General features: G+C 42.8%; 2 protein-coding genes across 7 annotated transcripts; both read right to left on the minus strand.

Annotated features, from left to right (window-relative positions):
* Nucleotides 1-12,921: 12,921 nt before the first annotated feature.
* On the minus strand, nt 12,922-29,435 carry LOC311116393 (ETS translocation variant 1-like; the record flags this gene model as incomplete). 4 transcript variants are annotated; one of them, XM_084191482.1, is made up of 12 exons in its annotated part: nt 12,922-13,149; nt 13,321-13,422; nt 14,737-14,906; nt 15,047-15,115; nt 15,218-15,286; nt 17,226-17,473; nt 17,747-17,938; nt 18,984-19,113; nt 23,842-23,895; nt 28,482-28,529; nt 28,858-28,948; nt 29,391-29,435. In XM_084191482.1, the coding sequence occupies 12 exons, from the start codon at nt 29,433-29,435 to the stop codon at nt 12,922-12,924; spliced, it is 1,446 nt and encodes a 481-aa protein (XP_084047608.1). The 4 variants fall into 4 exon arrangements, with proteins under 4 accessions (XP_084047608.1, XP_084047609.1, XP_084047610.1 ...); XM_084191483.1 differs by lacking the exons at nt 28,482-28,529; nt 28,858-28,948; nt 29,391-29,435 and adding an exon at nt 27,745-27,805; XM_084191484.1 differs by lacking the exons at nt 23,842-23,895; nt 28,482-28,529; nt 28,858-28,948; nt 29,391-29,435 and adding an exon at nt 27,745-27,805.
* A 7,392-nt stretch (nt 29,436-36,827) lies between these two features.
* On the minus strand, nt 36,828-96,763 carry LOC311116392 (diacylglycerol kinase beta-like). 3 transcript variants are annotated; one of them, XM_084191479.1, is made up of 24 exons: nt 96,378-96,763; nt 91,024-91,147; nt 87,126-87,202; nt 86,476-86,623; nt 85,648-85,797; nt 83,837-83,886; nt 81,193-81,267; nt 79,263-79,382; nt 77,058-77,175; nt 76,750-76,838; nt 76,306-76,422; nt 75,733-75,831; nt 75,410-75,514; nt 74,368-74,441; nt 73,601-73,675; nt 71,906-71,991; nt 70,957-71,046; nt 70,539-70,699; nt 65,628-65,692; nt 54,102-54,192; nt 51,439-51,634; nt 41,914-42,034; nt 40,859-40,919; nt 36,828-39,188 (listed from the first exon to the last, which is right to left on the minus strand). In XM_084191479.1, exons 2-24 carry the CDS (start codon nt 91,091-91,093, stop codon nt 39,081-39,083), a joined length of 2,346 nt encoding a protein of 781 aa, XP_084047605.1. In that variant the 5' UTR covers nt 91,094-91,147; nt 96,378-96,763; the 3' UTR covers nt 36,828-39,080. The 3 variants fall into 3 exon arrangements, with proteins under 3 accessions (XP_084047605.1, XP_084047606.1, XP_084047607.1); XM_084191480.1 differs by lacking the exons at nt 87,126-87,202; nt 91,024-91,147; nt 96,378-96,763 and adding an exon at nt 86,722-86,808; XM_084191481.1 differs by lacking the exons at nt 36,828-39,188; nt 40,859-40,919; nt 41,914-42,034; nt 51,439-51,634; nt 54,102-54,192 and adding an exon at nt 60,434-61,786.
* Nucleotides 96,764-128,918: the final 32,155 nt, after the last annotated feature.

The raw sequence follows: 128,918 nt of genomic DNA on the forward strand, positions 1-128,918 counted from the left end.
TTCGGAATAAATGTGCATCTCTGAATTATAAAACAACCATAAAAAGACTCAAAGGACCCGTGTATGGCGCTTTTGGCTGGACTTTCAGAATCTCTAAAATCACTGCTTTGAGGTGTAAATCTGTAAGATAACTGGTTTTCTCCCCAAGGCTTTCTATTTGTGAGGGAGACAGACACTGCAAACAGCTTCCAGCTAAGAATCGCTGTAGGAGACAGGGAGAACAAGAGAGCAAGAAACAGAAAGGAAAAAAGGAGAGAGAAAAGAAAGGGAGAGGACGTGGGAGGAAGAAAAAAATAAAAGAGAGGGAGAGAGATAGAAAGAGAGAGAAAGAGCGCAAAAGCGTCTGATATAGTAAACATCATCATTGCCATCCGGTAGTGTCGTAGTCTGTCTAGCTCTGCGCTATACAGTACATGTTACTGGAACACTGGAGGGGCAGTGGAGCAGCAGCAAGATACATCTAAATCAATCAAGTGTCCGGTCGGTGGGGAGGAGGGTGGGCGGGTGGTAACAGGGTGTACCCAGCCTCAGGGCGTGGGAGGAGCGTTTGAGGGGAACCAAGGGAGGGGGTGAATGGTGCACAGTGTCAATGGCCCTATTGAGGAATAGCATGAAGAGACAGTGCTAATGAGAAGAGCACAGTGTAAAAGTCACATTAGTGTTGTATTGTGCAGTAGATAAGAGGGAGAGAGACTGTTTAATAGACTTATGTGTTTAGCAGCTTTAATTGGCTCATGGCCTAACTTTATGGTAATGATAGCCATCTTGTCCATATTACAGTCTTATAAGAAGTTGCTGTTTGACTTAGTAAGAGTGGGCTCGTGATCCCTGTCATTATACTGTAAAGACAGATATGTTATAATAGGTAATTGATGAACCTATGATGAACCTACATACATACTTCTAAAGGTCCAAAATCTGTCAAAACAGTGGAAATATATTTTTCCATTCCTCTGAAACGCCATAAATAGAAAGGTGAAATATAGACTACATGGCAAAAATAAAAACGTTTCCTACCATGAGCTTTACCACACACAACACACAAACATAGAGCTCATTAAAGCAACAAAGTCTCACGAACTGAGAAACACAGTTATCCCTGAATCCCCCCTCCTCTCCACCAGATCCTCACCTACAAAACAACATCTCCAAAACGAGGTGAACGGTCGCTCAAAATAGGCCCTGTACAAAATAACCATAAGCCATTACACCTCCAACACCAATTGATCAATTGTAATTACCTACCTGTGTATTAGCCTAGCACTGCTAATGCTGCTTCTTAGGCACCTGGGGCTGGTGCTATAGACAGACCTGGAGCCTGAGAGCCAGTCAGTAGAACTCCATAGGAAGGAAGGGAGAAGGAGCTTTTAATTGCTTTGTGCACTGTGTGTAATTGAAGGTTGAAGTGTGTTTGCCATGAGGAGTGTGACTTCACTTGGCCCTGTCTAATTAATCCTGTCACACGAGCCTTCTGCCTTCAATTTTCACTTTGCCGCTCAGCATTGCGAGGTGAGAATACAACTGGAAAAATAGGTTGGTAACTGTATACCGCTCACTGGGCCAGATGCAGCTCAAAAACAGCAATATGGAAGGGAGAGAGAGAGAGAGACTCTGTTCCTGTTTTTGTCAATGTGGGGGGAACACATATTGGGAGATGTTTGATTCAATCATCAAGCTTTAGCAAAGCAACTGTCCCAGTACACACATTTGATCCCAGTTTTTTTTTGCTATAGGACCAATACTGTAGGTTCAGGTGTATCAATACTGCTTCATTAGCATAGAGATTAATTACATTTTTAATGAGTGAAATCTCATATAGGATGAGGATGACTCATTCAGACCTTCTGGCTTGAAGATGTATATATCTTTCTTATATGATGAAGTCTTATCTAAAGATAAGAAGTATGCAGATGCAGAATCTTAATTTAACCTATATTGTCACAGCAAAATCCTGCAGCAACAGGATTTGAAAGTTTTGTCCATAATGTTGCTTGATCGGTGGTTAGGCTATTAACTGGCCAAAAGCAGGCTACATGAAAAGTGCAATGCTGTTAATATAACCGTGTGAAAGTGCGGGTTTTCAGTGAATTTATGTAAATCACGAAGCTCATCTGCATTTCCTACGGTGCAGGAAAAGTCTTGGCAACAAAAGAGTGATCAAATTAAAATCCTACATCTGTAGATAAATACTTGACTTACTTCTCAGTACACTAGAAAATAAACACCTACTCATAAAGTAATCACACATCTTATAACCATAACCTCTCCATCCTACAGACACTGAAGGGCAGAGCCAGAGACAAAACAAACAACCTCCTGCCTCCCCACAGACGTAATGCTGACATCTTTGGCCCACATTCTGCACAAAGACTTCTGATCATTATCACTTTTTACTATTTTTTCCCCATTTCCACTGTTTTCCCTGCCTGGACTTGCAGGAGGAGTGAAGATGAGTCGTTGCCCATAGTGAGTCTCCCTGGCACAGATATACATGGGATGGCCATGCAACAGTATGTACAGCCTGTCTTCCTTCTGTTAGCAGTGCATCTGAAGATAGCAAACTGCACTGTTGCTCGCACTCCCCGATCCTGTTGTTGTCATTGGCCAGCAGCCACCACTATAGCGAGCCAACTGAGTTAACAGACACTTCCGCTCGGCACATAAGGAACCATCTGTTTAAAGGCAAAAAATAAATAAATAAAGGGCCTCTCTATACCACCCGTTTCCTCCCTCCTCCCATCATTCTATGGCCATGCTACAGTAAACAGTGTTTTACAACAGGGCTACTCCTCATACTTCACTGAATAGCAAATGAAATAGTGTTAAGAGTGAATAATGTGCCTATTGTCTCTATCTTAAAGGAATGACTTAACAACTATTTCTCGACACCTAGATGGGCTTGATTCAGGACTCTCATCGCTGTCTAATAGGCTTTATTTAACCTCAAATGTTGATTTATATTATCCTTTTCTGGCCGCAACATTATTAATTGGTTGATTTCACACAATAAGTGTTGTTGTCCCTTATGAATGATTTCATTGTCATGTTACTTACTATGGCAGAAATAACAGACTTCTGCCAGAGTCTTTGAGCAGTAGAGTACTGTGGTCAATGTCAAGTAGGGTTTTGAAGCCTGATGATCCTAATGTCTCGTTGTGTTTAAACCATGGTTCCACAGTAGCCTTGGCTCTGTAAATCACCTCAGACATGCCAGCTTGTAGCTAAATAAATATTGGCTGAGGGGCATTTGAAAAAACATATTGTCCTGGCTCGACATCCCTCTGCCCTCTGTTGCCAAAACAACACGATGGGGGTCTACAGCAGAATTTCTCCTCACATGAGTGGGTTTGTAATGGTCAACTCAAACTCACTGCCATGGCTGTCTCTCAGGCTTTGTTCAGGTTTTGTGTATATATCATATACTGTTTATATCATATATAGGCACATATTACACTGTCATATACAGTTCCTTCGGAAAGTATTCAGACCCCTTGACTTTTTCCACATTATGTTACGTTGCAGCCTTATTCTGAAATTGATTAAATAAAATAAAAATCTACACTCAATACCCCATAATGACAAAGCAAAAACAGGTTTGTAGAAATGTTTGCAAATGTGTTAAATATTAAAAAACAGAAATACCTTCTTTACGTAAGTATTCAGCCCCTTTGCTATGATACGCTAAATTGAGCTCAGGTGCATCCTGTTTCCATTGATCATCCTTGAGATGTTTCTACAATTTGATTGGAGTCCACCTGTGTTAAATTCAATTGTTTGGACATGATTTGGAAAAGCACACACCTGTCTATATAAGGTCCCACAGTTGACAGTGCATGTCAGAGCAAAAACCAAGCCATGAGGTCGAAGGAATTGTCTGTAGAACTCCGAGACCGGATTGTGTCGAGGCACAGATCTGGGGAAGGGTACCAAAAAATGTCTGCAGCATTGAAGGTCCCAAAGAACACAGTGGCCTCCATCATTCTTAAATGGAAGATGTTTGGAACCACCAAGACTCTTCCTAGAGCTGGCCGCCCAGCCAAACTGAGCAATCGGGGGAGAAGGGCCTTGGTCAGGGAGGGGACCAAGAACCTGATGGTCACTCTGACAGAGCTCTACATTTCCTCTGTGGAGATGGGAGAACCTTCCAGAAGGACAACCATCTCAGCAACACTCCACCAATCAGGCCTTTATGGTAGAGTTGCCAGACGGAAGCTCCTCAGTAAAAGGCACATTACAGCCTGCTTGGAGTTTGCCAAAAGGCACCTAAAGACTCTCAGACCATGAGAAAGAAGATTATCTGGTCTGATGAAACCAATATTGTACTCTTTGGCCTGAATGCCAAGCGTCACATCTGGAGGAAACCTGGCACCATCCATATGGTGAAGCATGGTCGTGGCAGCATCATGTTTTTTTTTTTTCAGTGGCAGGGACTGGGAGACTAGTCAGGATCGAGTCAAAGATGAACGGAACAAAGTACAGAGAGATCCTTGATGAAAACTTGCTCCAGAGCGCTCAGGACCTCAGACTGGGGCGAAGGTTCACCTTCCAACAGTACAACGACCCTAAGCACACAGCCAAGAAAATGCAGGAGTGGCTTCGGGACAAGTCTCTGAATGTCCCTGAGTGGCCCAGCCAGAGCCCGGACTTGAACCCGATCGTATATCTCTGGAGAGACCTGAAAATAGCTTTGCAGCAATGCTCCCCATCCAACCTGACAGAACTTGAGAGTATCTGCAGAGAAGAATGGGAGAAACTCCCCAAATACAGGTGTGCCAAGCTTGTAGCGTCATACCCAAGAAGACTCGATGCTGTGATCGCTGCCAAAGGTGCTTCAACAAAGTACTGAGTAAAGGGTCTGAACATTTATGTAAATGTGATATTTTCGGTTTTTATTTTTTTATAAAATTGTAAACATTTCTAAAAAAAATGTTTTTGCTTTGTCATTATCGGGTATTGTGTGTAGATTGATAAGGAAAAAAAACATTTAATCAATTTTAGAATAAGGCTGTAACGTAACAAAATGTGGAAAAGGGGTCTGAATACTTTCTGAAGGCACTGTATGACGTTACGTCATGTAAGCTTGTGGAGGAGCCTGGGTGTGCCATTTACAATATCACACAGTGCCTTTGTTGTTCCCGATATGGTTAACGAGAAGAGGGGGGTTCTTGTTCTTCTGTCTTCTGTTTACACCTTGAAAGAAACACATTCAGAAATATATTTGTCTCCCTTGTTTATGACATGTATTTTGTGTTCTAAATCTGACAGGCGCCACACTGAGGTTTATTTTTCATCTTTAGATATCATTGGCCAGGGTCTGTGTAGGCCTCCGCAGACAATTGTTTGCTTGTGCAATTTCATATGTACACTCTTTTGAGCATTTTGTTAAGCTTAAAATCATAGTGTTTCTATTTTTGGTTTAGCTTACTTTATTGACTCTGTTAGGTTCCAATATATGCACATTCTTAGAATCTTGCAAGGTCCTGGATTGAGCTAACAAACCAAAGCTAACTTTTCTCTGCCTACCTTATTTAACATTAGGGAAACTTTACCATTGAGCTACAAAATAATAAAATAACTTTAAGAGAAGTATGATTAGAATATTACCACCTGTAGTCAATCTCACAGGTGAATGTCCCATAAATTCTCATCATAAAGAAATTAAGGTGTATTGTAATAGGTGCATTATTTAGTACATTTGACATGGCTGCCATATATTAACACAGCGACTGCGTCTGTAAAAACTCCACAGAGAAAGAAACGGATAATTTTCTCAGAACCTATTTCTATTTCTCCTCTTAAGCCTATTTTAAGAGCATTAGGTCGTTATAAATGTGAGGTGGTCTAAATTTAGCCATGCAACATCTATCATCATCCGACTACATTAGTGTACTTTCCAGGCTCTGCACTGACTAAACTCTCTCTATGAATTAAACGAGTGGATTCCATGACTCTTATATTTAAAAAAAGTTACTTCTCCCAGATAAATTTTTCTTAGAGTTGTCTTTATTATTATTTACACTACCATATCGTATCTATACAATACATATCTATATTGCAGAAAATATTTGTTAAACGGCTGAAATGGTAGAAAAATGAATTATGTATGTATACACTGAAAAGCAGCCGTCTGAGAATTATGTAGCTAGGACTCCATTTTGTGCCTATTAAGAGCCCCTCTGAGGTACAGTCGCTGTATATAGCAGAGCTAATGGTCCAGGGGAGGGGAAACTGTGCGTGCGGAGGTTGGGCCCAATGCTGCTAAGGTTTCCGGGCCCGGCGACAGATGGTTAGCCACCACACTGACACTGGGTGGCTGTGTGTACTAGGGTCTGTGGTGTTGGCGTGGCAGAGATCAAACGACATTGTGGAAGGTGAAGAGACGGGTCGAGCGCCAGGCCAACAGTGTGACACCCGGAGAAGGAGATGCGAGACGAGGCGCTATCGTGGCAACCCTGCCTCGACTGTTGGTTTTGACAGCCTCCCGTTTGTGTGTACAAAACGTCTCCGGAGTCGAGCGTTGGCTGGCAGTGAATGTGGCATGCCACATGGTGTGTTGGGGCTGTCGTGTGAGAGTGTTAACCCTCACTACTCGTAGTCCAGGCAGGAGATGAAAAAAGTAGCCACACTAGCAATAAGTACAACAACAAATTATCACCATCATCATCACTAAATGCAAAAACAATTTGCAGATGCAGGCAGCAATCATGGCTTCAAGCTCTGTGAACAATAGATGCCATGCTGCTATACAATCACAGATCATCATCATGACACAAACACAGTGTCAGTAAAGGGGTTGTTTAAATATATCACCCATTTTGACAAAGGATATTGTGTAAACGTAACAAAGATAGGCCTACATATTGAATGGCAAAATACATTTGTTTTCATTTAATGGTAGTAGACAAAATTAGATGAATGTGATACATCCCCATTGAAAACAAGCAGGGTATCCATTCTACAATAGATCCACCCTCTGGATAAAGGATAGGGCCGCTAAGCGATTACTACCCCGTCTTACATTCCCAATGATCAGATTATCTTCTGCCCACAGTCTAGTCAGAAACCAATTCGACCCGACGCTCCCACCTAAAAGCATCTCAATATCCAATTTCACAACTTTCTAAACATGGATCATGCCCCTGTTTATTACTACCATGATCTTTGTGTCAGTCTCAGTCAGTCAGCCCCCAGTCTGCTCTTTGTGTTTCATCTGCTCCAGAACAGGAAGATGGCAACCAGATCAACAGGGGGAACAGTGTAATGAGCGTGGATGGAACCACCGGCGATGCCTGGATCTGAGAGGGCTCCTCGTAAATTACAGACGACGCTGTTCGTCTCAGGAGTCAGCAGCTTCTCTGAGACCTTTGATCCATTTGCTGTGAATGAGTGGCTACTGGAGAAAACAATTACAACAGCCTGTACAGTACACAATCTGGATGTGCTTGGTGCAATTGATGAAACTGTTGTAGATGTAGGCCCACCTACATTGGACATTAAAGGGCCAATGTGAATTTATGAAAATGAGTTTTTTCAACCAGTTCAGAGAACAGAACAGAAAACTGGCAAAGAATGACATTTTTCAAGGAACAAAAATGGAACCTGGAACGAAAGTGATCCACACTGTTCCAGAACATAACTGTTATTTTAAAAGCATGGAAACCGGTTAATAATGTTATTTTAAGTTCAAGGCATTTCTTTCTATTCCAACAACAAAACGCAACAAAGCGCCTGCCTGCAAGCTAAAAATCTTTGCCTGTGAGTGTTTAGGCTACCTGCCCCTCCCCCTCCAAAGCATAGTCTACTATAGCTACTGACGTTACAAGCATGATTCAGAAATTAGGGAGATAGATTTTTATAAGCTAGAGAAGATTGGATTAACTTGTTCAATGCTAGTTAAGGATCCTATTGGCCTAGTTACCACTTTTCACGTTGGATTAAAAAATTACAAAAAGGTAAGATGTGTTTTTAATTCTGGTGCCGCTCTGAACACACAAGCTTGTTAGCTAGCTAGCTCAACCTTGTTAGCTAGCTAGCTCAAAGGACATTCAAATTTCCTCTATAGAAGTGGCTTCTCCTAGGTATAATTCTGTAGACCTAGTGCATATAATGCATGTCATAACAAGATGCCCAGCACTTCAAGCCTCCTCCTCAACCCTCTCTCACTCTCTCCCCACCTGCAAAATTTCAGTTGGATCTTGCGCCACAGGCTACACCTTTTTTTTTGGTTCAATCCGGTTCAGAACTTTAATTTGTTGGTCGGAACAGTGGAACGAAAAAAATAAATAATGTGTTTCTGTTCAGAACGAAACAATTTGAAAATATTTCGGTTCCAACCCCTGGTTATTTTTTTTATCAGCGGACAGGGCCTATAACTGTACCATCAGCTGTAATGGGCCTGCTATTACAGAGGCTTTATTATCTCCCTGCTTTTCCTTGTAAAACCACTGTTGTTCCTCTGATTTACCCCTGAATGATTTATGCTCACTGGTCTGGCCACTGATAGACCCTGGCAGGAAAGATAGAAACACACTTAGGGGCTTTCTCGTGGGTAAACACATCATATTAAAAGCCAACTTGTTTCGAAAGCCCAAACACATTTGCTACCTGGGGGTGGCCCAATGTCATTTCACTTGTCAAATACCACAGTGTCAGAGCCAATCAGGCAACACGGCTGGCAATACAAGCCATTTAACCTGAGCAAACACGGCGTGTCATAAAGCCCAAAGAGAACTTAGAGCCTCTGCAAACACCGGCGAGGTATAGCGAGGACCATCGGGCACGAATCAAGGCAGCCACGGTGAACACGAGTCACTCCCGTAATGGGTTTGTGATGACTCAAGAACCAAGGGCCATCTGCTTGCTCCAGTGGGGGAGGACAGAATGGACAGAATCACAGTTCAGAGACACACGAATCAACCGATATTAGCATGATTGGTAGTAAAGGGAAAAATTGGGCTACTGTCACAGAATGCATAAGGTTGAAAAATATTTACATCTTAAAGTGATAGTTCAGTGATTTGACATATTAATATACGTGTTTTCTTTGAAAAGCAGTATATGCACAATGAACGAAAATATGTAAAATAGCTGAACTATCCCTTTAAGCCATATTCTATGTATTGTAGCCAGATAACAGGATTAGCATGGTGATTTTCAGCTACTATACAAGAAGCCTAGAAGACATCACAAAATTAACCCCTTTCTCCGAAACCCATTTCTTTCTTTGTGAAATAAAATGTTATAAGATCTCTATAAGCTCTCTTGCTTAGTGCTCTTTTGTAGGGTATTCAATTTCCCTGATGACATGAACGCTCACCACGTATTTAAAACACAGAGGTTTGCATGGGATTTCAATGTGGAACTTTGAATAAACCACAGTCATTTGTGTCCGCTCTGCAACCGTGAAGTTCATTTCAACAGCCAAAGTCAACCACAGCCTCGGACACACACAACTGAGATGAGGCACCAGAACAAAAAGGCTTTTCTCCTGGAAGCACAAGTTTGACTGTACGGTCGTTCCACAAAAAGAGTGCCTTTTGCTTACTTTTAATATTTTAGGTAGAAATTGTGCATCAATATCTAATTTTAAAAGCCTGCTATATCAAATGAAATGCCCTTTAATATAGACCACATGGAGAATTCAGTAAATCACATTTGTAATATGAACAGAGGCTTGCTAAAGTGAAAAAAGTCCAAGTTTCACCATCATTGTAAAGCCCTAGTTATTTTGTTGCTTTGATAAAGTAATTTCTGAAGACTATTATTTATTTCATGTTGATTAGTGACTCTGTCCCTCATTTTAAGGTCAACCCTGTTACATGAACTGAACTTTTGTTTGAATATAGTGAAACTATTCCTTGCATTTTTTTCAAAAGAAGCATTGAACATCTAATAGTAAAATCATAGTGTAAAATCAGGAGAGCTGGTTCGACTCTTTTTGGCCATTTTCTGATGTTTTGTGGTGGAAAACTGAGCGAGTCGAGCATACCACGTTAACCCTGTTACCAATAGATAGACAGGCTATAAATATTTTTGCAATTAATTTGCCACTCCCTGTTGCACACAACAAGATTCCTTCCTCCTGTCACGAGGGGATTTATGGCTGATTTAACATGAAATCTCTAACCCTGTTACGGTCAACCCTGTTACTTTTATTTGGCATTTAATAGGCACTTACTATAGTCCGTTTTTATTTAACCTCTTGAGATGGGAAACTTGTTTTTTATGTATACTGAACAAAAAGGAGTATTTCTGTTTGTAATAAAGCCCTTTTGTGGAGGAAAACGCATTCTGATTGGCTGGGCCTGGGTACCCCGTATGCCCTCCCAGGCCAAACCAGGGCTGCGCCCCTGCCCAGTCATATGAAATCCATAGATTATGGCCTAATGAATTTATTTCAATTGACTGATTTCCTTATATGAACTGTAACTCAGTAGAATCGTTGAAATTGGTGCATGTTGAGTTTATATTTTTGTTCAGTATAGTTGAACATGTGCTCTTTATGAGTTACACTCAAGGCACCGAATTGGTGGAACAACCCTGTAATCAAATAATATGTAATCCATCATATTAAAAGTTAGGTGTTAAATGCTTCAAAAAAGCAATCAGATGGATAAAGTTAAAGGGGCGATACATTGCACTATAGGCAATCAATAAAAACATCTAAGAGTAGGACATATAATAGGGTTTGCCTGTAACCTGGCCTGACAAATTAAGGCAAGCTGTGTTTTTTCATTACTTACACATCCGTTTTCATTTTTCCCCCAGTGAAACCAATTAAACAACGCTTCCTTAAATTAGCCATTGATTTTTTGCGAGTGACACTTTACACGAGGCAATAATAACTTTAAGGCAGTGTTACTTTTTCATTACTGACACTCCAGCTTTTTAAGAGTAGGAACAAAAGACACAAACAATTGTCCAACATGAAAAAAATACTGCCTTAAATTAGACATTGATTTTTCTTTGGGTGTCACTTTTGGCTAAATGCTTTGTGGTAGGGAGTATCCCCACCAACCTGGAAATTGACAAGTTACTTTTCTCCATTGCACTTCACTACACCAACACACACATGCTTGGTTGAACTGCTCTAAATTTGTCTGTGCCTGTCAGTAAATCTATGAACTACAACCTATTATCCTTACTGAGTAATGTGGTTTTGAAACCTTACAGAATATATGTGTTTTATGCAACAAGAGGTTTCGTGGTAAGATTGGCTGTGGAAATGACGACAAAAATGTTATTTTCTATTTCAGTAGTTGCCATAGATAGCTCAACCAAGATCCCATACTTCGATTCTCTTTAAACATGTTTACTTGTTAAGAAACTTAAATAAATCTGAAAATATTGTATTCATGGTAAAAAAAATACATATATTATTTTCATGGGTGACAATCACGCATATACCAGTTTTTCAGCACTATTTTATTACAGAATTTTGGCTATTGCTAATCCCATCCCAACCTGTATACTTTTTACAGAACTTCATCATGGTGACTTATTTTTTTTCATTTTCGAAGAAAACAAAACATATGTATAAACAAAACACTTAAACATAGAACGCAGAATTGCAGATTGCAGTTGCCATTATTTTTAGACTATAAAATGACAGTTACAATTAGAAGCAGCAACCAATTTACCTGATTATACATGGAACCCTATTTCAGATATAACATGGATCTTTATCATACTATAAAATTCTAAATATTTCTGATATCTTTTTATCAAAATGCAACCCAAGTGATGGCAACGATGTATGCAACATTTTCATAATTTGTCTACAAACAAAAAGGAAAAAGTTAGATATTTTTGATTTCATTTTGCATGTTTTTCTCTTTTTTGTATGCATTCCTCAAATTACATTTGATTTTAAAAGGGGAAAGCAACATCGTGTGATAGGATTGATTTAAAATAAATGTTTGTTTTGTACATTTAACCCATTGTGGCCTTCAAATATCGGATAACTAGTGAGTGTTATGGCTGAATTTATACACATCATTAACATAAAAACCATTTGTGTCATATAATGTAGGACAAATCAGAATTAAATGTTTGTTATAAAAATGTAATTCATTAAGTTGACTGCTGGTGTGATATACACAAAAATGCAAAGGCTTAATGAAGGTACAGTGTCTGCATTACATATGCAATTATAAAGTATGTTTAGGGTGAATTTGATTGCATCTGATCGTTTGTGTCGAATTTCTACAGGTCTACACTGTCAATGCAGTTTTGAAAAGGAACCCAACATCCAGTCATATCATGATGTACTGTGGGGCAGTCAGTATTGGCAGATAAAGGGGCACATTTAAAACAGGTAACAAGGCAGCATGTAGATGTCAACTAAGAGTGTTATAATTACATTACTGTTTCAAGTCTATAATTATGTCACTTCACCATAAAAGTATCTTAAAAGCATGTCATTACAATACATTGCATTATTCACACAATGAGTAAGAAAGTACACATGATGGAGATAAAAGGGTAATTGAACAAAAAGATAATTGAAAGAAATAATTGAGGATGCTTCCTGTAACTGTCGAAAAGATCAGGATGATTTTTTTCTTTAAGCTCTGAGGATTCACCTGCCTAGACTGCAGGAATATGTCCATATGTGACCGTTGGTCTTTGAGTCCTGTCTCATACAAATACGGCATGCTCGGGGGAAAAAAATCCCTCCTTTAATATCAACATAAACATCTGAAACGACCCAATTACATAGCTAGCCCCCGCAGGTTCACACACTGTCAGTCAGTCCATAAAGTGCACTCTCCATCCTGCAGTACAGCTTGGACGTCAAAAAAATAAGAAGAAAAAAGTTTGTGAGAGAGGGTGAGTCGGGGTCCTCTGAATGACAAAGTATTTTCCCCCGCTCGTAGCCACTGTGAAGTACATTGCAGTTCGGCGGCTTGGGGCTTTATGTTAATAAACGTAACCCTCGCTGTACGGGTGTGGCGGGTTGCAGTAGGGCCCCGCCTCCTGCACGTAGGTCATGTTCTCGTCAAAGTGTGACAGCGGCACTGTGTCCTCCTCGTTGATCTGCCGCTCGATGTCCGTCTTCAGCACGGGCCGCTGATTGTCAGGGAAGGCCATGGAGAACAGAGCCTCGGGGTCGCACACAAATTTGTACACGTATCTCTCCCCTGCCACCTGGAGATAAGATAAGATTAGATGAGATAAAATCAGATTAACTTTATTGTCCCCAAAGGGACATTTGTCAGAGCACATGGTTGACTATGGAGAAGAAGGTATTACAGCTAATCAAACGCAGAAACATTGTCATATGTCTCTTGTCAGGGTGCAGCCTTAGGCCTCTTTTACCTTCTGCATAATGCCTTTTTCGTAGTAATAGCGTAACGATCGGCTGAGTTTGTCATAGTTCATAGCTGGTCGATTCTTCTGGATTCCCCATCGACGTGCAACCTTTGTTACACACACACATTAACAGACAGACACAAAGGGGAAATGGTCATGGTGTTCATTATTAGAACCAAAATGTCATAGAAATATCACATTTATTATGTTTTGTACAGATTTGTGGCATTAGTCTTGTAAAATATTCCTTATCCATAATAAGAGCTGACAACATAACACACTTCCTGTTACACAACTTCCCAGTAAGAATGCAATGACGTTGTCTAAATGTCAAAGCTTACTAATCCATATTTCCTAATAACAGCAATTAGAGTGGATCCAGACTCCACACCCCTTAACAGGGATGTGTTCATTAGGAACTTGTCACCCACCCAGTGGAGCAGGCAGCAGATGTTACAGCACCTGTCTACCAGACCACACACCCTCACATCCTCCATTCTAAAGCCCTACTCCTACTCTGTGTACAGCTCTCTCTCTCTCTCTCTCTCTCTCTCTCTCTCTCTCTCTCTCTCTCTCTCGCTCTCTCTCTCTCTAACCCTGTCTCTCTCTCTCTCTCTCTCTCTCTCTCTCTCTCGCTAACCCTGTCTCTCTCTCCCTCTCTCTAACCCCCTCTCAATCTCTCTCTCTATTTTGCTCTCTCTCTCTCTCTGCCTGGACCCAACACTAAAAACGTTGCACCCACTTTCATGTCCTCATGCTCATTCATGTGATACACCTGCCCGGGCCAAAGGCAGAATTTACGGCCACCCAAAGCCCAAAGTAAGCGCGTTTGGTCACCTGATGGTATGAATGGCCCCCCTGTTCGCTGCAGCTGGCTGGTCCCACTGAGTTGGGCCATGTGGACTGATGCCAAGTTACCCCCCCCACACACACACACACACACACACACACACACACACACACACACACACACACACACACACACACACACACACACACACACACACACACACACACACTCCTCTAACCATTACCCTACCAACACACCGGACATTGACCGTGCCTCTCTGTCTGCTATGTAAGAGCACAAACCCAGACCTGTTCCATTTCAAAGGGCCGAACCGTCAACACCGTTTATATTTTTAGGAACAGGTTCATTTAAATATTTAGTAGGCCACTCTCCGGTTGACAGTGTGTTTGATTTGATCAGATTACATACTTTTAGCACGTGGTGGGGCAATAAAAAAGGAACTTCAGTACGGTACATTGCTTCGTTCAAACATTTCCTAACATGTTATTCTGACCCTTTGAAGAGCAGATTTCACCTCAAATTCACATCAATGATCAGAATAATCTGGTCACTGTTGCTTGAAGGGACTAAGATACTCTATGTGGAATATGATGAGACAGACATGCTCTCACCTCCTCTGGCTCGATGAGTTTGAACTCCATACCCCGGCCGGTCCAGGCTATAAAGTGAGAGTTGGACGGGTCGTCCAGGAGTGCCACCAGGAACTGCCAGAGCTGCAGAGATCCTCTGCGCTGGTAGGTTGGACCTTCACGGTACAGACCTGACTCCTGTTTTATATCACCTAGTGGAGGGATGGAGGGACGGGGGGATGGAGGGAGGAGGATGTCATTTCACATGTTTTAATTACTTAAAATGTCTTTGATTGAAATTACAAGTGAAAGCAGCAGTTTAGGTTTATGTAACGACTCTTGGACGACTCACCTTCAACCTTTTCGGGGACCACGCAGGTGTCGTCGTAGAAATGTCTCGTGACTTTATCGAACATGCAGCCTGAGAGACGAGACAGTGTTGAGAAATCACATTAGGAAAACGGCAACTTGAACAGGATGAATAACCCAACCAACATGCATATCTCCAAGTGTCATCCCTCACCTTCAGTCCTGCTGGTGTGAGCCAGATAGCCGTCTTGCCTCAGGTAGACAGAATGGCAGCTAGGCACTTCTGCTGGAGACAGGGAAGAATGGGTGTTAGAAGCCCTTAAGGGAGCATTAGGACAGTATCAGCTATCTGAGAGCAGTCAGTTACTGCTCACTCACTGCACCACTGCCCCTGATTAAAGAACATGTCTTCTAGCATCACACTGGAGCTCAGCCAACAGTAAGTGTACAATATTACACTAGTACTGAACAGTGTAATATCACAGTCTAGGCTAAGCTCAGGATAACCTATTAGCAGCATTGGAGTAAATGTAGCATAACATTTTGGGCATGTTTTCTGCTTGTTCTGTTTCTTCAGCAGTGAAGCATGATGGCTGTGATGGCTTTGTTTCACTGGTACTATTTACAACAGTATAATACTATACTGTATATGTCTGGGCCTCCTACAACATTACAGATGCTGGTTACAATCAAAGGGCAGAAACAGTTACAAAGTGAATGTTCAATAAAATGACTAACCCCGTTAATTTAGGGCCATCAACATTTCTCTGAACTTCATCAAAGTAATGGACTTGTGGAGGAAATTACTTCTAATAAAATTACCAGGCTCCCTTCCCATCCTCTCAACAGGCCTGTTCTAGTAAACAAGCTGCAGAATGACTGCTAATAAATTCCCCTAAATGGTCAATCTGGTATAGAAAAGATGCTGGAAAAGGCCTCCTCCCTCAGTTCATCCATGCCATTGAGAAACATGGAAACCTGGGTAAATGTTTGCAGGGTAGTGTTCATTAGGCACCAAACTGAAGAAAACAGACTGAAATAAACTGTCCAGTGTGGCTCAGTTGGTAGAGCATGGTGCTTGCAACGCCAGGGTTGTGGGTTCCATTCCTCCGGGGACCAGTATTGGAAATGTATGCACTCACTACTGTAAGTCACTCTGGATAAGAGAGTCTGCTGAATAACTAAAATGTAAATAGTGAGGACTACCTGGATATAGAAACATTTGTTTTCTGTTGCGTGCTCTTATGAACATGTCCCTGTTGAAAAGGGCTCATGTTACAGAGAGAAGGCCAACTCAAAGGGAGCTCAGTGCTGTTTATATTGAAATCTTTCTCTGCAGGAGGCAGCAGAGTGGACGCCACATTCCACTCTGACTGGGCACACTATTACACCACTCCACAGTAATCTCTCCTTGGCTCTATGTTATGAATGAAGCCAGCAGTCCAGTGCAGGTTCATTCATTCATGCCCTGGCGTGGCCTCAGGCCTCAGGCCTCTGGGACCCGGGGGGGGGGGGGGGGGGGGGGGGGGGATTATAACCCCCCCACCACCCCTTCTGCGGGGGCGGACTGTGACCAGGCACAGACATTAGTGCACCACAGGAAATGGAGCCCGGCACAGACACCCAAACCAGAACCCCCTGCGCTAATAATGGGTTAATCCAATCAACATGCTCATTCCTCAAATGACAACTATCTGGTTTGATTAAAAAGAGGGTGGCTTGATGCTGTGGTGGTTCCAAATGCACAAGTATTTGGTTATGTTATTGAGTGAAAAGAGTGTTCTTTGGTTGAATTTGTCATATTTCTCTAATGGTGGACACTAAAATATAAATATACAGTAGGCTACATTTCTTTACAGTCCTTACCCTAGTTATAGATTCAATGGTTGTAAAGATGGGGAGAGGTCTGTCCGTAATAAAGAGATGTTCTGCTTTTTTGACATGTAGACTATGTGTGCCGTTTTTAAATGTATGTAGTTCTGTCCTTGAGCTATTCTTGTCTATTAATGTTCTGTATTATGTCATGTTTCAAGTTTTGTGTGGACCCCAGGAAGAGTAGCTGCTGCTTTCGTAACAGCTAATGGGGATCCTAATAAAATACCAAATACCAGTTACAATGACATAATGACATCACAATATTAAACACAACATATTTTACTGTATCTCTCTGACAACCACCTCCTCCCCCCAAAAAGAAGAGGACACCCAACACACCCACTCACCTGAGTCATAGGTGAAATCCCTGGGCTCTTGTTTGATCATCATGGAGGGGGGGTACGTGTGGGGGATTGGGGCCCCCACCATGGCAGGGTGCTCAAACAGGGGGTCGGGGTACTCCTGCTTGAAGCCTTGTGGGGGGAAGGGGATGTTGGGCTCAGACATCTGTCTGTGGTACATGGGCCTTCCATCCCGAGACATCGCCGGTGGGGAAGGGAACGAGTGACAGGGCTCCGACAGCTGACGTCGAAATCTGTCACAAATATTTTCACTCATTTTCATGATAACTGATTGAGACAGACGGACTGACAGAAAGGCACATTTTTAAACCTTAACAATGTATACAACCCGTTGTGTCTAATTAGAATGGTACATCTAGATTCTGGTAAACTGTACTGAATGTCCTAAAATTATCAAATAAACGTCAAATGTGCACTTGAAACTATGTCAATAATGTTTTGTTAGTGACATTTTAAAGAGGATGTAGTGGTAGCCTACAGTATACAGTAGCTGTGTAGCACAGTACCTGTGGTCCATGGAGTAGGCGCTGTCCGGGAGGGGCTGGGAGGGCTGGAGGTGGGGGTACGTCCTATCTGGTTTAGGGGTGGGGACGGCCGTGGGGGAGCCATGATGAAGGGGGGACACGGGGGTGCTGCAGGGGGGTGTCGCTGGGCTGGAGGGCTTCATGCCTGTGGGGTGTTTGTGCTGCTGGTAGGCACTGAGAGACACACGGGGTGGAGGGATCAGTCTCTTGTTGTTTTTAGATTATAGCCATGCATGTCATTTGACAGAAGCCATTGTAGTGTGGCCTAGTATTTGAACGCTGTCAATCTTTTTTTATTTAATAGTTATTGTCAAAATGACAGTTTAAAAACTTTTTTGACATAGGCTCAGAATACATTTTGACCAAAAGCTTGACGAATTTGAATTCTGACACATTTTCCTTCTTTAAAAAAATATATATTTTTGCGTATGTTGAGGGTTTCAAATAGTCTTGTGTCACCTCTTCTAGAATACTTCTTCAAGATGATCCTTGACGTACATGGTACTGTAATATCATAAGCATATATCACAATGCCATATATCACAAGTCAAATAAATTCAAGATTTAATGTAACTAGGCAACTCTTGTGCCATGGGCATTTTGGTTCATTTGAAAAAGCAGTTCATTGAATTTAATTGAACTTGCACCTTAGGTAGACAGTATATTATCGTAGATTCCCCAAGTCAAGTGCATCCCACTTGAAACATTTTGCACAGCACCTGGCCTTTTGTTTCATAGGGAATGGCTGCAATTCCAATGTCTTGAATTCTCAAAATGGAAGGAAGTAATACAACATTGAAAACAGAGTGGGAAGCCAGAAGTACTGTAGTTTATCAAGCAATCATAATGAAGTAGTCATTATCCATCCAACAGTGTGGAGATATATTAGACAGCCCGTGGAGATGAAAAAAGACTGTACAAAGTGTGTTTCATATTTTTTTCATCAAACCACATTTACCTGCAGAATCCTTGTGAGTGTCACTAAAGGTAAAATAAATACTACAATATCCCACAGGATATTTTCCAAATCACCAAAACCTATGGTGTTCATTTTTGGGTGTTAGTCTATTTCTTTGTGTGCAATCTGGCACTGTTGGTTCCAGACTGGGAAAAATGGAACCGCATCTGATATCATACTGGCTGATGCAGAGAACTCTGATGTTTTCAACCTGTTAATACTTATTTTATCAAGCTGAGGCTGGTGCTGTGGCTTACCTACCTGATGTTGTACAGGCACTTCTCCCCATAGTGGAGTTTGAAGGGCCGCTCCTGGTTACAGGTGGAGCCCAGCTCGGAGCAGGGGCTGTGGGGCTCTTTCTTGATCTTCAGCTGCAGTCCGTGGAATGCTACTACGACATATATGTGTGAGAAGGAGGGAGGGAGGGAGGGAGGGAGGGAGGGAGGGAGGGAGGGAGGGAGGGAGGGAGGGAGGGAGGGAGGAGACAGGTGGAAAGGTACATTAGATAGGTGATGTTGAAAAATTTATTCAGTAACTAATTCATTATTTATCAGTACTCTATATGTCCAAATGTACAATAGTCATATCACCATGGAAAGTAAACCTATTCTGAAGGCCCTTCCACCATATAAAACATCCTTATTCGACACTTGGGTAATAGGTATACATAAAAGCATGTCCAGCACTTCATCGTACACCACTGCTGTCCCCAAGGACAGGGCCGGGAATATCTAGTCCAGAATCCCAGTCTTCATCACTCACTGTAACTCACAATGGGAATCTCTTCCTTCATGAAATATGACAATCTCAAAGCAGGTCTAGACTCCACTAAATCCCTATCATGTTTCAGCTAACTGCCAATACTGTCCAGACAACAACAACAAGGCCCATTGATCTGAGCCCACTCTCTGTACCTATGCCCAGTTGCCCACAGTGGCCTGTGCATTTAAGAAGCTGTTAAGTGCCAAATCAGTCCTGATTAACGTCCCATCATCTTGAGTCATGATCAACACTAATTCAATTGGCCACGCTGATGAAAACCAAGTCAGTCAGGATCAAGTCAGTCCTGGGTACCTGGAGAGCTAGCGTGTCACCGCTAATAAACACACATAGGCTATGAACGTGCACAAACATGCACACACAGTTGCACCAGGCACACGCACAACTACTGAGGAGAGTATAAACCCAAAGTGCTTTACTTATGCAGAGAATAGGGCACAATCATTTCCTCATTACAGTTGACAGGAAGAGGTGTGTCAATCTTCATTTCAAAATCCGCATCAGACACACTGTGACGTCAAAACAAATTAAATACCGATCTTGAAGGGAAGTGAAAACCTAAACAAAAAAATAAAATTGCTTGTCTTTTCTCTGGTTATTTAGGGCTAGAACCATGCTAAAATGTCTACCTGGGGGATTGCCAGCCCAGTGTATGTTTTTCTTGAATGGGCCTTGTAAAACAAGTCCATTCCGGGGCTGATGACTGAGGAAGTAGTTTAGGGGTTGAGGAGCTGAGGAGCTGAGAGAAGCGGATGTTTTGAGTTTCTCACTGCTGACTGACAGCTTGCCCTGTGTGACAGTGTCACAGTCTCTTTGTGTGGATGAGTCGATCTGTCAACACCCCATCTGACGCCTGGGTCCCAGGGGACTGATGCACGGGGCACGTTGTGGCAAAGCACAGGGGATGTTCACAGGTCTCCCTGGCCTCAGTGGGGCGCGACCTTTACGGGTCATCGATCGGAGGTCAAAGTGGTACTTCCTGAGGGAGACCTTTGACGAGGTCGAACGGCGTCACAGGCGTCGCAGACACAGAGGCTGCAGCCTTATCTGGCTAATTAAAGGCTTATGACAAGAGGGACAATAAGTAGCAGAGACTTATTGTGATGATTGTGTCTGTTCATTTCACTATCGAGAAGCTAAAGGTACAAGTTGTTTACTGTTTTATGATGTACATGTATTTATCAATGGACATACACTGAACAAAAATATAAATGCAGCATGTAAAGTGTTGGCCCCATGTTTCATGAGCTAAAATAAAAAAATCAAATTCAAATTCAAATCAAATTTTGTTTACATCAATGTTAGTGACCATTTCTCCTTTACCAAGATAATGGCATGATAATGGCATGATAATGTGTGGCATATCAAGAAGCTGATTAAACAGCATGATCATTACACAAGTGCACCTTGTGCTGGGGACAATAAAAGGCCACTTTAAAATGTGCAGTTTTGTCACACAGCACAATGCTACAGATGTCTCAAGTTTTGAGGGAGCGTGCAATTGGCATGCTGACTGCAGGAATGTCCACCAGAGCTGTTGCCAGATAATTTAATGTTCATTTCTCTACCATAAGCTGCCTCCAACGTTGTTTTAGAGAATTTGCCAGTATGTCCAACCGGCCTAACAACCGCAGAACGCCAGCCCAGGACCTCCACATCCGGCTTCTTCACCTGCGGGATTGTCTGAGGTGGGGGGGGCCTGGCTGCCAAGTGGATGGCCTATGCCCTCCAAGGCCCACCCATGGCTGCACCCCTGCCCAGTCATGTGAAATACATAGATTAGGGCCTGATTAATTTATTTCAATTGACTGATTTCCTTATATGAACTGTAACTCAGTAAAATCTTTGAAATTGTTGCATGTTGCGTTTATATTTTGTTCAGCATAATTATGCATTATGAAATTATGTATTTGTTATACAACATAGTAAGTTAATATGTACATGAACTGAATGAGCTACAATGTTAAGAATAGCTCATGCGCTCTAAGAGAGGCACCTAAAATAGAGATGGAAATGTCACAATAGATTTATCAGTTGGGTGCCAAGGTACACCAATCAATAGGGAAGACATCACCTGTAACTAGAACAGATGAATCCCTTTTTAGAATGTCAGGTCCATCAATGTTAAATTGCTGTGATTATCTACAGATTGATTTATCTAAATGACTGTGTTTTTTAAGAACAAGCATTTATGACTTCTTTGGCTGGTTTTCTGTACACAAATGAATATGTGTTATGCTTGCCCACATTAATTGCATTTTGATAACAAATGACTAGTGTTTGTTTAGAGCTATTCCTTATTTAGAAACCAAAGCATACATTTGGTTCAAAACAACCTTTTGATCATAGATTTTTTTAAATACAGATTTTAGTCTATTTGCATTTTGTCTCTGACTTTATGCTTTGCAGTGCACAAAGTAAGTGCACACACTCTCTTTCATTGATTATTTTGGTTCCCTTATTTAAATAATATTTGAAATACCCCCCAACCAGCTATGCCATTCACAGTGAATTTTCTCAATACAGCCACTATATTAGCTGCAAGCTAAGAAATGTCATTTTGGTTCCAATCATTCCTAATTACCACAAAACACCCTTGAGGGCAACAGTTGTGTGTGTTGGGTTGCAAACTGTGTATTTTGCCATTTACAGTGAAGTCTACTTTTGGCAGATATTTCTCCAGTCCATTCATAAAATATCTGTTTTTTGGCAACAGGGAAAAAACCCTGCGAATTTTCACAAACTGTAAGTGCTCGCCATTACTGTTAATGTTAAATGTTAGTAGCTCTTATCCGCTGATTACATGTGGTCTCATTTTACACCACCTACAGTACTTCTTCATACCCTGCTAAGTTATGCTAATGAGAGCTTGGAAACCACTAGAAAATATTTCCTCCATGTGCACAGCCTGAAGATTCAATGGCTGGTGTGTGGAAGTTTCCCCTTCAAATTTGATGATAAGTATGGTCGATGGACCTGGAAAAATTGTCCACAAGTGAGGTGATAAAGTGAGGACATGAATGCTTCTTTCATCTCTATGAAGCGCAAGAACATATGTCAAAAATATCTGATTATATTAACAGTGTTCTCAAAGTCTATTTCCACGTTTCCACCTATTCTCAATGTCTATTTCCTCATACTGTAAGTGACTGCCATACACCTCGTTCTACCTCTATTGACCTCTAAACAATCCCACCATCCTCTCTCTCTCTCTATCTCTCCTTGGTGAAACCCATATTGGAGTGCTGCAGGCTGGGACGCCTGCTCGAGAGCCCAACCACGGTGCCCTCGCCCTCCCTCCCACCATCTGTTTGTATCTCTTCAGTCTGGTCCAGCATGCCAACAGGACATTTCCTATGGTCAGCAGTCTCCTACTACAACGGACATGATGGGCCCTGGATGGCTTTGAAGGACATGGGGATGGTTTCTGTGACCTCAAGACCTTATGGATGTTACTGTGCAACCATTTTGGATCCTATAGTGGATATGTACCACACTGTACGTCTATGGAGCACAGAGAAACTGGTATGCGGTTCCTCAAAGCCAAACAGTTCCTTGAGACAAATGTAGAAATAAAAGTAGTGAAATGAATAAAATATTCTGAGGTGAATATCAAACATGTGAGTGATAGAGGGAGGTAATAGTTATTATAGACAGATAGAGCACTAAGGGCGTGGACACAGTTTCCTGCTTTCTCACTGTTGCATAGGCCTTTTGTCTCATCTGAAAGACATGTGCTAGCACTGGATCCCACTGAGCTCCACTCACTCCAGTTCTGTCTACACGCTGGCTGACTTGACTCATAACCACATTGTGCCAACAGCCTCGTCTCCACTCACTTTAAAGGCTCACTGTACTGTACCACCAAGTGCATTATAATGTCTAATGAATACATTTAAGTAACGATATATTTGATTTTTTCCAGTATAACCATCACAACAAATACTGACAGTTACAAAGATGTCTTTGTTTCAGATGATAAAAACCTGTTGGAAAATATTGAGTTTGAGAAAAAATAAAATAAAAATTAAACACTATCTGATTATTATCACTCATTGCAAATGACTCCAAATATTTTTATGTTTTCCTACATAAATAAACCCCAGTGCTATAATATCACAGCTACCTCTTCCACCCCCTCTCTTCTGCACCTGTCTGCCAACCCGCAAGACTAGCTCTCTGGAGAGCACATGTGAGAGTGAATGTGGGGGTACTGAGAGACATGGAAAAACACACACTCACACATACACACAAGTGCAAACACACACACACACACACAAACACATAGACTCACACATGCATACACAAATACAATAACATTGTGGCATCATATACTCACAGTTTTCAGTCTGGAAGTCTGGGACAAACTGCTCGTCATTGTCGGGAACTTGAGCTAGAGAAAGAAGCAGAGAGGAGAGGAAAAGGTGATTTTCATGCCGATGGACAACACCAAACAATGATATCTAGTCTAACCGTCTCAATCCTTTCCTTTGGCGAAAAGCCTCTAAAGACATTAAACATCTCTTTATGGACATGTATCTATTCATGAACAAAGCAATGTAACTGTAGAATCCTCCCAATGTTTATCTAATGTATAATGCACCGATGGACAAATAGAATGCAAATGGAGCAGCTAAAAGCTAAAATAATGGTCTCTAGGGAGAAATAATGTATTGGTTGTCTAGTCTGTTTTTTGATTATGCTGTAGCTTCAGGAGGAGTTTGCTATCTCCACGCCGATAGCAATAACACCAATTGTTAACAGTAGCTAATTGGGTTCCTCCCCACTGCTGAATCCACCTGTACCTGCCTAGTTAGCTCTATTCCAATCCAGAGTGTTTCACCTATCATACACTCCTGTGCTTTCGGCTAATGCTAAGATAATGAAGGCTCTGCACAGGGTCCAATTAGGCATGTACATATTTATATCACACATATTTGCACTTTTTAGGTCCCTGAAGTTTGACGAGTTTGGAGAATTGTGGCAAACGGCAATATGAGAGATTTAAATGTGTCATTAGCGCGTCTATTTTTAAGCACAAAGAGGTGGATTCTCATTATCACTGAATCAGTAACATGTTGAGGCAGGTCTGTATCACATGATCAAATTCTGTACTTTCACTTTCAAAATGATCTTGATGTTTTTTTAAATCTGGTGTGAAATGATGAGAGAGAACAAACAATACAAGAAAATAGAAAAATAAAAGCTCCTATTTTCTCACAATATAAGTGGTGTAAAAACAACTGAAAAACTATTACATCAAGCCTTGTGTGAACTAATGTTCACTGTAACCAAGTGTCAATACAGTACACTGTTCTGATACACACTAGGAAATACGAATTATATTGTATGGTGCAATACTGTATAGTAATAAAGATCAACATAACAGCAACTGAAGTATAATTGTAAAACCCTGTGCACCTGCTGACTTCAACTCTTTGTGCCAGCCAAGCCCCCTCTTGAGGGTGTGTGGTGTGCACTGTGATTTCTGCATCAATATGGCCATTGTAAGAACTTGAACCGCTTCATACAAAGCACCCTTTAGTGCAAAATAATGTCATACCTTGCCACTATATATAATTACAGACCAGAACTTTCTCTCAATTCAAAATACTGGCTCCACCACAATACCATGACTGGCAAACATTCACCCAGTGCAAGCCTGACCACTCAAAGAAAATAAAACAACAACGTCTCCACCACAACCATGTACAACTTCTTTCTACCTCAAGTTTGCTAGCACTGTGTAACACACGCACACTGCAGACATCACAAAGTCGCAAGGTTCAAAGCGAGAGGGGAAGAAGAATGGAGACGGACAGGCGGAAACGAAAGGAGAAGGGGAGAAAAGTGATATTGCAGCCAGAAGGAGCTGCAGCAGGATGCATGAGTCACTGGACCCAGTCTGTGAATGGGCCAGCTGATCCCTGCAACAATTCCTGGGGAGAGCACCAAAACTGGAACTCTGCCGCCATTCACAAAAAGAGAGAGAGTGAGAGAGGGAGAGAGAAAAAAGAGAGAAAAGAAAAACAGCAAAGCCCCATACACAGGCCCTGAGTAGTAGTGGCACATCCTTTGTCTTTTTCTCAACCCGTTCTTTTCATCTCAGCCCTGTTGTTGGCGCGCTAGCTAGATTTGTTTGAAACCCAACACCATCGGCCTCCTGTACCTACAAGTGCTGTGTGTCTGATTGTGTTGGGTTTCAAACAAATCTAGCTAGCGCGCCAACAACAGGGCTGAGATGAAAAGAACGGGTTGAGGAAAAGATTTACCGTCTCCTTTTAAAACTTTGAATTCAATAGACCAGACTACATCAACTATCATTTTCACATTTGTGTCAACATTTTCTTTAAAAAATGACAATATTCTAAAATTGTGGTAACCTCACTGAATAGATCTCAAAGTCAAATTGATACTTGAAGAGCTCCCAAAAAGAGAGAAAAAAAAAGCCTTGGCCAAAATGGCCAGGTTAAGGACCCTTCAACCTCTCAGACTATGATGTCGGAAATTCAGTCCGTCTCCCATAGTTCCTCCTCTTATTTCCAATTACCTGAATTAATAAATCTTTGAAATAGGTAGCTAGGTATTCCTTTTTATCTTAATGGACAGGAAGTCATTTATTAAATCTACTTCAATCTTGAGACGTACATCACATTGATCCACAACAGGCAGAACTGTACTCCTTACAGTAATATCTATATCAGGAACCAAGGGCTTTTTTTCTCACTTAAATATTAAAACGACGTCTTATTCTTTTATAAGCCCTGCGGTATATACTTCATAATCTAACTGGCAGAGAGTAGCTGGTAAAGTATTCCAATATCTATTTCAAAGCATACTTCTCATTTTTAAAACCACTAAATTACACTGCAAGCATTTTTAAATGTATTAAAGAATAGATGAATCTCATCAATTATTAAGTTGCCTATCCACCTGTGCAAAGCAGGGAGCAATATTTTTCTACCTCTTTGGAAAATGTATTAAGATAACCTCAAAAAACTTACCAGAAAAACATTAAAGTTGATAGAGTATAATAAAACTGTATACTATTAGTTAAGGATCTGCTGTACACTTTAGACCTTAACATTACGACTAGAATCATCTGCCAGTAAAGACTAAGGCCTACTGGATAAAGAAGCAGGTTGTCTTGTTCAATTCTAATATAGTGCAACAGTAGAGCTGAAGAAAATATTCAAAAAAATGTATGATAACTACACATTTTTCTATATGAATTAGAAATATGTGGTCTGAATATAAATAATCAAAAGGTCAATCTGTCATCAAACCTTGATTCCCCTCAAAGCTTGAGAGACCAACAAAGGAAAAAAGCCATGACACTGACATAGATTGAACAACAAATGAATGATGTCATTACTGATACCAAATGTAGCATAATTCTAATCCAAACAATATTTGTTTTAAATAGTTAGCTGACACAAGATGTTGGCATGTTTTTATCTTCCATAATGCAGTCCACATAAATCAACTATGTGTTGAGCATATAAGGGGAAAAGTAAATATGCAGTGCATTGAGAAGGATGTCCCACATACAGAGATAAACGCTGTTATACTATGTGTAGAAAGGGAACTCATGGTACATTTACAATACGAGTTAAGGTGATGGGCCCAAATTATACAGCACAAAATGTTGTGGGCTTGTTTTGGTCCCTAAGCAGGCAGCAAGTACAAACGTCAAGATTTGTCATGCATGCATACAATCAGATTGACATTGGAAATTATAATGATTAAAAAGTAATGCAGATTACTTTTATAAAAACTACAAAGAACTCACACGTTGAATCCACATCCTACTTCATATTTACACCACTATTTACTCAGTCAGAACCTTTGTGATTTAATGTTTTAAAACCTAATGCCAATAACATAGATTGGACATACGGTATATTAGAATTTATAGGTCACTCTAAATGTAATCAAAACAATAATAACATCCATAACTGTAGCAACAAAAGTTTTAAAGAATAAAAGGCCATGTTTTTCTGTAAACGCATATTGCAGCTTATTAGCAATCAATTGTAAGGAAGAAACATTGCAAACTAATAAAAATGTTCCATGCGAAGGAAATAATTTTCAATATGTAAATGATATTCAAGAGAAGATGAACAAACGTAGATACAAATAGCAGACTAATACGTTTACAAACTTAGACATGCACAAACACATGAAACATGCATCTTACGTAAATGTTACAGGCACAATATGATCAATATTCTTTACTAACCAAAACTTCTGTGCTGCAAACAGGGCGGAAAGAAGACACCCGCGCTTAAATCCTGAAGCATCACGTCTGAGTTATACCACACAGAGCAAGTCTTGCCATTAGAAAAAAAATGTTAAATAAATAAATAAACTCTCAGAAAAAATCTCTGTTGCTGATCACAGACCAACTGATTTTTCTAAGTAAAAAGTAAATCCGTTCTTTTTCTTCCAAAAGAAAAATAAAGAAATGGAGAGGACAGCTGATACTATAGATATAGCGGATGATCTTTAGAGAGAGATGCACTTTGAGGAAAATAAAGAGATTGAGTGAGGGAGTGTGAGAGAGAGGGAGCAAGAAAGAGAGAGAGATAGAGAGTGAGTGAGAGAGAGGAGATGGTAGAGGACCGGTGGAGGTGGTGCGGTGGTGGCGGCTCACGTGCGTTAGCTCTTGCCAAAAGCAGAAGAGACAGTGAGCAGCGGAGAGCTTTCTCCTGGTAATTTGTGATGACACTCTGGGTAGAGCCTCCTCAGTCTCCCTCAAGACCACGCTCATCACAGTCTCTAATGTATGCATGACACACAAGGTGCCTCTTCCACACAAGCTTTAATTGGACTGCACGTTAGTAGGAATGTAACTTGGGGCCGATTTTTTCTACGTCTCTACCGTTCCCTTTCCCTCTCTTCAATTCTCTTACTCTGTCTTTCAAACCAAGTGAGCTTGTTGACCTTCGACACTACAGTAAATGGGTAAACACTTACCTTCAGCCAGCCAGGTCTCTTGCAGTTGACTGAGGTCCTGGAAGAGTTCTAGGGGAATAAAACAATGGAGGACAATCATGGAGGGGAAGAAAAAACACGACAAAAAAGCTTCAGACACAATTCCTTCCACTATGACAGAATGATAGGCTTAGAGTGTCATTGGAGGCTTGGCCAGATGATTCAGAGGCACGTGTGCAGCTAATAACAACTCAATTTGTGTCTGTAGCCACTGACAGATGCTACTTGCAATCTTCACAGGTGAGTGTGTTGTAATTGAGATTTTGCTTAAGAGTGCAGGTGGCCACAAACCAATTGAATTTTGCTAAATGTTAAGAAGCCGTGAAATTAACTTTTCCCTCCCCTCTGCTCTACCTACCTTCAGTGTCCAGGGCCAGGTCAGAGTTAATGAATTTTCTTTTTCTGTCATTTGCTGGTCTCTCGCTGCAAGACGTCTTCCCTTGTGGCCTCTAAAAGGGAGGAAACAAATCAATTTTTCCCACTGGAGTGATTCTGTTGTGTACTAGCACACTTACACAGAAGACAGCTGAGAGAGCAATATATGGCCATCAATCACACAGCTCACACACTTTTAAACTTGACCATGTCCCCTTTCTTTACCTATAACTACAGAGGGAATACAACACTTCAGTGATAACTAGTAATAATATTATTACAATATTTCTTTGAATATATAACATCATGTTTTACACAGTAATAGTTAAAATATTAGGCTATCCGTTCAAACATCTGCACATGGATGTGACTGAGGATGTGACTGAGTGACCAGCTTGCAGGTTTTACATCAACTTAGTAACACAATGATGAATAACAATTTCCTGATATCTAAGTGCTGTTTATTTGTTATTTGGTCTTGGGTTATACGTAAAAAAAAACGTGTCTCTCACTCACATTGGATTTAATATAAGGCACTTGTTGGTCTTGAATCCCATCCATTCTGCAACGCTAGTGCTCTACTTTAATTGATAAGCAATTAGCCAGAAATGTCCGCCGAGTGTGCCGTCTGACCACCCTATATCAAGATGGATTGGGGGGAAAAAACATGAATGGACCGTCTAAACCTGCCGAGGTAACCGACCTAAAACAGTTTCATTCATAAAGGAACTTGTACTACGATTAGCCCACTACAAAAGTAAATAAATGATATATTAGCTGCATAGCTCACAATGAGTTGTGTTTACTAACCTTTGTAAAGAGGTAGGCTACGCACAAGGTTGTTTACTAACGGTCCACTTCTAGCTATAGGCTGTGCGCACGGATGGCGATAAATATTGAGAACAACCACCTAACGTGACCAAAAGCTCTCCTAAATAATATTCAAAGGCATGTTGTAAACACAAAATAGAAAAGAAAAGGATAGGATATGGACACTCACCTAATTAATATACGACGCATTCATTCACGGGTTTCTGTCTGTACTTAGTAAGAAACAAAAGTCAGCGATGTGAAGCCCACTGCTGAATCTGCCGGCTGAAGCTCGCGCACACTCAGCTCTGGTGTCGCTTTCGCGCGGCTTGGCTTCTCCTCCTGGGGCCTCCCATGGAAAAAGAAGGCGCTCCGTTTCCTATTGGTTGTCAATGTCTTTCACTGGATCAGATTTCCACCCTTCAATCAGACACAGTTTTAATCATGTGTGTTGAACTTCTAAAGAGAACAACTTGTGAAGAACAGTGTCACAACTGTGTGTGTGTCTGTCTGTCTGTGTTTATGTGTGTGTCCGTGCGCATGTGCGTTTTAAACTTTTATCACTTTGCACAATGTTTCTCAAAAATGGCATGGGGCTTTTAAAAAGCCACTTTTTATACATTTACTTGATGCTACATTTGAAAGAAGGAAATAGGCTACCTGTGTACAGAACCTGTTTTGTTTTGTTTGAGAGCATGTTTCTCAGAGCATGTTCTTGATCACACACACACCACTCTCTCGATCTCTCTCTCTCTCTCACACACACACACACACACACACACACACACACACACACACACACACACACACACACACACACACACACACACACACACACACACACACACACACACACACACATTTATGTTCTTCTATTTTCCCTAAACCCTAACCCTAAACCTAACCCTTACCTTAACCCTAACCTTAACCCGTAACCCAAACCCTAAACCTAAACCTAACTCCAAACCCTAAACCTAACCACTAACCCCTTACCCTAAACCTAATTGTAACCCTAACCCTAACCCTAATTGTAACTCTAACCCTAAACCTTAAACTTAAAATAGCCTTTGTCCTCATATTCCCACGAGGAAAAATCCTTGTTCTACTATCCTTGTGATTTTAGGTCCCCACAAGGATAGAAGAACCAACCCCCCCCCCCCCCCCCCCCCCCCCCCCCACCCACACACACACAGACACACACACACACACACACACACACACACACACACACACTCTCACCTGGACCCTTAGCCTTAACCCAAAAACCTAAACTTAACCCTAACCCTAAACCTAACCCTAGCTCCTAACCCTAAAACTAACCCTAGCTCCTAACCCTAAACCCAATTCTAACCCTAACACTAATTCTAACCTTAACCCTAAACCCCTAAGAAATAGCATTTGACCATGTGGGGACTAACAAAATGACCCCAGTTGGTCAAATTTCTGTCCCCACAAGTATAGTTAAACATGTCCACACACACACACACACACACACACACACACACACACACACACACACACACACACACACACACACACACACTCAGACATGCACGCACACACACTCATACTCACTATCTCACACACAAACACACACTCCCTCTGTCCTTCTTTCTCATTCAGAAGCAACACACACACGTGAACACACACACTTTGTGACCATGGAAACAGTGTTTTGAAGTGTTTCCAGAGGGACTTGCTAAAGCTGCAGCTCTCCCCTAATGTAAGGGCTACATTATTGAGTGTGCCTCAGACCTGCAGAAGGCACTGACCTGTAAGTAAATCACAGGTCACTGGGCAACTGAGGACAGGTTTGCGCACCGACAATGGGACACTAACACACACTGAGAGCAGTCTGGTGCTTTATAGGTAGCTTAGTGGTTAAGAGCGTTGTGCCAGTAACTGAAAGATCGCTGGTTCTAATCCCCGAGCCGACTAGGTGAAAAATCTGTCGATGTGCCCTTGAGCAAGGCACTTAACCCTAATTGCTCCTGTAAGTCGCTCTGGATAAGAGCGTCTGCTAAATGACTAAAATGTAATAAAAGAAAGATATCACTAACACTCACACTTGACTCCCCCCCCTTAATAGCGCTGACTTTGCTGATAGCTACAGTTGAAGTCGGAAGTTTACATACACCTTAGCCAAATACATTTAAACTCAGTTTTTCACAATTCCTGACATTTAATCCTAGTAAAAATTCCCTGTCTTAGGTCAGTTAGGATCACCACTTTATTTTAAGAATGTGAAATGTCAGAATAATAGTAGAGAGAATGATTTATTTCAGCTTTTATTTCTTTCATCACATTCCCAGTGGGTCAGAAGTTTACATACACTCAATTAGTATTTGGTAGCATTGCCTTTAAATTGTTTAACTTGGGTCAAACGTTTCATGTAGCCTTCCACAAGCTTCCCACAATAAGTTGGGTGAATTTTGGCCCATTCCTCCTGACAGAGCTGGTATAACTGAGTCAGGTTGTAGGCCTCCTTGCTCGCACATGCTTTTTCAGTTCTGCCCACAAATGTTCTATAGGATTGAGGTCATCGCTTTGTGATGGCCACTCCAATACATTTACATTTACATCATTTAGCAGACGCTCTTATCCAGAGCGACTTACAAATTGGTGCATTCAACTTATGATAGCCAGTGGGACAACCACTTTTTTTTTTTATGGGGGGGAGGGGAGGGGGGGGGGGTAGAAGGATTAATTTTATACTATTCCAGGTATTCCTTAAAGAGGTAGGGTTTCAAATGTCTCCGGAAGGAGGTCAGTGACTCCGCTGTCCTGGCATCATGGGGGAGCTTGTTCCACCATTGGGGTGCCAGAGCAGCGAATAGCTTTGACTGGGCTGAGCGGGAACTGTGCTTCCGTAGAGGTAGGGGGGCTAGCAGGCCAGAGGTGGATTAACGTAGTGCCCTCGTTAGGGTGTAGGGTCTGATCAGAGCCTGAAGGTAAGGAGGTGCCGTTCCCCTCACAGCTCCGTAGGCAAGCACCATGGTCTTGTAGTAGATGCAAGCCTCAACTGGAAGCCAGTGGAGTGTGCGGAGGAGCGGGGTGACATGAGAGAACTTGGGAAGGTTGAATACCAGACGGGCTGCAGCGTTCTGGATAAGTTGTAGGGGTTTAATGGCACAGGCAGGGAGCCCAGCCAACAGCGAGTTGCAGCCAAGGTTCTTTGCACTCTGGGAGGAGGACACAATGGAGTTATCAATCGTGATGGCGAGATCATGGAGCAGGCAGTCCTTCCCCGGGAGGAAGAGCAGCTACGTCTTGCCGAGGTTCAGCTTGAGGTGGTGATCCGACATCCACACTGATATGTCTGCCAGACATGCAGAGATGCGATTCGCCACCTGGTTATCAGAAGGGGGAAAGGAGAAAATTAATTGTGTGTCGTCTGCGTAGCAATGATAGGAGAGACCATGTGAGGATATGACAGAGCCAAGTGACTTGGTGTATAGAGAGAATAGGAGAGGGCCTAGAACTGAGCCCTGGGTGACACCAGTGGTGAGAGCACGTGGTGCGGAGACAGATTCTCGCCACACCACCTGGTAGGAGCGACCTGTCAGGTAGGACGCAATCCAAGAGTGAGCAGCGTCGGAGATGCCCAACTCGGAGAGGGTGGAGAGGAGGATCTGATGGTTCACAGTATCAAAGGCAGCAGATAGGTCTAGAAGGATAAGAGCAGAGGAGAGAGAGTTAGATTTAGCAGTGCGGAGAGCCTCCGTGACACAGAGAAGAGCAGTCTCAGTTGAATGACCAGTCTTGAAACCTGACTGGTTTGGATCAAGAAGGTCATTCTGAGAGAGATAGCAGGAGAGTTGGCTAGAGACGCCACGCTCAAGAGTTTTGGAGAGAAAAGAAAGAAGGGATACTGGTCTGTAGTTGTTGACATCGGAGGGATCGAGTGTAGGTTTTTTGAGGAGGGGTGCAACTCTCGCTCTCTTGAAGACAGAAGGGACATGGCCAGCGGTCAAGGATGAGTTGATGAGCGAGGTGAGGTAAGGGAGAAGGTCTCCGGAAATGGTCTGGAGAAGAGAGGAGGGGATAGGGTCAAGCGGGCAGAATGTTGGGCGGCCAGCCGTCACAAGTCAAAAGATTTCATCTGGAGAGAGAGAGGGGAGAAAGAAGTCAAAGCATAGGGTAGGGCAGTGTGAGCAGGACCAGCGTTGTCATTTGACTTAATAAATGAGGATCGGATGTCGTCAACCTTCTTTTCAAAATGGTTGAAGAAGTCATCCACAGAGAGGGAGGAGGGAGGGGGAGGAGGAGGAGGATTCAGCAGGGAGGAGAAGGTGGCAAAGAGCTTCCTAGGGTTAGAGGCAGAGGCTTGACATTTAGAGTGGTAGAAAGTAGCTTTAGCAGTGGAAACAGAGGAAGAGAATGTAGAGAGGAGGGAGTGAAAAGATGACAGATCCGCAGGGAGTCTAGTTTTCCTCAATTTCCGCTCGGCTGCCCGGAGCCCTCTTCTGTGAGCTCGCAATGAGTTGTCAAGCCACGGAGCAGGAGGGGAGGACTGAGCCGGCCGGGAGGATAGGAGACATAGAGAGTCAAAAGATGCAGAAAGGGAGGAGAGGAGGCAGAATCAGGAGATCGGAGGGAGAAGGATTTAGCAGAGGGAAGAGATGATAGGATGGAAGAGGAGAGAGTAGCGGGAGAGAGAGAGCGAAGGATGCGATGGCACATTACCATCTGAGTAGGGGCAGAGTGAGTAGTGTTGGAGGAGAGCGAGAGAGAAAAGGATACCTTGACTTTGTTGTCCATAAGCCATTTTGCCACAACTTCGGAAGTATGCTTGGGGTCATTGTCCATTTGGAAGACCCATTTGCGACCAAGCTTTAACTTCCTGACTGACGTCTTGAGATGTTGCTTCAATTTATCCACATCATTTTCCTTCCTCATGATGCCATCTATTTTGTGAAGTGCACCAGTCACTCCTGCAGAAAAGCACCCCCAAAGCATGATGCTGCCACCCCTGTGCTTCACAGTTGGGATGGTGTTCTTCGGCTTGCAAGCCTTCCCCTTTTTCCTCCAAACATAACGATGGTCATTATGGCCAAAAAGTTATATTTTTGTTACATCAGACCAGAGGACATTTCTCCAAAAAGTACGATCTTTGTCCCCATGTGCAGTTGCAAACCGTAGTCTGGCTTTTTTATGGCGATTTTGGAGCAATGGCTTCTTCCTTGCTGAGTGGCCTTTCAGGTTATGTCGATATAGGACTCGTTTTACTGTGGATATAGATAATTTTGTACCTGTTTCCTCCAGCATCTTCACAAGGTCCTTTGCTGTTGTTCTGGGAATGATTTGCACATTTCGCAACAAAGTACGTTCATCTCTAGGAGACAGAACGCGTCTCCTTCCTGAGCAGTATGAAGGCTGCGTGGTCCCATGGTGTTTATACTTGCGTACTATTGTTTGTACAGATGAACGTGGTACCTTCAGGCGTTTGGAAATTGCTCCCAAGGATGAACCAGACTTGTGGAGGTCTACAATTTATTTTCTGAGGTCTTGGCTGATTTCTTTTGATTTTCCCATGATGTCAAGCAAAGAGGCACTGAGTTTGAAGGTAGGCCTTGAAATACATCCACAGGTACATCTCCAATTGACTCAAATGATGTCAATTAGCCTATCAGAAGCTTCTAAAGCCATGACATCGTTTTCTGGAATTTTTCAAACTGTTTAAAGGCACAGTGAATTATAAGTGAAATCTGTCTGTAAACAATTGTTGGAAAAATTACTTGTGTCATGCACAAAGTAGATGTCCTAACCGACTTGCCAAAATTATAGTTTGTTAACAATACATTTGTGGAGTGGTTGAAAAACAAGTTTTAATGACTCCAACCTAAGTGTATGTAAACTTCTGACTTCAACTGTACTTTATTGAGGAAAAAAGTACTTGCTATGTGATATGAGGTTGTCCTACCTAGCTATGAATGCACTAAATTAATGCACTATCTGTAAGCGTCTGCTAAATGACTAAAATGTAAATGTCAAATATCAAAATCAAATGATTTATGGGAAATTCTAAACAGTTATTCCTAATATTATACAAATTGGTTTTTACATTAATCAATTCACTTGCATGGCTGATGAAAATACCACAGAAACACATGTAATGTTCAGTTGAAATGGTGCTATATGTCAGTAGCAATATTGAAGCCATCCTATGGACATTATTTAAAAGAAAGGTAAAATATGTTTTATTGTGACATACACTGGATAGGTGCAGTGAAATGTGTTGTTTTACAGGGTCAGCCATAGAAGTACGTCACCCCTGGAGCAAATTAGGGTTAAGTGCTTTGCTCAAGGGCACATCGACAGATTTTTTCACCTTGTCGGCTCGGGTATTCAAACCAGCGACCTTTCGGTTACTGGCACAATGCTCTAACTGCTAGGCTACCTGCTGCCTAAGATGTTGATGGGGATAGGAAGTGAAGTATCATGTCACTCCAATGGAACCCCCCGGAGGCCTGAGAAACACAGGTCAAGCGTAGGTGTCCTGTCCATCTGACACCAAGCGAAGAGGTAAACACTAATGCAACACTCATTTGCAACATCCCTAGAGAGTTAGGAAAACAAGCATTAGCTGTGTGTTCCAGTTGATATTTTACATTTTATTGAATGAGTAGCAATACCATGTAGTTACTTAGTGCAGAAGGCATTCATTTTTGTATGTATAACATAAGCCCACAGTAAAAATATAAATGAGATCATAATGAATGAGGAGTTAGGAATGAAATTATGTAATCTAATCAAGATTATTTTCATTATTTTAAAAGTAGTATAGGCTAAGGGAAATTATTAGGTTTGGTAAGGGACATTTCTGACTAATCATATATCGATTTAGTTGAATCAAGCAACAAAAAAAAAAGCATGTTAAAGGGTAATTGAAGGGTCATCGCAGGGTCAGGGTGTAAACTGTACACAGCACTGTCAAGTGTGACATACCATGAGCCATAAGACAGTTTGACAAGCATCTCTCGTGGCTTGAGTGTATCCACTGTATAAATAGCTTTAGAGCAGGTGTAAGAACACTAACAGGATAGTGAGTGTCCTGTCGGTGACAGTCAACCCGTCTCAGGTGACATTGAGTGACAGGGTTAAAGGTAAAAACTCATGTAAGCGAGCATGTCAAACGACAACAACATTTTATTATTTTATTATTAGTTTCTCAGTCAAAATAGGCAGGCTCTTTTTGAACAGAACAACACATTGGCGTGATTTACAGAGAAGAGCAATGCGTTATGCAGAAAAATAACATTGTGTACAAAAATACAACTTCACTGTACTAAGCCAACACTGCACTTACAAAGCAAAGTCATGGAAAACTTGGCGGAACCAAATCTTCCATAAGCAGGATGGCACTTTGAACAGAGACAGAAATCCAATACAGTAATCTTCTATCCTTGAATTGTACTTAGAAAACATGCAGGAATGCATTTCAGTTGAAAACATGTATCTATTCATGTACTGTATGTGTGTCATTCATGTGTAACAGATTTGAAGAATTTCAAACAGTGTATGGATCTGATCTGAATATGGCCTTTTGTTCTGTTTATCTTTGGTAGTATATTATATTGAGGTAAAATGGGTCAGTGGTTTAGGTGAAAACTGGAGGAATTATGTCAATATAATAACAAGTCACTATAGATTTCTGAAATTAAAAATACAAAATACTATTCAGAAAAGGTTCACAATATCAGGACCTTCTTATAGATAGTCTTACTTATATGCACATCTAGTGCAAGACAAAATAGCCTCTACAGATATCTAGAGGCAGGACACAGAGCTTATTCTTGTCTCTGAATAACCCAGTCATGCAAATTGATTAGACTGATTCTCAAGATGGATCTTCAATTCCAGCTCAATAGTAATTTCACATTTGGACTTGAGTTCTAATTGGTTAATGTATGCATGTATGAGTGATGTATTGTAAACATGCTCAATGGCAAACAGCTAAAAAAGACTGAACAAATCAATGACCTAAGGAGGTCAAAATCTGCTCTGGAGTCTCGACTGTGCTAATTGTACTACATTTACATTACATTTTAGTCATTTAGCAGACGCTCTTATCCAGAGCGACTTACAGTTAATGAGTGCATACATTTTTTCATACTGGTCCCCCGTGGGAATCGAACCCACAACCCTGGTGTTGCAAGCACCATGCTCTACCAACTGAGCTACACAGGACTACTACATGGTGTACTCAATTCTATTCTTTGAAAGGTTTTTGTATAATAATAGTTATTGTTTAAACCTTTGAGCAATATTATATCTTAAAAATACCTGAGTACCTGCCCTTGAAAAACAGGACTCCCTGACCACAAAAGGTTGATTTCAGGTTGATATGATTTCATATAGTGTGAGAGAAAGGCAGTAGTTGAACCCTGACAAAGTATTTTACTTTCAAAATGACCAACACAGTACAATTCCACAGGTTCAAAAATAGATCTTGGTTATCCATGCAACTCAAGATGTGCACAGCACAATTAGAAGAAATTGTCTGGATATCCCGTGCAATATAGAAAAAGTGTATATGTCATGTGACATGTGTCATGCATTTGTTACCAATTAATATTCCTTAATTGTTCTATGATCCTTAATATAAATAGTTTATATGATCCAGCTGCAAGACATTTGAGCATCAACCTGTCAAACATGTTTAGTGGGAAACCTAACAAAGCCTTTAAGATTCTTAAATCCATTCTCTGATAAAGTCAACATTGAAGAGAAAGTCAGTGCCCGAAGAATTGCGTAGCAAATAACCTGAAACTTTACCTTAGACCAAACACTTATACTATACGTCAACTCAATGTCATCACTGTCCTTATGCACCCTGAAAGATATGTTCACCCCATAAACAGTAATCCAAAGTCCATCATGCATTGGGGTGTTCAAATGCAAACACATGAAAAACATTGATGCAGCATAAATCAATACCTTCTCATACAAATGACTTTCAATGATTGACAGAAATGTGTCGCTTCCTTCAAAGGACTTGATCCACATGGCACGTTGCACAAGACCTCTCTAAAAATGACATTTCGAAAAAAAACATGCCATCGTAACGGTATAAAGTTGTAATCTGGGAAGGTAAAAAACTGTTCCAGAGGGACAATGCCACTGCGTTGGCATTGTGGAGTGGCACCACATCATGAACCAAAGCCTCTGTTCCTCACTCTAATTAAGTAAGGGGGGGCACTGACATTTCCATGGCAGCTGTAGCATGCACAGCTACAGTATGCTATTGAATGGAGCTAGGCTAAGAAATTGGAATCCTAGCATCATAACGTAGTGACCCAAATGGAGCTAGGCTAACAAATTAGCATCCTATCATCAAACCTAGCGACCTCCATGGGTAAGAGGGCTTGTTTCTCTGGAGAAGAAGTCTCTCTCTCAGTCTTTGCTCTCGCTGCATGTTCGTCGGATCACAGAGGAGAAGAAGCTGTTGCCTTGTGGGGGACCCATCAACATCGGGGCCTGGTTCTTATGCACTATTTCAATCTGGTGTGGACAGAGAGTGAGGGAAACAGGATAGAGTTACATGGTGGTATGGTATGGTATGGTTGGCTGAATGCTTTCAAAACATGGAGCACACACATTTTTATGGACCCACTGAACATACACTGTACAGCAAGGGAGGTCATGGTCTATGTGTAATAATGTAATCATGCCATTCCAATAAGCGACCACAGAGAAAAGCTTAATGCTTGAATTCTATGAGTATTAGATGCTATTAGTATTTCAGAATAAAAAAAAAGTGAAACTACCACAGATCAATGAAATGGTGAATACCATCCATCAAGGTATGCCCTGACCTGTATGTAGCTCATTATACTATAGCCCTCGTTGTACAAACAAGCATAATGAGCAAGGTAAATGGAATCATCAGCATAAAAGAAACCCTTTTACTTTAAAGAGAAGCATGCCATTCATCGTTCCTGAACTCTAACACTGTAGTGGACGTTATTGTGTATGGGCTTGATGTCCAAATTATATTCAACATGATTGAACTTAATGTTACTGGAGTATCACTTAATTGACAAATTAACCTTTCCATGGGAATTGAGGTCAAAAAAAGGTTCAGCACAAAAGAAGGACTTGAAAGAGAAGCTGAACATGTTTGAAAGCTTAAAGGGCTAAAATAGTTTGTATTTTATGGTAAAGGGGAAATATTTAGTTGAAACCACAATAAAGCGGCTACCCCGCCACTGTTTTGGTAAATAGCTGAGGGATGGGGCTGGAGAATGTAACCACTCTGAAATTCATCAAAACTGGGATTGACCATCCATTAGATGAAAATATATTTTTAACCATGTTTTAACGCTACACAGTCAGTGTTTGTTTACAATTGCATGGTTTACAAACAATAGAGTAAAACAAATGTATATTTTGGGTTGAACTAAGATAATTAAGGAATTTATAAGTTATACCCTTCAAGAATCAATGACTATATATAATTAATTTAAAAAATGTATTCCCCTTTAATGGTTATGCCAGTGTACAATAGAGATGTAGTAATACATGTTATAAGTGCAAATTAATGGGGTTAATTATCTTATGCATGCAAAACATGATTTGCATAACCGTTCTTGTTAATAATTAGTTGGATATCATCCCATTTTAATTGTACTGTTTTTGTGAACATTTAACAGGTTGACTGTAACTCACCATGGAAATCACGCAACACACAATTATGTATTGTCAGAGCCTAACTTTGATTTGTGGAGTTTTGCCAACAGACACAAGTGCACTTATAAACTACTTGTTTTGTCATGCACTAGATTCTCCCACATTGACTGAAAGATCTGTATGTAAATTCTGTCTCCACTTCATCTGTGATGCTGTCAGAGAAGTCACATTGTAATTAAAAGTAAACACTGGTTTAATCAGCACAAATTTAAAACAGAATAAACACTTGTACTTGTGTAGGGGAGTTGTATGAGGGACCAGGTGAATACATTAAAAGAAAAGGTTTGTATTATTACATATCAGTTATGATAAATTACGAATATGTATAAAACAATGCAACTTCACTCTCAAGAACTTTAAAGCATTAATATCTGTGGGAGCTTAGAGTGCAGCAGATGATGAACTTTCTATATGAACCACCTGTGTGTAGCACATTGTACATGCATTAATACCACAATAAACGGAACATTGACATGACCTACAGTACAGGGAGTCTGCATCCAGGGCTCTCCATCAATCTGCATGGGGAGGGCTTTGGTAGTCCTGACAACGACAAACAAAAATCCCTCTTAAAACATTATTCTTGACTTCTGTAATGTCTTCCATCTAGATTGTTTCTATGTTGTTAAAAAGTCTGAAGGTTGAATGGATGGGATAAAACAAGGTAACTTCAAGTTCCTTGGTGTCCACATCACCAACGAACTATCATGGTCCAAACACACCAAGACAGTCGTGAAGAGGGCACGACAAAGCCTATTCCCCCTCAGGAGACTGAAAAGATTTGGCATGGGTCCTCAGATCCTCAAAAAATTATACAGCTGCACCATCGAGAGCATCCTGACTGGTTGCATCACCGCCTGGTATGGCAACTGCTTGGCCTCCGACCGCAAGGCACTACAGAGGGTAGTGCGTACGGCCCAGTACATCACTGGGGCCAAGCTTCCTGCCATCCAGGACCTCTATACCAGGCGGTGTCAGAGGAAGGCCCTCAAAATTGTCAAAGACTCCAGCCACCCTAGTCATAGACTGTTCTCTCTGCTACCGCAAGTCTAGGTCCAAAATACTTCTCAACAGCTTCTACCCCCAAGCCATAAGACTCCTGAACAGCTAATCATGGCTACCCGGACTATTTGCACTGCCCCCCCACCCCATCCTTTTTACGCTGCTGCTACTCTGTTAATTATTTATGCATAGTCACTTTAACTCTACCCACATGTACATATTACTTCAACTACCTCAACTAGCCGGTGCCCCCGCACATTGACTCTGCACCAGTACCCCCCTGTATATATAGCCTCCCTACTGTTATTTTATTTGACTTCTGCTCTTTTTTTTCTCAACACTTTTTTTGTTGTTGTTTTATTTTTACTTTTTTTTGTTAAAAATAAATGCACTGTTGGTTAAGGGCTGTAAGTAAGCATTTCACTGTAATGTCTGCACCTGTTGTATTCGGCGCATGTGACCAATACAATTTGATTTGATTTGATTTGAACTGTGGTCAGACAGTGATCAGTGGTTGTGGTCAAGGGGTACTGACCTGATGGTGACCGAGGAGCACTGGGCCAGGCGTCTTCCTGCACTCCTCAGGCCGATATGGATCTGTCCCATCTCCATGGCTCCCTCCAGACCCACCACCTCCAACAGCTGGTCTGACGGGTCTGCAGACACAGAGCCATAAACACACTTACACATAGAACTCAGACCATCTCTCGAACATCCTGTTGACCTGAGCTGAGCATTACAGTTTGAATCGATCCTAAATCAAGCCATTGGTTAACTCAGGAATCCATTCACCTTGAGTAAGAAGAAGGAGGAGGAAGAAGAAGAAGAAGAAGAAGAAGAAGAAGAAGAAGAAGAAGAAGAAGAAGAAGAAGAAGAAGAAGAAGAAGAAGAAGAAGAAGAAGAAGAAGAAGAAGAAGAAGAAGAAAGATGGTGAGAACAGGAGGGATAAAAGAGGCGAAAAGGAGGTGTGCCTCATTTTCAAGGTACACAGTTTGCCTTCCGCTCTCCAAAGCCTGAATATTCACTGTTGAAAGGAAAAAAAGAAGCAACAAGAACAACAACCAGCAGCCATAAACAAAACACCTATTAATTAGATTGCGCTGGCAATGCAAACCAATCTTGTCTTCCTATAATTATTAATTTATTTTCTGTTTTGAAGTTATGAGCATTGATTTTGCCCCTGCTGGAAGCCCAGTGTCGCGCTGAGCCCATCTGTTTCAGCAGGCCTGTTATTCCTCCTACTCTCAGACTACTCGCCCCTCCGCAAATTAAGCCCTGTTGGGAGTGCAGAGAGACACTAATTGAAACTAAGACCCATTTTAGGGCCTTGGTGGGTATGGTAGAACAAACTAGCATGCTGTCATTGTCGTGCTAAGTTGCTAATGCTAGGTTGCTGCTGCTAGGGCCAGGTTCATGTTAAGGACTTCTAAGATGTTTGAGTGTTGCCTTAGATTACCATAGTTACCATACAGTGAGGGAAAAAAGTATTTGATCCCCTGCTGATTTTGTACGTTTGCCCAATGACAAAGAAATGATCAGTCTATAATTTTAATGTTAGGTTTATTTGAACAGTGAGAGACAGAATAACAACAACAAAATCCAGAAAAACACATGTCAAAAATGTTATACATTTATTTGCATTTTAATGAGGGAAATAAGTATTTGACCCCCTCTCAATCAGAAAGATGTCTGGCTCCCAGGTGTCTTTTATACAGGTAACGAGCTGAGATTAGGAGCACACTCTTAAAGGGAGTGCTCCTAATCTCAGCTTGTTACCTGTATAAAAGACACCTGTCCACAGAAGCAATCAATCAATCAGATTCCAAACTCTCCACCATGGCCAAGACCAAAGAGCTCTCCAAGGATGTCAGGGACAAGATTGTAGACCTACACAAGGCTGGAATGGGCTACAAGACCATCGCCAAGCAGCTTGGTGAGAAGGTGACAACAGTTGGTGCGATTATTCCCAAATGGAAGAAACACAAAAGAACTGTCAATCTCCCTCGGCCTGGGGCTCCATGCAAGATCTCACCTCGTGGAGTTGCAATGATCATGAGAACGGTGAGGAATCAGCCCAGAACTACACGGGAGGATCTTGTCAATGATCTCAAGGCAGCTGGGACCATAGTCACCAAGAAAACAATTGGTAACACACTACGCCGTGAAGGACTGAAATCCTGCAGCGCCCGCAAGGTCCCCCTGCTCAAGAAAGCACATATACAGGCCCGTCTGAAGTTTGCCAATGAACATCTGAATGATTCAGAGGAGAACTGGGTGAAAGTGTTGTGGTCAGATGAGACCAAAATTGAGCTCTTTGGCATCAACTCAACTCGCCATGTTTGGAGGAGGAGGAATTCTGCCTATGACCCCAAGAACACCATCCCCACCGTCAAACATGGAGGTGGAAACATTATGCTTTGGGGGTGTTTTTCTGCTAAGGGGACAGGACAACTTCACCGCATCAAAGGGACGATGGACGGGGCCATGTACCGTCAAATCTTGGGTGAGAACCTCCTTCCCTCAGCCAGGGCATTGAAAATGTGTCGTGGATGGGTATTCCAGCATGACAATGACCCAAAACACACAGCCAAGGCAACAAAGGAGTGGCTCAAGAAGAAGCACATTAAGGTCCTGGAGTGGCCTACCCAGTCTCCAGACCTTAATCCCATAGAACATCTGTGGAGGGAGCTGAAGGTTCGAGTTGCCAAACGTCAGCCTCGAAACCTTAATGACTTGGAGAAGATCTGCAAAGAGGATCCCTCCTGAGATGTGTGCAAACCTGGTGGCCAACTACAAGAAACGTCTGACCTCTGTGATTGCCAACAAGGGTTTTGCCACCAAGTACTAAGTCATGTTTTGCAGAGGGGTCAAATACTTATTTCCCTCATTAAAATGCAAATCAATTTATAACATTTTTGACATGCGTTTTTCTGTTTTTTTGTTGTTGTTATTCTGTCTCTCACTGTTCAAATAAACCTACCATTAAAATTATAGACTGATCATGTCTTTGTCAGTGGGCAAATGTACAAAATCAGCAGGGGATCAAATACTTTTTTCCCTCACTGTAGATACAGTATATAAATCAACCATAGTTGTATTTCTATGGAGGTTTCTGTTGAGGGGTAGTGTCCAGCTGTCACTATAGCAACAGGCTGGGTCCACACCCTCTGTGTTAAATTGCGAATGGAGAGCTTGCCTGGCATGAGAGCTAAAAAGAGAGTTTGTGTGCGTTCGCACATGCGTGCTTGTGTGTGAATACATGTGTGTTCACACCTGTGTGTGTATGTGTGTGTTTATGCATGCATGCCTGTGTGTGTGTGTGTGTGTGTGTGTGTGTGTGTGTGTGTGTGTATGCATGTGTGTTTGCACGTGCGTGGCTGTGAGTGTGTGTGTATGCCTCCGTGCCTGTGCATGTACACAGTGTGCTAACCACCTGACACTGGGCCCTCCCTCCCAGCATGCCTTCTCACGTTAGCGCTGCTGGCTTACGCAGCCCCTGGCTGACACGTATGATGGACAGTGTCACTATGGCGATGGATAAACGTGTGGAGATTCCTGGTTGCCCGGGGCTACACACAGGTCATATAGTATACCCCAGAGTGCTTACTGTGGGAAAGGCCAGGAGCGTGATCTGCTCTCAGCAACCAAGGTCAGGGCAGGGAGATCATCAATGGACATTTATGAATTTGCCTATGTTTGAAAATAACAAATGATGGGTATATGATTATCATAAACAGTGGTGGTTGTATTAGTATTTTCATGAGGCTACTTCAGTTGTTTAACCTCTAAAAGCATAAGCCGTTGGGGGGAGGGGTGGGGGACTAAGCTAACATATGAAATTATTTTAAGATGGTCATACCATGGATCATTTAGCTATTTGATTTTGAATTTTAGGACCCCTTTAGGTATCCCCCCAAAATAAAACGTGTACTATTTTTGGCCTTTACTACTATTGCCCATAGAAACACATTGAATAACACATTCATTAATAGCAAAATACACAGTAAAAAAGATTTAACCCCGTATTTTTGGGGGCACAAAACTACCTCCATACTTCCATTCGTTTGTATGGGTTACCTTCAGACGAGCCCCGTGACACTTGTGGGTCGTAGATATCTCTAGCTTTAACTGACAGATTTTGATGGGGATTTTTTTACTATGTTACTTAGATTGACGCACAGGTGCGTCAATAGACTCTTAAGGATTAATGAATGCGTGTATAATACAATCTGACTGTTACAACCAGTGCAGTGCCTGTTTAATAATAGTGATGGATGCCTGGTCTGTAGTCTATAGTCATGGAAGAAAGAACAGACTCCAGTTTTGATTTGATTTGAAAAGGAAATCATGTGAGCTCAGAGGCACTAGTTGCACATGTCAGACGAGAGAGAGATTAAAGATATATTTTCTTTCTTATTTTCAAGTGATAAAAAAAAGAAAAGGTCAACACTAGTGACACCAGCACTTCCGGACAGGTTTCTCTAACTCAGAGCCATGTAAATATATGGGTCTGCTCTCACTAATCTGTCTACATCATTCTGGTCAAGTGTTATTGGTTGAGAGTTGGTGATAGCGAAGAGGTTTTCTAACATATCATCAAGTGCTGTACTCTGAGAGAAGACCCACATTCACTCATCATGCAGTGTTTAAATGGGTAAAAGGTGGAGGGTGAAGTGGAAACATAGATCTAGCAAAAATAACAACTTGTTAGTGTTGAGCGATTAGTGCTTTTTGAGGTCGGTTCTGTTTCGGTTCGATTACTACAAAATAATCATGGATTTCGATTATTATAATAATTTTTTACATTAAATTAATTATGAAATAATGACATTTAAATGATTTTAGAGCTTTTTAATGGAAATTGCAAAGCCAAAAATAGTGATCATTTAATCGCCAAAACATTGAAAATATTCCATTGTCTCTGTCAGGTCCACACTGGGTAGACATCAACAGAAACATAGGAAATTACTATGAAATAATACAATATTTCAGTTGTGTATATTACTTCGTTTTTATTTGATGGCTTTATTATTTTTCATTCCTTAAAGTCATCATCTCATCTCTGCTTAGACAGTAGCAGCCATACTGTACTGTCTGTAGTCATCCTATTTAACTAGGCTAGCCTGCCTAAGTATGCTGCAGAGCTGTCTGACGAAATCATTTTACTAGTTCTTCAAAGTAGATAAGGCATACTTTCACAAGCTGTCTCTATCTCTCTCACTCGTAGTTGTGTTGTGTACATTCCTCTCTCATGTGGTCTATGCGGTCTCTGTGTATCTAATCTAATGTAGCAGGCGTAAAAGTGTATCCATCTCTGTCTGAGCCGGAAAGAACAGGTGCAATAGGTTATGGTCATTATAGTTAATTACCACATTGCTGCTCTGAACTAGGTTGAATATTTGCTTACTGAAAACTACAAGTCCCTTCAGCCCAGCATCCCACATAGCTCTTGACTTGATTTCTCTCATTAATAATTTGATTTTGCTCTAGAAAAATGGCGCATTGTGCTCACAAAAAAACATAACTAAATGGAATTCAAGTAATTGAACTAAAGTCTGTCAATTACTTGTTTAATAACCGGGGGGGGGGGGGAATGACATTTTAGTTAATCGCTTAGCACTACAACTTGTCCTCTTCATACATCAACCCCACTTATCTTAGATAAATGGAAAATACAGAGTCATACAAGTAATAGGAATTTAGTTTTACACTCATAGTAGTTTCAAAATAATCTGTTTAGAAGAGGGGACCAAATAAAGACCAAATCATTCCTGTTCACACATCAACATCACTTATCTCAGATAGAAGACAAGACCGAGTCACAGAGATGTTGCAGTTGCTTACGCACACAGCCAAGTCCTGCATTAAGCAGCCCACGCCTCATAATCGAGTTGTCACAGTGCAAGATTAGTCCCAGCATCTTTGTCATTGTCAAATACCTGTCCAGGGCAGTCTCTACTACACTGACAACATGCAGAGTGACAGAGAGGGAGTGGGTGAACTACGTTGAGACCACCTTTGGAATCTCCGTGGTACATGTCTCAGGGCATCAATCCCCCACACCCACCCTCCACGCCCCCTCACCCTCCCCTTGTTACCCTTCCCTTCTGCCCCCGTTCTAAATAATTCACCCATAGCCATTCCCTTCCACCTGAGGGGCTTGTCTCCTGGCGTCAACAGCGGGACGACTTAACAGCTCCAGAAAGGTCAGCCGTTTTTTCCCAGTTTGATCCACACTTTGCGCTCCGTGCTCTGGGTATGCGTATAGCCACCAGCCCCCATGGCCCCCAGCCCCAGGGCCCCCCAGGCTAATGCACTCTGTGTTTATGGGCCCCTCTAATACGCCATTCTCTGATCTGACAAGTTGGGCCTCTCACCTTGAACATACCTTCAGCAAGGGCAACCAGCAACCAGCACTCACTCACTGGCCACTAAGTGCCTTTTCAGGTTCAGGCTGAGGGTTAGGATAAAAAAAATCCTTTACACCAAATCAAATGATTTTTGGGTGAATTAATGGAAGGGAGTGACTACTGTAGTGTATCGATGCTGTGTGAATTGATCATCTCCGACCACCACTACCATCTTAAGCCCTCTTGCCAAAGCCGTCATTTACAGTGAGGGAAAAAAGTGTTTGATCCCCTGCTGATTTTGTACGTTTTCCCACTGACAAAGAAATGATCAGTCTATAATATTAATGGTAGGTTTATTTGAACAGTGAGAGACAGAATAACAACAACAAAAATCCAGAAAAACACATGTCAAAAATGTTATAAATTGATTTGCATTTTAATGAGGGAAATAAGTATTTGACCCCTCTGCAAAACATGACTTAGTACTTGGTGGCAAAACCCTTGTTGGCAATCACAGAGGTCAGACGTTTCTTGTAGTTGGCCACCAGGTTTGCACACATCTCAGGAGGGATTTTGTCCCACTCCTCTTTGCAGATCTTCTCCAATTCATTAAGGTTTCGAGGCTGACGTTTGGCAACTCAAACCTTCAGCTCCCTCCACAGATTTTCTATGGGATTAAGGTCTGTAGACTGGCTAGGCCACTCCAGGACCTTAATGAGCTTCTTCTTGAGCCACTCCTTTGTTGCCTTGGCTGTGTGTTTTGGGTCATTGTCATGCTGGAATACCCATCCACGACCCATTTTCAATGCCCTGGCTGAGGGAAGGAGGTTCTCACCCAAGATTTGACGGTACATGGCCCCGTCCATCATCCCTTTGATGCGGTGAAGTTGTCCGGTCCCCTTAGCAGAAAAACACCCCCAAAGCATAATGTTTCCACCTCCATGTTTGACGGTGGGGATGGTGTTCTTGGGGTCATAGGCAGCATTCCTCCTCCTCCAAACATGGCGAGTTGAGTTGATGCCAAAGAGCTCCATTTTGGTCTCATCTGACCACAACACTTTCACCCAGTTCTCCTCTGAATCATTCAGATGTTCATTGGCAAACTTCAGACGGGCATGTATATGTGCTTTCTTGAGCAGGGGGACCTTGCGGGCACTGCAGGATTTCAGTCCTTCACGGCGTAGTGTGTTACCAATTGTTTTCTTGGTGACTATGGTCCCAGCTGCCTTGAGATCATTGACAAGATCCTCCCGTGTAGTTCTGGGCTGATTCCTCACCGTTCTCATGATCATTGCAACTCCACGAGGTGAGATCTTGCATGGAGCCCCAGGCCGAGGGAGATTGACAGTTCTTTTGTGTTTCTTCCATTTGGGAATAATCGCACCAACTGTTGTCACCTTCTCACCAAGCTGCTTGGCGATGGTCTTGTAGCCCATTCCAGCCTTGTGTAGGTCTACAATCTTGTCCCTGACATCCTTGGAGAGCTCTTTGGTCTTGGCCATGGTGGAGAGTTTGGAATCTGATTGATTGATTGCTTCTGTGGACAGGTGTCTTTTATACAGGTAACAAGCTGAGATTAGGAGCACGCCCTTTAAGAGTGTACTCCTAATCTCAGCTCGTTACCTGTATAAAAGACACCTGGGAGCCAGAAATCTTTCTGATTGAGAGGGGGTCAAATACTTATTTCCCTCATTAAAATGCAAATCAATTTATAACATTTTTGACATGCGATTTTCTTGATTTTTTTGTTGTTATTCTGTCTCTCACTGTTCAAATAAACCTACCATTAAAATTATAGACTGATCATTTCTTTGTCAGTGGGCAAACGTACAAAATCAGCAGGGGATCAAATACTTTTTTCCCTCACTGTATAAGGCTCTGCCAATTGCCTTTCTCCCAGCCTATAAGAGTAGAACTCCATGAAATGGATGATGCCTTAGGATATTAGAAAGAACATGCATGATCCAAATGGGTGCATTCATCAGTCCTTGACTCATATTGACTGAAATTAAAGAGCAGGGGGAATCTCTTCGATACTCCACTGTTGGCGAAGCACACAGGCAGATAATGGATTTGGTACATTGATTTTAACTGAGAAGGATATATATATATATAATCAATGGGTTGCCTATTATAAAGTGCAGTGTACATCGCAGTGGTACTAATTCATGAAAACATCCTTGGTATAATTTTACATTTGACTGTAAAAAATTGTCACATGCCCAGTCTTGTGTGATTTGACTTTAACTATACACTGTATGAATCTGATTTGGTTGATCTATGATCTAATCAAGCCTGGACATAACACACCAGCAAAATACTACCACATACTACAGATGTAGAATATTAATTTGATCACTCTTTTGTTGCTGAGAATCTTCCTGTGGCGAAGGAAATGCAGATTAGCTTAGTGATGTACATACTTTCGCTGAAAACATTAACATTATTGCACTTTTCATGTGGCCTACTTTTGTCCAGCTAACAGCCTAAACACCAATCAAGCAACATTATGGACTAAATGTTCAAATCCTGTTGCTATTATTTCGCTACAACAATACTGGTCAAATTAAGATCCTGTATCTGTACAATGCCCTTGTAATAAAATACTGTACACCTTTCAATACAAATACTCCCCTAACACCTTGATCACACCTACAGCGTCATTGCGCAAAATGGTATGCAGCATCATCTGGATATGCGTGCAACAAAAGTTTAACATTCACCTTCTGCTACCATTTCTGTCAAGCGGTCTACGCATACAGTTTGATGCATACGTTTGATTAATCCAACGTATGCACCTCACAGAACGCACTGCAACTGCCTCTGCAACGCAATGCTGCGACGCAATGACGGTGTGATCGAGGCGCAAGGAGTAACCCTAGTCCACTGTGAATTACACTCCCCTACATTATGCTGCTCCATGTGAGGACAACCCTCTACATAATATTGTATAAGAAGTTGATAAATGCTTGTTTACAGTAACTTAACTAGTGACTAAGGTGATCATCCACAAACTAGACATGAGTAGACAGTTTACCAGTTTACCGTCTGACGTTAACTCCTCCTAAACAATCATCTGTGTTAATTCATAGATTCTCATTGATGGGCTCCCTTCTGACATATTTATGTATTCAGTGCCCACAAAGGCAGCAGAATTCACACTGAGCTCCCACAGTCTGCTCCTATTAGGCTAGGTTGTCCACTGCCGCCTACACAAGCCATTACCAGTCTAGTGACAGTGCGAATCAGTGACATTAAACCGTACCCCTTCATCCCAAACCAAATCTAAGCACTGTGATTTAACTTGTCATTGGTGAAATATTCATACCAGTGCCATGGAAAACTTGTCCCAAAGTTTGTCTCTGATCTGTCTAATGTGAGCTTGGACAAGGTCTTGCCTCTTAGTGTCACAGATTATTAGGAGAAAGGGTCTTCTATGCTCAAAAATCTATACACAAAATGGCAGCCGATCAGCCATGGAGTTGTAGCATTTCAAGCCTGGTGTTACCCTGTGTATGCTTGGTTGTAGTACTGATCTGTAAGAGGCATACCTGAATATGACCTAGCCTTTGACATTTTAAAAGACCTTAAAGGACCTATGTAAAATACTCCATGTAAAAGAAATTGACAATGTGAACAATGTTTCCTCAAAGTTGGAATTGCAATAAATACATTTTAATTTCACCAGTATCCATCATTACAATAGCTACCTTGGACAGCAAATTGAAGCTCTTTGGGGTCCAGCACTGTTGTCCTCTTATCCTGGGTCTTCTTCCCTCCCCGGCGGTTGCTCCGCCTTTTCCTGCTCTCACCCCACAGGTTGGAGCCGCCATGCATGCTGGGAATGTTTAAAATTGCGATACCTTCCAAAGAGATGCTGTCTAGGTCCAGAGTGATGCCATCGCACTTTACAAAGGACAAGGGTCAGGAAAGAAAGCAAGAGAGAGGGAAGAGGGAGGGAGCAAGAGAGAGAGTGATTACATTTACGTCATTTAGCAGACTTACAAATTGGTGCATTCAACTTATGATAGCCAGTGGGACAACCACTTTTATTTTATTTTTATATGGGGGGGGGGGGGGTAGAATGAATTAATGTTATACTATTCCAGGTATTCCTTAAAGAGGTAGGGTTTCAAGTGTCTCCGGAAGGTGGTCAGTGACTCTGCTGTCCTGGCGTCGTGGGGGAGCTTGTTCCACCATTGGGGTGCCAGAGCAGCGAATAGCTTTGACTGGGCTGAGCGGGAACTGTGCTTCCGCAGAGGTAGGGGGGCTAGCAGGCCAGAGGTGGATGAATGTAGTGCCCTCGTTTGGGTGTAAGGTCTGATCAGAGCCTGAAGGTAAGGAGGTGCCGTTCCACTCACAGCTCCGTAGGCAAGCACCATGGTCTTGTAGTAGATGCAAGCCTCAACTGGAAGCCAGTGGAGTGTGCGGAGGAGCGGGGTGACATGAGAGAACTTGGGAAGGTTGAACACCAGACGGGCTGCAGCGTTCTGGATAAGTTGTAGGGGTTTAATGGCACAGGCAGGGAGCCCAGCCAACAGCGAGTTGCAGTAATCCAGACGGGAGATGACAAGTGCCTGGATTAGGACCTGTGCCGCTTTCTGTGTAAGGTAGGGTCGTACTCTGCAAATGTTGTAGAGCATGAACCTGCAGGATCGGGTCACCGCTTTGATGTTAGCGGAGAATGACAGGGTGTTGTCCAGGGTCACGCCAAGGTTCTTTGCACTCTGGGAGGAGGACACAATGGAGTTGTCAACTGTGATGGCGAGATCATGGAGCGGGCAGTCCTTCCCCGGGAGGAAGAACAGCTCCGTCTTGCCGAGGTTCAGCTTGAGGTGGTGATCCGACATCCACACTGATATGTCTGCCAGACATCAAATCAATAATCAAAGTGTCCCTCTTGAAACATTTCTTTAGCAATAAAATAACATAGATCATGCTAATTATGCTTGTGTAACAGTGTTGCTTCCATCCCTCTCCTCGCCCCTACCTGGGCTTGAACCAGGGACCCTCTGCACACATCGACAACAGTCACCCTCGAAGCACCGTTACCCGTCGCTCCACAAAAGCCGCGGCCCTTGCAGAACAAGGGAAACAACTACTTCAAGGTCTCAGAGCGAGTGACGTCACAAATTGAAATGCTACTAGCGAGCACCGCCAACTAGCTAGCCATTTCACACCGGTTACACTCACCCCCCTTTTGACCTCCTCCTTTTCCGCAGCAACCAGTGATCCGGGTCAACAGCATCAATGTAACAGTGTTGCTTCCGTCCCTCTCCTCACCCCTACCTGGGCTTGAACCAGGGACCCTCTGCACACATCGACAACAGTCACCCTCGAAGCACCGTTACCCGTCGCTCCACAAAAGCCGCGGCCCTTGCAGAGCAAGGGAAACAACTACTTCAAGGTCTCAGAGCGAGTGACGTCGCCGATTGAAATGCTACTAGCGCGTACCGCTAACTAGCTAGCCATTTCACACCGGTTACACTTGAGCCAAAGCATCTCAGTTAGGTGTTTTCAAAACTTTACATGCTCATCTGACAGCGTTCACTGCTGAGTGATGATTTACCATCTATGTCGAAGCCATTTGATCTTTGGCAAGCTGGAAATGTCCACCAGAAGGGGCCCTGCCACCAGCCATGACTCCTAACAACCTTATACTAGTACGGCATCCATATTAGGAATTCCCTCAGTTGCCAGCTGTATAATAACAGGCCACTTCTCTGTCCTCTCTCAGTTGATTTTAATACAGAGCCTGTATTCCACACTATACCTGCTCCCCTTCAGTACCGTACTGTCCACAGCTAATTAATGAAGACCTCTGCCACCGCTGATGGCTCTGAGGAGGGGGAGATGGATCGGATAGACACCACCTTCATTATCCCTCAATATCACACACAGCAGGGTCGTGCCGGGATAATTACCTGTGTGTTGGGCTGAGGATCAGTTAGGGGAGTGGGAGGGGGAGAGGGGAGGCCTCCCTCCCTCCTCAACACTTCCAGAGTGAAATTGGTACAAATGGAAGGCTATTTGTGGATCAGGAGGTGGCTGGTGCTCAGTGTCTTAAAATGGTGTGCACTAAATTAGAGGCATTATTCTCTCTCCCAGGGAGATTGTACATAGGTGTTTTACTTTTTGCTTTTTGTTCTCACTGCACTGATGTGATGATTGTGTCTGCTTTCAAAGACTTCATTTTTCATGTTAACAGTAGGTGTTATTGTTGCAGAGAACAGTACAAGTGAGAATAGTTTGTTATATTATTACTTATTTATTACACAGTAGTGCAATTAAATGGTGACAAGTCATAGCATTAAATAGCATACAAATACTTAGTCCCAATCTCCCAAAATTGAAAGCAGGCAGTTGTATTTACCTCAACCTCCAGAAAGTCGTGGAGCTTCTTGCATGTGGCCGAGAAGGTCTCAGAAGTGCCAAACTCAAAGTACCACAGCTTATTCTTTGTTCTGAAAAACAAAACAACAAGAAGTGTAAGGGGACTAGGAGGAAACAAAAATCTATCTCTCCCCACATCAAAATCTACTGCCATACAGTGAGCAATACAAAAAGTGGACAAAAAGTGGATAAAAAGTGATTTCCCTCTCTCTCCTCGCAATTTCTCTTTTAGTCAGTCTGGGTTTTATGGAATAGCTCTCTGTCTATAATAGCTTTGATTCATGTACAGTTTGTCAGAAATGTATTTATTTCAGACTTTTCAGAATTTATTTGGAAGTATTCTCCACCATTTTTTATCAACAAAAATATATATTACAATAAAAAAAGTTTTATTGTCACATACACCAGATAGGTGCAGTGAAATGTGTTGTTTTACAGGGTCAGCCATAGTAGTGCGGCGCCCATGGAGCAAATTAGGGTTAAGTGCCTTGCTCAAGGGCACATTGACAGATTTTTCACCTTGTCAGCTAGGGTATTCAAATCAGCAGCCTTTCGGTTACTGACCCAACACTCTAACCGCTAGGCTACCTGCTGCCCTACAACCCACTACTGTAAATACCATCCACTATTGTTTGAGAATTTAAAATACATTTGATATTGGATTTAAAACATATTCACAACATCTCCAAAAACATACGTCATTCATTAACCATAATGTCTCACACACGTAGAAGCCCAAAGGCTAACGTAAAGCCGATTAACCACCAGAGTATGTGGGGTGGGTACCTAGCATTAAAACACAGCAAGGGGTGAGAGAGGGTAATCTAACTGGCCCTTCAATTAACTGAGGACTGAGGTGCTGCTCCCCTGTTTTCCTAGGGGCACACTCTCCCAGAGCTAAGCCTGATGATCAATGACCCTGCTAGTTAGAGTCACCATCTGTCTTTATAACAATGTGATACTCTGTATAGAGACTATATGCTTTTACTTTACTGAGCCGTGTTGTATTTATTAAGCGTCTCAGAATAGGAGTCCGGGACTAGGATCAGGTTCCAACTGTCCATTTATTACAATCTAAAAGGCAAAACTGATCCTAGACCAACACTCCTACTCTGCGATGCTTTATGAATACTGTCCCTGACGTTAATCTGAGGATTGATGCAGAATGTAGGCTACACATTAAGACAGAGCAAGCTGTAAAACAAAGCAAATAGAAATTCAGAAATAATCCACATGGACTGTTGAGTGAGAATGGATAACTGTAGGCGTAATACCCAAAGGGAAATGTTCATACAGAACATAGAACAAAAATCTCTATGAAGACAGGATTTCTTATAGACACTCCAAGGTTTAAAAGGCCTACAAGGTGAATCAATATTGCTAAACGCTCTGGTAGCCACAGTTTGGCCAGCAAAGATGAGTTGTCTCAACTTATTGCACTCTGCCCATAGAGTTAGTGAGCTTTGAAAGATTCATAATAACTCGCAGCTCCCCCTGTGAGTATGAATTAAGTGGGGAAAGAAAATATCTATCAACATGTGTTAAGAAAGATGTTCAAACTTCTTTCGCCTGGCAAAAACAGATGGAGCAATCTTTGAAGGAGGAATATTAGCTACTCTTTGTAGACCCTGTACTGTACATGTAGTACACATTGAAGTGAAGTTGAATAAGTTAATTTAATGAGGCATAAAACAACGATGGTGGACTGATTGCGAGATTTCTTTGAAAGCACACCTCACAGCCATTGGTTAATTTAGCCAGAAACCCCAACAGAAGATTTATCATCATGGGGCTTTCGACAGAGAGAAAAAAACAACCTTACAACAGTGCTGACATGCAGAACTGAATACAATAAAAAATGTCCTTCTTTTTGCTGGAATCAAAGCCTTACAAGCGGGATGTATTAGTGTAAGCAGAGTAACAATCACTAAATGATTGATTTCCTCATTAGGAATTTTGTCAGGACCATTTAGCCGCTTTGTAAATGAGCTTTCATTAGCCACTTGCAGGATAGCCCGGCCCGATGTTGATTTATAATGTGCAACATGGTCAATAGGTGCGGAAAGAGAGGAGTAAGGAGAGAGAGAGAGAGAGAGAGAGAGAGAGAGAGAGAGAGAGAGAGAGAGAGAGAGAGAGAGAGAGAGAGAGAGAGAGAGAGCAAAAGAGAGCGAAAGAAAGAGTGAAAGAGAGAGAGAGACAGTGGGGGGAGACATGGGGCATGCTGAGAGGGCCTACTACACAATAACACATCTACCATCTCTCAAACATGACTTCCAACAGCTGCCCTGGGCTCCATGTGCAAACCTCACCATAAATCTGTGCGCTTAGCAGACTTGGGTTCAAATATTATTTGAAATAATGTAAAATACTTCCATTGTGCTTGATTGAACTTGCCTGTTGCAATGTACCAATAGAAAAGTCCCCAACATGCAATTCCCCTGACCTTACACTTAAGGCAGGCTAAAGCAAATGCTCAATGTAGGCTATTTCAAATATTTCAAATACTATTTGAACCCAGGTCTGGTTCCTACTCACAAGAAACTTGCCTATGGCAGCCGAGAACGAAAACACACAAGCACTCCTGTTGCAGACAAAACACAAATACAGACGTGAGCATAATTTGCAAACAAAAAAATGCGGTGGCCTATTCACCAGTCTATTCAAAAACAAAGCAACTAGTGGTGTGACTGAAACTAAATGATGTGCAGTCTTTACACCTGCAGTGAGCTGTTGGACGAATTATTTCCAGCACTAGCTGAGGTGAAATTATTTTGGTTTGTTTTTGTTATTTTCAAGAGGCTCTCGCACATCTGAAGCCCTGCGACCTTTAAGACACAGGGGAACTACCCAGGTCTCCAAGCAGCTGTATTACTTGGTTGCCAGGCGGAAAGTTTCTCTCTGTTTACATGAGAGGCAAACTCAACAGGAGGCTATTATTCTCCTCCGATGTACAGTACCTTTTGTACAGCGCACCACTTATCACCACAGTAATAGGCTTAATACAGCATGTCTAAAACACATAACATACAGTACACACAGCACACACAGTACAATATAACCAAAACCAAACACAGCACTTTGTAGACAGTCTCAAGTCGAATGGGAACAGATAGTCGAAATCTAAATGTCCTGTTTGTTCCCTCCACTTAATGTAGGATGTCTAAAACACGTGTAAAACATACAGTAGTTTATACAGCAAATTCACTCCTTTACAGTACAATATCAAGTTTATATTGTACTATAAACAGAACCAAAACACAGCACTTTGTCGTCCTCAAGTCTACTTAATGTAGTTATACAAGGGAATAGATAAAGTCAAAATCAACATATACTACTAGAACATTGACTTTTTTACAGTACAATATAACCAAAACCAAAACGCAGCACTTTGCCTTCTTCAAGTCTACAACTTTGTGTAGTAGTTAAACATGGGAATAAATAGAGTCATCTGACAGTCCTGTCGATTCCCTCCACTTAACCTAACAAGAGAGCCATGGCAACAAATCACGGCCTTATCTCCCTGTTCATTAAGTAATTAGGAGCATCCCATTGGCCCCATCGGATTCCCATCCTTTTTGTGCTGATAGACTGGCGCTCAGCACCATGATCTGACACACAGCTGGAACAGGGAGAAGCTCCAATGAGATGGCCATTGAGGATCAATGGAGAATCAACTGAAAATGATGGTCTGAACAGGTTGATACTTTTAATGTGGGTCAAGAGATTTGAATATAAAGGGGTTTCATTAACCAGAGTGTGTCCATAATATCATAACATATAATATATCGCAAATGTAAGTTAATTTTGAAGATCAGATACACAAAGAAAGGTACTTTTTCCACCATTGAGTGCATTACAGACAATTTGTATGGGCGGCAGGTAGCTTAGTGGGTAAGAGCGTTGTGCCAGTACCTGAAAGGTCGCTGGTTCTAATCCCCGAGCCGACTAGGTGAAAAATCTGTCGATGTGCCCTTAAGCAAGGCACTTAACCCTAATTGCTCCTGTAAGTCGCTCTGGAAAAGAGTGTCTGCTAAATGACTGAAATGTAAATGTTGTAGCTACAACTTCAAAGACAACACTCTCAGGTTTCAGCAAGCAGCTCCCTGAGCAGACTTAACACAGTATTATGCCCCTGTTCTCTCCTCATTAGTCAACTCATCTACTTTATAAACCCCTGTCTCGTCACTGTATTAAAAAGTGTCAAAGGCAAACAGGCTTCAGTGTAGCATGGCTAGGCTATCCCCAGGCCACAGCACCTTGTAATGCTCTTTAATGCTCTTTCTACTGTCCACTGTTAGCATGAGGCACAGAACCATTGATTTTTCCCTCTGACACTTAATCTAAGCCCCCATGATCTATGACCTTATTTTCACACTAATTAATTTTTTATCAGAGGTGATAAATATCACATTGACATAACCAACTCTTTGTGCATTGCATCAATGCACTGTTTTGTTAAACATGACACCGCCCCGAGTGCTACAACACTGACTGGAGCTTGAAAAATGGCCTGTGTTGTGTTGTCTCCCCTTTCTTAAAGAGATAACGCCAAATAAAACAGTACAATGAATGGGTTTGTTTGAACTACAAGCAAATGATCCCTGGGTGTATTTATAATATCAGTATCATCCCAGCAAAACAAAATTGGTTCTGTGAAAGTTCCCAGAACATTTGTTAAGTTGCAGCAAATGTTCTCATAACACAAAAACTGTCCAGTCTTGCTGATGATTATACAATGTTTGTATAAAACATTCGCCTGATGTTGCGAGATCGTTCCCAGAGCACATTTAGTCTGTTCTTTAAAGGTTCCCAGAATGTTTCATTAGATTGTGGGAACATTGTGGGGATACGACAAGGTTCCCAAAACACTAAAACTGTCCAGTTGTGCTGATATTCAGATAATGTTTGTATCAGGGTGCACAAAACATTCCTTTGATGTTGCAAGAATATTGACAGATCAGCGTTTCTGAGTACTTTAAAGGTTCCCAGAACATTTAATTAGGTTGTGGGAACAGTGTGGGTACAAGATATGCTCAGTTGTGATGACATTCATACAATGTTTAAGTTAGGGTGCACAGGACATTCCCTTAATGTTGTAAGAATGTTGACAGAAAACCTGCTAAAAATTCCCAGAACATTTAATGAAGTTATGGGAGTTGTCTGGGATGTTGCAAGAATATTCTTGTGATACTCACATATTGTACTTAAGAGATTGCACAGAACATACCCACAATATTGCACGATGTTCCACAATTTCCAAATAAGTCTGTTTTTATTACTGTTATTTGTTTTATGTTTAGAATACTATTCCATTGATGTTCACACAATATATATTTTACCTTGTCTTGGAGGTAGCCTGATGAGGACAGCTTGTCTGTCGAAAGGTTGGTTATTAAATGATTGCATCTGAGCTCCTAGAGTTTGCGGCTCTCCTTTTCTTTTTCAAGTGTTCTACTCCGCTAGCCAGCACCTCGCCTAAACAGGTGTGCCTTTCTTTCACCTTCAGATTAACCTTGTCTTGGAGGCCCTCAGAACATTTCAAGAAAGTTTAGAAAATGTTCTATTTAAGTTTTACCTAATATTACCACAACATTCTCAGCATGCACATTTCTAGTTCCTTGAAGCATACTAATGGCAATTTGCATTTGAGGATTGTATTGTAGGCCCACTACAAGGTGATATAGACACACAGCATTTCATTTAATCCATTTAATGTAATTTTTTCTTGTCCAATATTGAAATACAAATAATCCTAGATTCATCACAATACATATACTGAAGTAACAGAATGGTTTGGAAGGGATATGGTCCTATCAATTGTTATAATATAGGGACTACAATAATCAGACACATAAAATCTAAAAACTAAAAATCTATCTAATGTACATTATTTGCAGTCTGTTATCTCTCACCCTAGACGTGAACATACTGCTGGTGGGAAGGTGTGAGAAGGGAACCGTGTAGCCAGCTGGTGGCTCTGCAGGGGCCATGGGGGCTCGACAGAGGCTGGGGGACACAACAGGGACTAGGAGACTATCGGAGGAGTGATGGGGAGTCAATATGTGGTTGGGGTCTTGGACAGTAAGAGCTGCTGCTACAATGTGAGAAATCAGAGGGCATTGAGACTACTATAGGGGTTTCATCTTAGAAAAAAAGGGTTCCAAAAGGGTTCTTCGGCTGTCCCCATAGGAGAACCCTTTTTGGTTCTAGGTAGAACCCTTTTTGGTTCCATGTATCACCCTCTGTGGAAACGGTTCTGCATGGAACCCCAAAGGGTTCTACCTGGAACCCAAAAGGGTTCTACACCATTTTTAATTAGAGTTTATGGGATTTACTGAAGACTGGTGGCTCACTTCTGAGGTCCAGACAAGTGTGAAACTATGTTTATATAGGATATACGGCTGTGTGTGTGTGTGTGTGTGTCCATGCATTAGTGAGTGTGTGCGTTTGTTCATTTTTGTGTGTACAGTATATGTATGCGCTCACTGCGTATGCACGTGTGTGACTGTGTGTATACTCACGCTGGGCTGGGGACAGGGCCACAGGTGAGATCTCTCTAAATTACACTCACAAGTGGCCATTAATTATAGATGACATCCTGGTCAGACAAACGATTTCATCCTCAAATGAGGTCCGAGGGCGGCCCCTGCCCAGGTCCACAGGGGCCCAGCGGGGAAGCGGTTTGGGAGTGTGTGTGGCAGTGTGTGAGTGGATCTAGTGGGCCCTGTACGCACGGCAGGCTTTGATGAACACACTCATTATGCTAAAGAGCGCTCCATGCCTGGGCTTCCCTGTGCCTCCAGGAAAGGTTAATGCCGGAGTGGTTCAACAGCACAGCCACAGGCTACATGAGGGAGAATGGTAATAGAACCAGTGCCTAAGACAGTAGTAGTAATAGTAATAGATTGTCATACATCAAATACAATACCTCAGGCTTAGAACACAGACCTGTGTTGGTGGCCATTGAACTGTTGCTAACAGGTTATTGAAATTGGGTGAAAGTGTAACTGCTTTTGAGTGTACAAAGGCAAAAACAACGGGAAAATCTCTATCTCGCTATAATCACCTCTCTCTCTCTCTCTCTCTCTCTCTCTCTCTGAGGCAGAGATTAGTGTGTAATTACATGGGAGATCAGTAAAAAGAGAGAGAAGAAAAGGAACAGTGTATTTTAACTAGGCAGAGGGAGGTAGTGTGTGGTGTCGTCAAGGACCGACTGATTGTCTTACTTTTAATCCTCGACCTCATTATCACCTCTTGGTCAGGCTGCAGTCAGTAAATGAATCTATCTGCCGACGTGTCAAATCTTCACACTTTCTCCCTCATAATCACACAGAGGTGCCAATACAGCCCGGCCCCAGCATTCATTACATTCAGCAACCAAATCCCTTCATTTCATAATTAAAAAAACAATATGCCATTATTTTGTTGCTAATTAAACCTGATCAAATATGTATGTCTTCTTTAAGGTCAACCCGAAGACAAATGTAATTGATATCCTCTGAAGAATGAGAGAAAGACTGAAAGAAAGAAAGTAGGGCAGTGTCTGTTGTGATTTCTATGGGGGAGGAAGGGAGGAAGGGAGGAAGGGAGGAAGGGAGGAAGGGAGTGGTGGGATGCTTCTTCCATTCATTGTAGCTTAGTAGCCTCCCATGCCAGTCCTGATGGCTACTGAAAGACACTAATACAGTAACTGAGAGACTGTGAATATATATGATTTGGAAGAGTCATACATTTATGTGCAGTTCAACTGTGACACTCGTAAAACTGGGGGTTTTGTGGGAATGTGTGTTGAGTTGGGCCTGCTGTGAACCTTCATGTGTCTTGGCGTTGGCTTTACACAGGCCCAAATGTTCTATCCTGCACAGACAGTGTTCTCTGCCTTACACCCGCTATTGAACACTGTTCATACACTCGGAAGGAAATGGCTCCATGATAAGTTGCATTCTACTTGCAATGGACATGAGCCCATTGGACAAATCCAACAAAATATATGCTACCTTGAAAAACTATAATCATGCATTATTCAATTGGCAAGGATAGTGTGTAATAGAGAGATCCTAAACCCATTCCCTCCTGTAAATTATTCATTGAATTCAAATAACAGATGGTATAATTTTCTTAAAATATCTCAATCATTTTTCACATGGGCTTAAAATGGTTTAAAACAATATATTTGATGTCTTTGTATACATTATTTTTGTCCTGTGTATTAATATATATAGCCATATAATGTAATTGATTGATATTAACAGTTTGGGAATTTAGATTTAACCCAATGATTTAAAAATACGCAGTGTGGTTAAACCTGTACCTTCAATGTATGGCTACAGTAGCATTCAAATATGCTTAAAAGACACATATTGTAAAAAAAAAAAAAAAAAAAAAAAAAAACATGCAATGCAAGGAAAATTTGAGTACTCTCCCAAATTTCTCTTTGTACTGCAGCAATCCTTGCAGATCATGTAGCCTAAACGAACCTTTGGATAATAGTTCGCTAAATGTTGAACTAAAGTCAGAGTAAATATGATATATTAGTACAAATGGGATTATTAGGAGACTGTGTGTCATCACTCCGACAGATACAGTGGGGGAAAAAAGTATTTAGTCAGCCACCAATTGTGCAAGTTCTCCCACTTAAAAAGATGAGAGAGGCCTGTAATTTTCATCATAGGTACACGTCAACTATGACAGACAAAATGAGAATTTGTTTCTCCAGAAAATCACATTGTAGGATTTTTAATGAATTTATTTGCAAATTATGGTGGAAAATAAGTATTTGGTCAATAACAAAAGTTTCTCAATACTTTGTTATATACCCTTTGTTGGCAATGACACAGGTCAAACGTTTTCTGTAAGTCTTCACAAGGTTTTCACACACTGTTGCTGGTATTTTGGCCCATTCCTCCATGCAGATCTCCTCTAGAGCAGTGATGTTTTGGGGCTGTCGCTGGGCAACACAGACTTTCAACTCCCTCCAAAGATTTTCTATGGGGTTGAGATCTGGAGACTGGCTAGGCCACTCCAGGACCTTGAAATGCTTCTTACGAAGCCACTCCTTCGTTGCCCGGGCGGTGTTTTTGGGATCATTGTCATGCTGAAAGACCCAGCCACGTTTCATCTTCAATGCCCTTGCTGATGGAAGGAGGTTTTCACTCAAAATCTCACGATACATGGCCCCATTCATTCTTTCCTTTACACGGATCAGTCGTCCTGGTCCCTTTGCAGAAAAACAGCCCCAAAGCATGATGTTTCCACCCCATGCTTCACAGTAGGTAGGTATGGTGTTCTTTGGATGCAACTCAGCATTCTTTGTCCTCCAAACACGACGAGTTGAGATTTTACCAAAAAGTTCTATTTTGGTTTCATCTGACCATATGACATTCTCCCAATCCTCTTCTGGATCATCCAAATGCACTCTAGCAAACTTCAGACGGGCCTGGACATGTACTGGCTTAAGCAGGGGGACACGTCTGGCACTGCAGGATATGAGTCCCTGGCGGCGTAGTGTGTTACTGATGGTAGTAGGGGTGTAACGATCCATCTACTACATCGATGTATCGATTTATATTCCTATGATCCAACTACATCGATCTGTGCTCGGCGAGTTGGCCTTTTGGACAACATATATCAATCTAACATCGTTTTAAAATGTAATAAATCGATTGTATCGATACTAGGAAATAACCCATTGGATTTAAGCACGTCAGACTTTATATGGATGTTTTTTCTTAGCACTTTTAATGATAAAGGCTTTAAACATTACTCAATTCAGTCTGCCTATCCGTGACGTCATCGCCCCGCGCCAGCAGCAGCGCAAAGGCGCAAAGACAACAAAACATAGCATGGCGGACGACAGAGGAGAAGCCGACGAGCGAGAAATTATCAAGCCACCATTGCGGTCCTTACAAGAAACAGGAATCTAGGAAACTTCACCTGCACTGTCCAGTATCCAGGTATTTATTTCAGTCACACTGGTAGAATTTTTGGCTAAAAGGTTACTGAATCGATTTCAAGTCACTGAATCATTTCGGATCGTATCGTTGTAAATGAACCAATATCGTCCTTGAATCGTATCGACAACCACGAATCGTGATACAAATCGAATCGTTGTTAAAACAAATCGTTACACCCCTAGATGGTAGGCTTTGTTACTTTGGTCCCAGCTCTCTGCAGGTCATTCACTAGGTCCCCCCGTGTGGTTCTGGGATTTTTGCTCACCGTTCTTGTGATCATTTTGACCCCACAGGGTGAGATCTTGCGTGGAGCCCCAGATCGAGGGAGATTATCAGTGGTCTTGTATGTCTTCCATTTCCTAATAATTGCTCCCACAGTTGATTTCTTCAAACCAAGCTGCTTACCTATTGCAGATTCAGTCTTCCCAGCCTGGTGCAGGTCTACAATTTTGTTTCTGGTGTCCTTTGACAGCTCTTTGGTCTTGGCCATAGTGGAGTTTGGAGTGTGACTGTTTGAGGTTGTGGACAGGTGTCTTTTATACTGATAACAAGTTCAAACAGGTGCCATTAATACAGGTAACGAGTGGAGGACAGAGGAGCCTCTTAAAGAAGAAGTTACAGGTCTGTGAGAGCCAGAAATCATGCTTGTTTGTAGGTGACCAAATACTTATTTTCCACCATAATTTGCAAATAAATTCATAAAAAATCCTACAATGTGATTTTCTGGAGAAAAAAAATCTCAATTTGTCTGTCATAGTTGACGTGTACCTATGATGAAAATTACAGGCCTCTCTCATCTTTTTAAGTGGGAGAACTTGCACAATTGGTGGCTGACTAAATACTTTTTTTCCCCACTGTACATGATGTCAAACTACCCAAGCAAATTCAATTACCCACGCCATTACTCCATACTGCTAGTGGAGACGTATTGGTCACGTTAAATATTGATGGGAACATAGATGCCACATTTGTTCATCTCCAAAGGTGAACACATCTATTTAAGGTAATCACAGATGCTAAATATGAGGCAAGTCCATTTACTGTATCAAGTGGCTACTGAAAAAATAAGAAGAAAGAGTCTATTGCAATGCGAAGGTTCTAGCCATGTTTTTAATGGACCGAAGTTTAGTATTGTATAGAGCTTTCTGTCTTGGTGAGTATTTCTGTTCATAGATGTCACACAATCAGAGGTTTTGAATGTCACTTTTTTCTCATATTGCTAAATGAATGATCAACTTCAGAACCATCCCTAGTATGTTTTAACTATACACTTTGACAGAACCTACTGTATACATTGACCAATCAAACAATCTAAAAGTCCCCCTGTACCAATGCAAAATCCATTTGACTCATACATATGTTTGATAAGTAAACAAAATAAATCAAGTTAGATATGGGCTAAAGTAAGAGGAGAGAGAGAGAGGGAAATGTAGCATCACTTTATACCAGTGCTAACCATATACCAGTTAGAAGTGGCAGCTTCACAGGTACTGACAGTCAACAGGGAGGGAGGAGTTAACAGGAAGTGTTGGTTAAAACCCAACAATACATACCTGCTGTTAAAGCGTTCAGGGTGTCTCTCCCTCATCATGTGGAACCGATGTGCAATGGAAGCATCCTTAATAAGGGAGAGAAAATAACATGGATTCAGCAATGACTTTGATTTTGATACTCATTTATACAGTGGAAAAGGCCTATTAACCAATGACTATATAAATAAGGGGTATACATATATTAGGGGTATAGAACTATATAAATATTTTCATTTTTAAATAAGCTACAAGACTAAAAGGGTTTAAATATTGTAATTTCAATTAATTAATTTATGAGATATAAAGATGTAGCAAAATACAGGCAAGATGTTGGTACTAAAAACAATACGATGGCTTTTAAACACCAATTAAAGTCAACTTCTTCCCCTCTGCTGATAAGCATCTCAGCCAACTTTCTATTGCATCCAAAAAACGACACATATGCCTGATGCATATTGATATGCCTAAACAGAACCAGGGTGTTTTGAATTCCTGGCCAACTGGAAGGCGGGCGGTGGCTTAGGTTTGAGCCAGGGATGAGGGTATTGACAGAGAGCTTGACGAACAGCACGCCGTCTTTCCACACAGGCTAATTAATTAAACACACATCGCTAGTAATCACAGCTCCCAACGTACAGGATGCTGCCGGCTCCCCTGGCAACCAACTTGTTCTCTCTCTCTCTCTCTCTCTCTCTCTCTCTCTCTCTCTCTCTCTCTCTCTCTCGGCTAGAAGTGCACCACATCGGTAGACTCACAGGCAGTGGTGGGTGTTTGTTTGGGTGTTTGCGTGCATGCATGTGTGATGACAATGACAGACTGTGAGATTGACAGCTACTCCAGTAATCAAGAGAATCTAAGGAAAGAAAATCTGTGCCTGTTTGTTGAAAATTCAGTGTATTCTGTGAAATGCTACCAAAAAAGTTGACTACCCTTGGGCCATTTGAAGATGAAACCTCACTAGAATTTACCATGGTCTTTGAGAGTCACGATGATTGCCAAGTAAAAACAACAACAACTGACGAATAGTCTTCAACCACAAAAAGGGGGGAAACTTCAGGAAACTTTTGGGGTTTGTTCCTATCCCCCCACTTGAGAAATCTGTTTTGACCCGCTCCTTCTTGAGTGGCTCTATTGAAACACCAGCCACAGGGAGGACCCCCTGCTAGCTCTCAGTACAAGATGTAGGAGAAGCCCAAAAAAATCAATGCCGTTTTTCTTGATGTCTTTTCAAGACGCTGTTAAATAAAGACCAAAGAATTTCCAAGATCCCCGCAGACTCTATTTATCTTCAACACAAGCCAGAAAAGGTGAGATGATGGATATATCTGAAAGATTGTAACTTGATTTTCTTACAAACAGGACAATAACTGAAAACAAGAGAGCGAAACGAAGGAGGGGTTGTTTCCCTTTTGGTTTGAAATCTGTGAAAATATACTGTAGCTCAGAAACCAGTGAGCAACCACTTCAAGTAACCTCCAAATTGAAGAGGGTACACTATAACCCTGTATACAGTATGTCAAATCAAAACGAATTTTATTGGTCACGTACACATATTTTGCAGACGTTATCGCGGGTGTAGCGAAACGCTTATTTTCCTAGCTCCAAAAATGCAGTAATACCTAACAATACAAAACAATACACGCTAATCCCCAAAAAATTTAAGAAAGGAATTAAGAAATATAGAAATATTAGAACGAGCAATGTCAGTGTCCGGTGTATATAGACATTGGTGTGTATAGACATTATGGACAGTATATTAATAGAAAAGGTGTGTACAGCAGTAGTTATAAAGGATGAGCCTTGACTAGAATACAGTATATACATAAGAAGTGGGTAAAACAGTATGTAAACATTATTAAAGTGACCAGTGTTCAATGACTATGTACATAGGGCAGCAGTCTCTAAGGTGCAGGGTTGAGTACTGGGTGTTAGCCGGCTAGTAACAGTGACTAAAGTTCAGGGCAGGGTACTGGGCAGAGGCCGGCTAGTGGTGACTTTTTAACAGTCTGATGGCCTGGAGATACAAGTTGTTTCTCTGTCCCAGCTTTGATGCACTTGTACTGTCTCCGCCTTCTAGATGGTAGCGGGGTGAACAGGCCGTGGCTCGGGTGGCTGAGGTCCTTGATGATCTTCTTGGCCTTCCTGTGACACCGGGTGCTGTAGATGTCCTGGAGGGCAGGCAGTGTGCCACCAGTGATGCGTTGGACTGACCGCACCACCCTCTGGAGAGTCCTGCAATTGAGGACGATGCAGTTGCCATACCAGGCGGTGATACAGCCCGACAGGATGCTCTCAATGGTGCATCTGTAGAAGTTCCTATTTTTCCTATTGAAGTTCCTGTCCGTTTCTATTGTAACTAGATGGACTGCTTCTGCATATGTGATGTACTGTATGTGCTACTACATTCTACTAAAGCTACTTTGTCTCTTAGGGCCAATGTAATGTAGAGCAAGTTCATATGTACATTAAGAGGACATTAGCAGTAGATCATCTGAACTGATGATACAAACATCTTCAACCTCAATCCCCAAACAGCAGTAGGGCAATGGAGTCTCACTCTCACACTCCCTCTCACTCATCTTGGGGCCGCCTTCAAATAATTACCATTGTAAAGCTCTGGCACCCAAATTAATACAGGACATGTGTAATGTAATGTGCCCTCATAGCTCAAAGTTTAGTCCAATTATGAGTGGTGCTCAGGCAGCTGACGACTCTCCTTCACAGGGAGAGTAATGACTTTGACATGCGAGCCCGGGTCATTAGGCGAATTGACTGCATCATCTTAGGACCTCCTCTGTGATTAGGTCTGTCCCTCAGCACACTAAGCCCTGATTGAGATCATTACACTTCACGTCACTTTAACGTCTTCATAACGGGATGGCGCCATTAATTCCATTCAACTGGATGGAATGGCTAGATTGGAAGGATAGGAACAGGAGGTGTGCTAAAATAGTTGATGATGTGGTCGGATGATGGTCTATTGGGGAGATTTTATGACTTGGCGTTTGGTGTAAATCTTGTAAAAATGGAAGAGGAAGTTGTAGGTGATCCTAGTACTTTGTGAAGTTTGACAGGAATGGTGGGTTCAAAAATACGTTTTGAAATATACTGTCCCCATCCAACACTGTTACCCATTCATTCACCAACCCCAGGGCTTGTACAAGTTCAAACAGACGCCTTTCGGTTTGTGCAATGCCCCAGCCACCTTCAATGCCTGATGCAATGGCAGGTTGATGCTTATTGTCATGAATCTTGCCCTGGAGGCAGAAATGAGCGATTTCTGCTGGATGGGCCAGTTGCAAAGTCAAAATTGGCTGTATTGTAAAAATTCAGGAAAACAAAAATGATATTTTTGGTCTTAATTTAAGGTTAGGGTTAGGAGTTTAGGGTTAGCAGTGTGTTTGGTTAAGGTTAGGGTTAGGTTTCAAATCAGATTTTATGACTTTGTGGCTGTGCCAGCTAGTAACCATTCTGCAGAGCTGCCTCCAGTGCAAGATTCATGACAATAAATGCCAACCTGTGATGCAACGCTTAGAATTTTAAAGATAAACAGATATGTACACTCAGTACATGAAATGTTTTAAATCCAAGAATAAGATGCTTATGATTACACTTTTCTGTGCCTCGACATACTGAAACCTTTTGGTTACTACTGATCTTCAGAGTTTGACTCTACAGAAATGTCATTACAGAAACAATCTTTCTTCATCTGCATAATCTCTGAGGTAATTATTAGCATGACTTGTTTTGTAATCTTTATTATATTCAGTGATTTCTTCCAACGGAAAACAAAATCTGATGTGAAATGTAACACAAAATATATCACACTCAATTCCATCGAGGGCTCAGCATCTTCCTAATCCTGGGCAAACAACTTCATTTGTCAACACTTTCGTTAGATACTAATCCCACTGTTAGAAGGCCATGAAAATAGTGTTATAGCAATGAAGTCTATTGGTTGCAATGGCTTAAAGTAATACTTCTGCTAAGGCTGCTACCCTTGTTTGGTTGAAGGGTATTGCAATATCTGACATACATTCAGAAAACATGTTTTGCCTCAAGCCATGACGAATATTGAGGAATTATGAGAGAAATTATCTTTATTTATTCCCATGCTTACAACCTCTTCGTCTGTTAAGTGGACCTACCTTCGTCATTACGGGACAAAGCCAGGGCATTTATTTGACTAACATTTGTAAAGACATGCATCACTCATTTCCCCGTCATGTTCGAATGTCACAACACCAAGATGCCACCGTCTCCCAACCTGCAAATGTCAATTACCATATTTCCCCTGACATTTATCAGTAATGACCCACATGAGCTGGGTGTAATCAGTGTCATTATGTTGAAGATGGACAGAGATGGGCCTGACTCTGCTGTTGATGAGTTTAAAGGTACGTAACACCATGCAGATGCACACAATACAACATATTTTTCAATCAAAGGTGGTTGAAGCTTAAGCACATCTCAATAAAGGCTTATTAACTAGCATCTGATCAAAATGAGTAAGATTACTCAGAAGAACATATGATTATGTTGCTGCTTTAAATTCGGTATACAGTATTTATCCAGTTGAGGCCTTTATATAGAGTATTCGATTGAAATGGATGATCCACGATAAGCATGAAGTTGTCAGTCTTGTTGTTTTAGGTGAGCACCTTAGATCAAACATGGCCCTCTCCTATTGACTAGTCCAGTTTGTTGACCCACTGTTCTTGCTTAAAGGGATAGTTAATCAATTTTAGATATTTAGATATGTGTTTTACTTATCTTGAAAGCCATCTATGGACAAGGAGTGACTGCAATCCACACTTTAGTTTTGTTAAATAGCAACTGCCAAGATTTGCTAATGTTAGGAAGCAAATATTTCAAATCGCTGAACTATCCCTTTAATGTGACACACTCTGTAAATTAGTGTAAGTAACTCACCACCCCAATAGAGAAATAGTTGTTGACGATGCTGTAAGGCACAGGGTCTCCCCTCTCTTCTTTGTCCGTGGGTGTGACGTCAATCTTCCAGCGGTCCAACAACACCTCAGAGCTGTTCTCTATGTCCCTGAGGATATTCAGAATGCTCTCTCCCTCATAACCTAACACACAAACAACATAGGATAGCTTATAATACCCCAGACCAGAAGATAAAATGCATTATAGTATAGGCCATAAGTATTTTAATATAACATTATTCTCTGGAATTGTATTTATTCCTACTGATTTATTCCTACATGAAAACATTGGTACAGTCAAAGGAGAAAATTAATATATGGTCAAATCTAAATTCAATATCATGAATCACATAATTTGATTTTTTGCACACTTTGGGTCAGTAAATTGCCATTAAACATACCTCCTCCCCATCGCAGACACCTTGCCAGGTCATTTCCTGTTCCAAGGGGAAGTACACACACAGGGGGGTTCCTGTCCAGGTTGGCCTTATCTACACAAAAGGTACAAGAAAAACATAATGACATCATACTGAATTACTATTATTATGCCATTTAGCAGACGCTTCTTACAGTCATGCATATACATTTTACATACGGGTGGTCCTGGGAATTGAACCTACTATCGTGGCGTTGCAAGCTCCATGCTCTACCAACTGAGCTACAGAGGACCACACCCTCACATTCTGACCACAACAACAAAATTGAACACGGATCCACTTTAATATACTGTATTTAATTTTTTTATTTAACTTTGATTTGCCCAGGTCTCTGAGTAAAAAAAAGAATCTCTATTGGACCTAATCCAAGTGCAGCACGGTCATCTGACCATCACTTAAATCTAAACACAAGTACACAGTGCAGCTCTGACATCTGTGCAACAACAGATAGACCTTGACTCGACGTGAATGTCCAGTCTCGCAGGCTATTTCAGGAGAAGCATTCATTCTGTCCATGTTATTACTTCTTTTTGTTTTGATTGATAAAAAATTGAGGCAATTTTTTAAAGGCAGAAAAGGGAATAACTCTTCAAGAAAAAATTGACTTCAGGATATTTCTCAAATGACGACTAATATGTCGATTTTGATCATCCTGTTTTATTTTCCTTGAATACGCAGGCTTGGATGTAATGAACATGTTTATATTCAAATCATAGAAGTTTATTTGATGATTTCTTGCAAAATCACGAGTGCACTGTTTTTTCACCAAAGTAATACAAATTAATAATAATTGAAACGCACAACAAATGTCACTGTACGGCACAAATGTACTGTTTTTAAAGAGAACACAATCAAATGTTAAGGAAAGGGGAAAACTGTTATAATGCAGAAGTTAGTGGAAGTGCACACTCACCTATAAAATCCAGAATCCAACCGACTGTCCCATCCCCACCACAAGCTAACACTCTGAAATCTGGAACCTCTCGGAAGAAATTCAACCTTGAACGCAACAAAGAAATCATACACACAATATCAATCATGTAATGCATGAAATAATCCCCTTTTAGAGAGAAACATATTATTTTCTTGATCTACTATAAATTCATTACAAATCTTTAGACATTTTGTCCTGAAAAATGTTACTATTTTGTCCAATAGTAAATTGAACTCAAGGCTACCTTATTCAAAGCTAAGTGTTTGATCTCCATACTTATCCCTATTTTATCTCACATCTATATGGTAACTCTGCTGCACTGGAGCGGCTCTGCAAAGGCCCCTGTAATCTCACAAAATAACACATATCACATTGACAATTATTCCTTCAGCCAGCTAGTCTGTTCAGAGGCTAATCGGATCAAGATGGCCAATGTTCAGTCCAACTTCTTCCGTTCCTTCACAATAACAAAGCCCTAACTGAATGAGGGAGCCTCCAAGCCTCGTATGGCGGATAAATGATTCGCTCAATTACTCTCCAACTGGGACCGCAAACCGTATTAGGTGCAAAACAGACGGCCGCGAACATGAAAGGCAACTTTGGGGATATTTAAATACCAAGAAACAAACACTTAATTTGGGCTAATTGCGTTAGCGCTAGCGCTAATTGACAGCAGTGTGTGCGGCTGCCTCGGCCTGCTAGTGGCCACGGTGACCAGTCACCTTGTTAATGCCAACCGCATTACATACACTTCACCAAATATTAACAAGGTTACACCCGGGCAAGGTCATCTGGAATGTTCCCAGCTAAAGATAGAGGGGCTTCTTCTGAGTGCAACAAGTCTCTTAGAGCCTCGTCAATAAACATGGCCTTCCCAGCCAACAAAGCTCAAAACACAGAGAATCAATAGTGAAGACACAATATGGCCGACAAGGTCAATTTCAAATCTTACAACTGTGTAAGATAGATCTATGGAGTAAAGCCATTATGTACACCTTATTTTGCCCCTCTGGGCCACCGTAATTATGAACACAAACTAAACCTTCTACAAAAGTTTATATTGGACTTTTCCTCTTCGCAAACCATTTACATTCTGCTTTTAAAAACTAATCAAAGTCCAGCAACATCAGAGCACGAAAGTGATGCGTTCTTGCATTTCAGAATGTTCTGAAATTGGTGTGTCTAAACCAAAAGGGACGGAACCTTGTGCATCGAAATGATCTGCTCATCTTCTTAATCATAGACATGGATGGTCCACAGCCCCATACCCATGCCTGTGCAGCCTACAGCGGTATGCGTGATCACACATCAGCATGCCTCGCGTCACTCACAATGTATCGCTATTCCCACACACTGTAACCAATACTAGACTCAAGCACAGTGTTGTTGTCTCACTGTTTGTGATGTCTAATCTCACCTTTCAATCACGTCTGCATATGAATCCTGATTGAGTGAAACGCTCAAATTGAGAGACCTCCCTTGCATGAGATGTTGGATATTATGACTGGCCAACAGCGGAATACATTAGGGGTTTGTAAACAGTCGCTCATCCACCACTCTGATTCCACATGTAACTTGAGGGTAATATTGATAGTTGAATCATGACTGCAGAGTGTTCTGTGCACTTTAGGTGATGTTACGGAGTCTGTGTGAGATGATTAGAGCAGAACTTACCCAGGCATGGGTCCGTTCTTGGCCAGGTTGTATACCTGCCGAGGGTTTAAGAGGTACTGGAATTTTCTGTAGATCCTGGAGGAGAGGAGAAGAGAAGAGAGGAGAGGAGGAACAAGAAGAAGACAGAAGAAGAAATTGTGACAACCAGCAATACAGTGTTGAGTTGACCCACAGAAACCTACTGAAGCATCTCCCCCTTACAGCTACCACAAAACATCTGGACCATGAAGAAAAGTCAAAATGCAAACACTTAATTGAAATGTGATCAACTGAACCCTACACTGTCTGTATGCCATTTTGCTACAGTATGATTGACAGCTCCAATGCCCTATCAAAGTGTCATTGTCAGCAACTGGGAGGGCTATAGGAAGAAGTCATTAGAAAGACTAATTCATTTTAATTTCAATTTCATTATATCAACTGGCTCAAGTCATATTTTGATCTCATCATTTAAACAAATGAGGACTGAATTAATAAGGAGTAGAATGAATATATTCAGTAATAACCCAATTAGGCCCTGGGTTAAAGAAGGAGGCCTACATCTATATACTGCCAACCAGCGATGTGACAGTCAATGATAGTGCCATCTAAGAACCTCTGCTGAATCAGGCAGGAGTCCGTAGGTAAAAGTTATGGTGTTTCTATTTGACTAACTAAGCCATGAGCACTCTGTGTGCAGCCAGGGGCTATGCAGCTCTTTTATTGAAGAGCAGTTCTGAGAATCCCTTTTTACAGAGAGGTAGAGTGTAGGGAGAGAGTGTGCTTACCTGTCTCCCTGCTTCCCTCCACTCTTTGGATTCACAAACACTAGCAGAGGATGAGTTCCCTCTATTGTTGTGATCTATGAAAATATATCAAAACAGAAAGAGATTTCAGTCCAATTGCTTATAATGTAGTAGGCTGATCTTACGTTAGAGTATAGCGTAAAATCATTATTATAAACTGTGAATAAAAAATATTAATATTTATTTAAAAAAATGCCTGGCTGCTTCCCCCTTGTCCCTCTTGTTACTGGTATCGACAATTAAAAGTGAAAACATTTCTCATATGAACAACAGACATACAACACCCATCAAAATCCCAGGAAATCAACTGAACAACGAAATCCCTCCTAATTCCAAGTTATAACCATCACCATCTCCTGATTGGGAGAAGCAGTTTGAGTCTTGAGTGACTCGGAGGCCATCCGTAGGGACCAGCCTCCCCATCGCTACCTCTGGTAGAGTGGATAGAGTGAAGCAGTAGGCCTCTACCACGCTGGAGGCAGCCAGGGCTGAGGCATAAACAAAACAAGCCCTAATCGCAGGCTGTAGCCTACAAGTTCCTGCCGCTGAGTGGCGGGCGGCGGCGACAGTACGCCCGTGCAGCTCCCTGACACAGATGAAGCTCTTAACTCTCCCTGTCTGCTATCCCAGCAGGCCGAGCGGTGGATTAATGAGCTCTCTGTCCAGCCAGGAGTGATCCATTACTTCCTCTAATTATAAATAATAATCCTGATTATTACGCTGGTTAGCCAGAGAGGGCAGAGATGGATGTGGCGGGGAGATGATTCAGGTTGATTGTCACCGGTTGTCTGTCTGTTAGATATTAGGGAGGATTTGGATGGAGCTGGTTCTTGTTTTGTTCACCAGTAGAATCTAATCTCATATTAATCCCACCAGTGTCATTTCATATTATCCTGCACTCATCAAAATAAAAATTGTGGTTAGATTAAAAATGTCAATTTACAGTACACATTCTTCACTCAATTCTACTAAATGTTACCCTGATGCTTCTTTTGAAGAAAAATAAAAAGGTTTGGATTGTCACCTGTAGTCCTTGGCCATCCACTGTGACTGAGTTGGCTCTCTGCATCTTCCCTCTGCCTCCTGATTGGCTGGATCTGGAATCTTTCCTCACCGTAGACTGTCTTTCCTGGGGGTCAAAGTGCACAGACACAGTAGAAATGGGCATCTTGAAAACAATCTAATACACGTTATCAAAAAGATCAACAATTTAAAAAATGGACATTGCCTCTATAAATATGGGAAACTGTGATCTATGTATGAGGAAATAATATATTTTCATAAAGCTATCCTGTGGTAAATTTGTATATAAGCAGAATATGGTATCGTTTTGAAAGTTAAACTCACCAGTACGACAGGACAGATTGTGTTGGGGGGCAGGATATGGTCCTTCAGCGGTCCACAGTCACACTCAGGTTTCACATGGGAGGCACACTTATTATGAAGCTGGATGAGGGGAAGCAGTCAATTACAACCGTATTAGTATTAGGGTGAAATTCAAGATCATAACATACTATTCAATGTTACATTTCATTTGATTGTAATCTGTAATTTGATTTTACAGTTCAACAAGATTCAGTTCCTTTTAAATGTATGGGGGCCATAAAATATAACGTTCAGTTTGTATCAGCTATTTAGATACAAAAATGTTTAGCTAAACACCAAGTGCTATTGAGTAATAAGCAAAGAGCATGTTGTGTGATTTACAAAAACACAACCGGGTTTATTTAAAAAAGACTGATATCAAAACACATTTTTACTGTTGTTTATTTTCAATTAGCAGAATACTGGAAATAACTGTTACTTGGTGTAAATTGGTAAAGTGAGAGTACTCAGATAAAAGGTGCAAAAAATAAATCATAAACAGCAAGAAACAGTGGAAAATAATGAGGAGGCTGATTCTTCTGGGGGGGGGCGTACCGTGATTTGGCACCACACACAGTGAAGCCCAGTCAGACCCTGGTAACACTTAATGGTTTTGTGACACTTGTCACACTTGGTCGGGCAGTTCCCCTCCACCCAGAAATGGTGCATCACCTGTGGAGCGAGAAACAGAGAGAAACAGAGGAGAAAAGCATGACAGAAAACAAGTGAGAAATAACATAATAGCAAGAAAGAAAGAAAGAAAGAAAGAAAGAAAGAAAGAAAGAAAGAAAGAAAGAAAGAAAGAAAGAAAGAAAGAACTTTGAACAATGTTTGTGATTTGGGCATGTATTTAAACCAGACTAAATATTGTAATTAGCTATGCTCAGTAGCAGAATGAGTTGTTTAATTCCATTAGTGAGGAAGGAGCCCTGGGTCTAAGCTCCGTGGAGCATCGCTGATCCGAGCGTGCCGATTAGTAAACACTCCAATTGGACGCACCTCTGTGTTTTTCTTGGTCTTCACGTAGGTTTTGATGCACGACGGAGGAGCACGGGCCACACAGCGCTCATGGACTGTATACTTGCAGACTGGGAGAGGTGGAACCCACATTTTGACCCCAAAAAATCACAAAAAACAACTAAGAATAGCAAACATTAAATTGAGGTTGGCGATAGGAATTTTCGAGTGGTGATTTGGGTCACAAAAATGCCTTCTTAATGATGAAAAAGTGCATGGAATAAACCTTGAATTAATGGTAAAAATGAGAGTAGACATGAGGAGACAACTGTTAATGTTACCATACTCACATGAGCAGCACAGTCCTTGCTTCCCCAGGCCTATCAGCATGTTCAGACACAGGTTACAGTAGGCCGGCTTGTTGAAATGCTTCAGTCTCCACACGTGCTGCCCATCGTCTTTCACATTCTAAAGGAAAGATTATTGATTGGTTTGATTGATTGATTGGTTACTTATTGACTGGTTGATGGTTGGGTGATTAGTTATATGGCATGACGCAACGTTTTGGAACTTTCAGATATAACTCGGCCATGTAAAACAAACATGCCTCTCTGACATGTACAATAAGGAATCACATCGGCTCTATTCATGGCATTTTTATCTGCAGCGTTCGACAACGTTTGGCAACTGAATGTGGCCCATGTGAAAGATTTTGATAACTATTTACTGTTCTCCAAAGCCATCAACTTTAGTGGGGAGGATTGCCTGGGCTCTTCCCTTTAATCCTGTGTCATTAATCATGTCATCTATTATGTCAATCACAGCAAAATGACAGTCTGATGTTACTGTAAGAGACTATCTCATTAGCCTGTGATAAGTGAAGACTTGTTCAAGATCATTGAAGACAAAGACAGTCAAAAACTGAACAGATGACTCCATCTAGTGGACAAAGAGAGCTGGGACATCAGTGGTACCATCTGAGGCAGTTATTGACAAGTTAGATAGTGGTGGGAATGTCCAGACCTTGTACCTGATTCACACTATAGGGCCCACCCCAACCATACCGTGCTGGCTCAAATATTTTTTCCCAAATTGTAATTTCCAGCACGGTTCCAGCAACTATGGTGGATGAGGAACCAGGCTGGCCTAATACAGCTTGCCTTGGCTCGGTTTGGCCTGGTAGTGTGAATCAGGCTATGGTGTGTTTAAAGTGAAGTCAAAATTCAGTTTTTCCTGTGTTTTGTATCATATTATACAACAGCTGATGAAACTAACACTGTAAAGGTCTGGATTTTTTAAATCTGTGTTATTTCCTGATAGTTGGGTCGTTCCACCAATTCTGTGCCTTTTGAGAAGTGTAACTTGGTCAATTTTCACCTAGTTTTAACATTCAGTCATAAAGAGCACATGTTCAACTTCATTAAAAAAACACGTTTTCCCATCTCAAGAGGTTAAATAACAAAAATGACTAAAGTAAGTGCCTATTAAGTGCCAAATAAAGCAACAGAGTTGACTGTAACAGGGATGACTATTTCATCTTAAATCAGCCATTAATCCCTGCGTGGCACATGGAATGGAAGCTTGTTGTGTGCAACAGGGAAGGGCAATTGAATGCAAGTTTTACAAAACAATTACATATCTAAAACATTTCTAGCCTGTCTATCTATGGGTAACAGGGTTGATGTGTTATGTTCGACACGCTCAGTTTTCCACCAAAAAACACCAGAAAATGGCCAAAAATAGTAGAACCAGCTCACCTGCTTTTGCACTATGATCTGACTATTAGATGTTCAATGTTTCTTTATAAAAAAATATTTTAAAAGGAGTAGTTTCGCCATATTAAAACAAGAGTTCAGTTCACACAACAGGATTCTCCTGAACATGAGGGACGTACGTAAATCAATCACTAATCACATGAAATCAATCATAATCTTCAGAGATGACTTTGTCAAAGCAACAAAAATAACTAGGGCTTTACAATAATGGTATAACTTGGATAAATGTTTTGATTAAGTAGATTGAAATCTTGGCACTTTAGCAAGCCTTTATTCATATTAAAAATATGGTTGCTGGTTGAAAATACAATCTACACAGGACCTTCTAATCAGCCATTTTTGCATGAATGGAGTTTCGGCTTCCCTGGTGACATCACCAGGCGGTAAATAAGTTAATAGACCAATAACAAAGAAAGTTCCATACCTGCCTGCCAATAATAGCTAGTTTTCCGTTTTCAGACAGTCCTAGCAAAATTCTTGCTTGAGAAATAGCTTTAGCTTAAAAGCTATTTTTGTTTCTTTTTTACCATTTTAATGAAAAAATATAACAGTAAGGTACTTAATTGTTACCAAGATATGATTTGATATTGATATAAAAATGGCTGCATTGGGCCTTTAACTGAGCTTGAACTAAATCCTGCACACACTATGGCCTTCCAGGACCAGAATTGGACACCTCAGAGCCATACATAGACATTCTCAATGGCTCTGGTCTAGAAAATCAGCCATTGAAAGTAACAACAGTGATGATGTTTAGGTAACACATTCTTGACTACTCACCGTCTCTAGGCCCAGTAGTACCAGCAGGGGGATGGTCGTGCTTCCTCCCTGGATCCACTCCTCTAGAGACACAGTGCCGTCATGGTCATAGTCGATCTCCTGCATCATCTCCTGCAGAATCTACTCACAACCAATCAGAGACAGTACAGTGGGATCTCTCAACACAGATTATATATACAGTGGGGAGAACAAGTATTTGATACACTGCCGATTTTTCAGGTTTTCCTACTTACAAAGCATGTAGAGGTCTGTAATTTTGACCATAAGTACACTTCAACTGTGAGAGATGGAATCTAAAAAATCCAGAAAATCACATTGTATGATTTTTAAGTAATTAATTTGCATTTTATTGCATGACATAAGTATTTGATCACCTACCAACCAGTAAGAATTCCAGCTCTCACAGACCTGTTAGTTTTTCTTTAAGAAGCCCTCCTGTTCTCCACTCATTACCTGTATTACCTGCACCTGTTTGAACTCATTACCTTTATAAAAGACACCTGTCCACACACTCAATCAAACAGACTCCAACTTCTCCACAATGGCCAAGACCAGAGAGCTGTGTATGGACATCAGGGATAAAATTGTAGACCTGCACAAGGCTGGGATGGGCTACAGGACAATAGGCAAGCAGCTTGGTGAGAAGGCAACAACTGTTAGCGCAATTATTAGAAAATGGAAGAAGTTCAAGATGACGGTCAATCACCCTCGGTCTGGGGCTCCATGCAAGATCTCACCTCGTGGGGCATCAATGATCATGAGGAAGGTGAGGGATCAGCCCAGAACTACACGGCAGGACCTGGTCAATGACCTGAAGAGAGCTGGGACCACAGTCTCAAAGAAACCCATTAGTAACACACTACGCTGTCATGGATTAAAATCCTGCAGCGCACGCAAGGTCCCCCTGCTCAAGCCAGCGCATGTCCAGGCCCGTCTGAAGTTTGCCAATGACCATCTGGATGATCCAGAGGAGGAATGGGAGAAGGTCATGTGGTCTGATGAGACAAAAATAAAGCTTTTTGGTCTAAACTCCACTCGCCGTGTTTGGAGGAAGAAGAAGGATGAGTACAACCCCAAGAACACCATCCCAACCATGAAGCATGGAGGTGGAAACATCATTCTTTGGGGATGCTTTTCTGCAAAGGGGACAGGACGACTGCACCGTATTGAGGGGAGGATGGATGGGGCCATGTATCGCAAGATCTTGGCCAACAACCTCCTTCCCTCAGTAAGAGCATTGAAGATGGGTCGTGGCTGGGTCTTCCAGCATGACAACGACCCGAAACACACAGCCAGGGCAACTAAGGAGTGGCTCCGTAAGAAGCATCTCAAGGTCCTGGAGTGGCCTAGCCAGTCTCCAGACCTGAACCCAATAGAAAATCTTTGGAGGGAGCTGAAAGTCCGTATTGCCCAGAGACAGCCCCGAAACCTGAAGGATCTGGAGAAGGTCTGTATGGAGGAGTGGGCCAAAATCCCTGCTGCAGTGTGTGCAAACCTGGTCAAGACCTACAGGAAACGTATGATCTCTGTAATTGCAAACAAAGGTTTCTGTACCAAATATTAAGTTCTGCTTTTCTGATGTATCAAATACTTATGTCATGCAATAAAATGCAAATTAATTACTTTAAAATCATACAATGTGATTTTCTGGATTTTTTGTTTTAAGTGTACCTATGATAAAAATTACAGACCTCTACATGCTTTGTAAGTAGGAAAACCTGCAAAATCGGCAGTGTATCAAATACTTGTTCTCCCCACTGTATATATATATATATTCAAGCTATACAAAGTTACAGTATTTTCTTGTTATTCATATAACTGACACTAGGGGGCCCTAGAGCCTAATACTTTGCTCTATATAAGGCCCTATAAGAAAATGTAAATGTTAACCATAATATGTACAATGGTTATGAAAAAATATGTATTTTACCGGCTTCAGTTCTGTCACGTCCCATTCCAAGTACTCAGCAACATGCATCATTTGAGAGATGATGTGCTCCAGTTCCTAGAAGTAGAAAACAAATCTTGTGTCAAAACACACTACCGGTCAAAAGTTTTAGAAAACCTACTCATTCAAGGGTTTTTATTTATTTTTACTATTTTCTACATTGTAGAATAATAGTGAAGACATCAAAACGATGAAATAAAAGATATGGAATCATGTAGTAACCAAAAAAGTGTTAAACAAATCAAAATATATTTAATATTTGAGATTCTTCAAATAGCCACCCTTTGCCTTGATGACAGCTTTACACACTCTTGGCATTCTCTCAACCAGCTTCACCTGTAATGCTTTTCCAACAGTCTTGAAGGAGTTCCCACATATGCTGAGCACTTGTTGGCTGCTTTTCCTTCCCTCTGCGGTCCGACTCATCCCAAACCATCTCAATTTCGTTGAGGTCAGGGGATTGTGGAGGCCAGGTCATCTGATGCAGCACTCCATCACTCTCCTTCTTGGTAAAATAGCCCTTACACAGCCTGGAGTTGTGTTGGGTCATTGTCCTGTTGAAAAACAAATGATAGTCCTACTAAGCCCAAACCAGATGGGATGGTGTATCACTGCAGAATGCTGTGGTAGCCATGCTGGTAAAGTGTGCCTTGAATTCTAAATAAATCACAGACAGTGTCACCAGCAAAGCACCCCCACACCATAACACCTCCTCCTCCATGCTTTATGGTGGGAAATATACATGCGGAGATCATCCGTTCACCCACACCGCGTCGCAGAAAGACACAGCGGTTGGAACCAAAAATCTCAAATATGGATTTCCACCGGTCTAATGTCCATTGCTTGTGTTTCTTGGCCCAAGCAAGTCTCCTTTTCTCATTGGTGTCCTTTAGTAGTGGTTTCTTTGCAGCAATTCGACCATGAAGGCCTGATTCACACAGTCCCCTCTGAACAGTTGATGTTGAGATGTGTCTGTTACTTGAACTCCGTGAAGCATTTATTTGGGCTGCAATTTCTGCGGCTGGTAACTCTAATGAACGTATCCTCTGCAGTCTTCCATTCCTGTGGCGGTCCTCATGAGAGCCAGTTTCGTCATAGCGCTTGATGGTTTTTGCGACTGCACTTGAAGAAACGTTCAATGTTCTTCAAATTTTCCGTATTGACTGACCTTCATGTCTTAAAGTATTGATGAACTGTCGTTTCTATTTGCTTTTTTGAGCTGTTCTTGCCATAATATGGACTTGTTTTTTTGCCAAATAGGGCTATCTTCTGTATAACCCCCTACCTTGTCACAACACAACTGATTGGCTCAAACGCATTAAGAAGGAAATACATTCCACAAATTAAAACTTTTAAGAATGCACACCTGTTAATTGTAATGCATTCCAGGTGACTACCTCATGAAGCTGGTTGAGAGAATGCCCAGAGTGTGCAAAGCTGTCATCAAGGCAAAGGGTGGCTATTTGAAGAATCTCAAATATAAAATATATTTTGATTTGTTTAACACTTTTTCAGTTACTACATGATTCCATATGTGTTATTTCATAGTTTTGATGTCTTCACTATTATTCTACAACGTAGAAAATAGTAAAAATAAAGAAAACCTTGAATGAGTAGGTGTTCTAAAACCTTTGACCGGTGGTGTATATCTATGGTACAATAGCCATTATTCAGTTGATGACAAACATCAATGGTTTTAGACTGATGAACGGCGTGTAATGATCAGTTGGTACAATCTTCCCTCTCCAAAAGAGAGTTGTACAATGCACAACAAAAGCAGCTTGAAAACTGATACAGACTTGATGACTTAATTACAATGGTTGCCCTATTGGAGGGCAATTATCGTCTAGTGGAGAGTCGCCACATGCAGACCAGAATAATGAACATGAGACATTTACTCGCCTGCTCCTCTGCAACAAGCCCAAGCTTTTTAGAGTGCTTGTGCAATGTTACTTTAGATTATATAGTACAAAATATTCTAAATTTCCATATGTCATGGTTAGAATGACTAAGATTCAGATTTCCAGAAGGTCCTCTATTGCAGAATTGTATTTATAGTACATTAGGTACCTATTATGTACCATTGTACACAGCATCATCACGGACAACTTTAGCATTTTAGCTAATCAGCAACCTTGCAACTACTTACTACTTTTTAGCTACTTTGCAAATAGAAGCATGTTAGCTAACCCTTCCCCTAACTCCTAACCCTAACCTTAACCCTTAACCCCTAACCCTAACCCCTAGCCTAGCTAATGATAGCAACCTAGCTAATTGGAATTCGTAACATATCATACGTATTGCAAATTTGTAACATATTGTACGAATTGTAATTCGCAACATATCATATGAAACAAATTAATACATACCATACGAAACGTAACATATCATACTAAATGGAGTGACCTGGATTTCCATTTACTATGTTAAGTCTACCCTTGAGTCCAGGTTGCAGCACCAATAATTCTTCAGTACAGTAAATAACGTGGCGTGTATTGGACAGAACCATACATGGCTCTGGTATAGGCTTTAGCAAATAACAAAGATGATGTTTCATGTAAGGCTGTGTTCATATAATTTGTTTGGCATATTTTTTGAATACGTATGAAGAAGGAAGAATTATTACCGAACTATCCAGAGACCCATTCCCATCAGTATCATAGAGACGAAACATAACTGTAGAGAAAGAGATCAAACATTTATGAGTTTCAATTGTTGTTTGAGATGCAATTAATGTCATTGAGACACATTTTTACTACCAATTTTGTTTCATGAAGGCACTTTACTATGTTGAAGAACAAAAACTTCCTTCAGCTATTGCACTCCCATCAATTCAAAGCAATGTTTCCCCTCATAAAAGTGTTCTTAGCATCTCAGAGTTGAAGTCTTATGGGTTCCTCCACTAGCCTCCAGCCACCACTCAACACCATCACCATGGAAACAGACAGCTCCCTCACCAGAACAGTGATTGGCTATCCAATACAAGAGTGACACACACACACAAACCCCAGTCCTATAGTAATATAATCGTGACAACACTCTCCTCTGCCCCAAGTAATTTACATAATAATGGTTAGTCCCTATGCGTGGATAAAGTGTTTTTAGCCCAGTCTCAGCGTGATGCTACCCCCTCCCCCAATCTCAGTAGTGGTGCGGCTCATGACAAACCCAGCTGGATTGAGGAGGGTGAGCCGGTGAGTTCACTAAGGACTCGAAGAGGGGGGTTGTTGATTTCATATGGGGTTGACGTCAAGCTGCTGTTTGTCAGACCCTAATGAGGAGCTAATTGACAGCTTCCTGCTGTGGTGCGGTCAGGTCGGTCCTTTGGGGCCGGAGGAAGGGGAAGTGAGGTAGATGCCTGGAGGATTGGGAACTCTGCTGGAGCTGGGAAGGTGTTTGTGGTGGTGATCCAACGTTGCCACAGAAAGGTGATGGTGTGTGTAGAGATGGGAGGAATGGCATTCAGTCGAGTTACTCAAAAAAAGCATAGAGCCAAGTTGTCTAACCCTATGAACCTACAGTATAAAGACTATTATTTATCGTTAGACCTCATCACCTCACCTCTTCAAAGCTGACGTAGGACTAGTTGCAACAACAATAACTGAATCCACTGTAGTGACATAGGATATATTTCCTCAATCATACAGAACCAAGGGAATTTAGCTTGCTACTGATGATGATCAATACTCACTTTTTAGATGTTTCTCTTTTTGCCATGCATTCCCTGACTGTGCACAACGTATGTAGACCTACAGATATAGTAGCTAAAATGAATGTACTGTAAGTGTAAATTGAAACCAGTAATTCTTAGAAGAACCAGCAGAGGGCCCTGTTTAGCTCCACAAGACATCAGTGAGGCTAGACGGAAGGAGGGGTAGGGTGGGCAGAGTGGGATTCTCTCTACAAGGAGAGATACTGTAGCATCCAAGGCTAAACCAATGATGTGCTCCCTGGGCCAGACCAGCTAAATTATTAACACACTTTATGCTTAATGAACAGCTCTGCTCTTCAATTATTCAGCAGTTGGATGAGAATTATAAGAACACATAAAAAGTCTGATGTTCAATTATCTAATATAATCTCATGAATAAATAAGTACACATCTAAAGTTTAAGTAGAATAAAGAGATACCATGGCAACGCTAATAAGGTCTTTCAGTAAACATAATGATTCAAGTAGACTACTGTGAAAAGGCTAGCCTGCTACTCCTGCTTAGGTAATGGGAAATATAGACCAGTGTATTGGGATGAAGCTCTATCTCGTTTGGCTATGAGTGTTTGTATCTAGGGTACACAAATGTCATTATTCTCATGGATAAAACACAAAATAACATTGTTGTTCTGGAAAGCCTAATTCTGCATTATAGCCAAAGGAGCTCCAGTATATTCCCCTTTTAGAGGAAACACACAGATATACTGTACAATCATTAGTACTCACACTCCAGTTTGTCCTCGGGTCGGCCACCCTCCAGCAGTGAGAGGTAGCAGACGATGTCCTTCAGTTGAACCATACCTAGAGGTCTGGGCAGAGTCCTGGGTAGAGTGGGCACCTTCAGAGGGGTCGAGTTCCCTTTGATCAGCTTGAGGCCTGCAGAGAGAAGAAGGCCAGGGAAGAAGGTCAAAATGTAGGCCGGTTATGATCATTGCTGAGCTTATGCATCTAATGTCAACCTCAAACTGTCTTTCAAACTGTCTACCAATAAATCAAAAATTAATGTTGTGAAATTGATTACAGATGTTATATAGGTATAGTTTTTGCCAATACAATAGTAAATGTTGACTAGACAGCACCGTTTTAGTTTATGATGATTGTACTTAGTACCTCAGGACACGTACAGTTTGGACATTTTGTGAAAAAGTACAAGCTGATGCTACATACACTGCACTCAATGACTTGCCTGCAAGCTACAGTCCACAACAACAAGGCAATCTGGGGTGGTCTGATGACAGAGTTAACAATACTGAACCAATTACAACAGCATCACCCAGTGAACATGCTCTTTGTGGTAAGAGTAAAAACTAAAGCAGACCTAAACAGCTCTAGGCTTTTATTTGATGTTAGAGAAATTGTTTGTCTGCTGCTGAGGTCATAGAATTTCTATGCCTTCTTGATCTGTTCATTTGGGTTTGTCTGAAGTGAAGGTACAATGGTCCTAAGGGCAAAGTAGCTTTAAAAATTAAGCAACAGCGCACACAGACAATCTAAAGGCTACTTTGCTCCTTAGGGACACCATATGAAGGTTATAGCTAAAGTGCAGGGTCTTACCAGTAACTCTGGGCTTGTCTATGGAAGAGGGGCTGGGTTTTGGTCCCTTGTTACTGAATGATAAGAAGAGGTGTTGACAGAACTCCTCTGCCAGCTCGCTCTCCAGAAACGTCTGCATGAAGACCTTGAAGCCTTCAAAGTCAATCTCCTGAAACAAGACACAGAACATGATCCTGGTGTGTATAATTCTTATGAGGGAAGCTTTGATTACCATATCATGTCTGGGAGAACATGAAATTACATTACCTGATTGAGTATGTCCTGCTTCTATGCAGCATTGAATAAAGACATTGGGCATCAATACATCAAACCTCCAAAAAGTACATTAGTCATATCCTGTAAAGCATACAAATAACCATGGTGTGACATTTTCGGCATCCCCACTATAACCAAAGTAAGTAGTGGACCTCTTACTTTCAAATGACAAAACCAAACAAAGATATATTGGTCTGAGGTGACTATAGACCAATACCATCGTTGAATGTTGTTGATATCAAAATAACCAAGAATTGGTAGCAAGTCTGAAGTGATGGTAGTGTTCTACATTATGAAGAAGCCTCAAAGTAGTTCTACAACGGTTCATGCAATACTAATGATGCCACATCACTACCAGAACAGTCAGAACAGTGTCTTATGGAAAGAAAGACTACCTCCTCTGGGTTATATTTCGCCAACACTCCATCTCCATGGAACTCCTGCAGCACATCTTTCAGCTTCTTGGTTGAGTCTAAAAGAAAAACATTCAGCACATGTTATAACCATAAAGGCTTCCAATTAAATAGCAATTGATATCATCATGTCTGTGGAGGGCGATCCCACTGCGGGATCTCATCCAATTATCTCTAAACTTGGAGTTAGAGTGCAAAAGGTCCAGTCTACAGTTCAGGAGGATTTAGATCTGACACCCATCTAAATCACAGGAGGAATCACCAGACTCTGGAACGGGTAGCAGGTTAGACTCCTCTGCCTGGTCCGTTTGGTCTGGTTCCTGTCAACGTCTCAAACTATGGGAGTTTAGCCCAGGAGTGTCCTGGCAGGACTGGTCCATTGGGCTCCTGGTGTACACATTGTTTTATTATATTATTCCAGCTGTTCCATTATGATATTTGTAGCTTCTGGAGCAACAAGACTAGATTTGGAAGGATGACCACGCGAGACCATGATACGTGTGACTGAGTGCCAGTGTGATAAACCCACCAAAAATACGTTAAAAAGTATTAACTCATGCACCGTTTTCTTATCACTCCTCTACATGGTCAAAAAACGGTAATGTTATCCTAATACTAACACTTCAAAGGAAATGACTTAGCGTAGGTTACTTTAGGCCAAAATGCATGTCACATCATAGTTCTTTTACACAGCACCTGGGAAAATACAAACCGCAATGTCTCTGTGCAAAAAAATCAATTCTAATAATCGTCTCTGATTATGAAATCATAACTGCAGTGAAGTAGACTGTAGAGTACTGGTGCTCATGCAGTATGCGAAGTGAGGAAAGTGTGCAATAGAGCTCACTTCACTTTTTAATGAGAAGAGGGTGGTGGTGGGGGGGTAAAGTGTGCTGGGGGGACTAAAAAGGAGGGAGAGGTGGAAACAGCGGAAGGTTCTTTGTTGCAGTTCAGAGAATGGGATATTTTATAACCTGTCGCTGCACAGGGAGCACAATGACTAGCTCTGAGCCCATCGAAACACAATTATCCAAATCTTTCTATTACACACTCACCCTCACTCTTTATTTCCATCTCATTTCCCTTCGGTCCCACACCCTGTCTCTTCTCAGACCTTCAGACATTATAGTGAACCTGGAGTTGAGTTGCTAATAAAAGCCTCTCTCAATTCAACCCAATATGCAATTCAATTCCACAATGCTTTATTAACACAACTATACATAACAGTAAACACTGCCGAAGATGAAAAATCGATCCCAATCAGAGACAGTAAAGAGAGGCGGGAGAGCTGCTTACAGTCGGCGAAACAATGTTGTCACAATGCGTAGAGCAATTAACGAGAGAGATGTCAAAGTGAAACGCTTTGCCTGCAGAAGAGATCCCAAGCAAAAAGCATTAATTATTTAGATTTGGACTGAAGTCTGTTAATATCTAATAAAATAACCACCAGTTAAGATGCTATATACACTACTGTTCAAAAGTTTGGGGTCATTTAGAAATGTCCTTGTTTTCCATGAAAACATACATGAAATGAGTTTGAATAGGAAATATAGCAAAATGCATAGGAAATGTAGTCATTGACAAGGTTAGAAATAATGATTTTTAATAGAAATAATAATTGTGTCCTTCAAACTTTGCTTTCGTCAAAGAATCCTCCATTTGCAGCAAATACAGCCTTGCAGACCTTTGGCATTCTAGTTGTCAATTTGTTGAGGTAATCTGAAGAGATTTCACCCCATGCTTCCTGAAGCACCTCCCACAAATTGGATTGGCTTGATGGGCACTTCTTACGGTCAAGCTGCTCCCACAACAGCTCAATAGGGTTGAGATCCGGTGACTGTACTGGCCACTCCATTATAGACAGAATACCAGCTGACTGCTTCTACCCTAAATAGTTCTTGCATAGTTTGGAGCTGTGCTTTGGGTCATTGTCCTGTTGTAGGAGGAAATTGGCTCCAATCAAGCGCCGTCCACAGGGTATGGTATGGTGTTAAAAATTGAGTGATAGCCTTTCTTCTTCAAGATCCCTTTTACCCTGTACAAATCTCCCACTTTATCACCACCAAAGCAGACCATCACATTGCCTCCATCATGCTTGACAGATGGCATCAAGCACATTTGGTCTGCGTCTCACAAATGTTCTTCTTTGTGATCCGAAGACCTCAAACTTCGATTCGTCTGTCCATAACACTTTTTTCCAATCTTCCTCTGTCCAGTGTCTGTGTTCTTTTGCCCATCTTAATCTTTTATTTTTATTGGCCAGTCTGAGATATGGCTTTTTCTTTGCAACTCTGCCTAGAAGGTCAGCATCCCGGAGTCGCCTCTTCACTGTTGACGTTGAGACTGGTGTTTTGTTGTACTATTTAATGAAGCTGCCAGTTGAGGACCTGTGAGGCGTCTGTTTCTCAAACTAGACACTCTAATGTATTTGTCCTCTTGCTCAGTTGTGCACCGGGACCTCCCACTCCTCTTTCTATTCTGATTAGAGCCAGTTTGCGCTGTTCTGTGAAGGGAGTAGTACACAGCGTTGTATGAGATCTTCAGTTTCTTGGCAATTTCTCGCATGGAATAGCCTTCAATTCTCAGAACAAGAATTGACTGACGAGTTTCAGAAGAAAGTTATTTGTTTCTGGCCATTTATATTCTGTAATTGAACCCACAATTGCTGATGCTCCAGATACTCAACTAGTCTCAAGAAGGCCCGTTTTATTGCTTCTTTAATCAGCACAACAGTTTCCAGCTGTGCTAACATAATTGCAAAAGGGTTTTCTAATGGCCTTTTAAAATGATAAACTTTGATTAGCAAACACAACGTGCCATTGGAACACAGGACTGATGGTTGCTGATAATGGGCCTCTGTACGCCTATGTAGATATTCCATTAAAAATCAGCCGTTTCCAGCTACAATTGCCATTTACAACATTAACAATGTCTACACTGTATTTCTGATCAATTTTATGTTATTTTAATGGTCAAAAAATTTGCTTTTCTTTTGAAAACAAGGACATTTCTAAGTGACCCCAAATTAGCTCTGTTGTTTTATTATCCTCTACTATACTGGGATGAAGTTCTTCTTGTTGTGGTTATGTTGGAAGTCTTTTGAGATTCCTTCCTTTCCGAAAAATTTTTAAAAACCAAAATAGAATAAATACTGAAAATAATAATGCTGTTAAACCTAATTGTTACCCTGGAAACAACCAATGCAAGAAAGGCTTTAGTGTATTTCACTATTCCCACTAGTGCTGAATTCAAAGGCAAAACTTGCACAGTCAAATATTTTATTTACGAAAACCTGATTCCTTGCAGTAGCGTTCTTGAAAATAACTTCAAGATGTCCATAACTCTCTATGGCCCACAGGGGAAGCTGTTGTGTTATGATTAATACTTTTTTAACATAAACAGCACCAGGGCACCAGACAGATGTCATGCTTGAGCTGGTATGCTGCAAAATCAGCAAGGGGCTCCAATAACAGATTACAGACATACGGATGATTCCAAGTCATCAGAGAAAGAGGGGGTTTTGTACTGTTTGAGCTTTACACCAAATCAAGTTTGATTAGGCTGTGTTTCATAACGCAGTGGCAGTGCATGGAGATATTCTCTGCTTTGCTCTGATGCAGTCACCATTACAGTAACTGGGCTCTGTTGTCCTGCCATAGCCAAGCAGTAGGAAAATCTCTCTCTGTATGAGGTGGATTAGGACAAACTGCTGAGATGGGCTCTACAGTAGTTTACTAATACAGTGTCACGTTTTATACCTGACTAGATTCAATTTTCAATGAAGTTTAGACTTGATTGTGAGCGTAAAGTGACGGTGTACGTGCACGCACACACACACCACACACACCACTCACACACACTGTCACAGACACAGACTTACATTGAGCATACTCCTGCAGAAGGGAGAATTCAGCTGGGGTCAGAGTGACCCACTTGTCCTGGTTGGTCATTGTGATGAGTCCTCTTCTCCCTCACATCCCCAAACTATCAGCCCACAGTCCACTCTGTGGAACAGAACATATATAAACATGTTAAATTATTAGGCCTCTTTCATTATAGTCTCTTGTGGCAGACTGTTAACAGAAAGAGATTTGGTTTGGCTTCCAACATTCATTCCATCATCACTGGTCATAAAATTGCACAACATGATTGTATATTGATCCTCACATCATTACATTGCTGTAGTATAGTATAGTATAGCATAGTTTAGCAGAAACCAAGAAATGCTGTATGTCCATCTGCAACCAAAAAGTATATCAGTCTGTCAGTCAATTAGACAATGAGGCTGGGGACTTGTTTGATTCATAATACTTACTGAACCACCTAATGAATGCATTTTTCATGCTATCATAAGTATTTCATCAGACAAGTATATTACTCTTAGTATGACTGACAGCCAAGCTAATGCTATCGTGTCCTATCCAGCACTATGTACTATAGCTAGCTAACAATTTGCTAACTGGCATGTCAATATCCAACATGAATTTACCAACTCACTGCATTATTTGACGTCTGTCCTACTTACAGATGTAGGATCTTAATTTGATTTCCTGCAATGCAGGACATTTAAAACATGTAGTGTATTTGAAGTTTAAAAAAGGCTTCTGAAGTTTGAAATTTCCACGTTGACTTTATTTTCCCTTACGGCAAATGTATCAACCCCTACAAAAATATCCATTAATTATAATCCACATCATAATTCACATTTCCTGTTGCTGCAGTATTATTTCCCTGCTTTAGCAAACTGGCTCAAATGAAGCTTCTACAGCTGTCCCTATGACAACATTTAGCTTATGCGTAAAGAAGAATTTATGACAGACAGTATAAGGGACATATAAGATTTTGAGTCATGATTGTTCAGGACTGCTGCATGTCCTGTTTACAACAACAGAATGATGGGCCGGCTGCCAGGGGACAGCCAGCTGGCATCACTGATTATGGGCAATGCCATGGTGACAGAAGATTGGACAGTGTCAGAAAAGAGGGGATGTGATGCCACTTTTCCCTTGTAGTAGACCCCCTCCCACACACACACACACACACACACACACACACACACACACACACACACACACACACACACACACACACACAAACACACAACACACACACACACACACACACACACACACACACACACACACACACACACACACTCAATGGGTTAGCACAATACAAGATATGTTTAATGTAAACTTAATCTGTACTACATTGTAACTAATGTAACTACTGGGAAGGGTTCAAAAAGCATTACACATTTATGTAAGGAGAAATAAATAATGTGTGAGTGTTTTGGGGTTGTCGGTTGCTACAGTATATAGCCTAGAGTATTGTGTTCTGTGGACTACTGAAGCTGAATGTATTGTGTTCTGTGGACTACTGAAGCTGAATGTATTGTGTTCTGTGGACTACTGAAGCTGAATGTATTGTGTTCTGTGGACTACTGAAGCTGAATGTTCCGCTCCCCCCTCCTCTCTTAACGCACCTGTGTTTGTCTCAGAGTCTGCTTCCTTCCTTTCTGACCCAAATCCTTCTGACCAATTACAAAACCTCACAGCAACAAGTGCATGCAACAGTACTTTACCACCTCAGTTTACAACTATTTCCTAATGAAAGAGCTGGCATGGAATCATCCGTGTGTGTGTGTGTGTACTAGCAAGCGTGCATGCGTGTGTGTGTGCATGTGTGTGTCTGCGCATATATGTGTATCTGTGTATGGGCGTAGTTTGTACGTGGATGTCCTGAACATACCCATAGTAAACACACATTTCTAACCTTAAGGAACCCCTGTGACACTTGAATTGGCACATACAGCCTTATTCTAAAATTGATTAAATTACATTTTTTCCTCAGCAATCTACACACAATACCCCATAATAACAAAGCGAAAACAGGTTTTTAGAAATTGTTGCACAGACCCTTTGCTATCAGGTGCATCCTGTTTCCATTGATCATCCTGTGGTCCTCTGTAGCTCAGCTGGTAGAGCACGGCGCTTGTAACGCCAAGGTAGTGGGTTCGATCCCCGGGACCACCCATACACAAAAAAATGTATGCACGCATGACTGTAAGTCGCTTTGGATAAAAGCGTCTGCTAAATGGCATATTATTATTATTATTATCCTTGAGATGTTTCCTTGATTGGAGTCCACTTGTGGTAAATTGAATTGATTGAACATGATTTGGAAAGGCACACACCTATCTATATAAGGTCACACAGTTGCATGTCAGAGCAAAAAGCAAGCCATGAGGTCGAAGGAATTGTCGAGACAGGATTGTGTCGAGGCACAGATCTGGGGAAGGGTACCAAAAAATGTCTGCAGCATTGAAGGTCCCAAAGAACACAGTGGCCTCCATCATTTCCTTCATATCAGATTTGCACCTGTGTTACCTGGGCTTCCTGTGTGTCAAGATGACCCTACAACACGTGCAGATTGGAGTCCAATTGAATACTTTTCACAGTACATTGACAACAAGGTCTTTGAAGATTTGGCAACATACACAAATCAAAGAGAGCTGCAAATCAAAGGAGTGTGCATGAACACCACGCCACAAGAAATAAAAATCTTCTTGGGCATTTCAGTCCACATGGCCTGCCTTGGCTATCCCAGAATTAAAATGTTTTGGGCCAACAAAACTAAAGTGCCAGTCATAAGTAGCAAAATGACTAGGGATAGATTCTTCAGGATAAGAAATTCCCTCAAGATTGTCAATGACCTGGCTGTAACAGAGGAAACAAAGAAGGCAGATATTCTTTGGAAAGTCAGGCCAATACTCGATCGTGTGCGCCAAGGCTGTCTCAGCCTTGCAAAGCCAGAAAGGGTCTGCATTGATGAGCAAATCATCCCATTCACAGGCCGTTGTCCAGTCAGGCAATATGTTCCCGGCAAGCCAAACCCTACTGGCCTAAAGGTCTTTGTCCTTGCATCCCCAAATGGTCTGATGCTTGATTTTGAAGTCTACCAAGGGAAGAATACCTTTACAGTCCAAAGGTTAGGAGTTGGAGCTGCAGCAGTTCTACGCATGGTTGAATCTGTTCCAACAGGAAGCCACATATTCGACAACAAACCAGTGCTCATGGCATCCACTGTACATGGGAAAGACCCAGAAGACATCTGTACCAGATGGTCCCAGAAAGAAAAGCACCTGGTCCAGGTTAAAAGACCAGCAGTAATTAAGCAGTATAATGATAACATGGGTGGCGTAGATCTTTGTGATCGCATGCTTAGCTTCTATCGTATGTCAAGCAGGACCAAGAAGTGGACATCGCGCGTGATCAGTCACTTCTTTGATGTTGCCATCACCAACTCCTGGATACAATACCAGTCTGACAGCAAAGCTCTGCACAGACCATCCAAGAACACACATCAGTACCTGGACTTCAAACTACTCCTAGCTGAGGAGCTGTTGTAGAGTCCGGAACTGGAAAACAGCTGTGAAGAGAGTGAGGATGAGTATGAGCCACCATCTAAAATGAGGATCCCACAACCAGAGCCATCTGTGCGCAGACTAGGAGCCATGCACATGCCTGAGATGATGGATACCAAGCATGCAGAAAGATGCAGAAATAAGGGCTGCAAGAGCAAGACGTACATGAGATGTACCAAATGCAAGATGTTCCTCTGCATTACCAAAAAGAGAAATTGCTTCCAGGACTTTCACCACTAACAAAGAAAATACTAAGAACAAAATGAAGAGTGAAGGAAAAAGCTAGATTTGATTCAGTTTGACAGAAGGAAAAAATCCAAAATAAATCTGTTACACATTAGTTATATGTTCATTGTTCAAATAACACTGAAAGGATTCAAGGGGACCAATCAAAGGATATGGACATAACAAAGTGTTAAGCTTTAATAGTAAAGCTATCCTTGCGAAATGTAAGGAAAAGGATTCAAGAATGATTCATGTGTATTGTATAATCAAAATGTCTGTATTCTTGGATAATAATCAATCTACAGCCCAAAATGTATGTATTCTTAGTTCATAAAAACTCTGTAATCTGTAAGAACTCTGTAAAAATTTGTATCTACCAAATGTGTCTCTTTTCGTACTCAAATGATCCTGCTGTCCACTACAGTGGACATGCTGTAAAATAAAAAATTAAAATTAAAATTAAAATGTGGAAATTGTAGGATGCTTTTTTTAACCCTAAACAGTTATTGAATCACAAAAAATATGATTAGGAAAAACAATATTTTCCTTGGTTCTCAGGAGGATGATGCAACTGTACAGTATAGACAGATGACTAAAGAAGAATATACTGTACATCTCTGAAATACATTCAGTATCTGTGGCTAAATAGACCATAATGTGGTGGCGTGTATGCATTATGATGCTATTTAGACTGTGCAAAATCACAGAAGTCAATCAAATTGCTCTAGGCATTGGTACTCCCTCCCATAAACTTTGATCTATTACTTGTGTGACAAATACATACCCCTACTCTGCAATCCCTCTCTGGGACTCATACTTATTGCTATCATAAATACTAGTTGTTATATTTGTCTTGTAATACACATTTACAATCCATTCCTAATGAGTGTTAGATATAAAGGAAAGCAAAATGCTCAAAATGATTCTCATTCTCTATTGTTTATAACCCGCATACATTAGAGGAGGCTGGTGAGATGAGTTATAGGAGGACAGGCTCATTGTAATGGCTGGAATGGAATCAATGGAACGGTATTAAACACATAAAACATTTGGAAACCACGTTGTACTCCATTCCATTTAATTCATTCCATTCCATTACAATGAGCCCGTCCTCCTATAGCTCCTCCCACCAGCCTCCACTGGTATACATACAGTATAATGTACATATCCTCCGCATAATGCAACAACAGTAGCACAACAGTATTTCAACCCTTTAGCAAATTTCTCAATGCTGCGAGTCTAATTCCACAAGCAGTGTAGTGTATCTGTAGTAGCAGCATTGTGACACTGATAGGCTTGATTCATTTCCAGTGGAGCAACAGCAGGTTATCAAACACTTTAGCTCTCCTCCTCTCTCTCAATCTTTGTATCTATCAATGAATTCATCGGCAATATCTCACCCGGTAGAGGACTCTACTGCAAGAGACACCAGCGATGCAACTAGAGAGTAGCTGACACTACACATATATATAATATACCCACTACATTACACACACATTACATACACACTTGCATACAGTCAATGAACAAGCTCTATTTGTACCACAACAAACAATAGAATGCAGTATCAACATGATCCTCACCTGCTGGATAGCCAAGGCAAACTGCCAGGAGCAGGGAGTAGTCTTCCAGTCAGATGTTTATAGATGACGCTTACACACTCTCACACACACGCATCTTGCTCTCTCTCACACGCTCACATTCAAATACATACACACTCACTCACATCATGTCCCCGCTGAATGTACTGGAGGAGAGCGTAGAGGGTTTGTCATCAGATGGTGTGTGTGTTTGTGAGTGAGTGTGTATGTGTGGCTGTGTGTGTATGTGAGTGTTAGACCCCCCCTATCTGCTGTGTGTGTGTAAGAGTATGCGTGTGTGTTTGTGTGTGTGTGTGTGTGTAAGTGTGTGTTTGTTCAGAAGCAGTCAGTGATCGAGGATAGAAACTCCAATAGAAAAAGGGGGAGTGTGTGTGTGTGTGCGAGAGGGAGAGAGAGTGATAGAAAGCACAGAACGATCCTCCGCTTGTCCGCAATGGTAATCAGTTCCCGTACTCACTGCTTACGTCACCCTTCTCCCTCCTCTCTTCCTCTTTCTGCTCCCCCTCTATTCCCTCGTGAGGCTGATGTCCTGAGCTCCCGCTCTCTCTCTCCCTCTCTCTCTCCCTCTCTCTATCCCTCCCTCTCTCCCTCTCTCTCTCTCCTTCTCTCTCTCCCTCACTCGCTCTCCCTCTCTCTCTCCCTCTCTCTCTCCCTCTCTCTCCCTTTCTCTCTCCCTCTCTCGCCCGCTCTCTCTCTCTCTTCCTCACTCTTTCTCCCACTCTCTCTCTCTCCCGCGCTCTCTCTCTCCCGCTTTCACTCTCCCTCGCTCTCTCTCTCTCTTCCGCTTTCTCGCTCCTGTTGCCGTGGCACGTGTCACCATTAGCATTCAGCAGGCAGGTGTTAACCGCGGCGACGTGTGGGAATACCTCTTGATTGAACTGATGGGATGTGAAAGGGGCAGGGGCCGGGGGTCTAGGGGAGGGGGTGTCGTGTTCAACAGACATGAATCAGGAGTAATATTCTCTCATCACTGTGCTGCTGCAGCTATGGAGAGCTATTGGACAGCAGCCCAAGGCCAATTTCATTCAGAATCAATAGGAAAAAGGATAGGCAGGGTCCTTGACATTTTAGATACTTCAAATACAGTACATGTTTTCTATGGCTTTAGCTGAAATGCAATGGAAAAAGACTGGAGCGCTATAATATTATGATATTATAGTTTGACGACACACGTGTTCACCAAGGAAGCACACATCATATGAATACAATAATAGCTATAGCTGAAAAGCAGTGATATTATTTCTACTCATACAGTATGTACAACTTGCTGCTGTTATGTACCAGCCTTACAAAAGAGAGAACATGTCGGACAAAACACTATGCCTCCCAGCAGTCTACTCTGCTATTTGGACCAAAGCTAATACCCACCAATTCATTTAACAGCCCTGGATTATACATAGTCAGCTCTCTATTGCCCCCTACACCTTTCACACAACCTCCCAAATAATGGCTGTCTCATTTGACACTAAGGTCTCAGTGACACGAATGATCTGTTTAGTGTGTTATCATACTATTGGTGTGTCTTGGCAGTGTCTTCGGCCGTGCCGGCTGTAGCACGAAGCGAGCTAACTAGCCGTTTTTTCGAACAGTCAGAGTCAACACAGTAGCCATTGTGTGCCGGGTGTAGCACGAAGCTAGCTAGCTAGCCGTTCTTCAAACAAAGTCAACACAGTGGCCATTGCTAGCTACCCAACACGTCCAGCTAACTGTACTGTAGTAGCTAAATACAATATACTTGTCCTAGCTAGCCAACGTTTAATCATTGCTGCGTCATGAAAGGAACTTGACACAGACACGAATGATCTGTTTAGTGTGTTATCACACTATTGGTGGTTTGTTGTGACCAAGTGTTTGTGCTAAACTGTGTGTTACTGGATGCTAGCATGCTAGTTAGCTAGTTAACACACTATTGGTGGTTTGTTGTGACCAAGTGTTGGTGCTAAACTGTGTGTTAAACTGTGTGTTATTGGATGCTAGCATGCTAGTTAGCTATGGTGTCATAGTTAGCTAGCTGAATAAAGTGGGTTGAGTCTATTCCTTTAAACATTGAACCGCTGTGGTTCACAACAATTCTGATTTCTAAAGGTGGAAGTTGGGAGAGTTTTTGTTCAGGTGGTTCAGTGAAACAATTTTAGTTTCTGAGGTAGAAGTTTTTGGTGAGGGAGGCCCTGCTCTCTCCTCTCCCAGATGCTTAGCTCATTTCATTCCGATCTCCTCTGCATTTTTGTAGCCATTTGCTACAGCCTGTCAACTATGCCTCTGCCTATCCCTGTTCTCTCCTCTCTGCACAGGCTACACAAACGCACCACACCGCGCGGCTGCTGCCTCTCTAACCTGGTGGTCCCTGCACGCACCCCTCACCTGGAGCTCCAGGTCGCAGGCAGCCTCTGGAACTGCCGTTCTGCTGCCAACAAAGCTGACTTCATCCCAGCCTATGCCAACCTCCAGTCCCTCGACTTCCTGGCGCTGACGGAAACATGGATCACCACTGAAAACACTGCTACTCCTACTGCTCTCTCCTCGTCTGACCATGTGTTCTCGCATACCCCGAGAGCATCTGGTCAGAGGGGTGGTGGTACAGGAATCCTCATCTCTCCCAAGTGGACATTCTCAATTTTTCCCCTAACCCATCTGTCTATCTCCTCATTTGAATTCCATGCTGTCACAGTCACTAGCCCATTTAAGCTTAATATCCTTGTCATCTATCGCCCTCCAGGTTCCCTTGGAGAGTTCATCAATGAGCTTGACGCCTTGATAAGTTCCTTTCCTGAGGATGGCTCACCCCTCACAGTTTTGGGGGATTTCAACCTCCCTATGTCCACATTTGACTCATTTCTCTCTGCCTCCTTCTTTCCACTCCTCTCCTCTTTTGACCTCACCCTCTCACCGTCCCCCCCTACTCACAAGGCAGGCAATACGCTTGACCTCATCTTCACTAGATGCTGCTCCTCTACTAATCTCACTGCAACTCCCCTCCATGTCTCCGACCACTACTTTGTTTCCTTTTCTCTCTCGCTCTCCTCCCACACTACTCACTCTGCCCCTACACAGATGGTAATGCGCCGCCGCAACCTTCGCTCTCTCTCTCCCACTACTCTCTCCTCTTCCATCCTATCATCTCTTCCCTCTGCTCAATCCTTCTCCCTCCAATCTCCTGATTCTGCCTCCTCAACCCTCCTCTCCTCCCTTTCTGCATCCTTTGACTCTCTGTGTCCCCTATCCTCCCGGCCGGCTCGGTCCTCCCCTCCAGCTCCGTGGCTTGATGACTCACTGCGAGCTCACAGAACAGAGCTCCGGGCAGCGGAGCGGAAATGGAAGAAAACTAAACTCCCTGCCGACCTGGCATCTTTTCACTCCCTCCTCTCTACATTTTCTTCATCTGTTTCTGCTGCTAAGGCCACCTTCTACCACTCTAAATTCCAAGCATCTGCCTCTAACCCTAGGAAGCTCTTTGCCACATTTTCCTCCCTCCTGAATCCTCCCCCCCCCCCCCCCCTCTCTCTCTGTGGATGACTTCGTCAACCACTTTGAAAAGAAGGTTGACGACATCCGATCCTCGTTTGTTAAGTCTAATGACACTGCTGGTCCTGCTCACACTGCCCTACCCTATGCTTTGACTTCTTTCTCCCCTCTCTCTCCAGATAAAATCCTGCGACTTGTGACTGCAGGCCGCCCAACAACCTGCCCGCTTGACCCCATCCCCTCCTCCCTTCTCCAGACCATCTCCGGTGACCTTCTCCCCTACCTCACCTCGCTGATCAACTCATCCTTGACCGCTGGCCATGTCCCTTCCGTCTTCAAGAGAGCGAGAGTTGCTCCCCTTCTCAAAAAACCAACACTCGACCCCACTGATGTCAACAACTACAGACCAGTATCCCTTCTTTCTTTTCTTTCCAAAACTATTGAGCGTGCCGTCTTTAGCCAACTCTCTTGCTATCTCTCTCAGAATGACCTTCTTGATCCAAACCAATCAGGTTTCAGGACTGGTCATTCAACTGAGACTGCTCTTCTCTGTGTCACGGAGACTCTCCGCACTGCTAAAGCTAACTCTCTCTCCTCTGCTCTTGTCCTTCTAGACCTGTCTGCTGCCTTTGATACTGTGAACCATCAGATCCTCCTCTCCACCCTCTCCGAGCTGGGCATCTCCGGCGCCGCTCACTCCTGGATTGCGTCCTACCTGACCGGTCGCTCCTACCAAGTGGCGTGGCGAGAAGCTGTCTCCGCACCACGTGCTCTCACCACTGGTGTCCCCCAAGGCTCAGTTCTAGGCCCTCTCCTTTTCTCCCTATACACCAAGTCACTTGGCTCTGTCATATCCTCACATGGTCTCTCCTATCATTGCTACGCTGACGATACACAACTAATCTTCTCCTTTCCCCCTTCTGATAACCAGGTGGCGAATCGCATCTCTGCATGTCTGGCAGACATATCAGTATGGATGACGGATCACCACCTCAAGCTGAACCCTGGCAAGACGGAGCTGCTCTTCCTCCCGGGGAAGGACTGCCCGTTCCATGATCTCGCCATCACGGTTGACAACTCCGCTGTGTCCTCCTCCCAGAGTGCGAAGAGCCTAGGCGTGACCCTGGACAACACCCTGTCGTTCTCCGCCAACATCAAGGCGGTGACCCGCTCCTGCAGGTTCATGCTCTACAACATTCGGAGAGTACGACCCTGCCTTACACAGGAAGCGGCACAGGTCCTAATCCAGGCACTTGTCATCTCCCGTCTGGACTACTGCAACTCGCTGTTGGCTGGCCTCCCTGCCTGTGCCATTAAACCCCTACAACTCATCCAGAATGCCGCAGCCCGTCTGGTGTTCAACCTTCCCAAGTTCTCTCACGTCACCCCCCTCCTCCGCACACTCCACTGGCTTCCAGTTGAAGCTCGCATCCGCTACAAGACCATGGTGCTTGCCTATGGAGCAGTGAGGGGAACGGCACCTCTGTACCTTCAGGCTCTGATCAGTCCCTACACCCAAACGAGGGCATTGCGCTCATCCACCTCTGGCCTGCTGGCTCCCCTTCCTCTGCGGAAGCATAGTTCCCGCTCAGCCCAGTCAAAACTGTTCGCTGCTCTGGCACCCCAATGGTGGAACAAGCTCCCCCACGACGCCAGGACAGCGGAGTCACTCACCACCTTCCGGAGACATTTGAAACCCCACCTCTTTAAGGAATACCTGGGATAGGATAAAGGAATCGTTCTAGCCCCCCCCCCCCCCAATTGTAAAGTGGTTATCCCACTGGCTATAGGGTGAACGCACCAATTTGTGAGTCGCTCTGGCTAAGAGCGTCTGCTAAATGACGTTAATGTGCCCTTGAGCAAGGCACTTAACCCTAATTGCTCCTGTAAGTCGCTCTGGATAAGAGCGTCTGCTAAATGACTAAAATGTAAATGTAAAAATGTATTGAATTGAATATCAGATGCCTGAAACAATTAGGGAAAATAGAGGCGAAATCATTGACCAATGTGCCAAATCTGCCAATACTGTTTATGTTTTCAGAAACACCTACATGCTCTCTCTCAGTCTTTAGCCAACCGAGGCCAAGGGTATTTGTGTTGTTTGCCAGTGGGCCCGGCTCCAATCTAGGTATTGACATTTTCTCCCATGTGACAGTGTGGGGTTGGGAGAATGCTCATCACATTGACGTAGAGACCATATCATTCCCTAGCAGTTGGTTATCACATTTTATCAGCAATAAAGAACATGTACTTGTCATATTCCACTCCAGGTTTCAAATTGAATATGGATTTACAATACAGTGTATGTCAGTGCTAACCCATGAATGAGCAATTAGTGCATATGGTAGGGTGGTAGTGGCTGGCTTCTTTTTGGAGGGAGCATGCATGCATAAGTCATCCTTGCACAAGCATCACCCATCCATGCTATGGATGGACCCAGTCACGCAGACCAAAACAATGGTGGCTGAATGACATGAAAGCACCACTACGTAAATGCTAATAGAATTGCATATGATCAACATGCAGTAGCTAGATGAGTCAGATTGTCTGTCTGTTGTGCCGCGCTTACATCATCCCTACTATGAATGAAAACAGTCAGTCGCTGTGGTGATGAATAGTCACTCAAGCAAAGTATGAACCAGGGCACAGATTAGACCTACGTCACTTCACTTCCTGACACAATCATTATTGATCTTAGCGTCACTGTATAATTGACTTTTGTCATCCACCACACAGATGAGGCTTTAGCCTGTGGGCTTACTAATCAAATATTATGACTTAGCAAATATAAAGCTATATGATAAAGCTATAAACTGTATATAAGCTATATACTGTAAACATTTACCTTTACATTTACATTTACTGTCATGAGCCTCTCACTCCACCGGGTTACCACCTTTATTTTCTTCCACTCTGCTCACCACTCTCTCTACTCAGCCTAACTAGCTCCACCTGTCCCTGCTCTGCTCTGCTCTAATTACTCTGCCAGCTGCGCTGCATTACCCACTACCTCTCCCAGTATTTAAGGCCCTGTCTTTCAGCTCTCCGGTGTCAGATCGTCTGCAAAGCTCACACCCGGAACCTGTTTGCTCGCGCTTCTGGCTCACCCTGGTTTTGTGACCCCGGACCTGCCTGATTTTTGGATACTCTTCTGCCCCAGGAGATCCAGACCTGCTTCTGCCATAACGACTCCTGACTACTCTTCAATCCCGGTAACTCTGACCAGCCTTCTGCCTTGCTACTACGTATTTTGGATTTCCCTTGAACTGTACTGCTGCCTTGTTTCATTCCGCCCTGTTGTGTCTGTGTCTCCCCCCCCCAGGACTTCTGGACCACCCACCACCGGCTTCATAGGACGCATCGCTGCCACTGGGGGGGGCACAGACCCAGCACATTGGACGGGATCCCTGTTACCCCTGGAGCCTTCATTCACTCCCTACTTCCCCTTTCCCTTAAGTTTTAATAAACTTTCTGGTGTGACGCAATTGTGGTCCTCTGGTCGTCTGTCTGAACCGTGACAGTACGATCTGACCATTATGGACTCAGCGCACACTTTCCCCGACATGGAAACCGATGAGCATGAGCAGCAGTTCCAGCAGCAGCAACAACAACTCGCCATGATCATTCAACTCCTCACCAACCTTACCCCAGCCAGTCTGCCCACCAGCCCTGCCCCCGAGTTACCTGCCCCGGTCATTGCAGCCGCTGCTCCGGAACCCAAGATTGGAAACCCCGAGCGGTTCAACGGCGATTCAACCCAGGTCCGGCCATTCCTGACTAGCTGCCGACTTCAGTTCTCCTTGCAGCCAAGGACCTTCGCCACGGAGGGGGCTAAAGTTGGGTATGCCATCACTCACCTGACGGGCCGAGCTCGACTCTGGGGAACAGCAGAGTTCGAACGTCAAACCCCCGCATGTGCAACCTTCGACCTGTTTGCTGAGGAGATGCTGAAGGTGTTTGACCTGGATTCACCAACCGCAGAGGCGTCTCGTGAACTGTTCAGTATTCGACAAGGCAGACGTACAGTCGCAGACCATTCCATCGACTTCCGAACCCTGGCTAGACGAAGTTCTTGGAACACACCATCGTTGGTGGACGCGTTCTTCCATAGTTTGGCTGACTATATCAAGGACGAGTTGGTCTCCCATGAACTGCCTTCCACTCTTGATGAAGCCATCGCACTGACTGTCAGGATCGACAGAAGGATACAGACCCGTCGTCGTGAGAGGGGGCGCCAAGGTCCACCTACTACCGGCATTCGGAGAGATCCGACTGGGCTCCTGTCATCTACTGCCACTCACCCAGGTCAGCTTGATCAGTCTGAGCCTATGGAGATTGGGCGAGCCTCTCTCACTCCTGCAGAGCGCCAGCGCCGCTTCACCTCAAACCTCTGCCTCTATTGTGGAGGTGATGGACATCGTGTGGTAACCTGCCCTTTAAAGGGCCGAAGCTCACCGGGCATAGGGGGAGTCCGGTTGAGTTCAATGACCATCCAGTCCTCCGACCGCAAACCCCTGCTGCAAGTTCACCTCCGCCTCTCTGACTCAACTCACACCCTGGCTGCTCTGGTGGATTCTGGCGCCGAAGCCAACATAATGGACATCAAGCTGGCACGCCAGCTGGGACTGGAGAACCTCCGTTTGACACCTCCTATTCCTGCCCGGGCACTGGACGGACACTTACTCGGATCGGTCACTCATGTCACGGCCCCGGTCTCGATGGGTCTGTCCGGAAACCATCAAGAAACTATCCAGTTTCACCTGCTCCCCTCTCCAGGCCAACCCCTCATCCTGGGTTACCCATGGCTCCGCCGGCACAACCCTCAGCTCGACTGGGTGACCGGGGTGATCAGGGAGTGGGGAGAGGACTGCCACCGAACCTGCCTGCTTGCTGCCGCACTACCCCCTCGGCCAGTACCTACTAACTCCGCTCCTGACCTCTCCAATGTCCCAGAATGCTACCATGGTCTCAGAGAGGTGTTTAACAAAGCAAGAGCCACATCTCTGCCCCCTCACCGACCGTACGACTGTGCCATCGACCTCCTCCCTGGAACAGCCCCTCCAAAGGGTCGTCTTTATTCGTTGTCTGCTCCTGAAAGAAAGTCCATGGAGGACTACATCAATGGCTCTCTGTCCGCAGGATTAATCCGTTCATCTTCATCTCCTGCTGGTGCTGGCTTCTTCTTTGTGGGGAAGAAGGACGGATCTCTTCGCCCCTGCATCGACTACAGGGGACTCAACGACATCACAGTGAAAAACCGTTACCCTCTGCCTCTGCTCACCTCTGCTTTTGAGTTGCTCCAGGGAGCCACTGTTTTTACCAAGTTGGATCTCAGAAACGCTTACCACCTAGTGCGGATCCGGGAGGGAGATGAATGGAAAACCGCATTCAATACACCAACAGGCCACTACGAGTATCTGGTTATGCCTTTTGGCCTCACCAATGCTCCTGCTGTGTTCCAGGCTCTAGTGAATGATGTACTGCGGGACATGTTAAACAAGTTTGTCTTCGTTTACCTGGATGACATCTTAATCTACTCCAGAAACCTGTCTGAACACACCCGCCATGTCCAGCAAGTCCTTCATCGTCTTCTGGAGAATTCCCTCTACGCCAAGGCAGAGAAATGTGAGTTTCACGTCAAGACAGTGGCCTTCCTGGGGTACATAGTGGCAGAGGGAAGTATCCAAATGGATCCTGCCAAAGTATCAGCAGTCACTTCATGGCCAGTTCCGGAGAACAGAAAGAAGCTGCAACAGTTTCTGGGGTTTGCTAACTTCTATAGAAAGTTTATCCGGAACTACAGTACCGTTGCTGCCCCTCTCACTGCTCTAACCAGCACCAAGCAACCCTTCACCTGGACCCCAGCAGCCGACAAAGCCTTCAGTACCCTCAAGGTGAGGTTCACCTCCGCTCCCATCCTCCAGATGCCTGATGTGGACCGGCAATTCATTGTGGAGGTGGACGCCTCGGATGTGGGAGTTGGTGCTGTGATTTCTCAGTGGGCTGCGGAGGATAGGAAGCTCCATCCCTGTGCCTTTTTCTCACGTCGGTTGTCCCCCTCTGAGTGCAATTACGACATAGGGAACCGTGAGCTGCTGGCTGTGAAGCTTGCCTTGGAGGAGTGGCGTCACTGGCTGGAGGGGTCCACCATTCCATTTCTCGTTTGGACCGATCATAAGAACTTGGAGTACATCCGCACGGCCAAACGGTTGAACTCCAGGCAGTCCCGCTGGGCCCTGTTCTTCACCAGGTTTAATTTCACTCTGTCATACCGGCCTGGATCACGCAACACCAAGCCAGACGCCCTCTCCCGTCAATTCCAGAAGGATGACACCCCCTCCAAGGACCCTGTGTCGATTCTGCCAAGTCCCTGCATCGTTGCAGCTCTGACCTGGGCTGTTGAGGAACAGGTGCTGGAGGCTCTCCGTAACCAGCCAGGTCCCAGCACTTGCCCAGCTGACCGCCTTTTTGTCCCCGAAGACCTGAGGTCCCAGGTCGTTCAGTGGGGACATGACTCCCGCCTAGCTTGTCACCCTGGCTCCACCCGCACTTACAACCTGCTCGCCCAGAGGTTCTGGTGGCCCTCTCTGAGAAAGGATGTACGGGAATTCGTCCAAGCCTGCCCCATCTGCAACCAACACAAGTCGTCCTGCCAGCCCCCAGCCGGATTGCTGCAGCCCCTGCCTGTGCCCAGACGTCCCTGGTCTCACATCGCCCTTGACTTTGTCACGGGGCTGCCCCCTTCAAGAGGCATGACCGTCATTCTCACCATAGTTGACCGTTTCAGCAAGATGGCACACTTCATTCCCCTCCCCAAGCTCCCAACCGCCAAGGAGACCGCCCAGGTGGTCCTGGAACACGTCTTCCGGATCCATGGACTGCCAAAGGATGTAGTTTCTGACCGTGGTCCACAATTCTCCTCCGCTTTTTGGAAGGAGTTCTGTCACCTGCTGGGAGCCACAGTCAGTCTGACTTCCGGATTCCATCCCCAATCCAATGGGCAGTCAGAGCGGGCTAATCAGGAGCTCGAGAAGGCACTGCGATGCATGACTTCACGCAACCCCCACTCCTGGTCGCAGCAATTGACATGGGTGGAGTACGCACACAATTCTCTGACCTGCTCTGCCATCGGTATGTCCCCTTTCCAATGTGTTTATGGATACCAGCCTCCTCTATTTGCCAGCCAGGAAGAGGAGGTTACTTGCCCATCTGCACTTGCTTTTGCCCGTCGATGTCGCCGCACCTGGTCACAAGCCCGAGCCACACTCCTCAGATCCGTTGCCAGCTACACTACCGGGGCCAACCGTCGGAGAATTCCTGCTCCCACCTACCATGTTGGTCAAAGGGTGTGGTTGTCATCGAAGAACCTGCCACTCAGGGTGGAGTCGCAGAAGCTGGCACCTCGGTTCATTGGCCCATTCCCTATCATAAGAGTGATTAGCCCAACTGCTGTCCGGCTCCAACTGCCTAATTCCCTGAGGGTGCACCCCACTTTCCATGTGTCTAAGATTAAGCCCATCCATGAGAGTCCGCTGGTCCCTGCTGCGCCTTGTCCTCCTCCTCCACGGCTCGTCGATGGTGGTCTGGTTTACACCGTCCGCCGCCTGCTTCGGTCCAGACGGAGGGGTAGGGGTCTCCAGTACCTCATTGACTGGGAGGGCTATGGACCTGAGGAAAGGACCTGGGTGCCAGCTAGTCGGATTGTGGATAGGACTCTCATCACCGCTTTCCACCAACGGCATCCTGATCAACCTGCAATCCGTAGGGGCCGCCCCAGAGGGGTCCCTAACCGTCCTGCCCGCTCGGCTTCCTGTCCTGTGCCTGATCCTGTCTCGGGACCTGTCCCATCTCCCGACCACGGCCCTCCGGCTTCCTCCGAGGATGAGGACGTTCACTCGGACCGTTCGGAGGAGTTCTAGCCCTCCTCCGGCTCCCCTCCTCCCGCCCGGCGTGGTGTTGCTCTTGGGACTTCTGGGGCCGTCCCTTGGGGGGGGGGTTCTGTCATGAGCCTCTCACTCCACCGGGTTACCACCTTTATTTTCTTCCACTCTGCTCACCACTCTCTCTACTCAGCCTAACTAGCTCCACCTGTCCCTGCTCTGCTCTGCTCTAATTACTCTGCCAGCTGCGCTGCATTACCCACTACCTCTCCCAGTATTTAAGGCCCTGTCTTTCAGCTCTCCGGTGTCAGATCGTCTGCAAAGCTCACACCCGGAACCTGTTTGCTCGCGCTTCTGGCTCACCCTGGTTTTGTGACCCCGGACCTGCCTGATTTTTGGATACTCTTCTGCCCCAGGAGATCCAGACCTGCTTCTGCCATAACGACTCCTGACTACTCTTCAATCCCGGTAACTCTGACCAGCCTTCTGCCTTGCTACTACGTATTTTGGATTTCCCTTGAACTGTACTGCTGCCTTGTTTCATTCCGCCCTGTTGTGTCTGTGTCTCCCCCCCCCAGGACTTCTGGACCACCCACCACCGGCTTCATAGGACGCATCGCTGCCACTGGGGGGGGCACAGACCCAGCACATTGGACGGGATCCCTGTTACCCCTGGAGCCTTCATTCACTCCCTACTTCCCCTTTCCCTTAAGTTTTAATAAACTTTCTGGTGTGACGCAATTGTGGTCCTCTGGTCGTCTGTCTGAACCGTGACATTTACGTCATTTAGCAGACACTCTTATCCAGAGCGACTTACAAATTGGTGCATTCAACTGATGATAGCCTATGATTTTTTTCTTCTTTTTTTTATGGGGGGGGTGGGGGAGGGGGGGGGGGTGGGGCAGAATGATTACTTTTAAACTATTCCAGGTATTCCTTAAAGAGGTAGGGTTTCAAGTGTCTCCAGAAGGTGGTCAGTGACACCGCTGTCCAGGCGTCGTGGGGGAGCTTGTTCCACCATTGGGGTGCCATAGCAGCGAATAGCTTTGACTGGGCTGAGCGGGAACTGTGCTTCCGTAGACAAATTATATAAGCTATATACTAAAGATATAAGCTATATTTAAAGTAACTGTCCAGTGTTTCCAGATTTCTATGAAATATTACCTATAATTAATTACAATATGAGTTAAATCGTTTTAAAAAGCAGCTTTTCTCTGTTGGAATGGTGTAGCCGTATTCCAACAAACAGAATGGTGTGGGCGTATACTGGTCATTCAAAATATTCATGTAAGTAGACCACTGATTGGCCAGCTCAGCCAATGAGCCAACATGACATTATGATCTATGGCCACAAATGTGACTATAGGACGAGTCAACAACATTATTTCAGTATGAGTTAACAGACTATTAATTATTTCTTTCTTTTTTTCTATTAACTTTTTTCACTGGACAGTTACTTTAACGATATCTGTACAGTAATCCTATGACCTAGCCTCACTAATGGATGGCAAAGCCTGTAGTCTCACAAATAGTACATATGGAAGGAAGTATGCTCCTTCAACAGACAAATATAATGACTACCCCACCTAAAGCTGCTTCCTGTGCTAAATATAGCCACAGTATAGTGGTTGGAGTCTAGTATGGCTGGCTGACTGGCTGTGTATAATAATATAATATTACATAAGTGCCTTCCCCAGCATACTACAGCAACTAGGCATGGGTCCCTAGTGGCTGGCGGTCTGTGTTCATTGTTACCTATTGGACAGTTGGTCCTCTCATTGTGTATATGCCCCCAGAGAGGTGCATTGGAGCATGAACTTTGAAGGGATTGACAGTTGTTCTCCACAGCCCTCCTCCATACACAGCCTCTATGTTCTCTCATCTTCTCCATCTGTCGATCCATCACTCAATGATATAGTATAAGACAGGGCACAAGGCAATGCAGTGTTATGGTTTGAAGAGATTGGAGATGGATGGGATGGGGTAGTGGAGATTTGTCTGATCGATGTGTCCGATTGAATGTGTGTGTGTGTGTGTGTGTGGGCGTGTGTGCGCGCGCGCGTGTGTGTGGTATGTGTACTACCCCTTCCAGTGCCATGCTGACAGTTGGTAGCACAAGACTATTACCATAACATGAGTTATGGTAATAACATGAGAACCATAACACTATAACATTTTATGGCAGTGGGAGAAGAAAAATCACATTTGTCGTTGTGGCTCTGCCCATCTGCTGACTGGTACCGTAGTAGAAGAAAAACCCAGAAAAATAACAAATCTACTAAATATCCATGATTATATCATATCCCCCAAGGTTGTTTTAGTTTTTTACTATATGGCTATCGATGCAGGAAAGGTGTTACGGCTATTTCAGACAGCATATTCTCTCGTATTTATGTTCAGGTTGCAATTACTGAAATGTCAGAGGTGAGAGATACTGAAATGCATTGCACAGGGGAATGCCACAGTGTGTTTCAGCTGACTGCTAATGTGAGTTAGTGTTGGTCGACTGAGTGGAATACTCTTAGACTCACACAAGTGCTTTGATGATATCACACTGGCATAACATTAGCTTCATACAGAGCCAGTGATGTGGGAAGAAACAGTGCAGTGTCTGTAATTCATCTCCTAATGCTGAGAGCTGGGAAGCAATGGAGGGGGGATAAAGGCACTGCATTGCAGTGCTAGCTGTGCCACTAGAGATCCTGGTTCGAATCCAGGCTCTGTCGTAGCCGGCCGCGACCGGGAGACCCATGGGGCGGCGCACAATTGGCCCAGTGTCGTCCAGTGTAGGGGAGGGAATGGCCAGCAGGGATGTAGCTCATTTGGTAGAGCATGGCGTTTGCAACGCCAGGGTTGTGGGTTCGATTCCCAAGGGGGGCCAGTATAAAAATAAATAAATAAAACATTTAATATATAATGTATGCACTCACTGACTGTAAGTCGCTCTGGATAAGAGCGTCTGCTAAATGACTAAAATGTAAAATGTAAATGTAATAAAGCTACAGTACACTACATGACCAAAAGTATATGGACACCTGCTTGTCGAACATCTCATTCCAAAATCATGGGCATTAATATGGAGTTGGTCCCCCCTTTACTGCTTCAACAGCCTCCACTCTTCTGGGAAGGCTTTCCACTACATGTTGGAACATTGCTGCGGGGACTTGCTTCCATTCAGCCACAAGAGCATTAGTGAGGTCGGGCACTGATGTTGGGCGATTAGGCCTGGCTCGCAATCGGCATTCCAATTCATCCCAAAGGTGTTTGATGGATTTGAGGTCAGGGCTGTGCAGGCCAGTCAAGTTCTTCCACACCGAACTCGACAAACCATTTCTGTATGGACCTCGCTTTGTGCATGGGGGCATTGGCATGCTGAAACAGGAAAGGGCTTTCCCCAAACTGTTGCCACAAAGTTGGAAGCACAGAATCATCTAGAATGTAATTGTATGCTGTAGCATTAAGATTTCCCTTCACTGGAACTAAGGGGCCTAGCCCGAACCATGAAAAAATGCCCCAGACCATTATTCCTCCTCCACCAAACTTTACAGTTGGCACTATGCATTCAGGCCGGTAGCGTTCTCCTGCCATCCGCCAAACCCAGATTAGTCCGTCGGACTGCCAGATGGTGAAGAGTGATTCATTACTCCAGAGAACGTGTTTCCACTGCTCCAGAGTCCAATGGCAGCAAGCTTTACACCACTCCAGCCGACGCTTGGCATTGCGCATGGTGATCTTAGGCTTGTGTGCGGCTGCTCGGCCATGGAAACTCATTTTATTAAGCTCCCGACGAACAGTTCTTGTGCTGACGTTACTTCCAGAGGCAGTTTGGAACTCGGTAGTGAGTGTTGCAACCGAGGACAGACGATTTTTACACACTACTCGCTTCAGCACTCGGCGGTCCCGTTCTGTGAGCCTGTTTGGCCTACCACTTCACGGCTGAGCCATTGTTGCTCCTAGACGATTCCACTTCACAATAACAGCACTTACAGTTGACCGGGGCAGCTCTAGCAGGGCAATTTTTTGACTTGTTGGAAAGGTGGCATCCTATGATGGTGCCACGTTAAAAGTCACTGAGCTCTTCTACTGCCAATGTTTGTCTATGGAGATTGCATGGCTGTGTGCTCGATTTTATACACCTGTCAGCAATAGGTGTGGCTGAAATAGCCGAATCCACTAATTTGAATGGCTGTCCACATACTTTTGTATATATAGTGTAATTACAATATACTGTGCCATCCTTTTCCATATTATAGGCATTTACTCAGAATTCATCCTGGAGTATTACTCAGTGGGGGATGTTTAAGACAAGAATAGAACAGAGATTGAATCAGTACAAAGAAGCATTCAGTCTTGGAAGACATTATCACAGTAAATAGCATTAGTGTCTATGCATTCTTATTGATGTCTGCCTGTTATAAATTCACAAGAAGGTGATGAAAAATACCTTTTTATATGGTTAAAACAACATATCTGTGTTAGAAAATGGCTTTAATAGAATGTTGTTTGCTACTGATGCAGGTCAATTTACAGCTGAGATATCGTGTTGAAGGCTTGGAGATGCAGAGATGCTTTACTCACCCAATAACTCTGTCTGCAAGTGATAAATGTGGGCATGTAGAAGACCTTCATTTGTTGGATGATATCATGGAGATTTTTTGATTGTTTTAGACTGAGATAGAGAGGAAACAATATTTTCTTTAGTCAGAGAAAAGGCTTTTGTAAACTTCCATCATAAAAGCTATATGTCATATTAACTACATAACAGATGTCATAAGAAGATAGCTAGTATCAACGTGTGACAACTGACAAAATGACGCCGTCATAACACAAAACATTGTTGTGTTGATATCAGCTACAGGTATAACATGCTGTCTCTCACTGCAGCTATTGAAGAGGCCAAAACAAAACAATTCAGGTACAATACAATTACTGGATAATATCTCATACAGAAAATCTCACAAATAGTGGTGTCGTGTACTGGGTTTGACACCTATGGGCATCCTTAATGTGTGATGTCACTACTTGATGCGTTGTACTCTGGGACTAGGGAACAGATGCACATGGTGTGCCATGCAGTAAAGTGGACATCCATGCAGTCATGCGGTCTGAGTCTTATTGAATTCATTTATGATTTAGTTCAGTCCGTCTAATGAAGTATTAAGATGGAGACAGAACAAGTGGAAGTGTCATTGGGGTATCATTATGTTTGTAGGGGAAAATGACTGTTCCTAATTGCATTGTGTTTCCTTTGGCACAAGGGGGTGCCTTGTGAGATCATATTCTTATTGATTGTCTTTCCTTTTTTATTAGGGTAAACCCAGGAGGAGAATTCTCCCACACCCTTATAACTAACAATGCTTTGTGTAGAGATGCAACAAGCCCAATTCAGATATACATGATAGACCGATACACAGACAACGGGCCTAATTGATATTTAAAGACAAACAGTACACATCTGGAAGCAGCATAACAAACAACCTTGCAAACGTATGTAGCCTACACACTCGGTACATAACGTAGAACGTTGCAACACTACTTCCAGACTCATTGTGCTTGACACATTCTATTCAAACATTGAGTCTGGGATTTGTATGCCTTTATTTCCAAATAGAGCCTTGGAATGGTGAGAAACTCTTAGAAATGAGATGGCATGCTTTGGCTAGTCTCAATCATCAAGTGATGATAGGTGGAGTGAGTTAGAGAAGTAATCCTATCAAATTGGATTCTGAAGCCTAGTTTTTCATGTCATATGGTTGTAGCTTAATTTCTATCTAAAATATACATTGATCGGTGTCACAGAGCTTGTGCCCTACTCATTTAAAGGTTACACTACTGTAACGGAGTTAAGAGTGTATCGTAACATCACTCCACAGCTAGCTTACAATGTACATTTTGTAAAGCTCAAATGGCTCGTACGTTGTCAAGCGGGCGGTCATGTGTGTTGGCGAGTTAGAGGACTCTGGTTCAAGGCCAGTCAGAGGCAAGTTACAGGAGGAGGCTCTACATGCTAAGCCAGAACACTGACACCGGTTATACTACATCCAATTTTGGACTCATAAATCAGTTGATTCTTGAAGAATTTTACTTAGAAATGCCTCATGAGTTTAGTTCAACAATTGTACCCGTTCAGAACCAAAAATATAAGCTTATTTTACTCCAATGTTTGTAAACAAAGTAATGTAAACAAAACACCATATAGCCTTAAAACTATAATTTTGATATCATGGATGGTCAGTCCTTTTGATATTTCGGATGGTTACATTTCTGCTGCCTGATTGGCTGAATATCCTTTGTTGTTTAACGCAACGTTCTACATGCCATTCCAAAATGGCTGCTGTGGCTTCTGCTACCTAGCATGAGGACGAAAAATGCAGTTTAATAGAAAACTAGCAGTATTTCAATCGTCTCAATTTGTCAACCGGGATAGTTAGTAGTACAGCGACATCTTCCATCCCTGGATTGAGGTACGTTGTCGAGCCATATCCAGCCCCAGCTCCGCAATGCTCTGATTATGGCAGCCAAGCGTTCCGACCTGTAGGGAAAAATGTAGGGCTAATCTTCTGCCTAGAGTGGCTTGCGAAAGTATTCACCCCTTTGGCATTTTTCCTGTTTTGTTGCCTTACAACCTGGAATTAAAATAGATTTTTGGGGGGGGTTGTATCATTTGATTTACACAACATGCCTACCACTTTGAAGATGCAAAATATTTTTTGGGGTGAAACAAAAACAGAAAACTTGAGCGTGCATAACTATTCACCCCCCCAAAGTCAATACTTTGTAGAGCCACCTTTTGCAGCAATTACAGCTGCAAGTCCCTTGGGGTATGTCTCTGCAGCTTGGCACATCTAGCAACTGGGATTTTTGCCCATTCTTCAAGGCAAAACTGCTCCGCTGGTGTACAGCAATCTTTAAGTCATACCACAGATTCTCAATTGGATTGAGGTCTGGGCATTGACTAGGCCATTCCAAGACATTTAAATACTCCAATCTCCACTGTGGAGCTTTGCAGCTCCTTCAGGGTTATCTTTGTTGCCTCTCTGATTAATGCCCTCCTTGCCTGGTCTGTGAGTTTTTGTGGGCGGCCCTCTCTTGGCAGGTTTGTTATGGTGCATATTCTTTCCATTTTTTAATAATGGATTTAATGGTGCTCCGTGGGATGTTCAAAGTTTCTGATATTTTTTTATAACCCAACCCTGATCTGTACTTCTCCACAACCCTGACCTGTTTGGAGAGCTCCTTGGTCTTCATGGTGCTGCTTGCTTGGTGGTGCCCCTTGCTTAGTGGTGTTGCAGACTCTGGGACCTTTCAGAACAAGTGTATACAGTGGGGAGAACAAGTATTTGATACACTGCCGATTTTGCAGGTTTTCCTACTTACAAAGCATGTAGAGGTCTGTAATTTTTATCATAGGTACACTTCAACTGTAAGAGACGGAATCAAAAATCTAGAAAATCACATTGTATGATTTTTAAGTAATTAATTTGCATTTTATTGCATGACATAAGTATTTGATACATCAGAAAAGCAGAACTTAATATTTGGTACAGAAACCTTTGTTTGCAATTACAGAGATCATACGTTTCCTGTAGGTCTTGACCAGGTTTGCACACACTGCAGCAGGGATTTTGGCCCACTCCTCCATACAGACCTTCTCCAGATCCTTCAGGTTTCGGGACTGTCGCTGGGCAATACGGACTTTCAGCTCCCTCCAAAGATTTTCTAATGGGTTCAGGTCTGGAGACTGGCTAGGCCACTCCAGGACCTTGAGATGCTTCTTACGGAGCCACTCCTTAGTTGCCCTGGCTGTGTGTTTCGGGTCGTTGTCATGCTGGAAGACCCAGCCACGACCCATCTTCAATGCTCTTACTGAGGGAAGGAGGTTGTTGGCCAAGATCTCGCGATACATGGCCCCATCCATCCTCCCCTCAATACGGTGCAGTCGTCCTGTCCCCTTTGCAGAAAAGCATCCCCAAAGAATGATGTTTCCACCTCCATGCTTCACGGTTGGGATGGTGTTCTTGGGGGTTGTACTCATCCTTCTTCTTCCTCCAAACACGGCGAGTGGAGTTTAGACCAAAAAGCTCTATTTTTGTCTCATCAGACCACATGACCTTCTCCCATTCCTCCTCTGGATCATCCAGATGGTCATTGGCAAACTTCAGATGGGCCTGGACATACGCTGGCTTGAGCAGGGGGACTTTGCGTGCGCTGCATGATTTTAATCCATGACATTTACATTTTTACATTTTAGTCATTTAGCAGACGCTCTTATCCAGAGCGACTTACAGTTAGTGAATACATATTTTTTTTATACTGGCCCCCCGTGGGAATCGAACCCACAACCCTGGCGTTGCAAACGCCATGCTCTATCAACTGAGCTACATCCCTGCCGGCCATTCCCTCCCCTACCCTGGACGACGCTGGGCCAATTGTGCGCCGCCCATGAGTCTCCCGGTCGCGGGCGACAGAGCCTGGATTCGAACCAGGATCTCTAGTGGCACAGTTAGCACTGCGATGCAGTGCCTTAGACCACTGCGCCACTCAGGAGTACTGTGTGTTACTAATGGTTTTCTTTGAGACTGTGGTCCCAGCTCTCTTCAGGTCATTGACCAGGTCCTGCCGTGTAGTTCTGGGCTGATCCCTCACCTTCCTCATGATCATTGATGCCCCACGAGGTGAGATCTTGCATGGAGCCCCAGACCGATGTTGATTGACCGTCATCTTGAACTTCTTCCATTTTTGAATAATTGCACCAACAGTTGTTGCCTTCTCACCAAGCTGCTTGCCTATTGTCCTGTAGCCCATCCCAGCCTTGTGCAGGTCTACAATTTGATCCCTGATGTCCTTACACAGCTCTCTGGTCTTGGCCATTGTGGAGAGGTTGGAGTCTGTTTGATTGAGTGTGTGGACAGGTGTCTTTTATACAGGTAACGAGTTCAAACAGGTGCAGTTAATACAGGTAATGAGTGGAGACCAGGAGGGCTTCTTAAAGAAAAACTAACAGGTCTGTGAGAGCCGGAATTCTTACTGGTTGGTAGGTGATCAAATAATTATGTCATGCAATAAAATGCAAATTAATAACTTAAAAATCATACAATGTGATTTTCTGGATTTTTGTTTTAGATTCCGTCTCTCACAGTTGAAGTGTACCTATGATCAAAATTACAGTCCTCTACATGCTTTGTAAGTAGGAAAACCTGCAAAATCGGCAGTGTATCAAATACTTGTTCTCCCCACTGTTTATACTGAGATCATGTGACACTTAGATTGCACACAGGTGGACTTTATTTAACTAATTATGTGACTTCTGAAGGTAATTGGTTGCACCAGATCTTATTTAGGGGCTTCATAGCAAATTGGGTGAATACATATGCATGCACCACCTTTCCATTATTCATTTTTTAGAATTTTTTAAATTTCACTTCACCAATTTGGACTATTTTGTGTATGTCCATTACATGAAATCCAAATAAAATTCCATTTAAATTACAGGTTGTAATGCAACAAAATAGGAAAAACGCCAAGGGGGATGAATACTTTTGCAAGGCACTGTACTTCAGCCCCATTCCTACGTTTTTTACAGGGGTGGGGGAGCACGCTTTGTTATTGTTTCAACTGCTGATTGCTGCTAAACGAGCCATTTATTAAAACAGTTTATTGGATATGAGAAAGACATTTACTTATTGTATAATGTCTGATATTTTCCCAAAGTTGTTGATCCCCCGTGAAAAGAGAAGAAACGTGTTTGTGGTCAAAACGCCGGCAATAGGTTTGTCGCCAAAAAACATTCTGCACGTCAGGTACAAATAGGCTACCCTTCCTGTTCATGCATTTTCTGATTTAATGTTGCTACCAAAATTGATCATGTTTATCAATTAAAACGCTCATAGCTAAGCTAAAGAAATGTTAATGCTTAATTGTTTTTCCACGTAATTGGAGAGAGAGGTCCTTCATGTTTCCTGGTCAGAGATTGTGAAAGGCCATATTTCCATGTTACAGCGCTTGTTTACAAAAGCAGAGGCGACCACCTGTTCTTATGAGATATCTAGCGTCTCCGAACACCTGTGTGTAATGGAAAGTTTTGTAACTGAAAATAAGTGTATATTTTGCATTTGTGAAAATATTTTGATTTGATATGAAAGTAAAGGGCTTTATGTTTCTAGAACTGTATCACAATGAGATTCGATTCACATTTAGATGTTTTGGCATAAGTCTAGGGCCCTGTGTTTTATGTCAGATGGTGCAGTACCATCCTATGACAATTGATTTATTGTGTAAAAATAAAGGTTCAAATCCAGGTCAAGTGACATGATCAACCAAAACACAGGGCCCTAAATAACATAACATATAAGGTCCTTGGACGTAAAAAGGAGTATGCTCGCCTACACTCCATAACAGTACATATTGGGCTAGGCCTAGCCTACCTTACAGGTAAGAGGCAAAATCCTATTAACTGTGTATCTCCAAATAACAGTGCATGTGATATCCTTTCCTACACCAAAACAACCTGCAGTAAATACTACTGACTGAATTGGACACATATTTTATTTAGCTTTGCTCTCTGGTGGCATATGCTGTGTAAAATACTGGCATTTTGAAACGCGACTGTGCAATATCAAACAGTGCTGAGGGAATATGTGAGACATTTTTAATAATTCACAGTGTTTTCACACAACAACAGAACACACAGTAGCATCAATTGACCAGGGCTCAGCTGGTGACACTAGTCTCTCTGATACACTTCTATACCAGGGTCATGTACTGCAGAGACATTGTTTCAAGTTTCAAGTTATATTAGTCTAATGTACGGGATACACTTGGTACACACCGTCCAACGAATTGCTTACTTGCAGGTTTCTTCTCGACAACGCAACAATAAGAAATAATAAAATATAAGAATAGGAACATAAAGTAAATGGCTCAGTAGAATAGAATAAACATTTTAGCATTAGTATAATACAGGCACAATTTATCGTCCAATATTTACACGTGTTTTGGGGATGGGGGGATTGGGGGGCAAGTGTTTAAATTGTGCAGTACTTAGAAATCATAGAGTCTGGTAGCAGCAGTTGTGATGTGTGTGTAGCATGAATGTGTGTGTGTGGATGTGTGTACACTGAGTATACCAAACATTAGGCTTGTAGATAGAAACTGTCTCTGAGCCTGTTGGTATCAGACCTCATGCTCCGATACCGTCTGCCTGACGGTAAGGAAGTGAACAGCTCATTGGACATTGAATAACAGGCACCACAGATATGTACTGTAGGCCTACGAGTCTATTCACGTGTTTCTGCCATTCGACTAGGCTTCTATTGGGTAGGCTGCCTACACTGTTTTTTAGTTTGTTTAATTCTAGGACCAGGCCAGCTGCCTACAGTCTGATGTACAGGTAACTGCCAAAATAAAGGAAACACCAACATAAAGTGTCTTAATAGGGCGTTGGGCCACTACGAGCCAGAACAGCTTCAATGCACCTTGGCATATATTCTGGAACTCTATGGGAGGGATGCGACACCATTCTTCCATGAGAAATTCTTTCATTTGGTGTTTTGTTGATGGTGGTGGAAAACACTGTCTCTGGTGCCTCCCTAGCGCCACTCCAGTGACCATGATTGTCCTGTGGATGGGGGCATTGTCATCCTATGGGGGCATAGCCAGGGCAGCCAAAATAATGATCAGCCCAGCATTTTTACACATGACCCTAAGCGTGATGGGATGTTAATTGCTTAATTAACTCAGGAACCACACCTGTGTGGAAGCACCTGCTTTCAATATACTTTGAATCCCACATTTACTCAAGTGTTTATATTATTTTGGCAGGTACCAGGTACAGATCTTCAGCTTCTCCTCCTCCAATCCTTACCTTAACTATTATTTGGGAAAATACAAAACTGACCCAAGATCAGAGTCTAGGGGCAACCTTATTTATAAAATGAATGCAGTCTTAAGGCAACAATAGTGCCACCTGGTGCAGAATCCCGAAACTATTTTCCAGCCCATGGTAGTGAAGTAGAGAAGGCTTCTACTGTAGTGTTACTTATTCAGATACCCTAATACTCATTAATCACAGTTTTAGTTATATAAAATACATGAATATCTAATACAGCGTTTATTTCTGAAATGTGTCTTATTTAGTCGATCATACTGTACTGCTGGCCTATAGACCAGCTAAATTGATGAGTGAGACTGGTAACAGAAAACTGTTTAGTCATAAATGGAACTGAAAGATATAAAGTTAAGTATTACATTTCATGAAAAAGGGGATCCTAGGAAAATAATCAATCAATCAATCAATCAGCAGCACCTGGGGACCTGACAATCTCATGTTGTCTTCTTCTTGACTGCAATCAGTTGGCTGAATGTCTGCAGGCCCCAGTACAGCAGGGAGATGGAGACAAAGGCCTACAGAGAGAGAGAGAGAGAGAGAGGAGGTTAGGCCAATGTGTTCTTTACTTTATTCGATGTCTATGAGTACTGACTGACTCATTTTACACCTCCATCTTGTTGTGACTAGATGCTGTTCGTGAGCACTTACACCAAACAAACTTTCAATTTCTTACGTATGTTTCCAAAATAGTCTGGATTGCTTTGAGGTAGATTAGATTTGCTTCATTCTCATACCCTCATTTTTGGTGTACCATTGTACAGTGGGGAAAAAAAGTATTTAGTCAGCCACCAATTGTGCAAGTTCTCCCACTTAAAAAGATGAGAGAGGCCTGTAATTGTCATCATAGGTACACGTCAACTATGACAGACAAAATGATATTTTTTTTTCCAGACAATCACATTGTAGGATTTTTTATGAATTTATTTGCAAATTATGGTGGAAAATAAGTATTTGGTCAATAACAAAAGTTTCTCAATACTTTGTTATATACCCTTTGTTGGCAATGACACAGGTCAAACGTTTTCTGTAAGTCTTCACAAGGTTTTCACACACTGTTGCTGGTATTTTGGCCCATTCCTCCATGCATATCTCCTCTAGAGCAGTGATGTTTTGGGGCTGTCGCTGGGCAACACAGACTTTCAACTCCCTCCAAAGATTTTCTATGGGGTTGAGATCTGGAGACTGGCTAGGCCACTCCAGGACCTTGAAATGCTTCTTACGAAGCCACTCCTTCGTTGCCCGGGCGGTGTGTTTGGGATCATTGTCATGCTGAAAGACCCAGCCACGTTTCATCTTCAATGCCCTTGCTGATGGAAGGAGGTTTTCACTCAAAATCTCACGATACATGGCCCCATTCATTCTTTCCTTTACACGGATCAGTCGTCCTGGTCCCTTTGCAGAAAAACAGCCCCAAAGCATGATGTTTCCAGCCCCATGCTTCACAGTAGGTATGGTGTTCTTTGGATGCAACTCAGCATTCTTTGTCCTCCAAACACGACGAGTTGAGTTTTTACCAAAAAGTTATATTTTGGTTTCATCTGACCATATGACATTCTCCCAATCCTCTTCTGTATCATCCAAATGCACTCTAGCAAACTTCAGACGGGCCTGGACATGTACTGGCTTAAGCAGGGGGACACGTCTGGCACTGCAGGAGTTGAGTCCCTGGCGGCGTAGTGTTTTACTGATGGTAGGCTTTGTTACTTTGGTCCCAGCTCTCTGCAGGTCATTCACTAGGTCCCCCCGTGTGGTTCTGGGATTTTTGCTCACCGTTCTTGTGATCATTTTGACCCCACGGGGTGAGATCTTGCGTGGAGCCCCAGATCGAGGGAGATTATCAGTGGTCTTGTATGTCTTCCATTTCCTAATAATTGCTCCCAAGGTTGATTTCTTCAAACCAAGCTGCTTACCTATTGCAGATTCAGTCTTCCCAGCCTGGTGCAGGTCTACAATTTTGTTTCTGGTGTCCTTTGACAGCTCTTTGGTCTTGGCCATAGTGGAGTTTGGAGTGTGACTGTTTGAGGTTGTGGACAGGTGTCTTTTATACTGATAACAAGTTCAAACAGGTGCCATTAATACAGGTAACGAGTGGAGGACAGAGGAGCCTCTTAAAGAAGAAGTTACAGGTCTGTGAGAGCCAGAAATCTTGCTTGTTTGTAGGTGACCAAATACTTATTTTCCACCATAATTTGCAAATAAATTCATAAAAAATACTACAATGTGATTTTCTGGATTTTGTTTTCTCTGTCATTTTTGTCTGTCATAGTTGACGTGTACCTGTGATGAAAATTACAGGCCTCTCTCATCTTTTTAAGTGGGAGAACTTGCACAATTGGTGGCTGACTAAATACTTTTTTCCCCCACTGTATGTATACATTCATGTGCACTGGACATGATTGATGGTCAGATGGACAGGTCTAGATACGTAAGGAAGGATAGCACAGCATCAACTTTCACTTAATACCTGATTGAAAGAAAACACAGAAGGACTGCGAGCCAGACATATTAGCACGGACATATAAGGACTGGCAAAGGTTAAGGAGTAGGGCAAAGTAATCTCCCATGATGCTCTCATGTTGGGGTCAAGAAGTCGGACGCCATGGGGGAATATGCCAGAAAATTCTGCCAAAAGCTGTCCTGTGGCGCCTGTCCCCCCCCCCCCTTCCCTCTGTGTTCTGGCTCATAAACTGCATCCTACCTCGCAGCGCAAGCCAAACCAGGCCCCTGTCCATCACAGGCAACGGCCTGATGGGAAAAAAGCAGCATTTCCTCTGGACACCACAGCTGTTTTCCTCAGAGAGGGAGAGTGGGAGGGAGGGAGTAAGAGAGCACAACAGGGCCTGGAATGTCCCCCCGCTTCTCCGCCCCTCACTACCTGTCCTGGCAACAGGTTCCCCACTGAGGGAAGGAGAGGACGGAGGGAGGGAGGGAGGGAGGGAGGGAGGAGGGGGGGGTTGAAGAAAAGAAGGAGAGGGAGGCAACCTGGGCCTGAGACCAAAGTCTTCACGTCTAGGACGGACCGACGTTTTTACACTGCAGCACTTTACAGAGACATGAAGTTGTGATGTGTGCTGTACCCATCCCGGAGATGGATTGGGATCGAAAGTGAAGCAAGGCCTCAGGAGTACCCCACAAATCACATAATAGGCCCGGCTAAACATATCCATGACAGACACTTCTATATCAAAACAGTATGTTGGATCGCCCGGGGGTACTGTATTGGTTCTGCTCTCATCTCTCGGTTGGCCGTACTACGCTACATTTTAATAGACTTCTCTGGGAAAATAATGCATGTGGGATAGATTACATGCGGAAGCGGCGAGCAGAGAACACTGGTTCACCAAGTAGGAATCTCAACAAATCCGCTCTCACTCACTTTGTTTTGATTTCAAGAGAGGGTAGTTCGTTAGAGCACCAATGAGTCAAACAAATCGTCTCAGAGCAAGACAAATGAAAATGCATGTGGTAGATCTTTATTTCTGAGTAGTTTCAGTTTTCTTGTGTCTAAATCATAAGATATGGAACATACTGTTCTACCTTTCAGAGCAAGGAGGAGAAACTTCTACCGTATTGTCGAGACCCCATTGACTATTCTGCCATCATGTGATAAATAAAGTGATATATTGAATAGTCAAGAAACCTGCCACCAGGTGAGAGGGTTCCTTTCTTCTCATACTCCCCACCTCCCTACACTGGAGGTACCTGTAGCAGTCCTGGGCAGTAGTGGGTTAACATGGTGGAGCCCTGAGTTCTCCCGTGCAGATGCACTCATGATTGAAATGAAAACAGCGCAGAATGGGTGCTGTCAGGAGTGTGATATATGACTTGTAATGGGATGTTTCCAGAGCTCCCCTCCCGTCCATATGGCTAGCCTGCCTGCCTGCCCTGCCTACAGTACACATTGAGAGAGAGAGAGAGAGAGAGAGAGAGAGAGAGAGAGAGAGAGAGAGAGAGAGAGAGAGAGAGAGAGAGAGAGAGAGAGAGAGAGAGAGAGAGAGAGAGAGAGAGAGAGAGAGAGAGAGAGAGAGAGAGAGAGAGAGAGAGAGAGAGAGAGAGAGAGAGAGAGAGAGATGCAATACTCAGACATCTGCATAACAGGGCTAGGAGATTCTTAAACACACACAAACACATACTCCCCTCAATCGCAGGCAGGGATAAACACATGAGCGCACACACACGCATGTGTGGATATGCATGCATGCACACAAATACACACACATGCTCGCAGGTAGGCACATGCACATATGTATGTAGCAAATACACACACACACACACATAGCTCTCCTCCTCCTGCTGGGTCTAGTTCCTGTCTCTTCACTATAAGCAGACACACTTGACTCCTTTCTTTGAACCCAGTTAACAGAGAGATGCTGAGCAGGTTAATGTCTCTCCAGAGAGGCTGCTCTGTCTGGGGCTTAACAACTGTTACGAGAGCCATGGAGAAACGCTTCCCAACACACACACAGACACACAGATAAACGGACACACACACATTGCTTGTACAGTAGTAATGTAGCAAAATAGTCATGATGAAGTCACAAAGGGACTCCTTCAGCTTCTCAGTCTACTCTTTCCACTCTTATCAGCACTATTTCCTCCAAGGATGTCAGGGGACAGATCCAAGGTCACTACAAACCTATCCCGTCCATGAGGCATTTCTACTGTTCTGGGGTCAGCGAAAGTGAAGGATAATTCACCATCCCCGACCTCCTGGCTGTGTGTGTCTCCACACTATTACACTGTCATTACTGCAGAGGCCATGGGCTTGGCACATTCTAAAGCCTCAGCCATGTCTCAAATGGCACCCTGTTTCCTTTATAGTGCACTACTTTTGAGCATAAGGCCATAGGGCTCTGGTCAAAAGTAGTGCACTTTATAGGGAATAGGATACCATTTGGGATGCACATTGTAAGCCTCAGCCATGAAAGTCTCGATCTTACTAATACCCATAATGCTCTGGGTGGCTCCAGTGGTGAGGCGGCCCACTCTGGAGAGAGAGAGCGCAGGCGGAAAGTTGGCAGCCGCGGCGCGACGGGAGCGGGTCCAGAAACAAGGGATGAAAAAACAAAGGAGCGAGAAGGAGAGAGAGGGAGAGAGGGGGAGACTTCTGCCTTGCAAAATCAAGCCCGGTGTGCTTTGATGGAGCAATCAGGCCAAGCCAGAGCCCTAGAACTAGAGTCTCAGTGGACGTTCTGTAAATCAGTTCAATGGGATTCCACAGAGAAGGGCAAAGATGGATGGAACCCTAGGGGGCTTGTAAGAGAGAGAGAGAACTATCCTTCCCTCCCTCCTTCCCTTCCTTCGCTCCACCTCCACCTCTGTCTTCTCCTCCCTCTCACCTTCTGCTCTGTCAGCGTATTGTACTGTAGGAACCTGGAGCCTGATCACATTCAAACATCCTGGCTAGTGGCTAGTACTGGGGTTGGAATAGCATGACAGATTAGCGTAGGGGTTTGTGGTCTTCCTTAACTCCTCGACATCCTCTTTTTCCTCATCTACCTCCTCATGAGTCAATGACAAAACAACAGTGACAAATTCCCAAGAACAGCATAAGGAGAAAGTTACAGATGCACAAATATCATAACCCCCCAAAAATGTTAGCATGTCTTGGGGGTATGATATTTGTGCGTCTCTAACTTTCTCAAATCCAAAGTGCTGCAGTACAGAGCCAAAATAATTAAGAAATGTGTCACTGTCCCAATACTTTTGGAGCTCATTCTATATGTTATTACATTGATTAGATTAGAGAGTGAGAATGTGTGTTGTGTGTGTGTGTGTGTGTGTGTGTGTGTGTGTGTGTGTGTGTGTGTGTGTGTGTGTGTGTGTGTGTGTGTGTGTGTGTGTGTGTGTGTGCATGTCTGTGTCTGTTACTTTTTTAAGGGGGAAAATAAACTCCCTGCAACAATGATTGCCTTGCATTATATGATTGACTGTGAGCAAGGATCTCTACACTCTTAGAAAAAAGGGTTCCAAAAGGGTTCTTTGGCTGTCCCCATAGGAGAACCCTTTTTGGTTCCAGGAAGAACCCTTTTGGTTCCAGGTAGAACCCTTTCCCCAGAGGGTTCTACATGGAACCCAAAAGAGTTCTACCTGTAACCAAAAAGGGTTCTTCAAAGTGTTTCCTTGGATTGTAAATTTGCGATCTAGTCATGTTGTATATTGTTGCTAATGGTTTTGTATTTCATTGATTAATCATTTACGATTAAGGGACAATAAATTATTTAAACTCCTAAGACAATCATTATGGTGTGCTTTGGTTTTTGAGGATATCAAGTCAGAGCCATTATTCATAGTGCCTCAGAGTTGGAGTGCTGATCTAAGATCAGTTTAGCCTTTATATCATCATTAATATGATTATATGGACAGGGGGGCCTGATCCTAGATCAGCACTCCTACTCTGAGACGGCTTTCAGGAATTAGCCCAAAAAACAAGCAATCTATTTAGATTTCCATGGCCTTACCTGGCATGAGCTTTGACAACACATATATCAGTTCTTACTGTTGAGTGACATGAACCCCAGCACATTGACTGATACTATTTCACACAGGCAGTAGTTTGGACTGTTTACTTGGAGAAAACACTATTATTACCCCATACTTCTATTTAAAATCCCTCAATTTTTGCCAAAGAGGAGATTTCCTTTCCATCCCTGGGAGCATTCAGATGATGTCATCCTCTCAGACTTTCCATAGCCCCAAATGATCCCTTAACCTCAGGCGTTTCAGTGTATTTCTGCTACCAGGCATTCTCTCCTCAAAGGGCACTAACGCTAACCTCTCACACCTGAAAATGAGCTAGTCGAAACAGAGCTCTCAGATAACAGTGTATTTTCACTGATTGCTGTCTTATCTTTTCATTCAGGGTTGGGGTGCCAACAATGGGGGGAACTATGGGTTTATAGGAGATATTGTTTTTGTAAATGGGTCAGGTGTTGGGCTAGATAAGAGCTGCCGTAAGCTGAGATGAGCTTTGGTGTTCACGTGAACATGATAATTGTTCTGACCTCTTTGTCTTCGACTCAATGGAATATTTTCTTTCTCTTCAAAAAGTTAGAGAAAATAAGAATAAGTGTTACACAAAATAGAGGAAGAGATCAAATATGATGAATTAATAAGTTATTCTGATGATTCTTGGCATACTTGTGGTTTGAGTTATTTACTGTTATGTGAGCCCTGCTCACAGCGAAAAGTGCCAACTGCAAACAGACTCTCATTGGCAAAGTAGCCTCCTCATGATACAGAATCAGACTACAGACAACAACTCTTTTCTCATTGATAGTGCAGTGAGTGACTCAGTTTGAATACTAAGTGGTTCATCATTCCTGGTTCCTTCATCATTCCTGGTTCCTTCTCCACAGGTCCATGGGACAGGTGTATTTTTTATTAGCTCCCTTAAATTGCTATGACTTCACTAGTTAGGGGGTTAGCCTGTTGGGAGAGTAGCTCCTTAATGACTGTGGGACAGAGTCTAACCCAGCTCTACAGCACGTTCCCTTATGCCTTCAGGCCTTCAGGCAGACAGACCATGGGCCTAAAAACCATATGTTTCATCATTACATGCCAGTCCTCAACGCCAGCCCCTAATCCTAACCACACACATGGACACATGCACAAACACACACACACATACGCACGCACGCAAGCATGCACGCCCACGCACACACACATATATATATATATATACACACACACACACATATATATTCTCTCTCACACACACACACACACACACACATATATAAACACACACACACATATACACATACACACACACAGACACACACACACACACACACACACATATATATTCTCTCTCACACACACACACACTTTACGCATGTCCACACACCACCATTCTACCTTATACAGCCTGGCTCCATGTGTGCCACTTAGACATTGGGTGTGGGTGGGTAAGGGAGGGTGAGAGGTACCCCAGTCTTGGTTTACAGGTCAAGCCTGCAGCTTTACAAGGGAAATCTCCAGAGCCACTATAAATACCACAGTGAGCTTTAAGGGTGCTGTATATCACGCCAGTGGGCTTTGAGTGCTTCAACTCAACCTATTTTTTGTAGTTCTTTTTTAATAGTGGAATTGAATGAGTGACTACAATTAAATGTGAACTTCCCTCCACTTTGAGTCCCCAGCTTGAATTGATTGGCGCGACTTCAAAATGACTCCCCCAGCAACAAAGAGCTGGCCGTTCACCTCACGCGTCAGGACAATATATCATTACTGTACCTCGGTTTCTTTGCTGCCTCACTTGTAGTAATGGGTAACAAGGTACAAAGTCAGGAACCGTTTCATGAAAATGGTGATGCTTTTCAATGGGCAGCACCTGCTTAGGTGACATTTATTCTGCTCCAACTGAAATACTGAGACATTGAATAGGGCCTAATGAATCATTCGCTGAAAGAGTATATAAAACAAAGATGTCATGGAGAAAATACTGCCATGTAGCATGTAGTGAATAAATCACGATGAACACGTTTTTTCAAGTCGAAGTTGAATACATTTGTAATTAATTCACAGCATATTTTGTTTTGTTTTTATCATCTTGAAAAATAATGTGTCTGGGAAAAAACTCCAGTCTCCTTTTTGAACACCTGAGTGTGCAGATGTGGAGTCACACAATAAAAGTAGCAATTCAGCCGCAGTGCTCACGTGCAAATCTCATCAGCCAGCTTTGGTTAGCGGCAGACAAGACTAATTGGTTCCAGAAGTGTTGCAGGTTTGCAGTTCGCACTGCCTGGGATGGCAGGGAACAAGGGAGTAAAGGAGGGAGAGAAGAGAGAGAGAGAGAGAGAGAGAGAGAGAGAAGAGAGAGAGAGAGAGAGAGAGAGAGAGAGAGAGAGAGAGACGAGAGAGAGAGAGAGAGAGAGAGAGAGAGAGAGAGAGAGAGAGAGAGAGAGAGAGAGGAGAGAGAGGAGAGAGAGAGAGAGAGGAGAGAGAGAGAGAGAGAGAGAGAGAGAGAGAGAGAGAAAGAAAGAGAAGGCAAGTAATGAGAGGTCAGCCACGATCTAGAACTCCGCCGCAAGTGCCAGAAACGCACAGCAATTTTATGCAGTCAATTGGGCCGTGCATCTGGAGTCATCCCATCACAGGTAAATGTGGGGCCGAGCCAGTGACGGTTCACACACACACACACGTAGTCTCTCTCTCACACACACACGCTAACACATACGCACAAACACAATGAGGCACAATGGACACATACAGGGACACATACAACTACAGTAATGGCATACTGTCACACCTGAACACAGTGCAGCTTCATCCACAGAGCATTGGCTGGCT

This window comes from Coregonus lavaretus (genome assembly GCF_964263955.1).
Source record: "Coregonus lavaretus genome assembly, contig: HAP1_SCAFFOLD_908, whole genome shotgun sequence".
NCBI classification, from domain to species: Eukaryota; Metazoa; Chordata; class Actinopteri; order Salmoniformes; family Salmonidae; genus Coregonus; species Coregonus lavaretus.

Excerpts from the sequence above, each read along its gene's own strand:
- LOC311116392 (XM_084191479.1), bottom strand. The coding sequence starts at position 91,093 with ATGACCAACCAGGACAAGTGGGTCACTCTGACCCCAGCTGAATTCTCC. Across the intron at positions 75,515-75,732 it reads CAATCTGTCCTGTCGTACTG|GAAAGACAGTCTACGGTGAG; the intron begins GTGAGTTTAACT and ends TTTGACCCCCAG. Across the intron at positions 73,676-74,367 it reads GGAGGGAAGCAGGGAGACAG|GATCTACAGAAAATTCCAGT; the intron begins GTAAGCACACTC and ends CCTCTCCTCCAG.